Source organism: Schistocerca nitens, chromosome 8, assembly GCF_023898315.1.
Source record: "Schistocerca nitens isolate TAMUIC-IGC-003100 chromosome 8, iqSchNite1.1, whole genome shotgun sequence".
NCBI lineage: Eukaryota > Metazoa > Arthropoda > Insecta > Orthoptera > Acrididae > Schistocerca > Schistocerca nitens.
Genome location: NC_064621.1, coordinates 82,817,297 through 82,961,475, shown reverse-complemented (window position 1 = coordinate 82,961,475; position 144,179 = coordinate 82,817,297).

The following is a 144,179-nucleotide window of genomic DNA, read 5'->3' as shown; positions in this document are numbered from 1 at the left end:
TTTTTGCTGCTGCGCATTGCGGATTTCTTGTAACTTCTAAGTCGCGCTGTAAGTTGCGGTAACAGATCAGTGTTATGCTGTTACCGTTACAAAGTCTCGGACTTCAGATCCAAGGTGGTTCGGGGTTTTCCCGCTCGCAACTGGGTGGGTGTTTTGTCCTCATCATCATCGACGCGCAAGCCGCCGAATTGGGGTCAAATAAAAAGACATCCATCAAATTCTCGAACATTCCGACTGGGGTCTTCCAGCCAATAAAACAATGCGCACACATCATTTCATGTTACTGATAGGTGTGCGCAGCAGCGAGTAAGAGCTAGTTACAGTATAAAGCAACGTAAAGTGTCGGCAAAAGATAATAGTATGCTTCATACCTGATGATGAAGCGAGCACCGTAGTGTGGAGTTACTTCCAATATGACATGGCTAGTCAGCAGCTGTGCAGCTATGAAATATTGATTTTGAAGGTAATGTACTGAAATTGTAACCCAAATGTTTTAAACAAATAATACACTGAAGTTTAAACCCGTATACATGGTATGTTATATGTAGGATATACTATCATTAACTGAAAGTGTAACCTAAATGTTATAGATGTGTTACAATACTAAGAACGTAACACATTGGTTACAAATGTAAAAGAGTTGTAACTGACGTGAAGTACTTCTACAGTAGGCTGAAGCGCCAAAGGAACTGGCATAGGCATGCGTGTTCAAATACAACGATATGTAAACAGGAAAAAAACGGAGCTGCTGTCGGCAACGACTATGTAAGACATCAACTTTCTGGCGTAGTTGTTAGGTCGGTTACTGCTGCTACAACGGCGGGTTATCAAGTTTTGAGTGAGTTTGAAAGTGGTGTTATAGTCGGCGCACGGGCGATGGGACACAGCAACTCCGAGGTAGCGATGAAGTGCATACATTCCCGAACGACCATTTCACGAGTGCACTGTGAATATCACGAATCCTTCAAAACATAAAATTTCCAACATCACTGCGCTCGGAAAAAATTCTGGAAGAACGGAACGAATGACGACTGCAGAGAATCGTTCAACGTGACAGAAGCGCAACCCATCCGCAAATTGCTGCAAATTTCAATGTTGGGCAATCAAAAAGTGTCATCGCGCGCACCATTCAACGAAACATCATCGATATGGGCTTGCGGAGCTGAAGGCCCTCTCGTGTACTCTTGATGACTGCACGACCCGAAAGCTTTACGCCTCATATGGGCCCGTCAACACCGAAATTGGACTGCTGGTGACTGGAAACATGTTTCCTGGTCGGGCGAGTCAGTTTCAAATTGTATCGAGGGGATGGATGTGTACGGGTAGGAGACAACCTCATGAATGCATCGACCCTGCGTGTCAGCAGGGGACTGTTCAAGCTGGTGGAGGCTCTGTCATGGAGTGGGGCGTGTGCAGTTCGAGTGATATGGGATCCCTGTATACGTATAGATACGGCTCTGACAGGTGATATATACATAAGCATCCTGTCTGATCACCTGCATCCATTCATGTCCATTGTGTATTCCGACGGACTTGGGCAATTCCAGTAGGACAACGCGACACCCCACACGTCCATAATTGCTGCAGAGTGGCTCCAGGAACACCCGTCTGAGTTTAAACACTTCCACTGGCCATCAAATTCGCCAGACACGAACATTACTGAGCATATCTGCGATGCCTTGCAACCTGTTGTTCAGAGATCTGCACCCCTTCGCACCATTACGGATTTATCGACAGCCCTGCAGGATTCATGGTGTCAGTTCCCTCCAGCACTACTTCAGACATTAGTCGAGTCCACGCCACGTCGAGTTGCGGTACTTCTGTGTGCTCGCGGGGACCCTACGCGATATTAGGCAGGTGTACCAGTTTCTTTCGATTTTCAGTGTATATTGAGCTACAGGTCTAGGTATTTTCCTGTGGTCTAGCAATGAAGCAAGATGCTCACTATTCTTTATGCCAGTATAGAACTACCTAGATTATATCAAATGACAGCTCACGAAATATCTTACTCATGCGGCATGCATGTCTAAGGACTTCGTTTCATGCAAGCAAGTGAAATGTATGATTGTCCCAATTTGGTATATGGGCAGTTCAATCACATACATAACGCAATTGTCACACATTGTGCACCATACATTCTTGCTTGATGTATTTCCCGACGCAGAAGGCACCTTACAATGGGATGTTGTTGTTGTTGTCGCCTTCAGTCCTGAGACTGGTTTGATGCAGCTCTCCATGCTACTCTATCCTGTGCAAGCTTTTTCATCTCCCAGTACCTACTGCAACCTACATCCTTCTGAATCTGCTTTGTGTATTCATCTCTTGGTCTCCCTCTACGATTTTTACCCTCCACGCTGCCCTCCAATACTAAATTGGTGATCCCTTGATGCCTCAGAACATGTCCTACCAACCGATCCCTTCTTCTAGTCAAGTTGTGCCACAAACTTCTCCCCAATCCTCTTCAACACCTCACTAGTTATGTGATCTACCCATCTAATCTTGAGCATTCTTCTGTAGTACCACATTTCGAAAGCTTCTATTCTCTTCTTGTCTGAATTATTTATCGTCCATGTTTCACTTCCATACATGGCTACACTCCATACAAATACTTTCAGAAACGACTTCCTGACCCTTAAATCTATACTCGATGTTAACAAATTTCTCTTCTTCAGAAACGCTTTCCTTGCCATTGCCAGTCTACATTTTATATCCTCTCTACTTCGATCATGATCAGTTATTTTGCTCCCCAAATAGCAAAACTCCTTTACTACTTTAAGTGTCTCATTTCCTAATCTAATACACTCAGCATCACCCGACTTAATTCGACTACATTCGTTTTGCTTTTGTTGATGTTCATCTTATATCCTCCTTTCAAGACACTATCCATTCCATTAAACTGCTCTTCCAAGTCCTTTGCTGTCTCTGACAGAATTACAATTTCATCGGCGAACCTCAAAGTTTTTATTTCTTCTCCATGGATTTTAATACCTACTCCGAATTCTTCTTTTGTTTCCTTCACTGCTTGCTCTATATACAGATTGAATAGCATCGGGGAGAGGCTACAACCCTGTCTCACTCCCTTCCCAACCACTGCTTCCCTTTGATGCCCCTCAACTCTTATAACTGCCATTTGGTTTCTATACAAATTGTAAATAGCATTTCACTCCCTATATTTTACCCCTGCCACCTTCAGAATTTGAAAGACAGTATTCCAGTCAACATTGTCAAAAGCTTTCTCTAAGTCTACAAATGCAAGAAACGTAGGTTTGCCTTTCCTTAATCTAGCTTCTAAGATAATTCGTAGGGTCAGTATTGCCTCACGTGTTCCAATATTTCTGCGGAATCCAAACTGATCTTCCCCTAGATCGGCTTCTACTAGGTTTTCCATTCGTCTGTAAGGAATTCGTGTTAGTATTTTGCAGCTGTGGCTTATTAAACTGATTGTCCGGTAATTTTCACATGTGCCAACACCTGCTTTCTTTGAGATTGGAATTACTATATTCTTCTTGAAGTCTGAGGGTATTTCGCCTGTCTCGTACATGTTGCTCACCTGATGGTAGTGTTTTGTCAGGACTGGCTCTCTCAAGGCCGTCAGTAGTTCTAATGGAATGTTGTCTACTCCCGGGGACTTGTTTCGACTCAGGTCTTTCAGTGCTCTGTCAAACTCTTCACGCAGTATGGTATCACCCGTTTCATCTTCATCTACCTCTTCTTCCATTTCCATAATATTGTCCTCAAGTACATCGCCCTTGTATAGACCCTCTATATACTCCTTCCACCTTTCTGCTTTCCCCTCTTTGCTTAGAACTGGGTTTCCATCTGAGCTCTTGATATACAAGTGGCTCTCTTTTCTGCAAAGGTCTCTTTAATTTTCCTGTAGGCTGTATCTATCTTACCCCTAGTGAGATAAGCCTCTACATCCTTACAGTTATCCTCTAGCCATGCCTGCTTAGCCATTTTGCGCTTCCTGTCGATCTCATTTTTGAGACGTTTGCATTCCTTTTTGCCTGCTTCATTTACCGCATTTTTATATTTTCTCCTTTCATCAATTAAATTCAATATTTCTTGTGTTACCCAAGGATTTCTACTAGCCCTCGTCTTTTTACCTACTTGATCCTCTGCTGCCTTCACTACTTCATCCCTCAATAATTTATGGGAATTGTGTGACCTGTGCACAGACACCCAGAAATCTGCCAGTGGGATGAAGAACCCCTGGCACGCGGAATTACCTTTGTCTGCGTTCTAAATACGCTATTAAGCAGATGGGCAATATTTTGGGCTGTGGGCGGCGATAGTGGCCGAGCGGTTCTAGGCGCTACAGTCTGGAACCGCGAAACCGCTACAGTTGCAGGTTCGAATCCTGCCTCGGGCATGGATGTGTGTGATGTCCTTAGGTTGGTTGCGTTTAAGTAGTTCTAAGTTCTAGGCGACTGATGACCTCAGCAGTCAAGTCCCATAGTGCTCAGACCCGTCTGAACCACTTTTTTGGGCTGTAAGTCTATTTAGTGCTATCACCATTATTTCCTGCATTTTGCATATTTATCGACTGATTTCCTCTGGGCTATAATGTCGCCTCTGAAATGGCTCTGAGCACTATGGGACTACACATCTGAGGTCATCAGTCCCCTAGAACTTACAACTACTTAAACCTAACTAACTTAAGGACGTCACACACATCCATGCCCGTGGTAGGATTCGAACCTGCGACCTTAGCGGTTGAGAGGGCTCCAGACTGAAGCGCCTAGAACCGCTCGGCCACAACGACCGGCTATCGTTTGAAATACACTCCTGGAAATGGAAAAAAGAACACATTGACACCGGTGTGTCAGACCCACCATACTTGCTCCGGACACTGCGAGAGGGCTGTACAAGCAATGATCACACGCACGGCACAGCGGACACACCAGGAACCGCGGTATTGGCCGTCGAATGGCGCTAGCTGCGCAGCATTTGTGCACCGCCGCCGTCAGTGTCAGCCAGTTTGCCGTGGCATACGGAGCTCCATCGCAGTCTTTAACACTGGTAGCATGCCGCGATAGCGTGGACGTGAACCGTATGTGCAGTTGACGGACTTTGAGCGAGAGCGTATAGTGGGCATGCGGGAGGCCGGGTGGACGTACCGCCGAATTGCTCAACACGTGGGGCGTGAGGTCTCCACAGTACATCGATGTTGTCGCCAGTGGTCGGCGGAAGGTGCACGTGCCCGTCGACCTGGGACCGGACCGCAGCGACGCACGGATGCACGCCAAGACCGTAGGATCCTACGCAGTGCCGTAGGGGACTGCACCGCCACTTCCCAGCAAATTAGGGACACTGTTGCTCCTGGGGTATCGGCGAGGACCATTCGCAACCATGAAGCTGGGCTACGGTCCCGCACACCGTTAGGCCGTCTTCCGCTCACGCCCCAACATCGTGCAGCCCGCCTCCAGTGGTGTCGCGACAGGCGTGAATGGAGGGACGAATGGAGACGTGTCGTCTTCAGCGATGAGAGTCGCTTCTGCCTTGGTGCCAATGATGGTCGTATGCGTGTTTGGCGCCGTGCAGGTGAGCGCCACAATCAGGACTGCATACGACCGAGGCACACAGGGCCAACACCCGGCATCATGGTGTGGGGAGCGATCTCCTACACTGGCCGTACACCACTGGTGATCGTCGAGGGGACACTCAATAGTGCACGGTACATCCAAACCGTCATCGAACCCATCGTTCTACCATTCCTAGACCGGCAAGGGAACTTGCTGTTCCAACAGGACAATGCACGTCCGCATGTATCCCGTGCCACCCAACGTGCTCTAGAAGGTGTAAGTCAACTACCCTGGCCAGCAAGATCTCCGGATCTGTCCCCCATTGAGCATGTTTTGGGACTGGATGAAGCGTCGTCTCACGCGGTCTGCACGTCCAGCACGAACGCTGGTCCAACTGACGCGCCAGGTGGAAATGGCATGGCAAACCGTTCCACAGGACTACATCCAGCATCTCTACGATCGTCTCCATGGGAGAATAGCAGCCTGCATTGCTGTACTAGTGCCGACATTGTGCATGCTCTGTTGCCTGTGTCTATGTGCCTGTGGTTCTGTCAGTGTGATCATGTGATGTATCTGACCCCAGGAATGTGTCAATAAAGTTTCCCCTTCCTGGGACAATGAATTCACGGTGTTCTTATTTCAATTTCCAGGAGTGTATTTGTCTGTTTTGGTCGTTTCTGCAATTTCAGTTATTGCAATATTATTAATTTCCTGCAGCAGTCTTGATAAGAAGCAATTCATCCGCTCTTACAGATTTTAAAATAAAATATAGCAAATGTGTTTTCATCTGTGTTGCTTCTGACCTGTAGGAATCATGTCAACTCTGTGGCACAAAGTGCTCAACTACATTTGCAACTGCGGACACAGTTGTCACTTTACAGCACTCTTATGAAGTAATTAATTCCCACGATCTCCATTGTAACTGTAGCTGGGTGCGTTACATGCGCCACAAAGGAATATTACTGTTCATGGCCGGCGGCGTGTGCAGGGTAAACAGACGTCAGTGTCGCCCGCTCTTTATTACCTGTGGTCTGCCGTGTAGAGAGAGCCACTTTGAAGGCTTGTCTGTTATTGTTCTTTTCCCGAGCGTCCGTTGCGTTAATGCCGGTCATACGGCGCGTGCAAAGCAGAGTTGATTATCTCGCTTCACGATTGTCAAATAATAGCCTGGAAATTGGAAGCACGGTGTACTGTCACCCAGATATCTGAGAACTGTAAACTGCAAAACGCTAAATCCAACTGACTGATACTGATACACAGTACAGTTGCATAATTGTTGAACACGGATACCCAGGGGAACTGTTACATGCAAAATCCACCTTTTGCGGCGAAAAGAGGAATGGTGCTATGGTCTAACCATTCCACAGTCCATGGTGCCTAGTGCAATATCCATACAGGACAAAGTAACACATTCATTCCTTAATTATTTAAAAAAAAATATTCTTGCCTTTTTTCATATCTGTATGAACCTGTTTATTCCATATTTAAATAAAATTAAAATTTGACACTCTTTGTTTAAAAGATTAAAAAATTGTACATTAATTTGGACATTTTGTCTGGAAGGTAGTCGCGGATGCGAAGTACGAAGTCAACAGTTAAACATTTTACAGCGTTATTTATTGTGGAAAAGCTATCCCTAAGTGAAATTTTCGCAAAATGCAAAAATCAATACATAATATTAGTAATTTCAACGCCTGATTTATCATAAACAGTAAGTTGAGTGTGTACAGAAAAGAAAGTTTTTTTTTATATTCGTTCTGTATGAAAAGCCACAAAGCAATTTGTGGTGTCACCGCCAGACACCACACTTGCTAGGTGGTAGCCTTTAAAAGTGATTGCAGACCAAGCGCCACCACACGGCAAGTCTAGTCTAGAGAGACTCCCTAGCAGTCGCCCCAGTTTTACAGCCAACTTTGCTGGCGATGGTTCACTGTCTACATACGTTCTCATTTGCAGAGTCGTCAGTTTAGCATAGCCTTCAGCTACGACATTTGCTACGACCTAGCAAGGCGCCATATTCAGTTACTATAATTACTATCTTCAAGAATGTATTCTGAACAGATAATATTGTGAATCATGTACCGTCAAGAGCGACGTTCATCATTAATGGATTAAAGTTAAGTATAAAACTAATTACGTCCGCTTTCTGAATTCTCATTCCTTGTCATGTTCCAGACCTCACGTCAGTATAGTTCTTTCCTCCTCACGCCAGCCTGCGTGAGCTAAAACGCGTGCATTTCGCCCTCCACTCGTAACACGGTGTTGGCTCTTCTGCTAACACAAAACAATTTGCATCGTTTTTATGCAAAGGTGAACGTCACATTTTTAACATGTTATTTTGATTTTCCATGACAGGGAATGTTTTTACATTTACCTCCATCTTTGCACTGATCTACCACTGGGAGATGGTTTGTACCATCATAAATTATATCTGATGGAAGTTGCTCTGTTCAACGATTTTTTCAGCTTATTCACTGCTAAGCCTACTTCAGTTTCTCTTTATACTGGTGCCTGTTCTCACAAGACTTTCAGCTGCACTCATTAGAAAACGCAGTACGTCGAGTACTTTGTTGACTTTAATTTTTTATATTAGACAGTATTCTCGATATTGCAACCAGCTGCTAACTAAAGAAAAATCAATAGCAGGCGGCAGTATTCTTAGTCAATTTTCTGTATCTAACAGAGATTCTATATATATAAAATTAATTGTTGGTAAGGCGGGTACCAGGTTGAGATTCATTGGGAGAGTGCTTAGAAAATGTAGTCCAGCAACAAAGGAGGTGGCTTACAAAACACTCGTTCGACCTATACTTGAGTATTGCTCATCAGTGTGGGATCCGTACCAGATCGGGTTGACGGAGGAGATAGAGAAGATCCAAAGAAGAGCGGCGCGTTTCGTCACAGGGTTATTTGGTAACCGTGATAGCGTTACGGAGATGTTTAATAAACTCAAGTGGCAGACTCTGCAAGAGAGGCGCTCTGCATCGCGGTGTAGCTTGCTCGCCAGGTTTCGAGAGGGTGCGTTTCTGGATGAGGTATCGAGTATATTGCTTCCCCCTACTTATACCTCCCGAGGAGATCACGAATGTAAAATTAGAGAGATTAGAGCGCGCACGGAGGCTTTCAGACAGTCGTTCTTCCCGCGAACCATACGCGACTGGAACAGGAAAGGGAGGTAATGTCAGTGGCACGTAAAGTGCCCTCCGCCACACACCGTTGGGTGGCTTGCGGAGTATGAATGTAGATGTAGATGTAGATGTAGATAGCCCAATAAGCTCATCAAACAAATTTACTCGACCCACTGCTGGGTTGTACAGCTTAACGACTACTGGGCGCCTGATTGTTACGGTGATTTATCCCATCGCTGAACAGTGTCCTTTCCACCTGACCAAACAAGATTTGAGCCCAATGCCACAGTTATCAAGCTACATTGTGAGCACTAAATTACTATCTCTACAGACAACCTGATCATAAAATCGTCTATCCTTCTTTCTGATATCAGTGTCATTTATAAAAATATCAGAAAAAAACCTGTTGACACGAACTGTGCCAGCAACAAAAATTTTTCTGTGTTTTAGTACTTGAAGAAGATGGTAAGAGGAGGAATAGCTGTCACAGTATAGCTTGTGTCCTTCACTTTTTATTCTGTCACACAAATGGAGTACAACAGGAGCACCTGAATCAAATAATCCCTTGTTCTGTTCAATAGGCTCTGTGGTACTACCATTGTAAATCAGGAAATCATAAGCAGTACCGCTTCTACCAGCCAGGACAAATACTTTTATTCCCCAAGGACAAGGCTTGTCTTTCACATACTTGTTGATTGAAAACTGAACTTTGAATGGAATCACATGTTTGTCAGTATGTAGTGATTCTTCTTCTGATGGGATTGCACACTGGATGAACTTTATATAATTTGTCACTTGAGCCTGCTGGGCGTTTTAAATTGTTGACTATAGACAGAGTATTGTGCAGCTGGGGAAACCTGTCTCATTGTATATGAGAACAAACTCATTCCAAAGTAGTTGTCCCAGTACATTCTAACTCGAGGAAATTTTAAGGTGCCTATCGCTATATGCAGACCAGAGAGTGTTTCTATTTCATCTCTATTGTTGTTTTGAAATTCGCATTACCTGACTGCAATGCATATGTGTTTGTGTATCTCGGAAACAGTCCCATTCTTGTTCAGTTATGTACTACATAAAGTAACTGATAGGGTCGTCTAGAAGTCCATGACGATCACAGCTCTGTTTCTCGAAATGAATAGGAGGAAGAGACCAAAGGTGACCTTTAATCTTTATTTCTTCTTTCCTACTGAGATAGTCATATTGCGGTTCATTATTGTCTACAGTCCCTGTAGGTATGGGTAGCTCATTTGACTTTTCCTCATCTTCAAGATCAGCACCATGAAATAAATCTTCCTCCACTGCAGTTCCTGTGAATACCTTCTGTGCCACCAGCACATGCCCTTTCGCTGTTATTTTTTCACTTCCTATCTTTGTACCTTGGCAAACAACAGCTGGAATGTATTCGATATTGTCTTCATCATCTAACATATCAGTGTCAGAAATATCTCGTTCTATCAAGTCCAGGATCTCCTTGACGTGTTCTGGATTTGTTGCGTCGTACAGCTTTCTGTGATCTGTAAATAAAACTTTATTTTAGAAAACTTGTACATGTGTCACTGACGAAAACGTAAAATACAACACAAATTACAGGACACTGTATCTAGAATAATTTATAAACTCATACTGTATATTACATTGCAAAATAGAATTGAGACATTTCTTGAATTAATGTAATAAGAGAGTTATACGAGGTGTGGCTAGAAAAAAACCGGACTAGTACTGGTGAAACAATAAAACGAATGCAATAAGGCTGAAAGTCGCGTGGCCTGTCACGTGACTCTCGCTTCGCCTACTGCTCGAGTTTCATCTGCCTCCTGCACTCAGTCTGCCAGTGGCGTCTGTTTTAAGTAGTTGACGTTTTGTCTGTGCGTCGGAAAATGTTGAGTGTACAGAAAGAACAGCGTGTTAACATCAAATTTTGTTTCAAACTAGGAAAATCTGCAAGTGAAACGTTTGTAATGTTACAACAAGTGTACGGCGATGATTGTTTATCGCGAACACAAGTGTTTGAGTGGTTTAAACGATTTAAAGATGGCCGCGAAGACACCAGTGATGACACTCGCACTGGCAGACCACTGTCAGCAAAAACTGATGCAAACATTGAAAAAATCGCTAAACTTGTTCGACAAGATCGCTGTTTAACAATCAGAGCAGTGTCCGAGTTAACAGGAGTTGACAAGGAAAGTGTTAGGCAGATTCTTCATGAAAGTTTCAACATGAACAAAGTGTGTTCAAAAATGGTTCCAAAGTGTCTCACAATTGAACAGAAGGAACGCCGAAGAATGATTTGTTCTGACATCCTGGAAAACATTGAAAGTGATCCCACCTTCTTACAAAATGTTATTACTTGCGATGAATCGTTGTTTTTTACTTACGATCCCGAAACCAAACGCCAATCGATGCATTGGAAAACTCCTGGTTCTCCACGGCAAAAAATGCACGAATGTCAAAATCGAAATTCAAGGCAGTGATGATTGTTTTTTTTTTTTTTTTTGACATCAAAGGGATTGTGCACATTGATTGGGTACCAGAGGGACAAACAGTGAATCAGCATTACTACATTAGCGTCCTGGCTACCCTACGTGAGCGAGTACGGAGAAAACGGAACGATTTGTGGAGAAAAAAGTCATGGATCCTTCACCAAGACAATGCCCCAGCTCACAGTGCGTTGTCAGTGAAGACGTTTTTGGCAAAACACAACATTCCCATCTTAGATCATCCACCCTACTCACCTGATTTGGCCCCCTGTGACTTTTTTCTTTTCCCTAAAGTCAAGTCAGCTTTGAAAGGAACTAGATTTGAGACTGTTGAAGCAGTAAAAGAAAAAGCGACGGAAGTAATGTATGGACTTACCGAAAATGATCTGCAGCATTGCTATGAACAGTGGAAAATTCGTATGGAGCGGTGTAGAGACCGAGGAGGAGAGTACATTGAAGGAGATAACATGAAATTGTAAATAATTGTAAATAAATGTTTTTTTCCAGCATCAGTCCGGTTTTTTTCTAGCCGCACCTCGTAAGTTGGAAACACTCTTATCTCATAGCCTTTACTATGTGTGTTCCATCTTATATCATTACTCAGGTGTGTGAGAGCTGTTCCAGATAGGACTAACATGAGATATCGAACATGTACCTACAAGGATAGCACAAGTGGTTACAGTTTTGTTTGTGTCGCGAAACGGCACACAGAAGCGCGAAATATCTGACCTGGCAGACTCTCGATGATAGACGCCAACTGCCCCAAGAAAGCCTACTTACAAAGTAGGAGTGGGAGAAACTGACCGGCTAAAACTGACGCAGTTCAGGCGAACGGTCTACCCGACAGGAGGCCCTAGCCACACGGCATTTTAATTATGAATAACCGGTATTTTTCGGCTTTTGTTTGGTCTTGGTTTTAACAAGAGTTTTTTTAATTATTTTTACAAATAACCGAGTTCAGAAACCGCAATATCAATTTACCATATCAGCAATAATTGTATTCGTAAAATTTGCATTAGTTTGAAATATTGCGTTATTATAGAAAATGGGAAAAGAGATCAGTGCTGTTTTAATAACAATGCTAACAGAAACAAGCAACAAACACTTGAGATAAGAATTGTTACGGCATTGCTGAGACAATAAATTCCAATGGTACCAACTCTAGTCTGGAAATATTTTTACGACGTGAAGCAGCCATGAAGTACAATTCCTTATATGCTTTAGAAGACTAAAGATTTATCTTCCATTTCTGTGAAATAATAAATGAGGTAGGAAATTAAGGTAACAGTAATAAATTAAAAACTTAATAAAATTTCATTAATAGTATACTCGAGCAATAAAAATCAAAAGTAGCTGTTCTGCTGCCCATGCTTCCACAATATGGCTTTATCTGCTCGTAGTACTTAAAAACGGGTAAACTGAAAAGAAAAACCGAGTTCTCCAACCACAGATTCTACCGGTTAGCACCAATTATTCGTAATGCCCAAATAGTTGTATGATCCCCTGATTATAATACAATTCTTCAGTAGAGATTCAAAAGATTAAAATCACTAGGGGAATAGTGATGGTTTTTTGTAGTATTGCGCTTATCAATTTTCGAGAAAAGCAGCGAACGGTGGACGGACTAAGTTTTCTTTTATTTGCCTATTTAATATAATATTACGTTCTATTTATCTTAAAAAGGAATGAGTCGAAATTTTTAGATCGTTGTTCAATTTCCGCTTTTATTACAGGAAATAGTTGGAGTGAAACACCGGAATTCGGTTAGTTCAGAAACGAGTTACACTACTGGCCATTAAAATTGCTACACCAAGAACAAATGCAGGTGATAAACGGGTATTCATTGGACAAATATATTATACTAGAACTGACATGTGATTACATTTTCATGCAATCTGTGTGCATAGATCGTGAGAAATCAGTACCCAGAACAACCACCTCTGGCCGTAATAACGGCCTTCATACGCCTGGGCATTGGGTCAGAGTTTGGATGGCGTGTACAGGTACAGCTGCCCATGCGGCTTCAACACCATACCACAGTTCATCAAGAGTAGTGACTGGCGTATTATGACGAGCCAGTTGCTCGGCCACCATTGACCAGACGTTTTCAATTGGTAAGAGATCTGGAGCATGTGCTGGCCAGGGCAGCAGTCGAACATTTTCTGCATCCAGAAAGGCTTCTACAGGACCTGCAACATGCGGTCGTGCATTATCCCACTGAAATGTACGCTTTCGTAGGATCGAATGAAGGATAGAGCCACGGGTCATAACACATCTGAAATGTAATGAACCCACCGATTCCATATTTTGCTAACAGTCATTGGATCTCTACCAACGCGAACAGCAATGTCGCGATACGATAAACCGCAATTGCGATAGGCTGCAATCCGACCTTTATCAAAGTCGGAAACGTGATGGTACGCATTTCCCCTCCTTACAAGGGCATCACAACAACGTTTCACCAGGCAACGCCGGTCAACTGCTGTTTGTGTATGAGAAATCGGTTGGAAACATCCTTCATGTCAGCACGTTGTAGGTGTCGCCACCGGCGCCAACCTTGTGTGAATGCTCTGAAAAGCTAATCATTTGCATATCACAGCATCTTCTTCGTGTCGGTTAAATTTCGCGTCCTTAGCAATTCATCTTCGTGGTGTAGCACTTTTAATGGCCAGAAGTGTATTTTGAGTGGTTTTTAAAAATCATATTAAACTAGTGTGAAAAAAAGCCGATATAGCCGAAAACCGACTATTTCAGCGATAACCGCCATTCCTATTATAAATTTTCGAGAACCAGTATAACGGAAGAAGTTAGTGATATTCTTCTGTCCTTTAAGTATCACTCCCATAGGGATCACGAACACAAGGTTACATCCTAACATGTGGTACAGTGCTAACCAGCCTCTCCCACGTAACTGATAGTAATTCACATGATATGTAATCAAAAGTATCTGAACTCCTATTAATGGACGTTATTATGGATTGTCTCTATCCTTTATGGCAGCTTGCTCTCTGCTGGGGCCACCTTCATGGAGGTGTCTGTGTCGGAATGGTAACCCATTCTTGCCTAAGAGCCGAAGGTTGGTCACGTTGGGCGATGGGCTCTGGAGAAGTCTCTCGACAGGCCAGTCCATTTCAGGACAGTTATTGACCTCAAACCGTGGCGTCACGGACTGTGCTCTATGACAATGGTTGACAACTATCGTCTCCAAAGTCTTCCTTTACTGCAGGCAGTATGCAACCAGTAAATCTTTTAATACTTCCGCATTTAGCATTTCCTTAAGTGCAACAATAGAACCACCCTGCTTCCACGAAAAACACTCACATGTGTAACACCGCCTCCTCCACAGTTGCTTGTTGGCACTATCCACGATGGCAGGTGACATTCTCTAGGCGAACTCAGACCTCTCCATCTGATTGCTACAGGGTACAGCGCCATTCACCACACGATATCACTCGTTCCCAGTCACCCACTGTCCAGTGACGTCACTTAGGACTGAGCACAGAAGCGCGTGGCTTATGAAGAGCTGTTCGACCGTTGTACCCCCTCCTTATGAAGTCCCTATGCTCTGTTACTGTGCTGTCTGGAACTCAGGAGAGATTCTTTCCACTAATTTCATGCAATTTCTTACAACCACTTTCTGTAATGCTGGACGGTCCCTCAGTACATGAAGTCTACCTTGCTTCGATTTAGCCGTTTCCATGGAATCACCAACAGTCAACTTGAGCAGCTTTAGAGAAAGCTGATGGATCTGTTACTCACGTTACATACAATGACTATGCCACGTTTGAAGTCACTGAGATATTCTGAGCGACACATTCATCAGTTCACGCCTGTCTACTGACAAGACAACGCTCCTCGACTCCTTTTGCACTGGGTGGTCTGCCTCTCGTAATATCTGTTGGTGACTTCCACATAATACAGCGGTCTCTGGTCTCATTTGATCAGTTAGTGTGCGTAAATATGTAGGTGTAGATCTTATGCGTTAGTCGTCTTTTGTTTGTAGTTGGTAAACTAATTGTGTTCTTCAGTCCACAGACTGGTTTGATACAGCTCTCCATGTTACTGTATCCTGTGCAAGCCTCTTCATCTCCGAATAACTACTGCAACCAACATCCTTCTGAATCTGCTTAGTGTATTCATCTCTTGGTCTCCCTCTACGATTTTTACCCTCCACGCTTCCCTCCAGTAATAAATTGGTGATCCCTTGATGCCTCAGAACCCAGTAACCGATCCCTCCTAGTCATCTTGTGCCTCAAATTCCTCTTCTACCCAGTTCTGCTGAGTACCTCCTCATTAGTTACGTGGCCTACCATCTAGTCTTCAGCATTCTTCTGTAGCATCACATTTCGAAAGCTCCTATTCTCTTCTTGTCTAAACTGCTTATCGTCCATGTTTCACTTCCATACATGGTTACAATCCATATAAATACTCTCAGAAAGGACTTCCTGGTACTTAAATCTACACTTGAAGTTAACAAATTTCTCTTCTTCAAAAACACTTTCGTTGCCATAGCCAGTCTACATTTTATAACCTCTCTATTTCGACCATCATCAGTTATTTTGCTCCCCAAATAGTAAAACTCATCTACCACTTTAAGTGTCTCGCTTTCTAATGTAATTCCCCCAGCATCACCTGATTTAATTCGACTGCATTACACTATCCTCTTTTTTCTCTTGTTGGTGTTCATCTTATATCCTCCTTTCAAGACACTGTCCATTCCGTTCAACTGCTGTTCCAAGTCCTTTGCTGTCTCTGATAGAATTGCAATGCATCGGCAGACCTCAAAGTTTACATTCCTTCTCCATGGATTTTAAATCCTACTACAAATTTTTCTTTGTTTCTATACTGCTTGCTCAATATGCAGATTGAATAACATCGGGAATAGGCTACAACACTGTCTCACCCCCTTGTCAACCACTGCTTCCCTTTCATGCCCCTTGACTCTTATAACTGCAATCTGCTTTGTGTACACATTGTAAATAGTTTTTCGCTCACTGTATTTTACCCCTGCCACCTTCAGAAATTGAAAGAGGGTATTCCAGTCAACATTGTCAAAAGCTTTCTCTAAGTCTACAAATGCTAGAAACGTAGGTTCGTCTTTCCTCAATCTGGCTTCTAAGATAAGTCGTAGGGTCAGTATTGCATCATGTGTTTCAACCACTCTACGGAATCCAAACTGATCTTCCCCGAGATCGGCTTCAACCAATTTTTCCATTCGTGTGTAAAGAATTCGTGTTAGTCTTTTGCAGCCGTGACTTATTAAACTGATAGTTCGATATACCTGCCAACACTAGATTTGTTTGTATTGCCGGATAATAAAAAGTGTAGAAGAGCACAAATATAAATAGCGAAATGTTTCATGTTTCGTGCAGAATGCACCAGTTCATTCGGATTGTCCTGGGAGGCGAGTAAATTACACGGATAGCTGCGGATAGAGAGTACCCCGGCTATCCACCAGCGCTGTAACGAAGTTTCATCCGAATTCAGTTAGCGACTTTCCCCCGGCGCCGCTACGCGTCTTCAGACTTGTTCGCGCAATCTTCTCAGTTCCGTTTTAAGTCACAATACAACTTTCAAATGACGCGCCGCCGCTCCGGGCTATACAGGAAATTTCACGAACGAGATTTGTGGAAGAAAAGATATTGAGTTGGCTCGCGTTGAAGTTGGCGCCCCCTTCGGATCGCAATTTCCTTATAACTGTCGGGGGGCGGGGCGATTTGCATAATTGTCAATGTAACCAGTGGCGCAAGAAATATCAGGCTGCTCTACGGGGCGTGCCAGGGAATGCATTAAGATTCGCCTTGGTGTCAAACGAATGCCTCTGTTCCACTGGGAAATTAAGTGAAATAAGGAATACTAATTTCGTCAGTTGCGGTACGATAACTCTGATACGTTCTTAAATAGTGTGAGGTACGACACTGGTAGGACGGAGGCTGTGACATCTCGTGGGGCACTAGTGATCAACATCTCTACGTTCGAAGCAGTTGTTACGTCGCAATAATTCTGCAGAAATGGCGAGGGAAGCAGAAAATATCGTTCTCTATTTCAAGCAATGTTTCTGTTCCCCATCGAATACGTCAGTAGTGACGTAGCAGTCCTGACATTAACCAGGACGCCATGACAATGTAGCTTGTTTGTTGTCAAATCGAGGACAAAACTGAAATAGCTTCGTTTTGGTTGTAGTAAGATAAAGATAAGAGTTTTACGTTTCACTGACAGACGGCACACTAATTAACTTGGAAAGGTTTGGTTCAAGGGCTGTTTAAGTGATAAAAACTATGAAAAACTAAATACTGATGATCGGGTGCCGGCCGGGGTAGCCGTGAGGTTCTAGGCGCTACAGTCTGGAACTGCGAGACCGCTACGGTCCCAGGTTCGAATCCACCTCGGACATGGATGTGTGTGATGTCATTAGGTTAGTTAGGTTTAAGTGGTTCTAAGTTCTAGGGGACTGATGACCTTAGAAGTTAACTCCCATAGTGCTCAGAGCCATTTGAACCTTTTTTAATTTTTTATTTTTTTGTTGATTATCGGGTGAGTATTTGAACTTTGGTCCTACCGAATCAGACCAGAAAGTCCAGTGCATAATCCAATGCCTATTTTTATTTATAACAAAGACAACTCTATGCCTTTTTAGAAGCAGATTTCGACCCACATTCAATTTTAAAACCATCGAAGGAAGTACGTTAACATACAACATTAAAATTTTAATTTTTAAGTGGCTCCAGTCAAATGCTAGAACACCATCACTATAATAACGAACCTTTGGATATCTATTAGCAATGTCATAATGGCGCAAATCGCGACTGTTTAGTTAAGTCATGAAACAGTTGGACAACTCAACTAGCTATGGGGTAATACTGGTTCAAATGGTTCAAATGGCTCTGAGCACTATGGGACTTAACTTCTAAGGTCATCAGTCCCCTAGAACTTAGAAATACTTAAACCTAACTAACCTAAGGACATCACACACATCCATGCAAGAGGCAGGATTCGAACCTGCGACCGTAGCGGTCACGCGGTTCCAAAGGTAACACTGCAATGTTGAGTAATCAGAATATCTTTATTACCCGGTTTCATTAATCCTGATAAAATACGAGTACTAAAAGGGAATAAACGTAAAATTTTCTAACAAATTTTCTGTTTTCATTTCTTCACTTACCTTTATTGCTCAGTTGGTGAGGCAAGGAACCACCATAAATTCCTGGTGTTGCTCACAATTTTAATCGGTCAGGTAGGTTCTTCTGCATTATACTTGCATAAAAGCATACCCGTATATCGAATGAAACTACAAGTTAATTGTTTTCATCCGTTACGGCGCAAGAATAGTGTGTAGTGATGTATATATCTTCTACTCTCGTTAATTTAGGATGCAGTTGCATTCTCTATTGTGTGTGCTGTGCTCTTGTAGGAAAATTGGTGTTGGAATCTAGTCAAACGAATTCTCAAATCAGTTGAGGAGTGGACAGCGCTATGAAACAGTACAACAGCTATACACGAAGAATGCCCCCAGACGACTTTGTTAAGTTCCTGATGAAAGATTTGAGGCCCTTGATACAGGGGAAAAATTCATACACTGAATAGCTCAATAGAAAGTTTCAGTGAGGATATTTTGACCAGTTTGACAATTAGAGTAATGAGTTTAACACATGATATTGAAAAATCATTATCCATGTCAGCTATAACAGAATGCTAACAATTTTACAAGATTGCAAGAAATGAACGTATTCTGAGGGAACGAAACCTACGGCGACTTTCAGATGATGTATTTTAACTTAAAACATAAACGGCAGAAGAAACTTTTCCCCTCAACATATCCGTAGATACGTGTGTGTATATGTATGTTCCTTCTGCGCAAGTGTCCGATATGTTTGACACGCCATAGTTGTTTCAATACCTGTAATTTTTCATTTAAAGTGATCGTCCTTTCATTACCATTATATCTTTGTCAGTACCGTTGCTTACATACGACTAGCATTTCGAAAATGAAAAGGTGACAATTCATTTGGAATTTTGCATTTGTGGCCATTTCTTCGAACGAGTGTGTATCCTCTCGAAATTTGCAACTGATATACAATAACGATTTAAAACATTATAGTTGTTGCTCCTTAATTAATGTAACAGGAGTTGAAAAGCACCGAAAGATTCCCTATTTTAGTTAATAGCATTAATCCAACGGATTCTCTGAAGCTGTTGTCGATAAGGAAAGCCCAAAATAAGTGGCTGCTTGAGGACCATCTTCGCTGAATGCTAGGCAACAATTTTTTCGACTAGAAAGTGGCCGTGTGGAACAGAAGCCAACAGTTGTTATTCAGCTGACGCTGTCCGCTACCGACCTGCGACAGTGCATGGAAATGGAACGGAGATAGATTTTGATGTATTTCTAATATTAAAATTTGAACAATGATAACAATAGGTGGCCGTTGCGAGGTTAAGTTGTTATCGCTCATCACGGGGAAAAAATTCAGATATTTCAGATAATACTTCTTTCAAAATCGAGTGAGAAACCTTAAGGTGCTAAAATTCACGCAAAGTCAAATGTAGAAGCTTTCTTTTTCTCATATCAAATGTAAAACGTTTTTTAATAATCACCCTCACCGGATTTGGTATGCGTTTATTTACATAAAAATATTTCTACTGCAACGAAAATGGAAAAACCGATTTCTAGCTGCTGGATGGAGCTCTTAGCTGGAACTTGTGATTAGTCAACAGTCGATACAGCACTGTGCGGTTCACCGTACAGCGAAACTCGTAGTGTGTAGAACAGCCCTATCGAGGGAGGGGGAGCAGTGGTTATAGTACAACTGGTGTAGCGTTTGGAGAATGGCGTTTCATATTCACGTCCGACCACCCTGATTTAAATCTCCCTCGAGTTCCATAAATCACTCCAGGCAGTTGCCAGGATAGTTCCTTTGAAAGGGCACTGCCCATTTCCTTCCCCATCCTTGATAAATCCCGACGTTTTACTCCTTCTCTAATCACCTCGATGTCGTCCGGACGTTAATCCCTAATCTTCCTTCTTACATCTTCGGAACGTCCCTGCACATTCTCAATGCGAGACCAGTAGATGGAGTGAGTGAATGTCACACATTGTTAAATGATTGTAACAACAATACAGGTTAACAGAAATCATTGCGATAGAGTTATGCTGCCACTGCATGAAAATTTCAGAGTGAATAATACCCTTCTCCTCACAACTGTTTTATGTCAATCAGTGTATGTCGTGGTGAATCCTGAACAACAGAAGTTAATTAACTGCTATAGCATCAGTACAGTGGAAATACGTTCAAACTGTACTACACAACGCCACGCACATCTCTAACAAGGGAACCTCCCCATCGCAACCCCCTCAGATTTAGTTATAAGTTGGCACAGTGAATAGGCCTTGAAAAACTGAACACAGATCAATCGAGAAAACGGGAAGAAGTTGTGTGGAACTATGAAAAAAATAAGCAAAATATATAAACTGTGTAGTCCATGAACAAAGTAGGCAACATCAGGGATAATTAGAGTGTAGGAGCGCCGTGGATATTGCGAGGTCAGGAGCGCCGTGGTCCTGTGGTTAGCGTGAGCAGCTACGGAGCGAGAGGTCCTTGGTCCAAGTCTTCCCTCAAGTGAAAAGTTTAATTTTTCATTTTCGAAAAATTATCAAATTTCAGGCACTCATACATAATCAACTTCGCTCTCTAAAATTCCAGGACATGTTGAGATTTGCTTGCACATATGCAGGATTTGACGGTCTACACAAGGAAAAATTTGAAAACGTTAAAAACATATGTTTTCACAGAGCACAGGGAAAACTGTGCGACTGTGAAACTGTTGCATTCATTTGTTGCAGTTTATGTGACATACACTTACGTTTTCATCACTTTTTTGGGAGTGATTATCATATTCCCAAAAAAACCTAAATCGGGCAAGGTAGAAGAATCCTTTTACCCATTCGCCAGTGTACAAGTTAGGTGGGTCGACAACCTATTCCTGTCATGTGACGCACATGCCGTCACCAGTGTCGTATAGAATATATCAGACGTGTTTTCCTGTGGAGGAATCGGTTGACCTAGCGATCAAATGTTTTCGGTTCCCATTGGAGAGGCACGTCCTTTCGTCTACTAATCGCACGGTTTTGCGGTGCGGTCGCAAAACACAGACACTAAACTTATTACAATGAACGAACGGACAGATCATAACGAAAATAAAGAAAGTAAACTTTTCACCCGAAGGAAGACTTGAAACAAAGACTTCTCGTTCCGCAGCTGCTCACGCTAACCACGGGACCACGGCGGTCCTTAGCTTATGCTGTCCTTGATGTGGCCTATGTTGCACATGCGCTACTCAGTTTGTATATTTTGCTAATTTTTTTCATAGTTTCATACAACTTCTTCCTGTTTTCTCGATTGATCTGTGTTCAGTTTTCCAAGGCCTATCCACTGTGCCAACTTATAACTAAATCTGAGGGGGGTGCGATGGGGAGGTTCCCTTATAAGTAGAATATTTTTTCAGCTAATTGTACCTGACGTAATAATTTATTGCTTATTCCACCGCCAAGATTATAAAGGACACCCAGTGTCAGATAGCAATACCATTCAAAGCAGAATTTCATACTCATCGTGTGTTAAGGTGTTATAAAGATGAACATCAGTTCCGTAAAATACTCCTTATGAAGGGGCTGAAACCGCAACTGTGCCGTGATTATCAAGACGTAAGAAAGACACTAAAAACTGGGTGGACTGACACGATGAGATAAGAGGTTCTCTGCAGAGTCGTCCACAGCTCGTGGTCTAGTGGCTAGCGTTGGTGCCTCTGGATCACGGGTTCGATTCCCGGCCGGTTTGGAAATTTTCTCTGCCCGCGGAATGGGTGTTTGTGTTGTCATCATTTCATCATCATCATCATTCGTGACGGTGGCTAAATTGGACAGAGTGAAGAAATTGGACTGTGTGAAAAATTGGGACTTTGTATAAGCACTGAAGACCGCGCAGTTGAGCGCCCAAGAAAACCAAACATCATCATCATCATCTGCAGAATCGACGAGGAAAGGAACATTTAAGAAGCTTCGACAAGAAGAAGCGACAGGGAGATGGGACCTGTTTTTATCCACGAAGAAATAACTTCCACGGTGTTTGAGGGAGGTGTTGAAGGTAGAACTGTGTGGGAAGGCAGAGACTGGACTACATCCAACCAATAACAGACGATGAAAGGTGCAAGTACTGTTCTGAGAAGAAAAGGTTGGTACAGTAGAGGAATTGGGGCCCAGCCACACTAAACCAGACAGAAGGCTAGTGACTCAACAGAAGAATGGTTCAAATAGCTCTGAGCACTATAGGACGTAACATCTGATGTCATCAGTACTCTAGAACTACTTAAACCTAACTAACCTAAGGACATCACACACATCCATACCCGAGGCAGGATTCGAACCTGCCACCGTAGCGGTCGTGCGGTGCCAGACTGAAGCACCTAGAATCGCTCGGCCACTCTGGCCGGCCAACAAAAGACGGCAGCACTTTTTCATATGAGATTCCAGCAAATCTTTGGAGGGTAGCTGTACGAATTTCTTTCGACTTTTCCGTCTTTATGTAGTTCTTCATGCCGATATAAAAGTCTAAAAGTGTTCCAATAATAATAGGGGTAGTAACTGTAAATTACACGTGGAATTATCCATTCTTTAGTTGCAGATGACAAGGAAAAAATTGTCGGTGGAAGAGATTTTTAGGATACATTACTGTCAAGATGAAAGTGAAGCTGAACAGGGGGACGAATATGGAAATAAACGAAGATAGATGTGATGTAATTATAATGTTGGAGGGGATGTAATAGTTGACACTGAAGTCATATTTTGGGAAATTGACATGAAGGTACACCTCTAAAAACCATCTCAAAAGAGAGTACTACTAGATTGAGACGCTGTTGTTTTTATTGTAGATAGAACAATACAAAGACAATGGTTAAGAGTAAAAAAAATGTAACAGATTTGTGAGCTACGCTTGCCTCCTTGTATGTAACTTATTCTGTGAAGATAGGTTTTACTATTCAATGGATCGGTAATAATAATCTCATAGCGATCAAACATGAATTTCAGTCATTGTAAAAGTGATTTTAATTATTTTTATGGTTGGGGCACACAGTTCCACCCCAGTGTAGTACTCGCAGGTAATGTGCATAGCTATACACTGAAGAGCCAACGAAACGAAACCCTGGGAGCACGCAGAAGTGCCACAGCGCGACGTGGTATGGACTCGACTAATATCTGAATTAGTGCTGGAGGGAACAGGGCTGTCCTAAATCTATAAGAGTACGAGGGGTTGCAGAGCTCTTCTCAACAGCACGTTGCAAGGCACCTCAGATATGCCCAATAATGTTCTTGTCTGGTGAGTTTAGTGGCCAGCGGATGTGTTTAAACTCAGATGAGTGTTCCTGGAGCCATTCTGTAGCAATTCTGGATGTGTGGTGTTTCGCATTATCCTGCTGAAACTGCCCAAGTCCATGGAATGCACAATGCACATGAAAGGATGCAGGTGATGAGACAGGATGCTCACGTATGTGTCACTTGTCACAGTTGTATCTAGACATATCAAGGATACCATATCCAACTGCACACGCCGCACACCATTACAGAGGCTCCACTAGCTTGAATAGTCCCCTGCTGACATGCAGGGTCCATGGAGTCATGAGGTTGTCTCCATACCACTACACGACCATCCGCTCGATACAATTTGAAGCGAGACTCGTCCGACCAGGCAACATGTTTCCAATCATCAACAATCCAATGTCGGTGTTGACGAAACCAGGCGAGGCGTAAAGCTCTGTCCCGTGCAATCATCAAGGGTATACGAGTGGGCCTACGGCTCCGAAAGCCCATATCGATGACGTTTCGTTGTATGGTTCGTACGCTCACACTTCTTGGTTGGCCAGCACTGAAATCTGCAACAATTTACATAAGGGCTGCATTCCTATCACGTTGAAAGATTCTCTTCAGCCGTCGTTGTTCCGTTCTTACAGGATCTTTCTACGGCCACAGCGTTGTCCAAGATTTGATGTTTTTCCAGATTCCTGATATTCACGCTACACTCGAGAAATTGTCGTACGGAAAAATCCCCACTTCATCGCTTCCTCGGAGATGTTGTGTCCCATCGCTCGTGCGCCGACTATAACACCATGTTGAAACTGACTTAAATCTTGATAAGCTGCCATTGTAGCAGCAGTAGCCGATCTAACAACTGCGCCAAACACTTGTTGTCTTATATAGGAGTTGCCGACAGCAGTGCCGTATTCCTCCTGTTTGCATACCTCTGTATTTGAATACGCATGTCTATACCAGTTTCTTTGGCTCTTCAGTGTAGTATTGCATGGTCAGTGGCTATACATTTCCTTCCTCCAACCTCTGAGTTGACTTAGTCAGTTACAATCTGAGGTGCACTTCTAACCACCTTATGCGGTTTTAAACTGTTCTGTTTACGATGCTTTCATATTGGTTATTAAGCTGAAAGAAATAATTGGTTACAAATCAAAATTATGGAGTAGGAAATAGACACACGAGTTTATAACTAACAAACAATGCGTTGCATTTCAAGTATATTTATGTACTATTGTGCGTATGACAGGGCCAGGGACTGTGAAAGGAAGAGTAGACGGTAAGTACACAGGTTTACAGTTGTGTTTGGTGTTGTATATACATCATTTTTATGTACTGAACCGAATATAAAAAGGGGGTGGGGAACCAAGAGGGATAAAGTGCGTTCCTAGTAGGGATGGTGTGCGTTAAGAACACGTGTCTACAACTGGTCGAAGTGTTTCTTGTAGAGGATGTGATCAGCTGTAACTGCAAGGAAAGGGATCAGGTGGAAGGGGCGGAGAGATGTTGAAGTTGGCGCTAAGTACATGAGTTTACAATTGATCAGTGTGTCTTAAGTAAAAAACATTTACTTAGGTACAACACAAAGGAGACGTGTCAGCTGGTAAGAAATGTATGGTAGCTACATGAGTTTGCGATTAGTTAATATGTTGCGTGTAAAGAATATTTATTTTATAAGCTGTGTACGAAAGCAAAATAAGCCGTGTGCGGCTCGCGGTCGTGCCGTTTATTGCTCGTCATCTTGCATTGTGGTTCTGTGGCCTCGTTTTTTCTTTTAATTCGCTGGTTTGCTTGCCCGTGAGTGGCAGCAGCAGCGCTTATCGATAAGTGCACTGTTGTACCATCTCTGGAGCGACCGATACTATTTCCGGATTATCGTCTGTCGGGGACGGAGCGCCAGTAAGGTGCGGACAGCCTGTGCTCGGCGACCGCTGGCGACACACATGAACTGTCCGACGGAAGGAGACTGGAGCAGGACGACCGCTGGTTGGTCGTTTGGTTGGTCGTCTCATCGGGCGACGTGTATTGGGTCTTTTGACCGTTTCTGGGCCTCGTCAGTTGGTCATCTTGCCGGACGTGGGTCGGTTACTTCCTTGTGCAGAGGTGTCGTGGCCAGTGGGCAAGAGTTACCTCTGCATGGTTGGGTCCGAGCCAGTGTGCTCGGGTCGCCGTGTCCGAATTCCGAACGGACATCGAGTTGATCCGGGTTGGAACTGCAGTCAGCTTCAGACAGCCAAGACTCGCCCAACCGTTGCCGACACGCGCAACTTCAGTGGAAACGACCTGGGTTGGTCTTTCGGTCGGTCGTCTCATCGGACGACATGTACTTGGTCGCCGACCGCTTGTGGAAACTCTCTGTGTGTCGAATTGATTCGTCCTTGTTGTTCCACAGTGATTGCTTTTACGATTGTTCGAGTTCTTGTGCAAGTGTGTTTACGTGGAAACTTGTGTAGCTTCTGTGATTTTCCCCTGAGCAGATGAATGCTGTCTGCGTACTGGAATAGTCTGTTGGTTGAAATAGAGCAGCGAGTGTGTCGGGTGGAAGGGAATTGATTAGGCTGTTGGTTGCTTCTTCAACCGTCCCTATGTCGCGATGCTACCCGATTGTTTAGTTTTACGCTTGGCTGCCTGTCTCACCTAAGCTGTTGTTAGAGTTTCATCCCCAGGCCGAACCTTGGAACACTTCTAAACACTACTGCTTGTTGTTTGTGATTGTAATTTGATTTGGTCTCAGGTACTGTGGCAGGTCTTCAGCCAAATGGTTCAAATGGATCTGAGTGCTATGGGACTTAACATCTGAGGTCATCAGTCCCATAGAACTTAGAACTACTTAAACCTAACCTAAGGACGTCACACACAGCCATGCCCGAGGCAGGATTCGAACCTGCGACCGTAGCGGTCGCGCGGTTCCAGACTGAAGCGCCTAGAACAGATCGGCCACCACGGCCGGATTGGCCTTCAGCCGTGTATTAATACTGTCTGTTTTATATTTAGTATATGGCCTTCAGCGAACTTCATAACAACTTTAAGATTAGGCCTTCAGACGTGTTTCGTTGGAAATTCTTGTTGCTTTTTATTTAGGCATTCTGCCTCGTTTGTTTGAGAATTTATGGCTTTAATATGTAACTTCTTGTCTGTAAGGTTTCTCTTTAATTACCTTGAATTCTTGAAACGGCCTTCATCCGTGGTCTGTAAATGTTTATCTCAAGGTTATGTTTAATTATTCTGGAGTAATTGTTCGTGCCTTCAGCCGACAAGATACTTCATATTTTCTTAAGATGTTTTTCTGTTGTACTGTGTGAAACCTGTAACACGACCTTTTATTTATCCGCTCGTTCGGGATCAAAATAGCAGCCCAAATGTAGATAATTGATTAATGTGACCGTGTACGTAATGGACTGGCAATCGGATTGGACTGCTCAGGGGATGTTACATTCCGTATTGTCCTTCACAAATACTGTAATACGTACTGTTTGGTGGTAAGAAGGACACAACACAGTTTCACAAACAAGATCTATATTCTTAGCAAAAGCACAAAATAAGGAGACAGCCACTGCCTTCGTCAATACACTGTAAATGACGGCTAATCTCAGCACAGGTTTCTTTAATTATTCTTAATCGTCACACGCAACATCCAATCACTGTAATCCAAGTAATGCCGGCGCGGTAGACGCGGAAGTTCAATATCGGCACTTAATATCACTGAAATCACTTTGTAATTAAACTTTCTCACTTTCCCGTATAATACTAACACAAAGGGGTTAAACCGCGGCGATGGCCACTCCCTTTGTCGATAATTTGCATTAATTCAACTGCTGGCTTCTGCACAGCTCTGCCCGCCTCGCGGGAACCTACCACACCCTGACTTCAGCACATCTCAACACTCAACACTCTTACTAACTGCTCTCCGCCCAGTTCTTCCCGCCTCGCGGGAATCTACCCAAGCAGCACTCAGCACTCCGGTGAATCCCCTCTAGCTCTCGCGCCCTGCACACACTACTCGATAGTTGCCCTGTCGACCTGTGTGAGCGCAAACTTAGCAGTAAGGGCCTGCGGACCCCTTACAAACCTTATCTTTAAAGCAGTTCTTATTTGTTAAAAAAAAGGGGGGGGGGGGGCGGGGCTTTCAGCCGAAGAATTAATTTGAATTTTCCTTAATATAGCCTTTAGCCGAAATTCCTTAGCTGATCTGAAAATATTATTTCGGCCAGTCGAGAAGATATTGTAATTTTACTTACTGAAGTAAGGCCTTCAGCCGTTACTCTAAATCCTGGTGTTTTGAAAGCAATCATTTAAACTTATTCTGGAGAAATTACTTGGACCTTCAACCGTGAATTGATCTTTGTTGTTTTAAAGAGAAAACTGTGCATTGGTTCGAGGAATAAAGTTGTGTGTTTTTGTATAACTAACAGTGTTTGACATTGGCCCCTTTCCACAACCTGATCCGCTCTGTCCTGCGAAACTAGGTTTCACAAAAGAATCGAGAAATTGTAACGGCGACATCACACAAACTGATCAAGGTATGGGATCGACTAGCACGCGGACCTGATTTGTGTCAAATGATGGAAAATGGTGATCATAGCGAACTCTGATAGGACAGACCGCATCACTCACTTTTCCATTTCATGTAGGAGTTATCTGTGTGCCTCGAAGTTAATAATTATAACATTGGTTTGAAGGTCAAACCATTCTAGAGCACCTAAGGCAAAGTTAAGAATAACTGTAAGGTTAGATGTCTACGGGTTACAGCTGAAAATGGAGGACGGATTAGAGTTTAACATCTCGTGGACTAAGAGAATATCTGGGCACTACCATCTTGGTCTCACCGAGTGAGCTACTTAGTCAATCACTTTAGAGAAACGTAGGAAAATCGAGAACGAAATTTACTTCCCTTTTCTCCAGAACGATATATCAGTATCATAGTTACTGTACCTTCGTTCTCAGTACCAGTGTACAGCTGTTACGTCCTTGCACAACTGTTAAGGCGGAGCGATTTAGATGTCGAAGGAATGCAATGGAATTCCACTACTAACAGAATTATAGTCAGTACTCAGATGCTGAAATCTGCCCTGACACTGATGATGTTCTGCTTATTTTAAACGGAACTTTTGTTTGTTTGATAGCCTCTCGTTGGGACCCGTATTTGCAGCCGGTCAGTGGTTCTTTAACATTGCAATTGTCACAAGACGGCTTAGTATTTCGTTGCACTGCTGTATCGTTATTTTTTTATACATGTGGACAACGTTGGTGGTGCGAGATGGCCTCGTGTTCTGCAGTAATCTGGGCAGCTGCAGATAGCCGGTCCGCTCCTGCAAATATACAGAGAACAAATATGAAATTTTATATCGAACATTGTTCAGTCGCCTGTGGTCGCGAGATAATATTGGAATGCTCCAAGCAAACAACGGACGGGCGCAGGCTATATGAATCTACGCGAATAAATATGAAATATTTCTTTCACATGCAACTAATTTTTGGATTCCCTTTTATATGACTCGGGAAGACGGGATATTACTTGAATGAATAAAACTACAGTACAATGTAACCTTACGAACATATACGAGTATTGTATTTTCTCGTTGTTACTACGTCAATCTAGCCCACTTTACTGGCATTCATGCGTTTCATGAAATGAAGTATTTAAATGGGATCGCCAATTGATAACATTTTTGTGATATTAAACGCTGCAATATGGAGAGGCAGTCCTTGCTATAGTGCCATTGGCGCAAGTCCAGATTACAGGGTACATGTGTTATAAATCTTTCTAGTGTACCGCATTATTGACTGGTGACGCTGAAAACACTCATGATATGTCAATGGATTTTAAATGTCTATTACCGACAGCTGCGAAATTAAGCTTAGAAAGTAACTACACAGGTAAAGGATTTCACCAATTATCATGAAGTGTGCGACAACATACCAGTTCTTTTATCTGGCTTTGTTAGCGTCGTCAGTCTCACGTTTTTTTTATTATTAGTAGTAAATTGATCACGTCCACATTTGCATATACAAGGTGAATACCTAAAACTAGAAAAACAGATATTGCGGAAATGGAAAGTTCTATTGATGTACGGTTTTCAGAGAATGGATTTTGGTCAGTGGCTCGTATTGTTAGCCAGTGAACAGACTGTAATACTTAGAAAATGTGTTTCTGTGCAAACATGCACTTTTAATAACAGAACAATGTCTAAAGACATTAACAAATTAAAAGTAGGGTCAACTAGAATGTCAGTGGTGTCTGTTCGAGGACTCCAGTGCGAGTCGCTCACGACATTTTGTATTTTCAAAAGTTTCCACACCGACACTGCTTTGCGGCATTCAACTTGCGTTGTTGCTAGGTACGATGATGTTATGTTTGCTTACAGTGTTCTTATGTGTTCCTTAAATGCATTGTGACTTGCTAGTCAGTTAGTGTGTGACAGTCCAAGCAGTGGGTCGTGAGTGGACGAAAGGATTTACCAGTGCAGAAAAAGCCGACTTGCTCATGGTGTATGGAGAGTGTAGGAAGAATGCAATTCATTCTTATACAGTGTATGCGGTGAGATATCCAAATAGAGGTCACTTCGGCAATTATTTATCACCAATTCAATCAGTTTTGTGAAGAGGCTAGTCCAACACTAGAGACACTTGTTTCCTTGGAAGTATTGTGGGTGATCAAACACTTCCCAATGAAAACGCTGCACAAACAACTTCATTGCCCCTGCAGAGTGCGTCCAGGACTTGTCAGGAAGAAGTAAACGCATGACAGTTATGTGTGTTGCATGACATCAGGCGAAATTTGCTAGGCGATCGACGGGCATACTAGAGACACTCCCCAACAAGTCCGTGCAATTTTCATCGGATTTTCACCGTAGTTTCCTTTTCGCGACCTGTTGGTCCTTACTTTCCAAACAGCCATCGTAATTTAGTGCGCTAATACGAAGGAGTCCACAACTACCAGTATTAGACCCATTACTCTTCTCATTATGTGTTAATCATTCGTCAACTATTCTCTCTCACTGCAGATATCACCTATACGCTCACAACATTTAGTCATACATAAGAGCAAGAACAACAAACCTGTGTATAGCCATCCAACATGTAAATGACGATTTATCTCCCCTGTCAGTGTAAGTAGTTTCAAACTTAACTCATCTAAACCGCAAGCAACCTTACTCGCTCGCAAAAGACTTGTTACACTTCATTTCAGAGAATCAGTTCTACAGTATATCCTAAACTACACAGAAATAACTTTTTCTACTTCTACAAAGAACTTTGGAAAATTCTGGGCCATCATTTAGGCTGCAGTGTACACACCACTGCAGACTGTAAGAAAGTGACAGCATCGCCTCATTCACTACAGAAATATAAGAAAGTACTCCCTTTAGAGTTTAAAAAGGAGCTCATAGAGACATTAATTCTCCCCATGCTTGACTATGGTGATATCGTTCTCGAAGGAATCTTTCGAACGAACTGGGACTGGCGATGAATGCTTGTGTATGATTTGTTCGCATCGTAAGCTTTTCCTACCATATCAAACCAGCCTATGAACAATTACAAGGGCTATTCGAATAGTAAGGGAGATTGGTCGTGAAATGGAAACCACAGTAAATGTCCGATGAATCTTTGTACATATGTGTTGGCAGTGTCTCTAGCATGCCATAGATAACGTCACGTCGCTCTTGTCAGTTCTGAGCGCATAACGAGCGCGTAAAGATGCCCAGAAAATAGTGTCTCCGCCCAAGTATGGATACCTGCCATGGTATTTTGCCTGATTTCATGCAACCCCACATAACGTATCTGTCATGAATTTCCTTCAACGTAGCAGTTCCCTCTGATTTACATCTCAGCTCAGACTGACCGCCCGCTATGAAGACAGCATTCTGGCACAGACAAAGAGCTGCAGCCGAGAGTAGAAAATTGTGGGAAAGTACTGAAGGCTTCCTTCTATGACGAACGTGTTGTAAACTTGGTACAAAGCTACAGCAGCGGCGACTATGTGGAGAAGTTGCGGAAAGGTGTAGCTAAGTGTTGCAAGTAAACAGTTTTCTTTCTCACTGTGGTCTCCATTTCGCAACCAATCGTTCCTTGCTTTCCAAATAGCCGTCGTATCATGGCTACGCGTCGAGAAGCGTAGAGACTTACTCTATAGTTGTATTTGCTCTATCCTCTTCTCAATCAATGCACTCCCTCTTATTTATCTTCAACTATTACTCTACTATCTGAACAGCACATCAGAAATACTCGTTCTCAACAAGGTAAAATTTTCTCTGTACCATTATTTATCACTTTCATGTTTTCTAAGTCTTTTCTGTATCAGGAACCCAACTTTGGAGCAAACTTCCTCAAAATACCAGATAAATTAAATACTTTCCGAACTTCGAAAGACAGCTAATAAGCCACCTTCTATCACAATAACCATATCTCTGATGCTCTGTGCAGCTGATTCTCGTTAGTTCTCCTCCTACAGAACTCTCCCCTTTCCCTTGTCGGCAGAGTTCCCTATTTATTTCTTTACTAACAATCACTGTCTCTGTCATTTCAATCTTTTCCTCTTCCTTTCTCAGTTCCATTTCTCATAATAAAAAATGTGATCAGACGAAACTATTTTCGTTTGGCCATAAATATGTGTTTTTTGATTGCTCACTGAACCGTGGTACTACTCACTTCTTTAGAAAATCAAAAATTACAGTCTCACCTCTGTTATTTCAAGGAAATAGGAAGCCCGGGATCACTAGTCATGGAGATGCTTGTGATTGTTTTACAATTCTGATTTGACTCAAAACAGACTTTATTATAAACTTCAATTCGGACATTTGCTCTCTTACTGATGCAATATACAAATCTTCACTTTAATTGAATTACATAAACACGAATAACAACCATATTTTGCGTCCGCATCCAAAATCATAGATAGTACGCACGGTGAAATAATCAATCATAAACAATTGCTCTTGTTTAACCGTATCTCAAAAGACTAGTAAGACTATACACTTCAAACCAAAAGTTACACAGCCACATAATACCACAACTTTTTAAAAAAAACAACGATCTTAATGCTTAATATAACTCAGCTGCCCACGTAAAGGTTCACAGTGAAACATGCTTATACTAAAAATGCAAAGTGGGCCAACCAAGGTCGCAAAACTGGCACACAGGAAAAATGACAATTTGCACATTCATTAAAGATACAGAAATGATTAACGTAAGTGTTAAATAAGAATGGCTAGAAATAAGCAGTAAAATAACTTACAGAAGCACTAATGCTAACCAAGTGATCTGACTTAACTAACGGACATAATGACTCAGAATGATTCCCAAATTGCACTTAACTTTAGAGAAAAGCGTTAAGGCCCACAGCAGTATTTGGAAGCAATAACGCTACGGCCGCCAGGCAATACGAGCGTTCGCTCCCCACGGCTTGTGCACAGGCGCAAAAGCAGGCGGTATATATTTATATACAGGGTGAGTCACCTAACGTTACCGCTGGATGTACACTCCTGGAAATTGAAATAAGAACACCGTGAATTCATTGTCCCAGGAAGGGGAAACTTTATTGACACATTCCTGGGGACAGATACATCACATGATCACACTGACAGAACCACAGGCACATAGACACAGGCAACAGAGCACGCACAATGTCGGCACTAGTACAGTGTATATCCACCTTTCGCAGCAATGCAGGCTGCTATTCTCCCATGGAGACGATCGTAGAGATGCTGGATGTAGTCCTGTGGAACGGCTTGCCATGCCATTTCCACCTGGCGCCTCAGTTGGACCAGCGTTCGTGCCGGACGTGCAGACCGCGTGAGACGACGCTTCATCCAGTCCCAAACATGCTCAATGGGGGACAGATCCGGAGATCTTGCTGGCCAGGGTAGTTGACTTACACCTTCTAGAGCACGTTGGGTGGCACGGGATACATGCGGACGTGCATTGTCCTGTTGGAACAGCAAGTTCCCTTGCCGCTCTGGGAATGGTAGAACGATGGGTTCGATGACGGTTTGGATGTACCGTGCACTATTCAGTGTCCCCTCGACGATCACCAATGGTGTACGGCCAGTGTAGGAGATCGCTCCCCACACCATGATGCCGGGTGTTGGCCCTGTGTGCCTCGGTCGTATGCAGTCCTGATTGTGGCGCTCACCTGCACGGCGCCAAACACGCATACGACCATCATTGGCACCAAGGCAGAAGCGACTCTCATCGCTGAAGACGACACGTCTCCATTCGTCCCTCCATTCACGCCTGTCGCGACACCACTGGAGGCGGGCTGCACGATGTTGGGGCGTGAGCGGAAGACGGCCTAACGGTGTGCGGGACCGTAGCCCAGCTTCATGGAGACGGTTGCGAATCGTCCTCGCCGATACCCCAGGAGCAACAGTGTCCCTAATTTGCTGGGACGTGGCGGTGCGGTCCCCTACGGCACTGCGTAGGTTCCTACGGTCTTGGCGTGCATCCGTGCGTCGCTGCGGTCCGGTCCCAGGTCGACGGGCACGTGCACCTTCCGCCGACCACTGGCGACAACATCGATGTACTGTGGAGACCTCATGCCCCACGTGTAGAGCAATTCGGCGGTATGTCCACCCGGCCTCCCGCATGCCCACTATATGCCCTCGCTCAAAGTCCGTCAACTGCACATACGGTTCACGTCCACGCTGTCGCGGCATGCTACCAGTGTTAAAGACTGCGATGGAGCTCCGTATGCCACGGCAAACTGGCTGACACTGACGGCGGCGGTGCACAAATGCTGCGCAGCTAGCGCCATTCGACGGCCAACACCGCGGTTCCTGGTGTGTCCGCTGTGCCGTGCGTGTGATCATTGCTTGTACAGCCCTCTCGCAGTGTCCGGAGCAAGTATGGTGGGTCTGACACACCGGTGTTGAGAGGTGGCATGAGCCCCCTCTCATATTTCTATCTTACGATTCTCCTCTCTAGTTGCATGCGGTGGAGGGTTGCTTTTCCTTAACACGCGTACTTCCCACGCAGCGTCTCTCGTCACCCGGGTGGGCCGGTGACAGGCGGGCTCTGTGGAACGGGAGAGAGTTAAGCCGACGTGTGTGAGGCAGTCGAGTGAATGCTTTTCAGACGCCGACATTGTCAAGAGACACGCCCGCTGGGGTGTGAAGTAGCGGCTGGGCTAGAGGTTCCGTTACTTCAGAGAAACTTTGCGAAAACACTTTCTGGCGGGCTACCAGCGAGGCGTGGGAATGACTTGTGTACCCACGCAGTTGTGGCGGGAAAATTCCCGCACTTTCTGCAAAATCAGCACAGAAATTGGCGCCAAGAATCTCCATTGGTGGAATGGTAGTGCTCCGGCAATGGAGTGGAATTTCCGCCGGTTTTCGAGTTGCTGATTGGAACGTAACCACGGCCACTGTCGTGGGGGCGGGAATGTTCGGTGTTCGGCCTGTACGGGTGCTCTAGGGAGTCGGCAGTCGCCTTTCGGTCGAGGACGTGGGAGCAACCAGCCCTCGCCTGCGGTACGCCAGATCGTGTTCTGGGAGATAAGAAGACTGTTGGTAATGTACGTCCGCAGCACCGGCAGATAGGGATTTTCCTAGGTGATAATCAGAGCTCAGCAGAGCGCGCCTGTTCATCCTTTTCTAACTTTGTTCAGTTTCGAGTAGCAGCAATTACTATTGGGTTAGCTGTGTGTCTCTCTTGAGATTTGAGTGGAAAGGAATTGGCTCCACATACCACTTCGTCTTAAACCTCACGATCTAAGTTAGGGACAACTTCACCTTTACTGTGTTTGTATGAATCTCCAATTTTAGCCAATTTGATGTTTTACATTTCCTGTGTCTCTTTTACTATTCTGCGTTTAATCTTAATAAATCATATTGTTATTTTGGACAGAACTTTCTTTCTGTTAATCAATAGAGCAACCCTATCATTCCTCACTATGCTAATGAAACCTTTGTTTATTTAACTTATTTATCAAATTAAATTATTGCAGGTGCCAAACTCTCTTCTACTCCACTAGCAGGGTTGATTAGAGTCAGTTCGCGTATTTGTTTTATCCTTGTGCAACAGCAAAAGTCGGAGTTAGAATAGGGGGGGGCTTAGAGCATGATTTACACATGTGGATTCTAGTAGAATTTAGTGATAAATACACTACTAGCCCCGGCACCTCGCATAATATGGCGACCCTTGGCCTCGGATCTTTCCTGTGAATCTCTGATAAACAAACAGGATTCTTAGTAGGAACATTCAATTTTTTTTCTCTCTATTTTTTTTAATGATTAATACCCAAGTTTTTTTTGGTAGTTCCGCGTTTAGTTTTAAGTAGCGGCGCATGACTACAGTTTTTGTTTTCAGTGTATATATTTTTTTTTGTTCATTGTTTTTTTTGTGTTTCGCTGATGTGGTGTCTGTACCGCATCGCACTTTGTCGGATTTGTGTGCGGTTTCTGTACCACATCAAATTGTGTTTGTGATTACAGCGTTGGAACAGCGTTGTTGAAATTTTATGTTTATGTGTAAAAAATATATGGAGTAGATTAATTTTATTGTGCATTTTAGATGAATTTGTTTTTATGAATGATAACGAGAAGTAAGGCACGACTATTATCGGGCGAAGCTAAAACAAAAGAGGATAGCATAATGGATAAGGGGCAGTTTACTGACGGGAATAGGTTCGGAGATGAGATGGGCACATTTTTAGCAGGACAGGACGCCAGGGGCATTGATGAGGAAGGTGATTTGGACGCGATCTCAGAGCAGCGTTGCGGCCGTGATTATGATAGTGAAGTAGAGGATGAAACAGAGACAGGCACACAGGTCGAGACGGTAGCAGAAGTTTATAGTCAAACGAACGAGTGCAGACAGAGGCCAGCTCGGTCACGTCAGAGCTCTAGCGCCCAGGTGTCCAGAGTTACATCGCCCATGTTTGAAGAGGATCAAGAAGATGACGTAAACCCAATACTGAGCTTCCTACGATCAATGAAAGAAGAAGCTGACGAACAGCGTAAGAGGGAGAAGGAAGAAGAGGAGAAACAACGTAAGAAGGAGAAGGAAGAAGCTGACGAACAGCGTAAGAAGGAGAAGGAAGAAGAGGAGAAACAACGTAAGAGGGAGAAGGAAGAAGAGGAGAAACAACGTAAGAAGGAGAAGGAAGAAGCTGACGAACAGCGTAAGAGGGACACTGAGGCAATAATCTCGCATATAGGGGCAATTCGTGGGGAATTATTAACAATAAAGAAAGAATGTGGAGAAGCAAAACAAATGTCAATGGTAGCACAAAAAGTAGCAGGCCTAGCCAAAACTGCAGCAACAGGGGCAATGAAAATCGCAAGAGTAACTTCTAAACTCGCAGGGCGCTTGCGACGTGCGACACAAGTCCACTCGAAATCCCTAGCGGCCTTAAAGACTCAAGGTAATATTGCGGTTACGAACATCACGAAACGAATGAAAGAAGTAGAGAGTCGGATAGCAAAACTAGAGCGAAATGGGCACACGAGCACTGCGCGTTCGGATACCAATGATGGAGCACACAGGATTGTGTCTCCGAGGAAAAGCCCGCCGTGCTCTAGCCCAGTGACAGCGTGCGGAACAAACAATGCACACGCAGAAACAGCGAGTAATAGCTCCAATAATTGCAGCCCACTTAGAAGAGTGAATGCTGAATGCCACTTCCACTGTGATACAGACGTAGCACATCACAGTTATCAGCAAGATAGATCAGGACACTCCGCAGACGTGCAAGTATCGGAAACGTCTGACAACACCAGTGCGAGGATCGGACAGAATTTTGATCACAATCACTTCCTGTCGATACTCAAATTCCAGAAGTTCAAAGATAATGGAGGGTCGATGCATCCGAAGAGCTGGGTGATGCAATTCACTAATTCATTACCGTCGTCATGGCCAACCCAGGCCAAATTAGAATTCATGTGTGGACACATCGAAGGCCAAGCCGCGGAAAAGATGCGGGGCGTGGCAGCGACGTGTCGGACTTATCAGGAATTTGTTGGTGCATTCCTGCGGACCTACTGGTCAAAGGAAACGCAAGACAGGATTAAAGAGGAAATAATATTTTGTCCTGAACTGGAAGTGTCCGGGCATAAGAGCGCAACCAAATTTTTTGATGACTTACTCAAGAAGAATCAGTTTTTAGATAGTCCATACAGCAACGGAGAAATTATTAAATTTTGCTTTTCGAAATTGCCAGTTAGGTATCAACAGACACTTGTCGGGAAGTGTGGGTCTGACATAGATGCATTCAAGAGTCTACTGCGCGAACTCGAAGTAGTCTTCGATAAACAAGACGCAAAGGACAGGAAGAAGGCGCAAAATAACAAATACCACGGGCCAGCAAGGGAAGACGACAACAGATCGCATAGTCGCACTGGTCAGTTAGGAAACCAGGGTTACCGAGATCAAGGTTACGCTATTCAAGGTTATGGAAACCAGAGACACGGAAACCAGAACGTCAGGGAACAGGGTCAATCCAGACAAGCAATCTGGGACAGGAGGAATGACGAACGGCAAAGCGACCGTAATTGGAGGGAGCGAAATCAAGGACAACAGGAGAACCAGGAGATTGAAATTAGACCTCCAAATCCTAATGCACGTCAGAGGAGGGGGAGTCTAAGAAGGGATTGACGCTAGTCCATAGGACTCCACCACTTCTCTCACATAAAGGAGTTCGTAGAATAGTAGTAGTGTAAGAAATGTACATAGTAGAATAGGCAAAGATATGAACCTTTTTTTCGGGGAACAATAATCGTTACATTAATAGATTAAGATTGCTAAAGTATTAACACGCTGCATTGTCTTGCATAAGAATTTACTGCTGCTATCCTCTTTTTGTTTATGTTTGCGATCTCCAATGTCGATGGAGTAGGAGACACTACCTTTTCATGAGCAATGTTTTTGTCCTTTCCTATCTGGTGTCCATGTTAAGGGATAAGGATGAGTGACGAGACGTCGCACAAACGGGCGCATACAAGAACGTGCTCTTAGAAGCGTTCTGAGAGGTCGTGATACGCTCCATAGCGGCCACAACCAGTTCGTGAGACGTTCATACCAATGCTTGCAGGCACGCGTCAGTGCACTGCACGATTGTGGTATATTGCGCGATTTCGAGGGTGAATATGGGCAGTATAGTTTTTGCAGAGCTGCGCCGGTATCGTTGTCTTGCAAGTCGGGGTGAACCTGTGAGCATTTGACTCTAATGGTGCCCTAGACGAGAGAAATGAGGGCATAAAAGCCTACCATGCTAATGTGCTGGTTGGGGATTTAGCGTGCTGCTCGTTTTTGTCACAGATGAATCACCAAGGAATTGTACTTGGATATTCGTGACATACTGTGTAGCTGGCGTGTGTTGGGTGTCTGAATCCTCAACAGGAACCAGTCCTGGCTTGGTCATATTACATTGCTTCTGGAAAGGTGTACTTCGATCGCGAAAACCGCTTCACATAGAGAAGGAAGTTGCAACTATAAATTTATTGTCGTGTATAGCCATGGCTAACCCAGTCTCTGGAGTTTCAGTGAGGCGTAATGAAAACTCGGAGGTCATGTCGTACGGCGCGCACATCACTGTCGTCAATAGCGGCGAGCAGCAAGACATCTCAGCGTAACAGGAACTATGTAAGGGTATTGTATAAGGTAAATAAAATAAATAAATAAATAAATAAATAAATAAATAAATAAAATAAAATAAATAAATAAATAAATAAAAGGGAAAGTACGATACTAGGATAAGTTAAACTGTAGGATTTAACAATAACTAGATTAATATTGTGGGGGTTTTCTACCACAAGTGTGGCGCGCGCCTGTTGAGTTGCTATTTTTCAGGTCACCAAACCACAGACCCGAGATGGAGGGACGACGGGCGAGCGAAAGTAGCGTAGTTGCATGTTCTTTATAGCACAGTAAAACTTAGACCTGCATAACAACATAATTTAATTAAAAGACGTAGAATGTAGATCGTTGGGATATGGTAGTTAATTCTTGAAGCATGTCTACTATCGATCTATATAATTAATAGTAATATTAGTGCGGGCCCGCACATTTAGTTGTTCATCCATTACAAAGCATCAGTTATCACACACCATGTACTTACTGAGATCGGTCTCTACACGTATATCAAAATAAATTATTTCCATGTCTAGATTAGATGTTATAATGATTGCCATAGATTAATAACTATAAAAGTAAAATAAGAGTGTCTGAAATGACAGACCATCAATGTTTCATTAGGTAAATTTATTATAACATAGAAGGTCATGGGAAAAAGTTAGGCATAAGACTTTTGTAAGAATTGTACAGATGACGAGGAACGTGGCAATGCAGAGGCCAGCCAGCGCAAAAACAAGAGGTCTTCGGCTACCTGCTAGAGGGCGAGCGTCCCGTCCTACACGCTGACAGTCACCCGGCTGCCTACCTGAGGGATTACACGGGACCCTTGCCCCGCCACAAGCGAAAGTGGGGCTGGCCGTTGACCCTGACACGCGACAGCCTGCTAGCTCTCCGGACGCGGCAGCCGCTTGGAGGGATTCCCTGCGGCAGACCACGTTGTCGTGAGTACACGAAGAAGATCACATATCGTGTCAGAACCTGCGCCTCATGTGCCTCAGGACAGAAAGGGACGCTCTATACTCACCTGTTTGGGTTTTTACAACTCACTAGCATTGGCCGATCTGCATACACAAAGCAGTATCGTGCCACACTAACAAATGTATGGTCTCATGTCTTACTTCTCCTCTCTATTAGAGAGCAGTTTTTAACAATAGTCGCTCCTAGTTCGATCCTGTATGGATGACCTCACACACTTGTGGAGTCACTCCACGTGCCATCATCCCTCGTCGAACTGCAATATTGGGAAACATAAAGTTCTGTCCAGCGAGAGAAGAGACCTAGACTAGTGATGTATCCCAACGAGTAGACCTCAGAGACAATTAATCGACGTGAGGAGAGCCTATCACTGTGTCTTCCTACCATACGGCCGTGATCATATGCGTGGGTCTGACTACAATCTCAACAGCGTACTGCAGACACTCCAGAACTCCCTATTGCTGTTGCCACAACGTAGCAACTACAACCGACGTTTAGCCTTATGTGATGTCAGTACAGTGGAATCAGTGAAGTGCCACGGATATTTCTAACAATGTGATTTAGTGCCTCATTCTCAGCACAGTCGTGAACTTTGTGCAATGTGCACGCACAATTTGATGCCCCATGAACCTTGTTTTTTTTGTTTTTCTTAAATTTCTTTCTCTTATGTTGTTTCTGTAATGTATGTTATACCTTGTATGCGTTTGTGTTTTACACTGTAATTCTTATTACAGATTACTGTATTGTTCTCCACATCATGTTTTTTTTGTATTTTGTGTTTATTGTTGTGTGTATGCTAACAGTGTGCCTGAAGTCCCCATAAACTGAAGCAGATACCACCACTGTCATTGTGAATGGACCATCAGTTCAGGGAACATTTTGTAAAGGTTATTCTTGCTGCAGGGAGACAGAATGAATCGGAGGTTGTAACTAGATTCTGAAAACTCACAAAGAGATTGTTAACTTAAATATTATCATGTGTGAGTGAGGTCAGGTTAGTTTAATGATTAAAATTGTTGTAACATCTTGGGCATTTAATTGCGGAGCACTCCAACTCTGATTGTAAAGAATAAACTGCTCCATATTTGGCTCAGATGCCCGGGCCATGTTTAGAGCGTGAATGTCTGCGTGAATCGGTGTTTGGAAGGGGCTCCCTGGGTATGGATGTGTGATGTGAGTGTTAGTGTTCCATATTAAGAAGGTGAAGTTGGCTACATCATAAATAATCCTCCCTCTATGAGTTGCATTTTTCAGTTGCAATGATCTTTTTTATAGAGTGCGGTATGTGGAGTCACTTTGTAAGATTGTTCTTGGGCGATTGACTCACTACCTTGCTCCTAAGTGAGCCAACCGCTCACCAATTACAATCTAAAATGGCGTAGGGGCAATGAGAGGTGGCATGAGCCCCCTCTCATATTTCTATCTTACGATTCTCCTCTCTAGTTGCATGCGGTGGAGGGTTGCTTTTCCTTAACACGCGTACTTCCCACGCAGCGTCTCTCGTCACCCGGGTGGGCCGGTGACAGGCGGGCTCTGTGGAACGGGAGAGAGTTAAGCCGACGTGTGTGAGGCAGTCGAGTGAATGCTTTTCAGACGCCGACATTGTCAAGAGACACGCCCGCTGGGGTGTGAAGTAGCGGCTGGGCTAGAGGTTCCGTTACTTCAGAGAAACTTTGCGAAAACACTTTCTGGCGGGCTACCAGCGAGGCGTGGGAATGACTTGTGTACCCATGCAGTTGTGGCGGGAAAATTCCCGCACTTTCTGCAAAATCAGCACAGAAATTGGCGCCAAGAATCTCCATTGGTGGAATGGTAGTGCTCCGGCAATGGAGTGGAATTTCCGCCGGTTTTCGAGTTGCTGATTGGAACGTAACCACGGCCACTGTCGTGGGGGCGGGAATGTTCGGTGTTCGGCCTGTACGGGTGCTCTAGGGAGTCGGCAGTCGCCTTTCGGTCGAGGACGTGGGAGCAACCAGCCCTCGCCTGCGGTACGCCAGATCGTGTTCTGGGAGATAAGAAGACTGTTGGTAATGTACGTCCGCAGCACCGGCAGATAGGGATTTTCCTAGGTGATAATCAGAGCTCAGCAGAGCGCGCCTGTTCATCCTTTTCTAACTTTGTTCAGTTTCGAGTAGCAGCAATTACTATTGGGTTAGCTGTGTGTCTCTCTTGAGATTTGAGTGGAAAGGAATTGGCTCCACATACCACTTCGTCTTAAACCTCACGATCTAAGTTAGGGACAACTTCACCTTTACTGTGTTTGTATGAATCTCCAATTTTAGCCAATTTGATGTTTTACATTTCCTGTGTCTCTTTTACTATTCTGCGTTTAATCTTAATAAATCATATTGTTATTTTGGACAGAACTTTCTTTCTGTTAATCAATAGAGCAACCCTATCATTCCTCACTATGCTAATGAAACCTTTGTTTATTTAACTTATTTATCAAATTAAATTATTGCAGGTGCCAAACTCTCTTCTACTCCACTAGCAGGGTTGATTAGAGTCAGTTCGCGTATTTGTTTTATCCTTGTGCAACAGCAAAAGTCGGAGTTAGAATAGGGGGGGGCTTAGAGCATGATTTACACATGTGGATTCTAGTAGAATTTAGTGATAAATACACTACTATCCCCGGCACCTCGCAGTGTCAATGTGTTCTTTTTTCCATTTCCAGGAGTGTAATTATACATAGTCCGACTGGCCTCAGAATGAGCGGTCCTGACAAGAATCCATAAGCGCACCGACGTGAGGAGACGAGCAGACTTAACAAATGGCCTGCAGCACAATTAGATTGCAGTAAAAACAAGGTCAAATCACAGCCACACTGGAATATATAATAAGCATGCCCCCAAATTCTTATGGAGCAATGTTCTAGCTTTACACGTCTTCCAGCAAATTAGCAGGAAACTTAGAGATGACTTCCAGTTGCCTTAAGGCACTTTCAACATTAAATAAACATACCAAATCCTGCCGTGACAAATGATTAAACCATTAACTCTACGGCTGTCGTGCGCGTACACAACCGTAACCAGTCCCAAAGGGTCAATATGTCCAAAAACAAGTTAAAATTTGCATGAAAACTACTTAAAACACACTCTTCACAGATGATGAGAAACTAAATGAGGAACATCAGCCTCCTTAAAATAGCCTCTGCGTAACCAATTCAGAACCATCTCTGGCAGCTACCCATGCCACAATAATTTTCAACAATCTTTTTAGTTAAACACAGAATAAGAGTCATACGTAACTGAGAGATTTGCAAATTACGAGCTGGGAAGCTGTTCAGCGTGAGACGATGAACCCACCACAATTTTGCACGTCAAGGCGCCCAATGATCGGCACCGTACATCCGGCGCGACAAAAGACAAGGGCGGCGAGCACGGCGAGGCCCATGCACCACGCTAAGTGACGCGGGCTTGTTTTCAACACAAGCTGGCTCGTTGAACGCCGACCAGAGACTCCCCAGTCACACGTTCACCCGGAAAACCCGTCGGGGGGAGCAGTCAAAGGTAGCAGGACAGGCGAATATCGTTATCCGCGATGCAAGTAGAACACCCCATCGACAGTCGCCACGGCTTACTCACTTTATTACATAAATGAAGTGCAATTGGGCAATCGTTATGAGTCATTATGTCCGTTAGTTAAGTGAGGTCACTTTGACAGCATTAGCGTTTCTGTAAGTCATTTTACCGGTTATTACTAGCCATTCTTATTTAACACTTACGTTGAACATTTCTGTACCTTTAATGAATATGCAACTTGTCATTTTTCCTGTGTGCCAGTTTTGCGACCTTTGTTGGCCCACTTAGCATTTTTAGTATAAGCATCTTTCACTGTGGACCTTTATGTGGGCAGCTGAGTTATATTAAGCTTTAAGATCGTTGTTTTTTAATGAAGTTGTGGTATTATGTGGCTGGATTCGAACCTCCGACCGTAGTGGTCGCGCGGTTCCAGACCGTAGCGCCTAGAACCGCTCGGCCACTCCGGCCGATGGTAAAGATGCCTACATAAATAAAGTCTCCCGCTAATTATGAGGGCCTGCTAGCAGATTTTGAATGATCTCATGCAGCACACATAACGTAACATGATTCTACATCCCTCCATTCTGACCTTTTTGTTTCCGTCATTACACGTTACTGGCGAGACATAAGGCATGAGTGTGAGTCAATGCCGACAGCGTCGAAAGTTTTGCCGAAATTCAGAAAGGCACAAAACAGTAGGCTGTCGTTTATGCATAGCTCATTTCACTTCGTGAGTCACTTTTATAAGAGCAGTCACCGTGCTTCTATTTTGCCGGAAACTGACCTCGGAAATATTTCATGCACCGAGCGCTGTTGGCAATTGCAGTGTACTCAGCCCTTCTGAGACAAAGTGAGGAACTACTTGATTGAGAAGCGGCAGCTCCAGTCTCGTAAACTGACAAACGAGCCGGGAGAGTGGGGTGCTGACCACATGCCCCTCTATGAGCATCCAGTGACGCCTGTGGGCTGAGGCTTACACGGCGGCCGATCGGTACCATTGAGTCTTCATGGCCTGTTAGGTCAAAGTTTAGTTTTATGCAACCAAGTTTACAATATCCACACCCCAGTGGCAAATGATGTAAGTTGGGTTGCCTATATTAAGATGCACAAAATGTTTTCCGGGTCAGTTCTATTACACCTCTCTGTACATCTCAGAACAGCTGATCTGGGCCGATACCGTTACTTTCTGTGGAAGTTTGGTGTGACTTTTCCTGTGAGTACGTTATTAGAAACTTATCAGTGACAAACTGCACACCATTAGACATACATGATATTTCCACAATACGGTGTCCTGTAAATTCCCATATGAAATTTTTCTTAAGATGTGTATGATGCATAACTCACAAGTGTTGTTGAGTCTGGAAAACATTTAATTACCTTCACTATCATCCTGCTTGTAACACTATGAAATGGGTGCACGGTTATCCATGACTACCATTTGGGATTTGGAAGACAAGTGCGCAAAACCACAGGATTTAGAGAGAACTGACTCATATCAGCGGATATAGCAGCTGTCCACGTTTCGATTGATATTACGCCACTCGGCGTAGTTACAGAGGACAAGACATGTAGATAAATCATCCATTTCGTATTAGCACACCAAATTACGAGGTCCGTTCGGAAAGTAAGGACCGACCGGTCGCAAAAAGAAAACCACGGTGAAAATCTAATGAAACTTTGCATGGATATGCTGGGCTGTGTCTCTAGTATGCCCGTCGATCGCATTATGTCGCTCTTTTCAGTCCTGGGCGCACAGTGAATGTCTGAGGACCTGGTAGCAAACTTCGCCTGATGTTATGCAACACACATAACGTAACTGTCATGCATTTACTTCTTCATGACAAGTCCCGGCTGCACTCTGCAGGTGCAATGAAGATGTTTGTGCAGCGTTTTCATTGGGAAGTGTCTGATTACCCACAGAATACAGCCAGCAGTCGCCTCCCCCTGAATATCATCTCTGCTCACATGAACCGCTCGGTATGAAGACAACATTTTGGCACAGACAATGAGGTGTAGACCAGCGTAGAGAATTGGAATAAAGTACAGACGGCTGTCTTCTGTGACAACGGTATGTAAAAGCTGGTACAACACTAGGACAACTATCCAAGTCAGAGAGGTGACTATGCAGAGAAGTAGCTGGAAGGTGTAGGTGACTCTTGCAAATAAAATATTATCGACATTCACAGTGGTTTCCCTTTCGTGACCAGTGGGACCTTACTTTCGCCCTCATATTTCGTTGCCGCAGGTAGGCAAACCAATGATCAGGTTTCCAAACATGTCTTCCGGGCAGTGACTTTAGAGAAATGCCCACTCGTATTGACATCTGCAGTATCAGAAATTGAAGCCATATGAGCATCTATGATGTGAGTTAGAAATTGGAGAGATGGTCCGTACACTGAAACTTATCAATTTTTTCTATGTCTTGTAGTTTTCGTGCAGTCACCTTCTGAAACCCTGGATGTACTTACAAGTAACCCAGTATGTCTCCAGCAAAGTGAGTGCGTACAGGACTTATAGAGGGGACCTGACGGTACTAACTAGTTTCTGCATTTGCTGGGAATTTCTCCCACGCCACCTGTACCGTGCCCCACAGTGAGCTCGGTACACAGCCGGCTATGAAAAGACTGGGCGGTCGCTCGAGGAACAGACCGCAGACGTTGTGCATCCATCCACCCACATGCGACTGAGGGAAGAACTGACCCGTGGCCATATAGCCATTTTTATAAAACAAAATATATTCGTGTCGGTTGCATGCGAGCCGCGGCAATGATTTATTCATAAGGTGGCGCTCTGCGGCATGGCACGGCACGTGAGGCTGGTATTTCCATTTGCAGCAGTAGCCGAGCATCCCACTGCGGCGGAGCCAGTCAGGCCTGGCCTGGGAAGGGAAAAGAGCGGGCTAGGGGGTGAAGGGGCGGGGGTGGGGTGTGGGGGGAGGGACGCGTTGGCACCTTGGGCGCCGCGCCAGGCCAACTGAACCGTTCCAGTCCCCCCGTCCTCTCCTCAGGCAGGGCTGCGGATTTACATTGCGCAGACAGCTGCGGCGGAACGCTCGTGACAAAGAGGTCAAAGCGTCTCCCTGGAAACGTAAAGGCGGATTACTCTTGGCAGCTACTGAAGAAATAGAGATGAAAACTACTTTTTAATGACACGCCTGCGGCCATCCCATTATAGACAGGGCACCAAATGAAGGGTGGAAGAACGAGCAGTCTTGAAGTGTTTGCTGGATCACCACTGTCACCGACTCCTCCACATTCCATGGTAGACACTGTGAGGTACCCTACGTTCACAAATCATCATTGGTATTTCACTACCAACTATTGTGCAGTTATGAATAATTTATGTGGGTAGTTAGTAGCTCCTCCAGGTCCTCTGCCTTCACGTACTACCTCGTATGTAGTATCTGCTCAAGAAGTAGATATGAAAACTGCTTTTCAATGATTCATTGATGAACGTTCTGTTGCAGACATGTCACTAACTGAACCGTAGAAGAATGAAAGAGCACAGGCACGTTTAAGCACCAACCCTGAAGTTCTTCTGCAATGATATGGCTGATTTAGTCTTACCCACCCCTCCAGATCTCATGGAAGCCACTGTGAAGCACAGTATGTTCAGCAGTCACGATCAAGGTTTCAGTGCCTACTGATGCGCGCTTATGAAGACTTTACGAGAGTTCTTTGTTGTGGGTTCCCTGACGCTCACCAAGAAGCGTTAGTATTTAATCCAGGTGCTTTTTTCCCATGATTTTGTTCGTGTTTCATTCGTAAATATCGTGTAGATCCGCCAGTTTGTTTCTTCCACTTAACGCAAAACAGTGAGCCTTAAGCAGTTTTCTGAAACAGAAACATGTTAACTCTCGGTAAAATCTAAATAGTCGCCACCAGACTCGGTCTGTACATAAAATGATCTGGCGATTTTCTTTTTGGTAGCCATATAGCAACATTATGCGTGATTTTGTTGACTAAGATTAGAGTATAGGAAATACCAAATTCAGACGTGCACAAACACTAGAAACGAGTGCTTAAGTGCTAGTTTTCTACTAGTCATGTGGTATGCGAGTACTATTCTTTTTTTGTGGTAGCAGATTGGCTGGTCTTTCTGTTCCGTCAGATTACTGAAATTTGTGTTACCCGGTAGTTTTTATTTTCCTTCGTGGCATTCTCTGTTTCAATTGCGAATGTAGGTTGATGAACCGTTGATAGAATAATCACCTGTTCGTTGAACTGAAACGAAGGAGTCAGCATAATGGCCATGGGTTGTCATTACATTATTAAAACATTTTTGATTAGTTCATGATGATTCTGTCAAATGATGTTTGTTGTACTTTTATTTGATTCTTATGAAGAAATTCGTTGGTCCATTACAGCAGTGTACAGTGGTGTTTCACTTTCTCCGTTTTTGTTTCTGAGTTTTAATTTCTTTACGAGCATATTTGTGCTGGATTTTATTTTCTTCGGTGAAAAATAAGGTTAACGTTATGCCTGGGTAAGCTAAGCTCAAAAGTTTTCTCCATCTAGTTTTACAGATATTAGTTCGGTCACACCTTGGGTAGTTCGGAGTAAGGAGTGCAAACCTTACGCTGCCAAGGCCCCTTTCTCAAGACTAGAGGGAGGCGCCGGCTGCTGCACCCACGGACTCAACTCCTTTGTTTGCCTATGTGACTAGACGATGGAATCTTAAACTTTCTTATTACAGATAGGTCGTGACAAACTGGAGGTATGAAGGCTATCAAACATCTCTCCCTCTCTCTTTTCTGTCATGGGAACTTTGAACGGGACATTTTCAAAAATTTCTTAGGAGGCGGTTTCCAAGAGCCAGTCTCCTCTCGTCTCATTTGCTGATCAGTAGTTACGCATTTTGACAGGCTGAGGACGTTCAGGTCGTACTTTTGTTGCTGAAAGCGCAGGGGAGGAGTGAATTCAAAGTTGTTCGAATTCTGCATTCAGATTTCGACTGGGACAGACGCCACCTTCAGACTCCGATGCTGGCTTTTGGGTTGGCCAGATTCTCGTAGGCATTCCTACTCCTGAAAAAATTTTATACAGAAACATTATTTATTCAGTTCCTTGGCAGTAATTCCATAAGCTCCTTCCCCGACTTGCTAGTTGACGTCACCTTAGTGAACCGTGTTCACAATGTTCCACAAGATTGCTCATGCACTGCCAAGTGCGCCCCGTTGATTTTTTGCATGTCTAATTGACACGGCATTTATGTAATATCCTCAGAGACGATAACTTTCATTCCTTCATTTTTGTCGTATCACTTCCCTGACGCTCACCAACAAGCGTTAGTATGTAACCCATGTGCTTTTTTCCCATGATTTTGTTCCTGTTTCATTCGTAAATATCGTGTAGATTCCTTTCCTCATTTGTGTGGTCATGAGAGATATTAAACTGGGCGAATTTGAACTTACTAAATCTAATCTATAGCTAGATGCTTTCTGACGCTTTCTGTGGTGGTGACCTCCAACGATGGCACATAACACAAGAGCCAACAGGCAACAGAGGTTACGTTCTCCCTCTACCGCAATAACCTATTAAAATGAAGTTCCTTCTCCTTCTTCCTTAAGTAACCAATGAAACTAATTACCTTTTTAAAATTGTGACGTAATGGCATGCACAGTGAACAGTAACAACAAAATATAAAGGACACTGCATAGCTAGAAGGCACCATTAGACCCAGAAGAAGGCCGCTGCAACCGTGGGCGAAACGTTGGTTTTTCTCCAGCAGCAGTAATTTTATACATTATGACACGGTACCATAGCCAGAAAACTTTTATGTCGAATCACCATGGACTTAATAACCACCCACATAACGAAGGGGTAAGGATGGGAGTCAAAAAGCAGTGTAACCCACGACGCGACGATACGCATACTTTAGTCATCCAGTATTTGAGAATTATAGCACTTAGAGACTTGCAATAAACTCTACGCGTAAATTTAAACCTTTAGGAAACTTTTTATCGCTGACGACCCGCACTTACTGATGAAAGGAAAATAAAGTTTTTGCAGTTCGTGCAGTAAAAGCGCCATAAGGCGCATGACGAATTAGTTTATTACTTCCTTACTACTGACTGTATGCGTGACACACTTTGCAGGCAGAATTCACACATGCCTCTGAGTGTACCAAAAAAAAATAGCATCACTGTAGGACACTTACTTCAGGAGATACGACGTCATAAATACGGAATGAGTGAAAAACTACAAAGTCATACAATAAATTTAAATTTATTACTTGGTTGCTACCAATTCTGGTTGCAACACTTTTTTCAGATGGTATCCTCATTTGCCACAGAATATACCTAAAAAAAAGCATCATACCGCACATAGTTCAGGGAATATGGAGTCATGTATTGAGATACGAGAAATAAATTGCCGCATCATGCATGACATTTTAATTAATTACTTCTTTCCCACTAACCCTATTCACAATACATCTTGCAGACAGTGTTCACGTATGCTGCTGTACTGCTGAATGTACCTACAAAAGTATAACATTGTACGACAAATAGTACACGAGATTTGACATCAAATACTGATATGCATGAAAAACGTCAGCATAATGTATGCCATTTTAGTCTATTGCATGCCATTTTAGTCTATTGGTTCTTTACCAACAACAAGTAAGTCTACTCACGACGAATTTCGCAGACAATAGCCATACATACCACTGGATGTACCTGCAAAATTATGGCGTTCTCGCTACAGCACATAGTTCAGGAGATTTGACGTCACAAGCACTGAGGTGCGACAAAATGAAACAGCAGGACGGAATTCGCCAGGGATACAGGTAATATATGTGCACAAATACGTGAATGATATGTTAAATATATGTGAAATGTATTTGGCATGTGCGAAGTCACGTGTAAAATGCTCAACCTAAGCTCCTGGACCAGTTTCAACCAAATTTGATATAAGCATTAGTTACATCTGGAAAAAAATCCGAGGGGGGGCGGGGGGGGGGGGGTTAGAACCATCAGTCTCTTACAGCAATGAGCGTGATAAAGTGAGGAGAGAGTGGGGAACGAGAAGATGGACACATATAGTGGGAAATAGGAGGTGGATACATTGATGGGGAGGGGGAATGGACAGAGAATGGGGAGAAGGGAAGTTGGGGAGAGAAATGAAAGTGTAGGAGATGTAGAGAGAGAGATGTAGGAAGAGATAGTCATAGACAGGGGGGAGGAGAACATGGAGAGGGAAGGAGTAAATGGACACATAAGGGGAATAGGGGGAGATGGGCAGAGAGAGAGGCGAGGAGGATATGGATAGAGAAGTGAAAGAGGAGAAGATAGACAGGGAGAGTGGGGAGGGAGAGACAGATAGAGAGAGGGAGTGTCACAGATGGACAGAGTGGAAAAAGAGACAGGGGGCAGAGGGGATGGATTTAGAGGGGCAAGAAAGAGATGGACAGAAGGAAAGAGCGGATGAATGAAATGGGAAGAGCAAATGGATAGAGACAGTGTGAGAAGCTGATGGACAGAAGGAAGCTGTGGAGATGGACAGAGCGGGTTGAAGGAGGAGATGGAAAGAGAGAAGGAGAATGAGAAGATGGACTAATAGAAGACTGGAATGGGTACAAACCTGGACAATACCAGCTACTCGGCTAGTTAGGAAATAGAGAATGACCCAAGAAAGTAAAGGTTTTTGATTCCACTCTCGCCACGATACTGGAGGACCCATCCCACGGCTTTCTGCATATGAAACTCTGCAGCCAGAATCGGCTAGCCAGTAGCACAGCAAAGGCACGGTCGATTGTCTTCTGCCATTCTTTTCCAACTGAGCTAGCGCTCCATTTATTGGGTCACTCATGCTTCCAAGATTAACTTCCCTTCTTCCTATATCTACATGAAATAGGGTACGATTTCCCTTACAATCTAAAAGCATGACACTTTCAAACGGTAAGCTACACTTTAAGTAATGTCACTGGATTGCTCACAGCTGTTAAAAAGATCTGTACTGAACTAAACTACAGAATCGTAGACTACACGCTATGCATAGGTAAGATATACGATGTTCACAGTGTCTGCCATAACGAATGGAAAATTATCAACTGATTTGAAAGAGTAAGAAGTTAATTATGTAACACTCTCCTGCTGTTGACGACACTCCATTCTCTGCCATAGAAGCTAATTATTGTGTATGGTGTTGTATTGTACATAGCTACTACGATAGAAAACACAGCTATCAATGACACAAAACCCAACTCTGTAGCCGAGGATACATCCATCCAGTTCTAGACCATGTTGTGTAATATACTTTTACCACCTGTGTAGGAATGGCAAGGATAACTGGCTGCACTTTCATAAATGAATTCCCCTTAAGAATTGTGATACATTTTCTTACGTTCGATCGTTTGGGCGGGGGCGTTCGTAATCGTCCAGTGAGATTTTGGACGCAGTGTGTAACGTTGACAAGTTTCACGCACCAGACCTCCCTTGATGACATTATGCAGCTTTACCATCTTTCTGGTAAGAAAATTCCAGTAAAATGGATGTGAGCCACTTGAGCTATTTAAAGTAATAATAATGTACATGAGCCTTTCTTTCTACATAACATTCCAAGATGGCATGTATAAGACCCTGGCACTATTAGTGCTGTATAAATATTTTTCCCCTACAGAAGTACTTCAGATATTTTACCTCATTTCATTTATATTAATGATACATTTAGACTCGCACCTCCCATGTGGTGACATTATTACATTATGAAAATTATTGCTATGTAGATTAATATCGTTTTCAAAATTATAACAAGACAGTTACATAGAACATGGGAACGAAGAAGCATACTACATTTTGATGCCTGGGTTGCTCGCAACACTAAGAGAGGAAAAGAGATGGTGCTCTTGTGAAGGATCGTGTTACCAACACTAAATAGGAGACAGCTTTAAGTAGTAAACAGCCTAAGTTTAGAAAGTTGTTAATTTAGTATATACGAGGGTTGGAACTTTAATAGTGGCAACTATTTATTTACAGCTCGTACAAAATAGATGCGTGTTTCAAAGTTTTACTGACCTTCAAAGTAGTCACCAGCATTGTGTATAGCCCGTTGCCAGCGATGTGGAAGTCGTAGGATAATCCTAGCAGCGCCAGTTGTGTTGACAGTTCGAGAGGCGCGGTCTATTGTCCGACCCATTTATAGCAGTTATGAAGCGAATGCCGTGAAGTGTTTCCTTCAGTTTAGAAATCGAGTTGAACTAATGAGGGCTTAAGTCAGGGGAGTGCAGTAGGTGGTATAGCACTTAGCAGCCCCATCAGTCGAACAAATCTGTAACAGCTTGCACTCTACATGCTTGAGCATTGTTCTGCAAAATGATGGTCAGGTCCTGCAGGAAGTGTCATCACTTCTGTCTCTATGCTGTTCATTTTTGGAACACAACCTACGACCAGCTTAATGTCATGGATGATGCGGCAGTTTATCATGCATCTCACTACTTCACATTATATCTCCAGAACTGTGTAGTGTCCTTGAAATGTGTTCCGAACAGACAAAGTAACAAAGAAGTAATAAATTTAAAAGTGTCGTATGATGCAGAAGTTTATCATGCTGTCAGTGTTTATGGTGTCATATCTCCTGAACTAAGTGTCATACAACCATACCGTCTGAAAAACGTTTCACAAATATAGTTAGCAGTAACAAAGTAATAAATTAAAACGTCATGCTTCAAATGACAGTTCTACTGCATGAATAGCAAAAAAATAACAAAACATAACGTTTTTTCCTTTCAAACAGTGGAAAATCCAAGATGGAATGTATCAATATTTTGAAAACGAAAGTTGCCACTCACCATATGCCGGAGATACTGAGTTGCAGATAGGCGCAACAAAAAAGACTGTCACAAATAAGCTTTCAGCCAGCAAGACCTTGGTCAAAAATAGACGGTAGATGCACACAAGCTAACGCAACTCTCACACACACATGGCTCCAGTCTCTGGCAACTGAAGCCATACTGTGAGCAGCAGAACCAGTGCATGATGGGAGTGGCAGCTTGGTGCGGGTAAGGAGGAGGCTGGGGCAGGGAGGGTGAGGGGTACTAGGGTACGGGTGGGGGACAGTGAAGTGCTGCTGGGGAGCATGCAGCGATGGGTGGAGGATAGGGTAGCTGTGTGCAGTCAGGAGGTTAGGTGGAGGGCAGGGCAGAGGTGGGCTTGTGGGTAGTGGAAAAGGAGAGAAGTAAAAAGACTAGGTGCGATGGTGGAATGAGGGCTGTGTAGTGCTGGAATGGGAACAGGGGACAGGCTGGATGGGTGAGGACAATGATTAACGAAGGGTGAGCCCAGGAGGGTTACGGGAATGGAAAGTTTTCACCTACACGAGTGATGCGTTCTTTAATTAAGTTGTACTCATCTCTAGCTAGTCCGCACCTCATGGTCTAGTGGCTAGCGTTGCTGCCTCTGGATCACTGGGCCCTGAGTTCGATTGCCAGCTGCGTTGGGGATTATCTCTGCCCGGGGCTGGGTTGTTGTGTTGTCCTCATCATTTCATCATCATCATCATTCATGATAGTGTCAATATTGGACTGAGTAAAGATTGGGAATTCGTACAGGCGCTGATAACCGCGCAATTGGGCGCCCAACAAACCAAACATCATCATCATTATCGCTAGCTGCACCATCTACCCATCTAATCCTCATCACGCTTCTGTAGCATCACATTTGGCAAGCTTCTATTTTCTTCTTGTCTGAACTGCGAATCGTCCACAGTACACTTTTACGCAAGGTTACATTCCATAAAAATACGTCCAGAAGAGACTTACAAACATTCAAATTTATATCCGTTTTTAACAAATTTCTATTTTACAGAAATGCTTTCCTTGCTATATCTATCTGTGTTTTATGCCCCCCCCCCCCTCTAATTCAGCAATCATCAATTATTCTTCTGTCGAAATAACAAAACCCCTTCCATAATTTTAGTGTTTTGTATCCTGATATACACTACTGGCCATTAAAATTGCTACACCACGAAGATGACGTGCTACGGACGCGGAATTTAACTGACAGGAAGAAAATGCTGTGATATGCAAAAGGTTAGCTTTTCAGAGCATTCACACAAGCTTGGCGCCGGTGGCGACTCCTACAACGTGCTGACATGAGGGAAGTTTCCAACCGATTTCTCATACACAAACAGCAGTTGACCGGCGTTGCCTGGTGAAACGTTGTTGTGATGCCTCGCACAAGGAGGAGAAATGTGTACCATCACGTTTCCGACTTTGATAAATGTCAGATTGTAGCCTATCGCGATTGCGGTTTATCGTATCGCGACATTGCTGCTCGCGTTGGTCGAGATCCAATGACTGTTAGCAGAATATGCAATCGGTGGGTTCAGGAGGGTAATACGGAACGCCGTGCTGGATCCCAACGGCCTCGTATCACTAGCAGTCGAGATGACAGGCATCTTATCAGCATGGATGTAACGGATCGTGCAGCCACGTCTCGATCCCTGAGTCACAGATGGGGACGTTTGCAAGACAACAATCATCTGCACGAACAGTTCGACGACGTTTGCAACAGCATGGACTATCACCTCGGAGACCATGGCTGCGGTTACCCTTGACGCCGAATCACAGACAGGAGCACCTGCGATGTTGAACTCAACGACGAACCTGGGTGCACGAATGGCAAAACGTCATTTTTTCGAATGAATGCAGATTCTGTTTACAGCATCATGATGGTCGCATCCGTGTTTGGCGACATTGCGGTGAACGCACATTGGAAGCGTGTGTTCGTCATCGCCATACTGGCTTATCACCCGGCGTGATGGTATAGGGTGCCATTGGTTACACGTCTCGGTCACCTCTTGTTCGCATTGACGGCAATTTGAACAGTGGATGTTACATTTCAGATGTGTTACGACCCCTGGCTCTACGCTTCATTCATCCCTGCGAAACCCTACATTTCAGCAGGATAATGCACGACCGGATTTTGCAGGTCCTGTACGGGCCTTTCTAGGTACAGAAAATGTTCGACTGCTGCCCTGGCCAGCACATTCACCAGATCTCTCACCAATTGAAAACGTCTGGTGAATGGTGGCCGAGTAACTGGCTGGTCTCAATACGCCAGTCACTACTCTGTGGTATCTTGTTGAAGCTGCATGGACAGCTGTACCTGTACACGCCATCCAAGCTGTGTTTGACTCAATGCCCAGATGTATCAAGACCGTTATTACGTCCAAAGGTGGTTGTTCTGGGCAGTGATTTCTCAGGATCTCGGCACCCAAATTGCGTGAAAATGTAATCACATGTCAGTTCTAGTATAATATATTTGGCCAATGAATACCCGTTTATCACCTGCACTTCTTCTTGGTGTAGCAATTTTAATGGCCAGTAGTGTAATTCACTAAGCTTCGCCAGATTAAACTTGTTTAATTTTCTTGATGTTTAACTTATAACCCCTTTTCAAGCATCTTACATTACATTCAACTGGTCACCCAAGTCCTTTGATACCTCTGATAGATTTACGGTGTCGTTAGCTAACTGGACAATTTTCATTTCTTCTCAGTGAACTTTCATTTCCTTCGCTAATTTCTCTTTTTTTTTTCATTTAATGCTTGTTCAGTGGACTGACTGAATAACACCAGGTAAGGACTATAGCTGGGTAGCACTCACTTATCAACTATGAACTACTTTTCAAATTCTTCAACTGTTATATATGCAGTCTTGTTTCTGTTCGAGTTGTAAATGACCTTACATTCCCTGTATTTTATCCCATTCAACCTCAAAAGTTGACACAGTGTAGTTCAATTATAGGTCAAAAGCTTTTTCTAATTCTATAAAATTATAAATGTAGTTCTTCGGTCTATATTCTAAGAAAAGTCGTAGGGTCAATATAGCCTCACACGCTCTTTAGTCTATATTCTAAGAAAAGTCGTAGGGTCAGTATAGCCTCGCACTTTCCTATATTTCTGCCAAACCCTAATTGACACACAATGATGTTGGCTTCTACTATGTTTTCCATTATTCTTTCAATAATTTTTGGCAGTATTTGGATTATTGAAGTTAACGGTTCGGTAGTATTCAAGTCATTTCTCTTGCAGTTAGAGGATATCTCTCTTATCTAATACATCTTGCAAACTGGGAAGATTAGTTTTGTCAAGGCTGCCTCTCCGAAAGCTCTCAATGTTTCTGAGGGAATGTAATTCAACCTAGAAGCCTTGTTTGAACTTTGTTTCTTCAGGATCATTCAGGATCATGTTTCAAATCTTATGTATATCTACTTCCTGTACACTTTCTGTGTGTTGTCTTCATTTCCTTTTTAAAGCCTCTCTACATAGCCCTCCCAGCTTTCGCCTTTACCTTTTCTGCTTAGTTTTGGCTTGCCATTTGATGTCTTGATGTCTTTTCTTGTCTGCACAGACATTTTAACCTGTCTGTAAGCCATATCTATCTTTCCCCTCGTTATTCATCTTCTATAGCAAGGCATCTGTCGTCTTGCGATGTTTAATAGGCATGCTGCACTTTCTTAGAAATTCAGTTTTAGACGTCTGCATTCCCTTTCTCCTACTTCATTTTCTGCAGTTCTGTATATTCTCCATTCGTCAGTGCCCTTGGCTATCCACGGATTCCTACTAGGCCTTTTGTTTTTACATATTTGATCTTACGCTGTGGTGGTGATTATTTCATTGTTTGAAGTTACCCAATCGTTTTCTACTGCATTTTCTTCCTGCTCTCAGTAATCTGGTTGCTTCAGCTTACCTACGTACCATATCCTTAGTTTCCTACCTTTCTGTAACTTCGTAAGTTTTAATCCACAGTTCGTAACCAATATATTATGGTCAGAATCCAGATCTGTACCTGGATTTTTTTGCAGTATAAGATTTTGTTTCTAAGTCCCTGTCATACCATTATGTAATCTGTCTGAAATCTTCCAGTGTTAAATATCTTTCCATGCATGCAGCTTTCTGTTACGGGTTTTAAAGCAAGTTCTAGCCATGGTTAAATTATGCTCTGCGTAAAATTTTACTGGGCGCCTTCCTCTTTCATTCCTTTCCTCCATTCCATGTTGTCCTGCAGTTTTTTCTTCTCATCCTTTTCCTAAGTCCGAATTCCATCTCCCCGCCACTACAATTTTTGTAACTCCTAACTGCCTGAATAATTAAATTCATCTCCTCACGTTCCGTACTCACCTTCGTATTAGTCCTGCAGTTCATCCCACCACATTTCACAGACCCCCACTATATTTTAATTCAACCCATCTTCATAAAATTCTCTGACACGCCTATCTGATTAATGGATTTAAGATTCAGTTCACCAACCAAAGAATGACAGTTTTGTTGCTCCTGATGAAGCTATTCTCCTGAGTAGCCCCCGCCTGACGATACAAGTGGACAACAATTTTTCATACGGATTATTTCCCTAAGGGAATGCCACCATCATATGACGACGCGGAGAGGCTGAAAGCCCACGGGAAAAACAACGGCTCTGGCCCTGTGGTTCGTTGGAGCGGAGATAGGTTTGAAGGTTAAGGATCTCTGTGTCTTACCACAAAATATTCCATCATCATCAGCATCAGAATCATCATCGTCATCATTATCATCATCATCATCTTCTTCTTCGTCGTCAAAACCCTCACCACCACTGCTGCACCTTTATCGATACCAATCTATTGAGCATTTTCCGATTTGCTTGATAGATTCCATTACATCGTTTTAATAAAGTACTTGGTTAAGTAAGTTAAACATGCTAAGTTACTGTGCTGCATGTCAATTGTTTAAATTAAGGATCAAGTGATATTCAGCAAGTTATAGTAAAGGCATGCTTGCTAATAATAGAGTTGTAAGTAGGCTGTTTAGGTTTTCTTATTGGTAACGCCACGTAGCGCTCTGATGAAAATCACTGGCTGTGCTGTGTGCAGTCTGTGGCTAGTTTGCATTGTTGTCTGCCATTGTAGTGTTGGGCAGCTGTATGTGAACAGCACGTAGCGTTGCGCAGTTGGAGGTGAGCCGCCAGCAGTGGTGGATGTGGGGAGAGAGATGGCGGAGTTTTGAAATTTGTAATACTGGATGTCATAAACTGCTATGTATATTGTGAGTTTTCAACACTATTAGGGTAAATACATTGTTTGTTCTCTATTAAAATCTTTCATTTGCTAACTATACCTATCAGTAGTTAGTGCCTTCCGTAGTTTGAATCTTTTATTTAGCTGGCAGTAGTGGCGCTCGCTGTATTGCAGTAGTTCGAGTAACCAAGATTTTTGTGAGGTAAGCGATTTGTGAAACGCATAGGTTAATGTTAGTCAGGGCCATTTTTTGTAGGGATTTTTGAAAGTCAGATTGCGTTGCGCTAAAAATATTGTGTGTCAGTTTAAGCGCAATCACGTGTATAATTGTTCAAAAGGGGACGTTTCATATGTCGACCCTTAGCCGAGAATACCTCACTGGAATCTTCTGATTTTTTCTTGTAGTTTCTGTAATTAGTGTAGCTTTTGTTTATTGCTAGCGCGTAATTATAGAGAGAATTTCCTTTGTAGTTGCAGTCTTTCACTGTTGTACAGTAAAACAGGTGTGGCACGCATGTAAATTTGCACCAAGTATTTCGCAGCTGCGCTTGCTGTTAACTAGATATTATTTTCAGTGCTATGTTAATGTGTTCTCTTATTTTTGCTCTTCAAATTGTGTTTTTCTGTGTTGTCCTGTGAAATATTGTGACAATAATGGCGTGTGAAAAACGTAATACTAGGCACCATAGTAAATTGAGAAATGACATTGAAGACGAAAGCAGTGTGTTAGCGCCATCGTGCAATGAATTAACTAATGTTCAATGTAGTAATCTGGTAATTGTGCATAGGGAAATGGAGCGGACGGCAAACAATGGCGTAGGCAGTGAAACAATTAGTGAACAGGGAAGCATTATTGATCGATCGGTCGGCAATAGCTCGCCTCAGGAATCCGAAATGACAGGACACAATTTTGCAAATACTGTAGATTCAGGTTTTGCGTCCTCACCCTTTTCTCAAATAAGTCAAGACACATTTTCTGCTTGTCAAAATGTGAATGTTGCCGGTGCAAATGCACTGCCGAAAAGCGTAGAGGAACAGATTCCAGACATAAATGCATTGTTATTACAGCTAATGCAACAAATGGAACAAAATCAGAGACAAACACAGCAAAAGCTTCAAAAGTTAGACACAATGGAACAACACCAGAGACAAACACAGCAAAAGCTTCAAAAGTTAGACATAATGGAACTAAATCTTCAAAAGTTAGACACAATGGAACAACACCAGAGACAAACACAGCAACAGTTAGACGCAATGGAACAAAATCTTCACACCACGCTTGAACAAACACGTGAAGATTTAACTATTGAGTTACATAAAATAGAATCGAAATGTCAAAAAGTCTGTAATGACGTAAAAACACAAATTTGTGAGCATTTTCAACCTATTTTTTCGCGGCATGAAAATGCATTACAGAATCACGAAGCAGCCATAAAAGAACTGCAAATTATTGTTCATGAAAATCATGAGACCTTGCAAACTAAAATTGACTCAGTTGCATCTACTGATTCGGTTACGCAACTTGCAAAAGCTCAGGAAAACGTAAAGGACACAGTAGAAAGACACATGGAGGAAATTAGTTCATTATCACAGAAAGTAGTTAAACTTTCGGATCAGCTAAATAATTTATCTACGAAGGTAGATGATAATCTGAATGACACAAAACCGGTAGTCTTTAATGACACAGAAGAGTGCGAACAAATTAGGAAATTCAAACAAAATCAGAATCAAATTAATACGCAACACCAAAGAGAAATCCGGGAAGTAAAAGATCAGCTGACACAGGTAATACAATAATTACGTATTTCAGAGGCCGCTCGCGCTCCAATACGGGAAGAGGGACATAGAAATACGGAACAACCACAAAATAATAACACAGGACACTTCGGAAAGTATGAAAGAAATTGGCAAAGCACACCGAATTTTGAGATGGAACCGCCGAAACGACGTAACAATGACCGACATGTGACTCGCCGACATGATGATTTTGACTATAAGCTGTTCATTACTACACGTAAATTCAAAACATTTAAGAATTCTAGCAACGACATTCATCCACAAGCATGGCTCCATCAATTCTCTCATTGTTTTCCTCCCAACTGGTCATTAGAGCACAGATTTGAATTTATGTGTGGCTACTTAGAGAATGAACCAGCTGTAAGAATGCGATCAGTCATTCACGATTGTCACAGTGAAGGAGAATTTTACCATGCCTTCCTCTCAGCATATTGGTCTCAAGCTACACAAGACCGAGTAAAACATAGCATCATAATGATGAAACATTTCGAACAATCTGAATTTTCCAGTCTTGTGAAATATTTTGAAGACATATTGCACAAGAATCAGTACCTGTCAAACCCATACAGCCCCTCAGAACTCATCCGCATTTGCTTAATCAAATTACCTGAACATTTACGACATATTATTTTGGCAGGACGTTGCAAAGACGACATTGAAGCTTTTCAGGGACTCTTACAAGAATTAGAAATTGACACTGATAATCGCGGAACGCGAAAACAGGAACACAACAATTACAGGTCACATCCGTCGCAATTCCGCGATGAAAGAAATAATAACTGGACACGACAAGGCTATTCTCACAACACAAATCGTGACCAAAACAGACACCACCCGTATGACAACCGTTGGCAGAGTAGTAGTAACTACAGGGAAAGATCACCTCTCCGTGGTAATGACTATCACAGAGACAATCAGAGAAACAGACAATATGGGAACCAAAATAAATATTATCAAGGGAGACAGAATAACTTTAGACGCAACGTACCAGCGTGCAGTGATAATTCAGGGAGAAATTCTCCACCACTTAACCGACAAGAAAGAAATTACAGGAACTACCGACATGAGGACAGACGATATAATCGTAGCGACAGACTTGAATTTCATCAGAACTGGCGAGATTCAAACAGAGCAGGGCACTCTCGACAAGGTGAATTTGTAGAAGTTAGGTCTTCTAATCCCAGTAACGACGCGCGCCAACAAAGAAACGGACAATGACTCGCACCGCAGGCAGCCACGTGCGCCCGCTGGCTCAGGGAAAAATTACATAGACGCTAACCTTGAGAAAAATTTTAGCATTCTTTACCGATGTACCATATACCACATGATAATTCCACTGAAGCTGAAACTCTGCGTACTAGGAAGAGTAAAGGTTTACACCACATTTCACATGTAAAACCGTTTATTGAAAAATAATCTGCTTTTTAACTTTGTCTTTGCCATAAAACTTTTGACTTCACATTTATAGTATGCATTGTCACACTTAGAATCTCTTAACTTGCAACAATGTTTGAAGTTAAATATCCAGTCAAGAACCAAGAGAACTTATTGAAACAGAAATTACGAATGCTTTGTTATAGTGAACAGACGACACAGTGTTGTATTTGTACATTCTTGCTTGTTAGTTGCACGATTACGTAACGACTATCAGGCTTACATACTTAGGACACATACTGGTACTGCTAATGAGATTTTAATGCAACATTTTGGTTTACTTGAAAATACATTCTGGATTTAAAGTACTTTCAGTGAGATACCAGATGACATAGTGGTTAGTTTATGTGACAGCCGCACGATTTTATCACGACGCTACTGATGAGTGACAATTTACAATGTTGCTTTTGCAGTGTTTCTGTTTTATATCTGCACAGTTTTCTGTTTTATTCTGGAAAGTAAAACATGTTTTAGTAGTAACTTTTGTGGTATAGCTACAATGAGACAGCCTTTTCCGTAGCACAACAATATGTTACAGTACAGTACTTTCTTCATCACAACAATAAGCGTAATAACTACGATATCTATACACAAAGCATTTCACATTTGTTTATCATGAGGTAAGTACATTGACTTCTGCAGAACTTAGCTTTCGGAGGACAATAACTACGAGACTTCCACAGAGATTATCTTACAACATGACACACAGTTTAGCGCTACAGTACACGTATCTGAGTTATTAATTTCGCACTTGAAACATTTATTTTTTTAAGATATTTGAAGTACAATGATACAAGGGTTTTCTGTGATACATTTCATTCCATTGCTGTAATCTGTAACACCTGAGGGTATAATTACATTAATCCTCAGGGGGGTACATGTTTACTTTGTGTACCATGTGTTTGGCAAGCACAAGGAGCCCTAGCTAATATGGTTTTTGCTTATACAACTTTACACCTCGGTACCATATTTCTCTAACACACAAATTACACAGCTATCTGATCATTTAACTGAGAGACAAACATTTTTTTTGCTACATCAGTGACACATGTTTATGCAATTACACAGTTGGATAACTTCACACTTATGAAACTGTATTTAGTCTGTACTTTGTGAACTGTTCATATTTTTTCAGAACCATTGTGATACTATGAGAGCTTTGAATGATGTATTTGGTATGGGATCATGATTTTTAAGGTACGTTTGAGGTAGATGACACTATTGAAATGAACAGAGAATTTTTTAAGTTTTGACATTATTGCAGAAAGCTACAACGTTTTTGAGATTTTACTGAGGTATTATGATGTTATTTTACGACGACAATGTGTATTATGCTGTTGAGGTATGTTTATGATCAATAATCTGATGCTATATGAGGAATTTAATTATGCTATGTATTTATTATGATGAAATATTGAAGTGTCGTCGCAAGATTGATGTGTCGACGAATATGTATACGTGTAATAAGATAAGGAGTAATGAATAGTGGTTAGGGACTCTGACTTGTGATAAAGGATGTTGGAAACCAAGAATCGTACTTCAAGAGTTATGAAATGTGTGTAAATGCGTGAATGTGCCACAATGCTGACGAAAATTTTTTGGACACTGTTATATCAATAGGATTTTGTTTCTACAGATTTGTAACGCAAATTCTTGACCTGTGAACTATTTTTATATGAGACTGTCACTGTAGCGGAAACTGCTGTCGTAAATATTTCGGTAAGAAAGCTAAGTGACCACCTTCACGTAATGCGTCGTGGGCACACAGCTGCGCGACTGACGCCTGGAAAAAAGCGATTAGTGTGTGCCTTTCAGAGTCACAGGTGGAGAAGAAAAAAAAAAAAGAGGACATTATCCTCGCTGTTGACATTCCTTTGTAGAAAGCATCGTAAATACGACACCCTCAAACTTGAAAACATGATTACACTGTAGAGTTCTTAATTTATGATATTTACTGAAATGAAATGATGAGAAACATTTCATGTCTATTGTCTTGCTAGTTGAAAGATTGTTTACTGCTAGTGAATGACGTTTCACGCCTTGCTTTGCCTATTTTGTTTAATATCTAGTTCCTAGCTCTACTGCAGCATTGGTTAAAATAAAATTTTATAGATGTACTAATATAAATATTTTATGCCTACAGATCCAGTAAAAAATAACTTTATGATAGATGTACTCCAAAAAAATGAGGGAGCACAAAAAGACATTTCCACTTCACAGGAATTGCATACATAATTTTTGTCAGTGACTTGGTAACTTGTCTGCTAGAGCGAGTTACAGTGATGCATCACTCTAGTGTTAAGATGTGACATAGGTATTAAAAATGGCCATTTTTACTGTAGACTTTTTTCTGCTTGAGCTTTGTCATGTTTAGATATAAGTTATTGCATTTGCTGCTGCTGTTTGCCAGGCATAATGTTACTGAATTTGACTTTGTATTACGCTGTTAAACCAGTTTTACTACGGATTTATTTTTCTTGTTTGCTGCACAGTGCCTTATATTAGTTGAAATATTGCAATTGCTTTGCCAATTTCCATTTATTTGTCATTGCTGTTTGTGTTAATTGTTTTGCGCTGCTGCATTGCCTCGTCCCTTAGTTTATGCATCTGAGCTCAGTAGATTTAAGTTAGCTTAAGAGGGGGTAGCCTATAAGAGAATGAGTTGCGATGAATGAAGAAATGCACTGAGAGGTTATACGAGAAAAGTACAGAAAGCAGGTATAGATATGACTTTTTGGAAATAATGAAGAACGAATACTGCAGTAAAACAAACCCTGTCCTTTCCTTGTGTTATCCCACTATGTGTTTGTGTACCCTTGTATATTTATGTTCTTCCTGTCTTTATATGTTTATCTGATAAGACTTATGTTGTAGAATTTTTCTAATACTCAGCTACATGACTATGATGAGGAATACTGTTATCCCCAAATATAATTTGCATTAATAATATGTTATTTACTTTGTAAAGATGTTAGACATTATTAATTCTGTTCTGTTTTAATGCTCATGTGTGAAGTTAATGTTTCAATAATTATTCTGATCTTTTATGTATTTACTTATGTCATAATTCCTGTAACACTGGTGTATATGTTAATTTCTATTGTTTTGTAAAGCCTGTATTACGACAAATGTTATCTGTATTATTATGTTTTAATGATGTATTTTGTACCTTTGTTATTGTATTCGTATGTTACAAAATTGTAATTGACAGCAGTTCATCAAATTAAGTAACTTGTAAGTTCCATTTCACTGCACATATTTCTGTTGGTCATAGTATATGGACAATATGTGAGAAGTAGGGACTGTTAGTGTTTGCATGTGTGTTAATAATTCAGCAAGGGACTGGATAACAGCATTGCTGGTTCTAAGGACAATTCCAAAAACTTTGTGAGTGCACAAGTGGTGGTTATGGACTTGCTATATTATCCGCAAGACTCTTCAATGGTGATTGTGCACCTGCACAGTCACAACAGATGGCTGCTGGCCATCTCTACAAGGACTACAGTGGGTCTGCATCTTTGATGACCCAACAATACCATTATTTCTACAAGGACTACAGTGGGTCTACACCTTTGCTGACTCGCCAGTACCATTATTTCTACAGGAACTGCAGTGGGTCTGCACCTCTGGTGGCCCACCAATACCACAATCTCTACCAGGACTACAGTGGGTCTGCACCTCTGGTGGCCCACCAATACCGTAATCTCTACCAGGACTACAGTGGGTCTACTCTGTGATGACCTACCAACCAATATTCTTCAAAACTTTGAATGACTCTGCTGTGGGTTTGCTCTGTTGTGGCCCATTACCTGTCTGCCTGTCAAGTGTCAGCACTGCATGGAAATCTACTACTTCCGTGTGCATTTTCTTTACTGCTCAGACTTTGAAAAAAAAAAAAAAACACTGCTATTTTACTGTGATGAACAATCTGGACTGTCTTTATGGACTGTGAGAAAATTTTAGCTTTTGACCAACATTGTATCAATAAGTGTGTGCATTTGATATCTTTGTTATTGTAATTATGAAAAATTTTATCAAATCATTATTGGCCACTGCCCAAAACCATTTGTAAAATTTTTTGTCGGGAGCATGGGGGATATGAAAGTAGGCTGTTTAGGTTTTCTTATTGGTAACGCCACGTAGCGCTCTGATGAAAATCACTGGCTGTGCTGTGTGCAGTCTGTTTCTAGTTTGCGTTGTTGTCTGCCATTGTAGTGTTGCGCAGGTGGATGTGAACAGCACGTAGCGTTGCGCAGTTGGAGGTGAGCCGCCAGCAGTGGTGGATGTGGGGAGAGAGATGGCGGAGTTTTGAAATTTGTAAGACTGGATGTCATGAACTGCTATGTATATTGTGAGTTTTCAATACTATTAAGGTAAATACATTGTTTGTTCTCTATTAAAATCTTTCATTTGCTAACTATGCCTATCAGTAGTTAGTGCCTTCCGAAGTTTGAATCTTTTATTTAGCTGGCAGTAGTTGCGCTTGCTGTATTGCAGTAGTTCGAGTAACCAAGATTTATGTGAGGTAAGCGATTTGTGAAACGCATAGGTTAATGTTAGTCAGGGCCATTTTTTTGTAGGGATTTTTGAAAGTCAGATTGCGTTGCGCTAAAAATATTGTGCGTCAGTTTAAGCCCAGTCATGTGTATAATTTTTCAAAAGGAGACGTTTCAGAGTGTTCACATTATCAGATTAGATTAGATTAGATTGTTCCATAAATCATGAATATGACACTTCGTATTGATGTGGAACGTGTCAGGTTAATAAAAGGTGTCTATACAAGATATTACATTAGACAAAAAATTACGTGACACTCAATAATTCTTTTTTTTTGTGGAGGTTGGGAAATTACCCTCTTACTATATCCAAAAATTCATCTAATGAGTAGGAGTTGCCATTAAGAAATTCTTTCAATTTCCTTTTAAATGCTATATGGCTATCTGTCAGACTTTTGAAGGTATTAGGTAAGTGATCAAAGACTTTTGTGGCAGCATAATTTACCCCCGTCTCAGCCAAAGTTCGAATTAACCTTGAGTAGTGAAGATCAACCTTTCTCCTAGTGTTGTAGCCGTGTACACTGCTATTACTTTTGAATTCGTTCGGATTGTTAATAGCAAATTTCATAATTGAATATATATATTGTGAAGCTAGAGTGAAGATTTCTAGCTCTTTAAATAAGTGTCTGCAGGATGATCTTGGATGAGCTCCAACAATTATTCTGATTACACGTTTTTGTGCAAGGAACACTATTTTACTCAATGATGAGTTACCCCAGAATATGATGCCATACGAAAGCAGAGAATGAAAATAGGCGTGGTAAGCTAATTTACTCACATGTATACCGCCAAAATTTGCAATGACCCTAATAGCATAAGTAGCTGAACTCAAACGTTTCAGCAGATCCTCAGTGTGTTTTTTCCAGTTCAATCCCTCATCAATGCATACACCTAGAAATTTTGAATATTATACCTTAGCTACCAATTTCTGATCCAAATTTATATTCATTAATGGGGTCATTCCATTTACTGTGTGGAACTGCGTATACCGTTTCCAGAATGAGATTTTCACTCTGCAGCGGAGTGTGTGCTGATATGAAACTTCCTGGCAGATTAAAACTGTGTGCCCGACCGAGACTCGAACTCGGGACCTTTGCCTTTCGCACGCAAGTGCTCTACCAACTGAGCTACCGAAGCACGACGAACGCACGGTCCTCACAGCTTTACTTCTGCCGGTATCTCGTCTCCTAACTTCCAAACTTTACAGAAGCTCTCCTGCCAAACTTGCAGAACTAGCACTCCTGAAAGAAAGGATACTGCGGAGACATGGCTTAGCCACTTGCCCGCGAAAGACAAAGGTCCCGAGTTCGAGTCTCGGTCGGGCACACAGTTTTAATTTGTATATACCGTGTTTGCAGAGAACCACTTAATGATTTTCTGAAAAGCATCGTTTACAATTTCACCAGTTAATTCTTGTCTGTCGGTGTGATAGCTATACTTGTATCATCGTCAATAACAACCAGCTTTGCATCTTCGTGAATATAGTATGGCAAATCATTAATATATATTAAGAACAGCAGAGGACCCAAGACCGAACCTTGCGGCATCCCATTCTTGATTGTTCCCCAGGCTGAGAAATCACCAGCTTTTTGCATATTATGTGAAGTTTATTTCATCTTTCTGCGCTCTTCCAGTTAGGTATGATTTAAACCATTTGAGCACTGTCCCATTCATACTACATTACTTGAGCTTATCTAGAAGTATTCCATGATTTACACCATCAAAAGCATTTGATAGATCACAAAAAATCCCAACGGGTGACTTCCAGTTACTCAGAGCATTTAATACTTCATTAGTGAAAGCATATATAGCATTTTTCGTTGAAAAACACTTCTGGAAACCAAACTGACATTTTGTTAAAACTTTATTTTTACAAAGGTGTGAAGCTACGCTACAATACATAACTTTTTCAAGAATTTTGGATAAGGCAGTCAGAAGAGAGACTGGGCGGTAGTTGTTGACATCAGACGTATCCCCTTTTTTATGAAGTGCTATAACAATGGCATACTTCAGTCTATCTGGGAAAATACCCTGCTTCAGAGAGCTATTACATATGTGGCTACGAATCGCACTTATTTCTTGGGAACAAGCTTTTATTATCCTGCTAGAAATGCCATTAATCCCATGTGAGCTTTTATTCTTGAGAGAGTTTATTATCTTCCTAATTTCAAATGGAGAGGTGGGTGGCATTTCAATTGTATCAAATGGTGTGGGTAAGACCTCTTCCATTAACTGCCTTGCTTCTTCTGATGAAAATTTAGATCCTATTTTCTCTACAACATTTAAAATATGATTATTCAAAATGTTTTCGACTTCCAGCTTGTTGTTTATCAAGTTTCCATTCACTTTGATGGTGATGCCGTCATCCTGTACTCTTTTTGTCCTGTCTCCCTTGTAATAATATTCCAAATTGTTTTGATTTTGTTATCAGAGGTATTAATCTCAGACCTGATGCACATGCTTCTGGACTTATTAATAACCTTTGTTAATGTAGCACAGTAGTTTTTATAATATTTGGCTGTTTCTGGGTCATTACTCTTTGTTGTTGTTAGATACAGTTCCCTTTTGTGGTTACAAGATATTTTTATTCCTTTAGCAAGCCAAGGTTTTTTGGATAGTTTCTTATAATTAGATTTAACTACTTTCTTGGGGAAACAGTTTTCAAATTCTCTTACAAGTGTATCATGAAATAAGTTATATTTTAAATTAGCATCGGGTTCCTTGTACACCTCATCCCAGTCTAACTGCTGAAGATTTTCTCTGAAATTTCTAATTGTTGAGTCATTAACTGAACGCACAACTTTGGAGGGTAGTTATGAATTTCTGAATGGAGCTATGTCAGTGATTGTAAGGTTAGTCCGAGGTATTTATTTGTGTTAATTTGTACTGTGGCTCGGACACAGGGTTGTAAATGGCACTTTGAGTGTGCTACAATTACTGAGGTAGGTTTGAAACCTATTTTCTGCAGGGTTAGAAAGGGTACTGTAATACGCCGTATTTCTATTTGCATGAAGTATCAGATATCGATGGCAAAAGATCGCTAAATAACAGTACTGCAGAATCAGTGAATAATCATAGTAAGGTGAAAAGCGGTTTAAAGGAACTAGTACGTGAATATGTGTCAAAAAATTGATTTTTTAAAATTTTGTGTTAAAATATTGTCTGTAATTTTCTGAGTGAGAAAAAGTTATTTCGAAGAAATTGTCCCAAAGAAAGGGCCAAATTTAAAGGAACTGAAAAATATCTGCACACATACAACGATCCAACGTCACGCAGACAGCTCTGTTAAAAACAAAATTTTACTGTCCCTTTTTGGTTTCTTATGACTTTTTAGTCTATAATGTATTATTGACTCGAGATTACTTGAAAATTAATTTAATTTTTTAGAATTTACTTGAAAGATAAATGCAAAGAACTTTCAGAAACAGATTTATGCTTCTACTTTGTTTTTATTTCGAGATACGTGCACGTATGCTGTACATAAATAATTAACATGCTTTATTTCACTTGTAATACAAAAGTACATTCAGAAAAATGTGTAAGACAAAAACCTACGGTTCGGACATAAAAATGTTCCTAAAAGTCGCCGGCCGGAGTGGCCGTGCAGTTCTAGGCGCTACAGTCTGGAGCCGAGTGACCGCTACGGTCGCAGGTTCGAATCCTGCCTTGGGCATGGATGTGTGTGATGTCCTTAGGTTAGTTAGGTTTAATTAGTTTTAAGTTCTAGGCGACTGATGACCTCAGAAGTTAAGTCGCATTGTGTTCAGAGCCATTTGTTTCCTAAAAGTTTTGTTAAAAGATGATAACTGTAACGTATGCTTACAACTGTTGCAGTTCGAGCTACACTATTTAGAAAACTGACAAATTTTTCTAGGGTTTCCCTGGTCATCTAATAATGAGAATACAGTAACGCTTTAAGAGGTCTCACGCCGTTGTCGGAGGCCGTTAATGCCGCACCGCCCTAGTTGGCCACAAAAGTTGCGCTGGTTGCCTACGAGGGGCTGTCCAAGCAGCCGGCAATAGGTCTCCTAGGTTTTGCAGGCGGGCTTAAAGCAGTTGCGAGCTGTTGCCGGAGTTTAAAATGGGAGACTTGTGTCCGCGCGGTAACCTACCCCTCCTCCACCCCCTCCTCTTCCCATCTGACCTCCCCCCCCTCTCCCCCTCCTTCCGCGCACTCCACGGAGTCGACTTGCGGGCTGTGCCTTCCGCATGCACACAGCGGGGCACAGCAGTTCTCGCGCCACGGCCGTTACCAACTTTAAACAAATATGCTAATGGCGAGGCGCCGTCTGCTCGCAGTGCTGCCAACACAACAGCCAGTCGTCTGGCACTCGGTCGATGCAGTAGACGCCGGCCAGCTTCCCATACCGCTTCTGCTCTCCCGTTCGACGCAAACTCCGCTTACCTCGATTACTGTACTTGCACTGTACTACAGTCTGTTGTACCCACTACACGGTCGGTAGTCAGGAACACAGTGCCTGAAACTATTAAGAACAAGTTCTGCAGGAAATGGCGAGGTAGAGATGCAGACAAGCCGTTCTATTCGCGTTCCGTGCCAGTGCTGGCAACACAATGTAACGATAGGTATACGGAAGTAAGCTTTGTTGTAACAAGAGCTCATGGTGTTCATTGTGGGCTGAAGTACGAGGTCCTACCCACAATTCCCGGAATGCGAATATTGCACCCAAACCGTCCACAGTATAACCTTCCGCCGCTATCTGCATCTTTTCGTGTCTTTTAACTGCCAGATTATCGCGCGGCGTCATTTTGGGATCATCAGTGCGTAGGCGGCTGCTGATATCCTTACACCGCGTCTGCGACTTTCGAAATTATGGAACAAAGGATCTGCGTTAACTCAAAACTAGCACCGTGAAGCTTTCATCGCATTACTGGTATAGTGGGGTCATCAAAACAACAGACGTTTCTTTAAAATTTAGTGGAATGAAAACAAAACAAATTCTTATATTCAATTTATTCTTTGACTTTGAGCACTATATGACTTAACTACTGTGGTCATCAGTCCCCTAGAACTTAGAACTACTTAAACCTAATTAACCTAGGGGCATCACACACATCCGTGCCCGAGGCAGGATTCGAACCTGCGTCCGTAGCGGTAGCGCGGTTCCGGACTGTAGCTCGTAGAACGGCTCGGCCACTCCGGCCGGGAATTTATTCTTTGAATTAGGTCTACACCTTCCGCTGTTTTCCAATCGGTGGCAATAGTGCCAAGTGGTGGTTCTCGAATGAATACGTCAGCTTATGAGACCAATTCTCGACATTTGCGAGAAGTTTTGATTTAACACGAAAAACTCTGCGACTGAAGCTCATTAAAGGCGGTGTAAAATCTACGGTGAGGCACCTATTAGTGGAGGATCGTGTAGAGAATGGTTCCAACGCTTCAAGTATGGTGTTTCTGACGTAGATGATCGGCATGGCGATGGGAGAGAGAAGGGTTTTTGAAGGTACTGAAATCGACGGAAATAGTCGCAGGAGATCGTTATCGAAAACAGCTGATGCGTTTCAGCCGAGCACTGAAAGACAAACGGCCGCAATACGGCGCCAGACATGAAAAAGTGACCTCGCTGGATGACAATGTTCGACCCCCTGTCGGAAAAACGATGAGAACATACTTGGAAACGTTGACATTAGAAGCGCTATCTCACCCTCTATATTCTCCAGACATTAATCCCTTTGTCTACCACTTTTTTCGATCAACGGCACACGGCCTAGCTGACAAGCACTTCCGATCTAATATTGCAGTGTTGGATTGATTCATGGATCCCCTCAAAAGTCAGGATTCGTATGCTGCCCAAAAGATGGGAGAATGTAGTGGCCAGAGATGTAAACTTTCCACATTAAAGCTTCGAATTTCGAGCAAGAAACGGTGGAAGGAAAGTTGTAGACCTTACGTGATCCTTGTGTATGTGTTCGTGCGAGTGTGTGTGTGTGTGTGTGTGTGTGTGTGTGTGTGTGTGTGTGTGTGTATGAAAGACAGAGAGAGAGAGAGACAGAGAGAGAGAGACACCTGTTATTTTTTTTATAGAGGTATCACAGGTCCCATGTCAGGCTATGACGCGTTTCTCAGCCGTGAGCTCCAAAGGATGGACTCGAATTATGTATGATCGAATACGTCAGTAGTACACCTAGTCGTCTGATCTAGCTTTTTCAGACTCCTGCCTCCTCCTGAAAATGAAACTGAAATTGAGGAAATCTGATTTTTTTTTGTTTTAAATTTTGTCAGGCTCAGTTGCATGAATACAAATTTCTACTGCAATGGTTTCAGATTTCTGACTGACACTCCAAACCACACACTAACTGTAACCATTGAGGTGTAACATTAGGCACATAGGCTAACTTATCAATGAGAGTACTAGTTGCCCAGAGCTCGCCTTTCTGTGCAGATGTTACTCGTTCCTTTTGGTGTCATATTGTATGATTAGAACAAAAATGTGTGAGGTTTGACAATGGGCTAGTTAGCCCGAAATCGGTAACCACTGCAGCAAAAGTTGTATAGTCATGCAACTGAGACGGACAAAATAATATATATACGGCACTGCGTTCGACAACGCCTATGTAAGACAACAAGTGTCTGGCGCAGTTGTTAGGTCTGTTAATGCTGCCACAATGGCACGTTGTCAAGATTTAAGTGAGTTTGAACGTGGTGTTGTAGTCGCCCACGAGCGATGGGACACAGCATCTCTGACGTAGGGATGAAATGGGGATTTTCCCGTACGACCATTTCACGAGTGCACCGTCAATATCAGGAATGCGGTAAAACATCAGATCACCGACATCGCTGGGCCGGAAAACGATCCTGCAAGAACGGGACCAACGACGACCGAACAGAATAGTTCAGCGTGACCGAAGTACAACCCTTCCACAAATTGCTGCAGATTTCAATGCTGGGCCATTAACACGTGTCAGCGTGCGAACTGTTGAACGAAACATCATCAATACGGGCTTTCGGAGCCGAAGTCCCACTCGTGTGCTCTTGATTACTGAACCCCAGAAAGCTTTACACCTCGTCTGGGCCCGTCAGCATCGACACTGGACTGTTGATGACTGGAAACATGTTGCCTGGGTGGACGAGTCTCGTTTCAAATTGTATCGAGTGGATGGACGTGTACGGGTATGGAAATAATCTCATGAATCCATGGACCCTACGCCAGCAGGGGACTGTTCGTGCCGGTGGAGGCTCTGTAATGCTGTGGGGCGTGTACAGGTGGAGTGATATGGGACCCCTGCTATGTCTGTGACAGGTGATACGTACGTAAGCATTCTGTCTGATCACCTGCCTCCACTCATGTCCATTGCGTATTGCGAATGACGTGGGCAATTCCAACAGGACAATGCGACACCCCACACGTCCAGAATTACTACAGAGTGGCTCCAGCGCTATTTCAGACAATAGTCGAGTTCAGCCACCTCGTGTTGAGCCACTTCTGACTTCTGGGTGCTCTTGGGGCCCTACGCGATATTAGACAGGTGTACCAGTTCCTTTGGCTCTTCAGTGTATGTAATCGTATATATTAAGAAATTTATTTGTTACTGAACGATTTCGGATCCACCGTTCCGAGGAAGCATGCCTGGAATCAGAAAATGAAGTGGAAAGTTCGGCATTTTGACTCTACAGAAGAAATTAAAGAGGGATCGCAATTAATTTTGAACACTATTCAACCAGCAGTGTTGGCAGCACTTATTACATCAACGGAAAAATCGTTGGAAATTTGCACCCAAATGTAAACGCCTACTTTGAGGGTGACGGTGGAAATTGAAATGTAAGTTAATTTTGCTAATTATTATAGGGATATTCTCAGAAATTATGGGTAGGGCCTGGTAGTTTAACTTGCCAGAGATCAGACTTCGTCGGCCATGTCTTACACATAGGGATTAAGCTTACGCCTCTTCCCTCTTCACAAAGGTAAGTCAGCGCAGACGGTGACAAAATTGCGGCGTTCTGCTTGTGTGTATTGGTTACAACCGACCGGTGTTCAGTCGTAATCCCAGCGTTAGCAGAACAGTTTAGGGAAACAGTGCTCGCTAAGGAACGCACATGATACACACGGACTGCTTACGGTAAGAAGACATGTTGCAAATCGTGTCTCTCTGCCAAAATGTCGCATGGTAAAGCTGACAAATTGAGGCCTCGGTTAATGGATGACAGACCTGGACGAAAATATGCAAAGATATTTATTCCTGGAAACATTATAAACATCCACCACGGCTTCTAGCATGAGTCAGTGTAGTTTTTCACAAAATGAAGGTGAAACGTTTCTTTGTCGTTCAAGTCATGATGAATATAAATACACTCCTGGAAATGGAAAAAAGAACACATTGACACCGGTGTGTCAGACCCACCATACTTGCTCCGGACACTGCGAGAGGGCTGTACAAGCAATGATCACACGCACGGCACAGCGGACACACCAGGAACCGCGGTGTTGGCTGTCGAATGGCGCTAGCTGCGCAGCATTTGTGCACCGCCGCCGTCAGTGTCAGCCAGTTTGCCATGGCATACGGAGCTCCATCGCAGTCTTTAACACTGGTAGCATGCCGCGACAGCGTGGACGTGAACCGTATGTGCAGTTGACGGACTTTGAGCGAGGGCGTATAGTGGGCATGCGGGAGGCCGGGTGGACGTACCGCCGAATTGCTCAACACGTGGGGCGTGAGGTCTACACAGTACATCGATGTTGTCGCCAGTGGTCGGCGGAAGGTGCACGTGCCCATCGACCTGGGACCGGACCGCAGCGACGCACGGATGCACGCCAAGACCGTAGGATCCTACACAGTGCCGTAGGGGACCGCACCGCCACTTCCCAGCAAATTAGGGACACTGTTGCTCCTGGGGTATCGGCAAGGACCATTCGCAACCGTCTCCATGAAGCTGGGCTATGGTCCCGCACACCGTTAGGCCGTCTTCCGCTCACGCCCCAACATCGTGCAGCCCGCCTCCAGTGGTGTCGCGACAGGCGTGAATGGAGGGACGAATGGAGACGTGTCGTCTTCAGCGATGAGAGTCGCTTCTGCCTTGGTGCCAATGATGGTCGTATGCGTGTTTGGCGCCGTGCAGGTGAGCGCCACAATCAGGACTGCATACGACCGAGGCACACAGGGCCAACACCCGGCATCATGGTGTGGGGAGCGATCTCCTACACTGGCCGTACACCACTGGTGATCGTCGAGGGGACACTCAATAGTGCACGGTACATCCAAACCGTCATCGAACCCATCGTTCTACCATTCCTAGACCGGCAAGGGAACTTGCTGTTCCAACAGGACAATGCACGTCCGCATGTATCCCGTGCCACCCAACGTGCTCTAGAAGGTGTAAGTCAACTACCCTGGCCAGCAAGATCTCCGGATCTGTCCCCCATTGAGCATGTTTGGCACTGGATGAAGCGTCGTCTCACGCGGTCTGCACGTCCAGCACGAACGCTGGTCCAACTGAGGCGCCAGGTGGAAATGGCATGGCAAGCCGTTCCACAGGACTACATCCAGCATCTCTACGATCGTCTCCATGGGAGAATAGCAGCCTGCATTGCTGCGAAAGGTTGATATACACTGTACTAGTGCCGACATTGTGCATGATCTGTTGCCTGTGTCTATGTGCCTGTGGTTCTGTCAGTGTGATCATGTGATGTATCTGAGCCCAGGAATGTGTCAATAAAGTTTCCCCTTCCTGGGACAATGAATTCACGGTGTTCTTACTTCAGTTTCCAGGAGTGTAGTTGAAGAGCCGTTCAGGAGGTAGTGGTGAAGGCGCCATATTAAATTCTCCACAATACGCTTTATTCCAAATATTATAGGCCAGGACTCTGTGGACGGGTAATTTTCCGACGTTTTTTGAACGTTTAGGAGCAGTAATGGGAGATTTGAAGCTGTGAGGGTAGACCGAGAGATAAGACTAGATTGCTCGGCGCCCCAATGCCAATAAGACCAGATAGTAATTAGGAATCCCAAAACAAGAAAAACAGATAAGCTTAAAAAACCAAGACAATGAATACAACTCTCGGAGTAATGCAGACGAGTACAATGGAAGCGTCGCACGTGTGACGAATACATTTTCTTTATTCAGAGCTTCTTTTCATAAATCTGTTATTTAGAAACTGATGAACACAGTAACTTTTTACTGAGTGTAATCTTTTGAGTCCCGATAACATGAAAATAGCATAACTTTAAAAATTTCCGCAAAATTAACCTTCATTCTCATCGTATGCAGTCCGAAAACAAAGGAAGTAGGTTACGGTACACTTGTTCGCCCACTGCTTGAATACTGCTCACCGGTGTGGAATCCGTACCAGGTAGGGTTGATAGAAGAGATAGAGAAGATCCAACGGAGAGCAGCGCGCTTCGTTACAGGATCATTTAGTAATCGCGAAAGCGTTACGGAGATGATACACTCCTGGAAATGGAAAAAAAGAACACATTGACACCGGTGTGTCAGACCCACCATACTTGCTCCGGACACTGCGAGAGGGCTGTACAAGCAATGATCACACGCACGGCACAGCGGACACACCAGGAACCGCGGTGTTGGCCGTCGAATGGCGCTAGCTGCGCAGCATTTGTGCACCGCCGCCGTCAGTGTCAGCCAGTTTGCCGTGGCATACGGAGCTCCATCGCAGTCTTTAACACTGGTAGCATGCCGCGACAGCGTGGACGTGAACCGTATGTGCAGTTGACGGACTTTGAGCGAGGGCGTATAGTGGGCATGCGGGAGGCCGGGTGGACGTACCGCCGAATTGCTCAACACGTGGGGCGTGAGGTCTCCACAGTACATCGATGTTGTCGCCAGTGGTCGGCGGAAGGTGCACGTGCCCGTCGACCTGGGACCGGACGGCAGCGACGCACGGATGCACGCCAAGACCGTAGGATCCTACGCAGTGCCGTAGGGGACCGCACCGCCACTTCCCAGCAAATTAGGGACACTGTTGCTCCTGGGGTATCGGCAAGGACCATTCGCAACCGTCTCCATGAAGCTGGGCTACGGTCCCGCACACCGTTAGGCCGTCTTCCGCTCACGCCCCAACATCGTGCAGCCCGCCTCCAGTGGTGTCGCGACAGGCGTGAATGGAGGGACGAATGGAGACGTGTCGTCTTCAGCGATGAGAGTCGCTTCTGCCTTGGTGCCAATGATGGTCGTATGCGTGTTTGGCGCCGTGCAGGTGAGCGCCACAATCAGGACTGCATACGACCGAGGCACACAGGGCCAACACCCGGCATCATGGTGTGGGGAGCGATCTCCTACACTGGCCGTACACCACTGGTGATCGTCGAAGGGACACTGAATAGTGCACGGTACATCCAAACCGTCATCGAACCCATCGTTCTACCATTCCTAGACCGGCAAGGGAACTTGCTGTTCCAACAGGACAATGCACGTCCGCATGTATCCCGTGCCACCCAACGTGCTCTAGAAGGTGTAAGTCAACTACCCTGGCCAGCAAGATCTCCGGATCTGTCCCCCATTGAGCATGTTTGGCACTGGATGAAGCGTCGTCTCACGCGGTCTGCACGTCCAGCACGAACGCTGGTCCAACTGAGGCGCCAGGTGGAAATGGCATGGCAAGCCGTTCCACAGGACTACATCCAGCATCCCTACGATCGTCTCCATGGGAGAATAGCAGCCTGCATTGCTGCGAAAGGTGGATATACACTGTACTAGTGCCGACATTGTGCATGCTCCGTTGCCTGTGTCTATGTGCCTGTGGTTCTGTCAGTGTGATCATGTGATGTATCTGAGCCCAGGAATGTGTCAATAAAGTTTCCCCTTCCTGGGACAATGAATTCACGGTGTTCTTATTTCAATTTCCAGGAGTGTAGATAAACTCCAGTGGAAGACTCTGCAAGAGAGACGCTCAGTAGCTCGGTACGGGCTTTTGTTGAAGTTTCGAGATCATACCTTCACCGAGGAGTCAAGCAGTGTATTGCTCCCTCCTACGTATATCTCGCGAAGAGACCATGAGGATAAAATCAGAGAGATAGAGCCCACACAGAGGCATACCGACAATCTTTCTTTCCATGAACAATACCAGACTGGAATAGAAGGGAGAACCGATAGAGGTAATCAAAGTACCCTCCGCCACAGACCGTCAGTTGGCTTGCGGAGTGTGGATGTAGATGTATATGTGGAATACAAAAATCAAGGCTCAAAAAGTAAACATCCGAGAGTTTCATGACGGTGATTCACTTTGGAACTACTTGCACATAGATTTAGCAACCTTCCATGATTTCCTGTGGAAAGAAGCTCAGAAACACTTCAATAGCAGATTCACTGCTTACATCAACATCTGGTCCGACCTCTTGAGACAAGTCATGCACGGTTGCTGCTACGCTGTACGATGTGAAAATCCTTATCTATGAGTTTATCATGGCGGGCTCATCTTCACTATCGTCATCAATATCGCCATGAACTGCGTTTTCCATAAATAGTTCCGGATGTGGCAAAGGAAATGAAGTTCTAGGTGCACTTGCCTGATGGAGAACATTCACAGAAGTACCCGCAGGGTCCCTTTCAGCCACTCGGAATTTCTTCTTCTAAAAGAAGGACTTTTAGATTATGGGTGACGTTCCGCAACTTCCATGAACACATAATGCCTGAAAAAAATTCGTAAATAACAAGCAAAAAAGGGCCTAAAATTTAATAAATTTAGATCCAATTACAAAATTAATTATGTAACATTCAACCCCAGTAGTTTCTTGTAACCGATCGCAGAAGCCGTAGCACAAACTCAGATTTACGTTGCAATAACTTAAGATTCTTTCAGCTTCTCAACCACGTCAAGAAAATTATGTAACAAATGTTTGCAGACACAAATCTCCTAAATCATGTAGCAAACGCTCCACCCCTGCTATTGTTTTGAACGCTGTATGCGACGACTGCATTGCACTAAAATGATAGAAGAAACAAACACTTCCTTTATACCACTTACTCCAAAAGTAGATATGTGTTCTATGGCTCTGCAGTTGCTTCAGTGCCCCTAGTAAGCACATGCGCTGCAAACAACGGCGATTTTCCAGCCTTGTGGTTTCGTTGGTTCTTGTACTGCAACACGTCGTAGACGGCTGCCCCGTGGCCCATAGGAGTTCCTCCTGACACTCCTCAACGCCTATCACCCCCGCCACATGTAGTTCAACTAACGCATTTATCCCGATCCCCAACTTACATTTATTTCCTTAAGACGAATCAGTTTCATTCTTCTTGTCTTTACGTAAAATCAGCTGTCTCACGAATCGGTAGTACCTTGGCTATTTTGTTTAGTTATTGCCGTTTTGATTCGTCCTGTATGATGTATACTGTTTCATCCCCTATATTGTTCTTTCGTACTTGGTGATAACTCTCAAATATGTTTGATAAATACAACGGGACAGGGTAGTATTGAAAACCCATTTCTGAAAAGAAACAACTCTGCTGACGAACTAGAAAATATAAATATGCACACTGATAGCGAGCAGGAGAGCTAGTACCAGGAATAGCAAATATCGTGCCAGGAAAAAGAACGAAATTTTGGTTTTCCCTGTTTTGATTACTTAATAAACCATATATGTTGATAATTCTCTTACCAGATGAAAAATGGAGAAGGGATTAATCGATTCGCACAATTTTCCTGGGTGCCTGCTCAGGTTCGTCGTTCAAAGCTTGCTTAATGTGCTGGAAAATAGGTACACTAAGACAGATGTTCGTATGGCTATACAAATGGCTGCTGGTCCCTGCTAAACCAGAATCTCTTTGCCTCATGTTCCTAGCTCAAATACACATATTTGTTAGAGGGCCTGCCGGCCGGAGTGGGCGGGCGGTTCTACGCGCTACAGTCTGGAATCGCGCGACCGCCACGGTCGCAGGTTCGAATCCTGCCTCGGGCATGGATGTGTGTGATGTCCTTAGGTTAGTTAGGTTTAATTAGTTCTAAGTTCTAGGCGACTGATGACCTCAGAAGTTAAGTCCCATAGTGCTCAGAGCCATTTGAACCATTTGTTAGAGCGCATCCTCGCTGTAATAGTTCAGACCTATTTGTTATAGCGCTTCCCCGCCCCCTATCCCTTCTTCTAGATAGGTGCAGGGGTGCTTGAGTTACCTTCTTTCGCTCCTCCCCCACCCCTACAGGCAATCCTCACCGTGTAATTCCCATAAGAAAGCTACTCTATATCCGACGCCTGGACCCGGTTTTAATTCCTTCTTTTCATCATTATACTCTATGACAGCTGTAAGCTCTGAATGTTTTACGATTTTCCACCTCGGCACGGCAGCTGATAGCGTTCCGTCGGGGGATTAGCCACATTCTGTGATAACAAAAAACTGAGTGATTTTCTCGACTATGGCGTTACGCAGAAGTCTCGCGTCATCTGTACAGACCTGATGAAGACAAAAAGATGAAGACAGAGTACGAAATGAAAAGATACCTGAGTGTTTAGCGAGTCTAATTGCCATGTGGCGGAGCCGCGTTCGATTCTGGTTGCTAGCAGTGATTTTTCCTTGCTGGAACGGAGTGCACTCAGCTGCGATCTGCCAGAAAGTGGAGCTTAGCTTTCCTGCGTTGCTGAGTTTCTATTGATTCAGTAGTTCCATTCCGAGCGGAATATTGTATGTTGAGAAATAGTGTCACATATGCGTATCACTTTGAAGTGTAGTGTAGCATTCAATAAACGGTACTTGGCCTTCCGTAATAATGCCTAAATTTCTTTTTGAAGTTCCCTCGTAAATTTGGTTTCAGTAAATTGTACTAAGTACCTGCAGGCATCAAATGTGTGAAGTTTTATTATTCATTTTTTTTGTACAAGGGCCTCATTTTTCGCCTGTCGCCTTTCTGCTGATGTCGGAACAACCAACCATTTCACGCCACAATATGCCAAATCGCTATCAGGAAAAACACGCTGACATCGAAATTACCCTGCAGAGTCACTTGGTTTATGAGGCGGAGACCTCTCATATTTGAGGCCAAAAAAGTCTCTATCTTCCGTTTTGACGAGATGCAAAGCAGATTCTAAATGGCCTTGTATCCCCCTCTTCCCCCTCCTTCTAGATAGGTCTGGAGTTACCTACTGTCGCTCCCTCCCCCACGCCTACAGGCTATCCTGTGTAATTCCCAAAAGAAAATAATAAATCATTGTGGTGCCTTCCCTTCTAAAAAAAGAAAGATTGTGCAATACCAGTTGCCAGTCACAACGTGGACCCAAACAAATGAATAATTTTTATGGTCTACCTGGGTAACATTTTACATGTAATACCCAGTCGTTGCAGCCAGCTATATACGTGCTAAATCGACAGATCGAAGTCCAAGGGCAGTGTAGAACGACGCAGCATAGCTCAGCATTATTACAACAACAATGAGGAGAACTGGAAGCGAGACCACGTGACTGCCTCCACGTATTTATGCAGAGAGACACATTACGTCCTCCGGTGTCTTAACGCTGCTCCAAGACAGACGGCCTCATGTCGTCTCTCCCTTCCTCTCTCGTATTTTTCATCTGCCTTTGTCTGTTTAGAAACATGCGACTGCACATCTTTCTACTATTCAGCACCAGCTGAGAACCCAGCGTTGCCCAGCTATGCATTTATTCCAATCCTCTTTTAACCCGGCTCCTCCTGCTCTTCTCTGCCCACCTCCACCGACCGCTCTCTCTGTCGATACACTCGTAGCCCAATCTCTCTGTCCATCTCCTCCTCTTCCCTTTCTCTGCCCTATCCCCGGTCCGTCTCCCGAATACAGTTAGTAATAAGGAAGTAATAAATTAAAACGTTATACTTCATGCGGTAGTTTTACTCATGAACAGCGAGAATGTACTAGTTGATACACTTTTTGCGGGGGTTGTGAGCGAGAAAAAGTTTTATAAGGGTTTGAAATAATGCGTAAAGTTTGTTGGAAGTCACTAAAGTGCTGTCATTCTGCAATGCTGGAGGTAAAATATGGACTCTCGCATTATGTGGGAAAAAAAGTCTTTTCACCCCCATCTCTTTGACAGATAGATGGTTCTTACCTTCACAGCGATTCTTTCCAGACGATAAGTGATGTCTGTACCAACTTTGGTTGACAATTGTCCAGAGGTTTAGGAGATGTGAAACAACATATGCACAAATACACCGGTGTACATGCAAATATAGATACATTTTTCTAATATATATGGATTCATCACTGCAGTATTACCATTTTTCCCATATTTTTCAACTGTTGGCCACCCGCCCCTACAGTCTGCGCGACTGGAATGTGACTAACCTGCACCCATCCAGAAGGACTCAAATGTCTACGCTATACTGTGGTAAACGTAGACATTTTCTTTCCATGTACGATACTCATTCGCCCCTTACAAACACATCTCGTCGACCGCCGTCAGATACCACTTGCGCCAGCCTGTACAAGGTGTTTGCTCCAGTACAAATAGTATCGTCTTTGAATCTACATCTACGTGGATATTCTGAAAATCACATTAAAGTGCCTGGCAGAGGGTTCATCGAACCACCTTCACAATTCTCTATTCTTCCAATCATGTATAGCGCGCGGTAAGAACGGACACCCCTATCTTTCCGTACGAGCTCTGATTTCCCTATTTTAGCGTGGTGATCGTTTCTCTCTATGTAGATCGGTGTCAACAAAATATTTTCGCATTCGGAGGAGAAAGTTGGTGATTGAAATTTCGTGAGAAGACTGATGTCCTGCCCAAATCCTGTATCACTTCAGTGACACTCTCTCCCATATTTCGTGATAGTAAAAAACGTGCTGCCCTTCTTTGAACTTTTTCGACGTACTCCGTCCGTCCTAACTGGTAAGGATCTCACTCCGCGCAGCAGTATTCTAAAAGAGGACGGACAAGTGTAGTGCAGGCATTCTTCTTAGTAGATCTGTTACATTTTCTAAGTATCCTGCCAATAAAACGTAGTCTTTGGCTAGCATTCCCCACAACAGTTTCTATGTGTTCCTTCAAAATGTTCGAATGCATGTGAATTATTATGGGACTTAACTGCTAAGGTCATCAGTCCCTAAGCTTACACTCTACTTAACCTAAATTATCCCAAGGACAAACACACACACACCCATGCCCGAGGCAGGACTCGAACCTCCGCCGGGACCAGTGTGTTCCTTCCAATTTAAGTTGTTGGTAATTGTAATTCCTAGGTATTTCGTTGAATTTGCGGCTTTTAAATCTGACTGATTTGTAGTGTAACCGAATTCCTTTTAGCGCGCGTGTGGATGACCTCACACTTTTCGTTATTTAGGGTCAACTGCCAATTTTCGCATCATTCAGACATCTTTTTTACATCGTTTTGCAATTTGTTTTGATCTTCTGGTGACTTTATTAGACGATAAACGACAGCGTCATCTGCAAACAACCTAAGACGGCTGCTCAGATTGTCTCCCAAATCGTTTATATTGATAAAGATCAGCCAAGGGCCTATAACACTACCTCGGAGAACGCCAGACATCACTTCTGTTTTACTCGATGACTTTCCATCAATTACTACTAACTGTCACCTCTCTGACAGGAAATCACAAATCAAGTCACATAACAGACGATATTCCGAAAGCACGCAATTTCACTACAAGCCGCTTGTGTGGTACAGTTTCAAAAGTCTTCCGGAAATACAAAAATGCGGAATCAATCTGAAACCCCTTCTCAGTAGCACTGAACACTTCATGCGAGTAAAGAGCTAGTTGTGTTTCACAAGAGTGATGTTTTATAAATCCATGCTGACTGTGTGCAAATGGTTCAAATGGCTCTGAGCACTATGGGACTCAACTGCTGAGGTCATTAGTCCCCTAGAACTTAGAACTAGTTAAAGCTAACTAACCTAAGGACATCACAAACATCCATGCCCGAGGCAGGATTCGAACCGGCGACCGTAGCGGTCTTGCGGTGCCAGACTGCAGCGTCTTTAACCGCACGGCCACTTCGGCCGGCGCTGACTGTGTGTCAATAGCCAGTTTTCTTCGAGGTAATTCATGATGTTCGAACACAATATATGGTCCAGAATTCTGCTTCATACCGACGTTAATGATATGGGCCTCTAATTTAGTGCATTAATCCTACTACCTTTCTTGAGTATTGGTGTGACCTGTGCAACTTTCCAGTCTTTGCGTACGGATTTTTCGTCGAACGAACAGTTGTATATGATTGTTAAGTATGGAGCTAATGCATAAACATACTCTGAAAGGAACCTAATTGGTATACAGTCTAGACCGGAAGACATGCTTTTATTGATTTAAATTGCTTCACTACTCCGAGGATACTTACTTCTACCTTACTCATGTTGGCAGCTGTTCTTGATTCGAATTCTTAAATATTTACTTCGTCTTCTTATGTGGAGGTATTTCGGAAGGCTGTGTTCAATAACTCTGCTTTGGCAGCACTGTCTTCCATAGTATCTCCATTGCTATCGCGCAGAGAAGGCATTGATTGTTTCTTGCCGCTAACATACTTCACATACAACCAGAATCTCTTTGGATTTTCCGCCAGGTTTCGAGACAAAGTTTCGTTGTGGAAACTGTTATAAGCATCTCTCATTGAAGTCCGCGCTAAATTTCTAACTTCTGTAAAATATCGCCAGTCTCGGGGATTTTGCGTGTGTTTAAAATTAGGATGTTGGTTTCGTTGTTTCTGCAACAGTGTTCTGACCCGTTTTGTGTACCAAGGAGGATCAGCTCCGTTGTTTGTCAATTTATTTGGCATAATTCTTTCAATTGCTGTAGATACTATTTCTTTGAATTCAAGCCACATATGTTATACACTTATACTATTAATTTGGAAGGAGTGGAGATTGTCTCACATGAAGCCGTCAAGTGAATTTTTATCTGCTTTTTTAAATAGGTATATTTTTCGTTAATGTTTGGGGGATTTGGGGGTTACAATATTCAATCTCGCTACGACAACCCTGTGTTCACTAATCCCTGTATCAGTTTTGATGGTCGTTATTAATTAAGGATCATTTGTTGCTAAGATATCCGGCCGGTGTGGCCGTGCGGTTCTAGGCGCTTCAGTCTGGAACCGCCTGACCGCTGCGGTCGCAGGTTCGAATCCTGCCTCCGGCATAGATGTGTGTGATGTCCTTAGGTTAGTTAGGTTTAGGTAGTTCTAAGTTCTAGGGGACTGATGACCACAGATGTTAAGTCCCATAGTGCTCAGAGCCATTTGAACCATTTTTTGTTGCTAAGAGTTCACGTGTGTTTTCACAACCGTTTACTATTCGCGTGGGCCCATGTACTAACTGCTCGGAACAATGTTCAGAGAATGCGTTTAGCTCAATTTCGGATGATGTTTTATGCGTACCTCAGGAATTAAACAAGTATTGTCGCCAACATACCGAGGGTAAATTAAAGTCACCACCAACTATAATCGTATGACGCGGGTTCGTGTTTGAGATCAAACTCGAGTTTTCTTTGAATCTTTCAGCAACTGTATTATCTGAATTGGGAGCTCGGTAAAAGGATCCAATTATTTTTTTATTCCGGTTGCCAACAATGACCTCAGCCCATTCTAACTCATAGGAACTATTTACTTTTAGACAAACAAGCAAAAACAGTAGTTCTCTTTCAGTTACATGCAAGGAATCAGATGTATCTGTGGTCGAACTTCTAAATTCGAGACTAGCTTTCCGAGTGACCGAAGGAATGAATTCCCTCGTGATAGGTGCTTTTTATTTTACGCTTTAGTTAATACTCTGAAGAAACACAATAGCGATTACATGAATTATCACGTATTGCCATCACAGCACTGAAGTACAGCCAGATGCGATCGCCGCTCTACAAACTTTTTGTCTACGTCACGCTCTCAACAATGGAATCTCGCTCTACGTCAGCGTGCCGTTTCCCAGCAACACTGCGATACTGCTTCATAACGAGCCATCTCGTGCTGAAGCGTCTCCATGTTATTTCGCTGGTGCTTCGTACTATTAAGAAAGTTGCAACACAGATACCAACTTTTTGAGTTTAATAGATCTTTTGAAGTTTCTAATACAGACACAGGAAGTCAGTGTCACGACAGGTGCAGCTGAGAAACAGAGTAAGTGAACAGTCGCCATCTTTTCTCAGTCATAGCATGCTTACACTAAAGTCTCCTGCTGTCGTAATTCAGTATTAAGTACTACTGATTGACGCTGTTACCTAAGTTAAGCAATATATGAAGGAAGTGTATCGCTATATTTACCCGTTTAATCGTACCAGATACATTTTGTTGTAGTCTCTAGTTACTTCCAGTTATAAGAGTTAATGTACGCACAGGTTGCGGCATACATACTATGTGGTAATGATATGTGATATTTGTGAAGAGATTTGACGTTTTGATATAGCAAGCTGTGTACACGTACTCGTCTTCTGTACAGTCAGACATGTTCTAGTTTTCGTAAACAAGAAGCATTAATGTACTATGACAGGTATCGTTCTACTTACTAGGTAGATAGTTAAACATTTTCACGAAAGGCAAATAGCTTATTTCGTGCTACGTAATTCGCCACCTGCAGAGAAAAATGAGTAAAAGGGGGCCTTAAGTGCAAGCGGATGTTTTCCGTTTCGTCCTGTCATTGTAATCGGTTCGCGAGAATTATAAACGAGAATCGTGAGACAAATGTAGATAGCCAATAAGATTTTCATTTGTAATTTCCCTTAATTCGTAAATGAAATTAGAGGATACACAACTGGACATTAAAATTGCTACACCAAGAAGAAATGCAGATGATGAACGGGTATTCATTGGACAGATATATTATTTTAGAACTGACATGTGATTACATTTTAACGAAATTTGGGTGCGTAGATCCTGAGAAATCAGTACCCAAAAGAACCACCTCTGGCCGTAATAACGGTGTTGATACTCATGGGCATTGAGTCAAACAGAGCTTGGATGGCGTGTACAGGTACAGCTGTCCATGCAGCTTCAACATGATACCACGGTTCATCATGAGTAGTGACTGGCGTATTGTGACGAGCCAGTTGATCGGCCACCATTGACCAGACGTTTTCGTCAATGCGAACAAGAGGTGACCGAGACGTTTAACCAATGGCACCCCATACTATCACGCCGGGTGATACGCCAGTATGCCGATAACGAATACACGCTTCCAATGCGCGTTCACTGCGATATCGCCAAACACGGATGCAACCATCATGATGCTGTAAGCAGAACCTGGAGTCATCCGAAAACATGACGTTTTGCCATTCGTGCACCCAGGTTCGTCGTTGAGTACACCATCGCAGGCGCTCCTGTCTGTGATGCAGCGTCAAGGGTAACCGCAGCTATGGTCTCCGAGCTGATAGTCCATGCTGCAGCAAACGTCGTCGAACTGTTCGTGCAGGTGGTTGTCGTCTTGCAAACGTCCCGATTTGTTGACTCAGGGATCGAGACGTGGCTGCAGGATCCGTTACAGCCATGAGGATAAGATGCCTGTCATCTCGACTGCTAGTGATACGAGGCCGTTGGGATCCAGTGCGGCGTTCCGTTTTATCCTCCTGATCCCATCGATTCGATATTCTGCTAATAGTCGTTGGATCTCTACCGACGCGAGCAGCAATGTCGCGAAATGATAAACCGCAATCGCGATAGGCTACAATCCGGCCATTATCAAAATCGGAAACGTGATGGTACGCTTTTCTCCTCCTTACACGAGGAATCACAACAACGTTTCACCAGGCAACGCCGGTCAACTGCTGTTTGTGTATGAGAAATCGGTTGGAAACTTTCCTCATGTCAGCACGTTGTAGGCGTCGCCACCGACGCGAACCTTGTGTGAATGCTCTGAAAAGCTAATTATTTGCATATCATAGCATCTTCTTACCGTCTGTTAAATTCAGCGTTTGTAGCACGTCATCTTCGTGGTGTAGCAATTTTAATGGCCAGTAGTGTACTTTCTTTCGCTCCGAGCACTCTTAGGTTACTGTCTAACGACATCCTCGAAAATCGCGACACATTCCGAAACAACAGTCAAATATTCATGACAACCAATACTATAATTTTTATTTAGGCTCTGCTTTTAGTTCCCAACGTCTCTTAGGTCCCAACCTAACCACAACCTCGGAAGTCTTGACGCATTCTCAGGGAAATCGTCAAATATTTGTGATAACAACACTGAGCGAGTCTCATTAGCTATCGTAGACTAACATCTGATTGGCTCTGACCACCGAAAACGATCTCTGAACAGCAATACACAACGAAAATCTGTCGAAAACGTAAGCGTACATTAGCCGAGAAGCGTGTAATAAATTTTATTTGCCTCTGAAACGGTTTGTGCTACGTGACTGTGTGAAGAAGACATTTTATTACTTTTTTAATATTGAAGGTAGAATCCTGGAGTCAGCACGCTGTGTTGGCAACCAAACTTTCTCTGGGGGCTGTTGAAACATCAAAGTAACCTCGCAGCTAACAGGAGCGTTGTCAGAAAAAGGCATACCCTCGATTAGGTTATCTCGCCAAAGCACATTTTTGATATTTCTCGCAGTTTAAGAATTTGTTGCTTGGTTCTTATAAGTGCATCAGCTTCCTGCACGCGCTAGTATTTTGTTGCTTCATGTTCGTGTGCTGATATCTCACTGACGGTGAGCTGCCGGCCGCTGTGGCCTTGCGGTTCCAGGCGCTTCAGTCTGGAACCGCGTGATCGCTACGGTCGCAGGTTCGAATCCCGCCTCGGGCATGGGTGTGTGTGATGTCCTTAGGTTGGTTAGGTTTAAGTAGTTCTAAGTTCTAGGGGACTGATGACCTCAGCAGTTGAGTCCCATAGTGCTCAGAGCCATTTGAACTATTTACTTCAATTTCGCGGCAAGATCAACTATTTCTAACAGCAACAAACAAACTACCGCCAACCGTGTTTAGCCTATCCTTTCGGAACACCGTTTGGTTCATCGCAAAAATTTCGTCGGATCTTATCTCCGGCTTTGGCATCTTTCAGTGTCTGTAACGATTTGAGCATCAGTGCTTTCTATTAGAGCTTGGAGCTCTGGTACTTTCCCAACACAGCTACGACAATTTACAACTGTTATACCGATGGTTCTTGTATCTACGTTCTTCCTGTGTTAGGCCTGCACCCTTTGTGTCTGAAGCCCTTCTTGTGTTTTCCCGAGACCCTCTAACCTAAAAAACCGCCCAGTCCACGCCACACAGCCCTTGCTACCCGTGTAGCCGCCTCCTGCGTATGGTGGACATCTAAAAGACGTGATGAGGTATGAAACCATACAGAACTTTGAATCAATTCAGAAGTAAGCACACGATTTGGCATTAGGACATCCGCAACTGAGAGGCACGATAATTAATTAAGAGAGATCTGCTTCAGTTCAGCTGAAGCGGATCTCTCTAAATTAATTATCAAATGCACACATTTCAAAACGTTCAAATGTGTGCGAATTCCTAAGGGACCAAACTGCTAAGTTCATCGGTCCCTAGACTTATAGCCTGATTAAACTAACTTAAACTAACTTGTGCTAACAACAACACACACAACCATGCCCGAGGGACGACGACTCGAACATCCGACGGATGGGTACACATTTCGATTGAGGAGTCGGATGTAAAATAGGAGATACGTGAATGACCAATATACCTGCTCCATCACGTAATCAAAACACGTTCATGATATGAAAGGTCCCCATTTTTGGCAGTTAACCCTGGCAAGTGACTCTAATTAAGTCATTTCACCGACAGACCAAATACCTAACTTGACTATTGCGAGGAACATGGATATCTGTTCAAGAATTTAGGGCCAGACGAACCTGGAAACTGGTGAAATATAGCAGTCCAGGATTCAGCTTTGTAACAGGAAAATCAGGTAGTTAACTAGACCGTATATACATATCAAGCTCCATGACGTGTCGGCACGTCGTAATAGAGGCTCGGCCTGTGGTTTCTTCAGACCAAGGTGAATACCAATGAGAAATGAACTTATGAGATTCCTCAGCTTGCACACACACTTGAAAATTTAACGCATCAGATGTACAAACCACAGGAGCTACAGATGAAGTAAAAGGCGCGTAGGAACGTTCCAAAACAACAATAGCATAAGTATGCCACGTCTATGAATGGTGGCTAGGATATGCTAAACAAAATCTGTTCACAGAGATGCTGAATTACTCTAAACTGGGCTAACAAAACTAAAGACACCTTATTTTAGTAAGTGAAAGAGTTACAAAAGAAAAAGTGAAATATAGAAATACTTTCCAGTCATCCACCAGATGAACCCGAAATAAAAAATACTAGGCGAGTCGAAGCCTTTGCGATATCAAATAAAAGCTGAAACGAACACTCCAGTACAGGAGGAACAGACATTAAGGTATGGCTTAATGAAAGAAGTGCATAACTCAAAAGTTAATATCGTAACAGTAACTTCAAAAAGCGGCGGAATTCTTGCGAGAAATGAAACTGAAATAACTGAAATAGTGCAGAACCGTTAATCGATGATGTATGCAGAAGAAAACACAAATGAGAAATCAGATATATAATAATGTACATAGGCACCAACATAAATAAAACCGAAAACGAATCAGAGATGCAGGTGATAAATCAAGAACATATAGCTGACTCTACAGAAAATGGCCCACATAGGAAACCACTGAGCCTGGACAAACTAGTTTTTGAATTTTCTGAAGCATGTGCATATGTAGCATATGCCCCACATCACAGCGTGTAATGAAATGGACACCTCGTACATTGTTTCCAACGAAATGAAAGATGGGTTAATAATAATGATATCAGAGCACCAACGAACAGAAGCTTCGAGGAATATAGGCCTCCAATGTTGCCTAATTAAGTTTCTAAATTATACAGCAAAATAGTGTGCACATCCAAGAGAATCATAATAATGTGCGAACATAGCTTTTGCATTGATTGGCTTTAATGTATGCAGTTTTCTATTGGCCGTTGTTGGTTTTCGTTCTGTGATATGGGATGCAGCAATCATTATAACGACAGAAAGTCTGTCGAGACTGCTGTCCAGTCTGATGACAACACAAGTTCTCGAATCCCACCTGACAATTTGGATAGCCTGCCAGCATGCATGGACATAGATGAAATTACAATGAAATGAACACCCTTAGCTGCTTACAGGCGTTGACATACGTCAACGGGGACAGATGAAAATGTGTGCCCCGACCGGGACTCGACCCCGGGATCTCCTGCTTACATGGCAGACGCTCTATCCATCTGAGCCACCGAGGACACAGAGGATAGCGCGACTACAGGGATTTACCTCTGGCACGCCTCCCGCGAAACCAACATTCTCAACGCATTGTCCCGCACTACGTTCGTAGTGCCCTCGCCCATTATACTCATTACTCGCGGCGCGTTGCCGATTCCCGTAAGAGTTCGGGCACTGTTTGTGCATTCGCACAGAAGGAGAAGATGGTCAAGTGGCCGGTGAGCCTTAACTGTATATTTACTAAGATGGTATCTGTTCTTTCGGACATGTCTGAAAGAACAGATACTATCTTAGTAAATGGACATAGATGACAGCCGTTAGGCGGCGCCCTGTAACTTGCGAGCGCAGCAATCGTCGCCACAGCGCCAGCCTATTGGCACTCATGGGGACACTATGTAGTGGTAGCACAGGGGCTTAGACGTTCGAAATGGCTGAAGAGCGGTGGACTGTTCCGCTGCCAACCCGTTGGATCTGTATATTGCTGTGTCCATTCATGGCTTTTGTTGTTGTCCTAGTCGTTCACAGCTGTCTTTCTGTGGACTTTGACAACTAATCATCAACGCCCTTGGCTGGTCGGCCTGAAACTCCAGAGCGTGTCAGACTCCATTCACTATAATTGGCGATGAGGTAAAAGGATAACAATGCACAGCTTGTGGAACAGTAACAGCTGCTCCTGAGACAGCAATTGCAACAGCAGTTCCATCAGCAGTTGCAGAAGAAAACGGACTTTTTGCGTCAGGAGATTCAGCTGCTGTCAGATCAATTACAGGTACTTGGTACCAATCCCAATACTGGTCACCTCACAAACAGTTCGGCCCACCCGCATTTCCGCCTTTTAACGATATCAAGGAGGATTAGAACATGTATTTGCAGCGTCTGAAACAGCACTTCGCCGCTTTTCGGGTTTCTGATGACGCTCTCCAATGGTCGCTCTTCTTTTATTGGGCTTCTCCAGATACATTTTTCTTACTTAAGAAGTTGGCTCCCCTCTCAAATCCAGTTTCAGTCACTTTCGAGGCAATATGTTCGTTGCTGTTGACCTGTTACTCACAACGGTTCCACGTGCTCGCATCGCGCCTTCAGTTCCCTCGGTACCACAAGCAAGTGAGTCAGTGTTATCCATCGTGGGTGATGGACTTTGAAGACCTAAACCGTCGTTGCGATTTTACCTGTGAGTATCCGTCTTGTAAAACCTCACATGCCGATCCCCTGATCTGTGACACAGTGGTCCAATTGGTTCCCAATCCAGATGTTCGCACTACAACCCTCAAGCTCGACAACCCTTGCTTGGATGACAAACTGAAAATCGCGCACTCTTTCGAGATCGCGAAGGCAGCAAATGAATCTCTCATGGCCCTCCCCCAAATCGCTGCGGTTCTACCACCACCGTGTATAGAATTCTCGCCAGCCTTCTTCCTGATAGTGGCGTCGTGATTCGTCACTTTCGGATGTGGAAGTGACCTTTGAGCAGCCAGTCCAGTCGCGTCGTCGCAACCAACAGAGACATCAATGGGCAGACTGCCCTGATCGTTGGGCGCACTGCACTTGATGAGGGAAGGATGGACGTCTCTGAATTGTCTGCTATCGGCCATCAGGTTAGTCTAACCTTACTCCTAACTTGAATCATGGGGTGGTGCATGATCTTCAAGTAATCGTTCCCCAGGGCCATTCTTGCACTCCCACCTTGTTTATTGATGTTACGATTGCTCACCAGAACGTTCGTTTCCAAGTCGACATGGGAACGACGGTTTCTCTGGTCAGTCTCCTGAAATACGCTCATCTGGGCTATCCAGCATTGGCCCCATCCTCTCGCAAGTTGTCTCCACAGGTAACAGCTCTATTCCCCTCAGAGATCAGTTCACCTGTATGCTCATCTACAAGATGGTTACACGGCCACTAACACCGTATGAGGTCAACAGTCATTCCCCAGTCAACATTTTCGGCCTGAATGCTTTCTCACTGTCTGGGTGGTGATCTAGATCACGGATGAAGTTCAGGTCATCTCAGAAACCGTCCCCTTCCAGGAACGTGGTGACCATTGTGCCTCTTATATGTCTCTGTTGCCTGATTGGGGTGCGACACTGATTTTGAGGCACGTATTTCCTTACATCTTGGTGCTGTGCCCCAGTTCTGTCGTGCATGCACGTCCTGTTCCAGTCTGTTTACGGACGGCCATTAAGCTCGAACTCGATCACCTTCACGACTCTGGGGTCAGAGAACGAGTCAGACCAGTGCTTGGGCGACACTGCTGGTTGTAGTCCAGAAGCCAAATGATTCACTCCGGCTTTGTGAAGATTTTAAGTCGACGATCAATGCCCAAGCTCTGGTGAAAACCTTCCCCTATAACACATCAAGACGTCCTCATCTCAAATCTTGTTGGAGGTGAATGTTTTTCTAAAATAGACATTACGGAGGCTTACTGACAGATTCCACTAGATAAGAAGTCACAACGCATTGTTGTCTTCAGTACGCCCTTTGGCGTATTGGCTTTTTGGGATCTCTTCTGCTCCAGCGATCTTCCAGAGATACCTGGAACTGTCAACCATGTCTATCCCACCTTGTACCAATTACCTGGATGACTTAATTATACGGGTACTACAATGCAAGTCCACCTGTGTAACTTGTGTACCATCTTCACTATGTTGTGTGATGCAGTGTTCAAATACGATCTGTCACCAAAGACAGGATTCAGCCCACTGACCATGACTCTCTCTCGTGTCACCAAAGCCTCGACGAGTTGCAGGCTTTCCTGGGGAAAGAAATATTATAAGTTCCTTCAGGAGGCAGCACACATAATTCATGCCCTCAGCCAGCTGCGGAAGAAAGGCGTTCCGTTTCAGTGGTCGACGGCCTGTGAGAAGGCCTTCACACAGCTAAAATGCACGTTACTCATATGTCCTGCACTCTTCTCTACCCCCTTCTCCCCACCAGAGACCTTGGGGGACCTTGTTTTGGCTGCGGACACTTCTCCCTATGCCATTGCTGCAGTGCTAGCACACAATAGCCGGTCAGAGTGGCCGAGCCGTTCTAGGCGCTACAATCTGGAACCGCACGATTGCTACGGTCACAGGTTCGAATCCTGCCTCGGGCATGGATGTGTGTGATGTCATTAGGTTAGTTAGGTTTAAGTAATTCCAGGTTCTAGGGGACTGATGACCTCAGAAGTTAAGTGTCATAGTGCTCAGAGCCATTTTGGCACACAATAATGATGATGATATGGAAAACCCAACGTCTATGTATCCCAAACACTAACGCCGGCCCAACGCAACTACTCCCAGATCGAGAAAGAGGCGTTAGTGATCATCTTTGTCATGAAGAAGTTCCATGTTTATCTATTTGGATCCTGGTTTACGCTCGTTATTGACCATAAATTGCTCGTAGCACTTCTTGGGCCACACTCTAGGCTTCCAGAGAGCATGGCTCAGAGGCTCCAGCGTTGGGCTTTTTCCCTTAGTTCCTACAATTACATCATCAAGTTCAAGCCTACTGCACAACATACAAATGCAGATGCCCCTTCACGTTTACTCTCAGGACCAGACCCAGAATGTGACCACCTGGAGCTCCCCTCTCTCCGCATCAGTGTAGAACAACAACACACATCGGATGGTTTGGTGTTCTGCCCTCTTTATCTCTTACAGGATGCCTACGCGACGCTACTTTCTTGGATAGCTATACAACAATTAAGCATATCACATTAATTGTTTTTATTACAATAAAGTATATTGACAATAAGTAACTTTGGGTCGCAAGCAAATGGCGACATGCATATGTTCAATGTCCTTCGCTATAGACAATGCCCATGCAAGTAATTCACACAGGTTCATGTGGATCACAAGTAATGGCTCTTCTAGTGCCTCTCTTCTACTGCAGGGTTTCTAGTTTGGGTCTGCTAGTGCCCTCTGCTAGTGTGCGTCTTCTACTGTCCGGCTGGGGCTGGGAGGAGTGGCGCTTACGTCCTCTTCGGACAGAGGCCGCTCCTGTCGTGGTGCGGTCCTAGTCAGCGTACTATTGGCTGACGTCATCTCACAGCCTTCTCTGCTCTTGCGTTCTTCATCTTCGTGCCGGCGCTTATCGTTACGACGGAACAGATGGATTTTCGATTATCGCTATTCACGCGGCGGCCGACAAGCTCCGCGACTCTGTCTTGCGGTGTGTCGCACACTATGTCCTCCATGGGTGGCCCACGTATTTTACCAAGCCATTTGCTCCCGAGCTCGGGGTCTGAGATCGCCTCCAATGTGCTTCTGCTGGATGCAGAATCGGGTACTCGCTGTGTTGTCATCCCGACTACCTTACGCACTTACATCTTGGAACTCCATGGCGGGCACTGTGGTCTGTCTCGGACGGAAGTCCTTGCCAGGCGACATGCCTACTGGACAGGACTGAACAAGGACGTGGAGTCTATGGTGCGCCACTGTTCTGCCTGTGCTCAACATCAGGCTGTTCCAACCCAATCCTTCGCCCTCTGCCGGCCGCGGTGGTCTAGCGGTTCTAGGCGCTCAGTCCGGAACCGCGCGACTGCTACGGTCGCAGGTTCGAATCCCACCTTGGGCATGGATGTGTGTGATGTCCTTAGGTTAGTTTGGTTTAAGTAGTTCTAAGTTCTAGGGGACTGATGACCACAGATGTTAAGTCCCATAGTGCTCAGAGCCATTTGAACCTTTTTTTTTTTCGCCCTCTGGCACACTCCCTGCCACCCTTGGGATCGCATTCATCTAGATTTTTCCGGCTCCTTCCTCAGCTTGATGTGGCTTATTGTTGTGAACGCTTATTACACACGACGTCCATCAACACAGCGGCCACACTCAATACCCTTCCGCAGATTCTCGCCATTGAAGGACTTCCCCACACTATCACTGACAGAGGACCCCATTTCACTTCTACAACCTCCGAGCAGTTCTGTACCGCTAATTGCATCAAACATTTGTGTAGCCCTGTGTTCCACCCCTGCTCCATTGGCGATGAGGGTGTATTTATCATGACTCGGCACTCATGCTGTTCCTGAGCTTCTACATATCCACTCCTGTCCATGACTACAGCCCAGCAGAGCTCATTCATGGTTGACAGTACTGTACCCTCCTCCATCTTCTGGCACCCAAACCCATGGAATCCATACCGACACACTGGACGATACCCTCCTGGTTCACCTGATTGGGCACGTTCCTATAGGGGAAAATATTCATGGGTGCTAGCTACCGTGATGACCTCTCAGGGACAGTGCCTTACAACAGTTGATACCCTGAGAGGTGTGGAGCATCGACAAACGAACCAACTCCATCCCCACTTCCATCTTATCCCTCCAGTAGTGTGGATCCCTGTGTGTTGGAGTCCCTACATGTCCACGGCACCATCGGCAGGTCCTGTAGGCACGGGTACGGAGGTAGGGACATCACCACCGCCACTGTTTGCTCCATAGTCATGCCGCACACTGCAGTTCCGAGTGCAGTGCTCGACGTCCCGTGCTCCTTCTCCCAGATGGCGACCTCCACGGACGGGACACCAGCTATTCACCTCCCAAACCATTGGCCAGGGCGCTTCAGGCACTATGCACCCATTTCAGGGGGGAGGGATCTGGCAACCTGGTCTGGTGATTTGGACAGCGCGCCAGAAGCCATGGACGCAGATGACAGCCGGTGGGCGGCGCTCCTATAACCGATGAGAGGTGCTGTTGCCGCCATAGCCCTGTGAGCGGGCCCCGCCGGAGCAGCAGCCTACTGGCGGCACTCACGGGACCCCATAATGCAGGCAACACAGGGGCTCAGAAGTCAGTCGTGTTCCGACTGCGCTCTTGTGCTGTTCATCGTAAGCATCGTTGTCGGTTAATGATGTCGCTACGTCTAGGTTCTCGATCTGGTTTACTCGTCTGACTTGTATACGGCCGTATCCGTTCGTGGCTGTTGCTGTTGTTTTCGTTGTTGTCCATAGCTGTCTTTCTGTGGGTTTTGGCCACTCAACGTCTACTCCGTCTGCCGGTCGGCCTGCGTCTCCAGACCGTGTCGGATCCCGGTTACTGGACAAGTAATCACAACAGTGCATTGTGAAATAAACTAATAGTTTCCTGCAGGAAGCGCTACATATGTACTGATTACTGACGAATCCTACTTCTGCAACAGTTATCAAAATTTCATTTTTTGACCATGATTTACTTCATTCTTCGAAAACCTGTGACCCTAATGGTACCCTCAATATAAGTTTATCACTATGTACTATGCAAAATCTGTACTAACACTTGATTGAGAAACAAGGTACTGATTCAAACTGTGTTAGTATACTGAAGAATTAATACAGTGCTATAGGCTTCGTTAGACGTCACTAGATACTGAGAGAATCAAGGTTCAAAAGAGGTGTCAGCAAGGACAGTATACATTTCTCAGCAATCCCTGAAGTAGTCTGTAGTAACTGAGAAGCGAAAAAGATATCCGAGTTAATGGAATGTATCCGCACCGTCTTTGTTTCACTGAATTTATTGTTGGTGCGGGAAGACCGTCTAAGCGATAACCACAATATTATTACAGCTGTGTGTGAGGACACTTTGGTCGGCGTATCGTAAGTTTTTATCGTATTATTTCACAGGGATACGCCGAACCACTTGACAGTATAGGGTGAGGCAAATGAAAGCGACCCTCAGAACAGAGTTCTAGTGTACAAGGAAGCACAGCAGAGGAAAGGAAGTACAGCACTAACCTGACTATACCACCTGTTGAAAGTGTCCACCATTCATCTCTTGGCACTAATGGGCCTGTTGTGTACATAGTTCCGCGTAGTCAGCGCGTACACATCTTTCCCACTAGAGCGCGCCCCGCTAAGCACAACAGCACAGGCACAGCACTCGTCCATCTCCGCACTACGAGATGGCGCTGCCTTAGAGACGGACCAAATTCTGCTTCCGCCGATCCGCATATTAATATGTAACGCAGCCAATGAGATTGCTGCTAACGTAGAACCTTTTCTCCTCGCGGATCACACTCGCGCAGTGATACATGAACGCGTGAGGTATTATAACGAGTGTACAGACCTCTGATTAGTCAGTCTGCATATGTCTGCATTAGTCTGTACCAGTCTGCATTTGTCTGTACTAGTCTATAGTCAAGTTTCAGTCTGCGCCTAATAAGATTATCATATTCCTGTACATAGCCATGAAGATAAATGTATAGATACTTTATCAAATGTGAGAATAAGATTAACGTACCAAGACCAAAGGAACTTCAGATTGTCAATTGTAAACAGCATCCAGAATCAAGTTATGTAATGTCTATGCTTTTTATTATTTTAATCAATGTGTGTGAAAATTAATCAAGTTCTGTTTAAAGTTGGTCACCGTCAATCTGCTACTCTAAGCGTGCAAGTGGCATTTCTATCGTCTGACCTAATGGCAGAAGATAAACACGCCACGATAAGACCACGAGACATATTGCTGACACTCGCCTACTTCGTTAGAGCGACAAGTCAAATAATCTGATGGTGTGTGTACCGAAGGTCTTACAGTACGCACACCACAGGGCCCTGGTCAGAAAGTTGCCGAAGGTGGATGGAAGTTGGACTGATGGAATTGCTGCAGTCTCACTAGAAATGTTCTGCTGCAGTTCTTCAAGATTATGACAGTTGTAGTGATACAACTTAGACCTGAGCCCTCCCCACACAAAGTAACCGCACACTGACAGATCAGGTGACCTGAGTGGCCAGCTAGGGAGCGACCAGGTTGACCTGTGCTAACAACTCCATCAGCCATGAAGACTGTAAATGTGTTCCAAGGTTTTTCCTGCTGTATTGGCAGTTGCTCCATTCTATTAGCTGTAACTGTAGATATTTTCGCCTTCCGTTAATGCTGCCACAAGTGATTTCAAAATGTTGGCAACATAACGCGCCGAAAGAAGCGTCTGATGAAAGAGGATGAGAGCAATGATGCAGCGTGCAGACACTGCACACCAAACCTCGACCTTCTGATCGTACAGTGGTGTTTCGTGGAAGTTATGCGGATTATCCTCTGCCCTGAACCTGTGAGTCACTGATTTGACATAACCACTCAGGTGAAACCAGGTTACATCAGACATAAAAGAAAAGGTGCATGTCCAAGTCATTCATTGTTATCTCAGTGAACAACCACTCAGAAAACTGTAAGCGCTGAGGAACATCTGCTGGTTTTAATGCATGAAAAACAAACACTCGGTACGGATGCATATATAGGTCCAGGTGGAGTATTCTTCCGCATGATTGACGTGATATGCCTGTCTCTTGGGCCAGGCGTTGGCTTGTTTTGTTAGGGTTCTGAAGCATTTTCTGGTGAACTGTAGCCACATTTTCTGGTGTTTGGGTACTTTTCGGAATGTTGTTTGACTTTTTAAAATCAGAACCTGTCTAACGCCATTTTCGGACCCCTTTTCTGGTACCTTGATACGATTAAACTTCTCATGAAAGGGACTTTGACGATCTGACGAGTCAGTTTGGCAGAATTTGACACGATATTCCTCAGGAGGACATCCAGCAACTCTGTCAATAAATGCCAATCCGAATACCTGCTTGGATAAGGGCCAGATGTGGACCAACGCGTTATTGACTTTCTCAATTTGTGAAGATCTGTCCTAGAATAAATCATCCAATTTATTTCTGAAGGGTTATTAATTTGTTTCTCTGTACATGCACATCACATATACCGATTTAAATCCCGTTTGGAAAATTTCTTGTGTGTGTGAATAATAGAAACATTAATTTGTTGCCACTTAAGTTTCCACAAAAGAACAGCCGTTACTCCACTGCGAGTACCATCGTCCCCTTTTCACGTCTCCATTCACACTGACATAGCTCGCCCTACACTCTGGACTGGTGTGGATCACGTGGTGAGCACGTGACCGGATGTGGTTATATGCATACATTCACCTCGAATCGTATCCACTCATCTGGGCCACTTTTATTTGCCCTACCCTGTTTGTACAGAACTGTCCCAAAGGCAACCACGACGTAATACGTTTTCCTTAGTCAACACTGTAATTGTTTATGGTAACGTCATCGCATGTTTCCAAAGACAGCCACGAGAGTACAAGAGCACTAATATCGTGATCAGGTAATATATTATGAAGGGTATCATTTCAGATCGTATTAAGTGCAGAACTCATAATCTTACAGGAAGCGAAAAAGACGTAAATGCCAGAGTCTCTTTGCTCTCGTGCAAAATGCTTTTAAGTTCTTCTTGGTTTTGGAGATATAAATCTCTTTATATAACCGTACCTGCGATATTGTTCCCCGGCACGCTCTAGACATAAATTTTTGCTTTCATCAGGTAGAAACTGGGTTGCATCTACACTTCAATCTTCTTTCTTTATGATTACAAGGTGGCTCAAAATTACTTAATTGTAGATCTCGGTTGAAGTCCCTAAAAGGAAAGGTGTCTCCTCACGTCATAACTGCAATTGTAGAGCTCAATCATAAAAAAACATGCGTTTATGCAATCTCTTCCACACGAAAAATACGCCAATGCACCAATTTCACTGAAAATGATCATTCGTTAAATAGGTCAAGTGTTATTACTTACTGAGCGCCTTTTCACTGTGTCTTTTAATTTTCCCAGCTCTAATTCTGAGTCTACTTCCTTTAGACCGCTCTCCCACGAACAAATGGTCCCCAATGGTGGTCGCAAGTGCACCTTGATTCGATCAACACCACACTGTGAGCTCGATGATGAAAATAGTGGGAGCAGCCAACAAAATAGCGGGCTAATAACGAAGACTGGGAATCAAGTCCTGAACATAATACGTTTTGACTCCTCGGCTATGGTCTTTTTTTTTTTCCATTAGTCTACTGACTGGTTTGATGCGGCCCGCCACGATTTCGTTTCCTGTGCTAACCTCTCCATCTCAGAGTAGCACTTGCAACCTACGTCCTCAATTATTTGCTTGACGTATTCCAATCTCTGTCTTCCTCTACAGTTTTTGCCCTCTACAGCTCCCGCTAGTACCATGGAAGTCATTCCCTCATGTCTTAGCAGATGTCCTATCATCCTGTCCCTTCTCCTAATCAGTGTTTCCACATATTCCTTTCCTCTCCGATTCTGCGTAGAACCTCCTAATTCCTTCCCTTATCAGTCCGCCTAATTTTCAACATTCGTCTATAGCACCACATCTCAAATGCTTCGATTCTCTTCTGTTCCGGTTTCCCCACAGTCCATGTTTCACTATCATACAATGCTGTACTCCAGACGTACATCCTCAGAAATTTCTTCCTCAAATTGAGGCCGGTATTTGATATTAGTAGACTTCTTTTGGCCAGAAATGCCTTTTTTGCCATAGCGAGTCTGCTTTTGATGTCCTCCTTGCTCCGTCCGTCATTGGTTATTTTACTGCCTAGGTAGCAGAATTCCTTAACTTCATTGACTTCGTGACCATCAATCCTGATGTTAAGTTTCTCGCTGTTCTCATTTGTACTACTTCTCATTACCTTCGTCTTTCTCCGATATACTCTCAAACCACACTGTGTACTCATTAGACTGTTCATTCCGTTCAGCAGATCATTTAATTCTTCTTCACTTTCACTCAGGATAGCAATGTCATCAGCGAATCGTATCATTGATATCCTTCCACCTTGTATTTTAATTCCACTCCTGAACCTTTCTTTTATTTCCATCATTGCTTCCTCGATGTACAGATTGAAGAGTAGGGGTGAAAGGCTACAGCCTTGTCTTACACCCTTCTTAATACGAGCACTTCGTTCTTGATCGTCCACTCTTATTATTCCCTCTTGGTTGTTGTACATATTGTATATTACCCGTCTCTCCCTATAGCTTACCCCTACTTTTTTCAGAATCTCGAACAGCTTGCACCATTTTATATTGTCGAACGCTTTTTCCAGGTCGCCAAATCCTATGAAAGTGTCTTGATTTTTCTTTAGCCTTGCTTCCATTATTAGCCGTAACGTCAGAATTGCCTCTCTCGCCCCTTTACTTTTCCTAAAGCCAAACTGATCGTCACCTAGCGCATTCTCAATTTTCTTTTCCATTCTTCTGTATATTATTCTTGTAAGCAGCTTCGATGCATGAGCTGTTAAGCTGATTGTGTGATAATTCTCGCACTTGTCAGCTCTTGCCGTCTTCGGAATTGTGTGGATGATGCTTTTCTGAAAGTCAGATGGTATGTCGCCAGACTTATATATTCTACACACCAACGTGAATAGTCGAGTTGTTGCCATTTCCCCCAATGATTTTAGAAATTCTAATGGAATGTTATCTATCCCATCTGCCTTATTTGACCGTAAGTCCTCCAAAGTTCTTTTAAATTCCGATTCTAATACTGGATCCCCTATCTCTTCTAAATCGACTCCTGTTTCTTCTTCTATCACATCAGACAAGTCTTCACCCTCATAGAGGCTTTCAATGTATTCTTTCCACCTATCTGCTCTCTCCTCTGTATTTAACAGTGGAATTCCCGTTGCACTCTTAATGTTATCACCGTTGCTTTTAATGTCACCAAAGGTTGTTTTGACTTTCCTGTATGCTGAGTCTGTCCTTCCGACAATCATATCTTTTTCGATGTCTTCACATTTTTCCTGCAGCCATTTCGTCTTAGCTTCCCTGCACTTTCTATTTATTTCATTCCTCAGCGACTTGTATTTCTGTATTCCTGATTTTCCCGGAACATGTTTGTACTTCCTCCTTTCATCAATCAACTGACGTATTTCTTCTGTTACCCAAGGTTTCTTCGCAGATACCTTCTTTGTACCTATGTTTTCCTTCCCAACTTCTGTGATGGCACTTTTTAGAGACGTCCATTCCTCTTCAACTGTACTGCCTACTGCGCTCATCCTTATTGCTGTATCTATAGCGTTAGAGAACTTCAAACGTATCTCGTCATTCCTTAGTACTTCCGTATCCCACTTCTTTGCGTATTGATTCTTCCTGACTAATGTCTTGAACTTCAGCCTACTCTTCATCACTACTATATTGTGATCTGAGTCTATATCTGCTCCTGGGTACGCCTTACAATCCAGTATCTGATTTCGGAATCTCTGTCTGACCATGATGTAATCTAACTGAAATCTTCCCGTATCTCCTGGCCTTTTCCAAGTATACCTCCTCCTCTTGTGATTCTTGAATACGGTATTCGCTATTACTAGCTGAAACTTGTTACAGAACTCAATTAGTCTTTCTCCTCTTTCATTCCTTGTCCCAAGCCCATATTCTCCTGTAACCTTTTCTTCCACTCCTTCCCCTACAACTGCGTTCCAGTCGCCCATGACCATTAGATTTTAGTCTCCCTTTAGATACTGCATTACCCTTTCAATATCCTCATACACTTTTTCTATCTGTTCATCTTCAGCTTGCGACGTCGGCATGTATACCTGAACTATCGTTGTCGGAGTTGGTCTGCTGTCGATTCTGATTAGAACAACCCGATCACTGAACTGTTCACAGTAACACACCCTCTGCCCTACCTTCCTATTCATAACGAATCCTACACCTGCTATACCATTTTCTGCTGCTGTTGATATTACCCGATACTCATCTGACCAGAAATCCTTGTCTTCCTTCCACTTCACTTCACTGACCCCTACTATATCTAGATTGAGCCTTTGCATTTCCCTTTTCAGATTTTCTAGTTTCCCTACCACATTCAAGCTTCTGACATTCCACGCCCCGACTCGTAGAACGTTATCCTTTCGTTGATTATTCAATCTTTTTCTCGTGGTAACCTCCCCCTTGGCAGTCCCCTGCCGGAGATCCGAATGGGGGACTATTCCGGAATCTTTTGCCAATGGAGAGATCATCATGATACTTCTTCAATTACAGGCCACATGTCCTGTGGATACACGTTACGTGTCTTTAACGCAGTGGTTTCCATTGCCTTCTGCATCCTCATGTCGTTGATCATTGCTGATTCTTCCGCCTTTAGGGGCAATTTCCCACCCCTAGGACAAGAGAGTACCCTGAACCTCTATCCGCTCCTCCGCCCTCTTTGACAAGGCCGTTGGCAGAATGACGCTGACTTCTTATGCCGGAAGTCTTCGGCCGCCAATGCTACGGTATACATAATACTATTTGATACGAGTCATGTTTTTCAGCACTAAATTGCTATGGGAAAGAATACGAAATGGCTCGATATGACTCAACAGCGTTAAATAGCATAGTATAATTGGGACGAAAATGCATCAAACTGTATTTTGACTCGGCTGCATATGATATGTTTTGAAACGATGCTCCTTATTTGCAGTGATCATGGGAAGTTATGATGGTGGAATAGCTAATTTGTGTAACCAATGGCGAAATGTTATGTTTTCGTTTTGATCGCGGGAGAAATTTTAAGTATTTTGATACATGTTAAAGTGCTATCAAACTGAATTTTCTAAGAAAAATATTTCGTTTCAAAAGGCAAACAGACAGAAACAGGTAATAAGTAATATAACACTGAATTTTCATTTTGTGTTTTTTCCCACGTATTGGCATGTCTGTTGTTGACCTACACCTATACTCTGCAAAACACCGTGAAGCGCACGGCAGAAGGTACGTCCCACTGTACCAAATGGCTCTGAGCACTATGGGACTTAACATCTGAGGTCATCAGTCCCCTATACTTAGGACTACTTAAACCTAACTAACCTAAGGACATAACACACATCCATGCCCGAGGCAGGATTGGAAACTGCGACCGTAGCAGCAGCGCGGTTCCGGACTGAAGCGACTAGAACCACTCGGCAACAGAGACCGGCCCACTGTACCAGTTATTAGCTTTTTTCCTGTCACATATATATATGGAGCGCGGGAAGGATGATTGTTTAAACGTCCCTGTGCCTATTATAAATCATCTAATCGTGTCCCCATGGCGTGCAACAATCGGGTTGGTACCGCACCGCTGTCCGGTACGTCTTCAGACACGACGCCGCTGTCATCCAGCTCAGTTCTAAGCAGGACTCGTCACTGAAGACAATTATACGCCAGTCAATGAGATTCCAACCCGAAGATTTGTCTGGAGATGTCCCAGACAGTGTGGGATACCAACCCGTCAGTCACACGCCATATTGGCTAAGAACCAGGAATGATGGTCTGGGGCGTAATTTGATTTCACAGCAGGAATGTCATTCGCGGCACTCTTACAGCACACACTGTTTTCTACCACCAACATTGTCCTTCACAGCAAGCCATCCTGGGCTTACATTTCAGCAGGATAATACTCGCCCGCACACGGCTGTAGTTTTTACCGCATGTGTTCGTGCTTGCCAAGGCCTTGCCATATGTGTGTCCAATTGAGAAAGTTTGGACCATTATGGGCAGTGTCGTCCAAGTAGCTCGGGACTTTGACGATCTGATGACTCAGTTTGACATAATTTGACACGATATCTCTCAGGAGGACATCCAACAACTCTATCAATCAATACCTAGCCGAATACCTGTTTGGATAAGGGCCGGATGTGGGCCAAAGCGTTATTGACTTTCTCAGTTTGTGAAGATCTGTCTTAGAATAAATCATCCAATTTATTTCTGAAAGGTTATTCATTTGTTTCTGTGTACATCCACATCACATCTACCGATTTCAATCCCGTTTGGAAAAGTTCTTGAGTGTGTGAATAATAGAAACGTTAATATGATGCAAAAACAGACTGTGAAGGAAAGTTCATCCACTAAATGAAGCTAAGTCATATGTCAGTGGCGTACAGACGAATCAAGTTAACAGCTGTTCACTGACTGCCACACACTGTCCTCGCATTAACTGCCTCCTGCTTGGCACGTAAACGCGTTGCCAACATCTCCATATCGCGAAGTTCAGCACGATGGTCGCCCTCTGTAGAGCCAGCGTATACTGTTTACTTCGACTGCACTTAAACGTCAATGTAACTTTTATGCTTTAGCAATGGAGACACACAAGCACTTGATGGGCTTTTGATGTTAGGGCAACTGAAGATATCGACAAGGAGGAAAAAGAAAACAGTAAAAACGTATAGAAGAAATTCCGATTAACCGAACGGAGTTTTCGAACGAATCTTTCCGAAAAGGGCTGTTTTCAGAGTATGTGTTTTTCCAATATTAAACTATAGCAATGAAACGTGGACTTTTGGAAACCCTCGAGACCTGAGGAATTTTCAGCGATCAACTGAGAGACGTCTGTTAAGAATTACTTACTATAAGAGTAAAAGCATAGATGGGTAAACGGTTGGGAGTAGAAGACTTAATTCCAATCTTTTCGAAACGAAGTAGTTGCGGGCAGAAGATACTAATGTGGCAATGGACAGTAAATGGGGTTGTGAAACTTTTTGTTTTCAAGAAATAAGGAAACTCCTGAAATGTTGGAAGATGACAAAAAAAGAAAACAAAGCTGCAACGTTTTTTGCCAATTCTTTGTTGTGTCAGCGTCAGCGACAGTATTCAGTAATGGTAAAACCACACCGGTTCCAGTGATAATGCTCGTATCATCAAGCAAAACTGAAACAATGATCTTAGCAAGTTACACAAGATGAATAAAAATTAAGACACCAAGTATTGTCCCATCGTAAATCATCAGACTAATTTTCTTCGTCTTGTTGGTATAAACAGACAAATTGTATGCTACCTTCAGGTCTAACACCATCGTAACAGTTTCGTCTCTGCAGCGCAGCGTCATTCACCGGTGTTGCGGCGTGCTGTGTACGGGAAGTTATGGTTCAAATGGCTGTGAGCACTATGGGACTTAACATCTAAGGTCATCAGTCCCCTAGGACTTAGAACTAATTAAACCAAAATAACCTAAGGACATCACACACATCAATGCCCGAGGCAGGATTCGAACCTGCGCCGTAGCAGTCCCGCGGATCCCGACTGAAGCGCCTAGAGCCGCTTGGCCACATCGGAAAGTTATGTAGCCAAGAGTCAACCGGGCCCGTCAAGTATCCGACCCGTTCTTCACTCTATTAAGACTGATTACCGGTTTCGACTTCGCAGCCTTCAACACATACAGTGATTACAGAACGACACGTAAGCACCTAGTGGACACATTACAGTACAATAGTTCTCAGTTATTCACTCACTAGATCGCAACTCAGCCGTACATACAGTTTTTTCACTGTGAAACGATAGAACTAGAAAGAAGATCACCAAGATAAGCTAACGAGTGTTGTCAAGTGACGTTCGATATCAATACCTAAATGGGATGGTCATGGAAGTTTTAACACCTACATAAAATAAACTGATGTGACTTTTTTCTTGTCTACAGGTACACGACTGCAGTCAGGAAATGCGTTAAAATCCACCAAGCGTAGTACCACAGCACATCCGAACGCATCAGATCAGTAAGGTTTTACAGAAACATGACATCAGACCGCGCTTTAAGCCAAAAAAGAAGATAAGTGAAGTACTGCGATTTGTGAAGGATAAACGCCCTCCTCTGTCGACATGTGGTGTATACATAATTGGTGTACATTTGTTAAAGTTTTCATGGGAACTACCAAGAGGAGCGTAAATATACTGCTAAAAGAGCACAAAAGTCTTTGTCGACTATAAAAAATAGGGAAATCTGTTGTAGCAGAGCATGCTCTTCAGTCACGAAACCACGAAGTGAAGTTTTCTGAAACAGAAATTTCATCTACAACGTCAAATTATTGTCCACGACTATGTAGAGAGGCCATTGAAATGTATAAGCTCCAGGATAATTTTAACAGGAAAGAGCAGGCAATGAAACTTAGCGACATCTGGACAGTAGCTCTGCAGAATCGCTAGACGGTTTTATCTCTGACAAGACGACAATCGATAGTTAAGTTTTAGAGCTGACAAGGATTATCTGCACATCACAAGATACTTTGAACACGCCCGCTTTCCTACAGTAATTATGTCGCTCTCGGACGTCTGACAAGTCAGTCGGCAAGACTCAGCGGAGGAGCGCCTCTGAGGATGTCCAGCGCAGTCCTGGACGAAACGTCAAGAACAGAAGAGTTTCTTGGACCACGACCTCACATCCTGAAAGATTTACCAGCAGCTATATAACTGTTTATTACGCACTGTAAGTGACAGAATGCAGATTCTAACGAAGAGCTTGTAATTTTATTTCCGAGTTAACACGAACACATCACGAAAGTTACAAAATCAGAATGACAAAACGAGCTTGGCAGTTGTTGCTCCGTTCCAATGGATCCTCTGTAGGCAGGTGTGCTACATGTAACACCACAAGGAACACATTTATCTAATAACATGCATACATTTGATGAACAAGACTATGATACAATCCCCACTGACGCAATATATTGTTGACGTAAGCTTGAAATTATTTTACGTTCATGAAAAGCAGTGTCTGTCGACTGCGTCAGTTAACCTATTTCATTTGTTCGTTACGTCAAAGCAGATATTACAGTGAAAGGAGATGACAACTTCAAAAGACAGACGGCGTTATTATACAGTTGGTCTGAGCACCTGTAATAAATGTAGCAACAAAAGAAAACGTGGATCAGTTCTTTTCTGAAACGAAAATGACAAATTGGCATGAGCAAGACTCCACATACGACGAGACGAACACGTGCTCCTAGCTAGTTTAATAATTGTTCTCTCGGTAAATATAAACTGGAATGATACTGTATTCAAAGATATACAAGAGACGTCTGCAAGTTCATAATAAATGTTACTGAAAGTGCAAATAAAGTCCTTCTTGCAGTACATTATAAAATAGAAACGTATGTGACTGTGGAACTTCGTGCAGAATTGTGCAGTAATGAAAACGGGACTTCTCTGTAAATCATTACCGATAATTCTCACATCCTAGATTCGTGTTTTAGTTATTAACCGCTGCAACTGTTACAAAGCTTTCTGTGTGAGGAATGAACAAGGCGGAGGATAAAACTGTCTGATTAAGGCAGATATATGTCCACAACTGCATGAATTGATCTAGGCATAAAGCGCAGCTAAAGCTAAGCAGTCACGGGGACCACAGATTTTCACCCGACTTGAAATTTCAGCAGTGCACTACAGCCTTATAAAAGCCTCAAATACCCAGCTTCCATTTCCAACACAGTATACACAATTTCCTGCCCTGACACAAGTTATCGACAATGAACAGAAACAAGATCATTTTTTTTTTCAAAAAACTTTCTCCTTGTGTAGCGTGTCCTTAAGATATTATATTCAACTGCTGAGCAATATTGGCTGTTGGTTGTCCCTGTATTACGCTTGTGAAAAGTGTCGTGAAACAAAACTCTAAAATAAGTGAAAATAATAAATCCAATTAAATTTCAACAGAAACTAATTGTGTACGCAGTAAAAACTACGATAACGGGAAAGGAATCGCAGCACCAAAAGATAATTAATGAAGAGTAATGAAATCTCGGGGATATATTTGTCTAGGTAATTTATTTATTTAAGTGATTAACACTGCAAGAGCGCAGGTTAATGAGAACATGAAATAAGCCATTGTAAATGTGAACTGTTGGTACACTAAGAGCCGGTGTAACCGCCAGAATGTTGAACACAAGCATGCAAACGTGCACGCACTATGTTGCACAGGTGCCACGTGTCAGTATGTGGGATGGAGTTACATACCTGTTGCACTTCATCAGTTAGCACGGGAATTGTTAATACTCCTTGAGGGTGACGCTGCAGTCATCCTCCAATAATGTCCCATATGTGCTCGGTTGGAGACAGATCTGGTGATCAAGCAGACCAGGGCAAAATGTTGACACACTGTAGTGCATACTGGGTTACAACAGAGGTGTGTGGACGAGCATTATCCGGTTGGAAAACATCTCTTAGAATGCTGTTCCTAAATGACAGTACAATAGGTCTAATCACCAAACTGACGAAAAAATTTGCAGCCAGTGTGTATTGAATGACCATGGTAGCGCTCCTGCTGTCATGCAAAATCGTCCCCAAGACCGTAGCTCCGGGTGTACCTCAAGTGCGTCTAGTACGCAGACGGGATGACTACAGACCTTCAACTGGCTTCCTTGTCACCAACACGCGGCCATCACTGACACAGAGGCAGCACCAGCTTTCATCAAAAAACATCAGCCCTGCAATGAGCTCTCGGTTAACAGAACAGACGTCGCAAATGGCGGTGGTTTGGGGTCAGTGGAATGCACGTCACAGAGGTGTGGCTTGGAGCTGTCCTTGAAGTAACGGATTCTCAACAGTCTGATGTGTCAGTAGTGCCAACTGCTGATCTAATTTCTGCTGCAGATGCACTTCGATGCTCCAGGGCCATGTGCCGAACACGATGCGCTTCCCTCTCGGTCGGCCGCGGTGGCCGCGCGGTTCTAGGCACTTCAGTCCGGAACCGCGTGACTGCTACGGTCGCAGGTTCGAATCCTACCTCGGGCATGGATGTGTGTGATGTCCTTAGGTTAGTTAGGTTTAAGTAGTTCTAAGTTCTAGGGGACTGATGACCTCAGATGTTGAGTCCCATAGTGCTCAGAGCCATTTGCGCCATTTTCTTCCCTCTCGGTAATGCCAAATGGCAGTCCGGAGCCCGGTCTTCTTGGGACCGTATATTCCCGTGACCACCGCTGCCAGCAATGGCGTACAGTGGCTACATTCCTGCCAAGTTATTCTGCAGCATCGCAAAGGAATATCCAGTGTCTCGTTGCCCTATGACGTCGTGAGGAGCTGACAATAGCGTCTTTGTTACCTTTAAGGCATTCACACTAACGTCAGTTGACCACGTCCAACCTCAAAGGTAACTAACGTACAAGACCGTTACAGCGTGTAATTAATGCAAACATGATTTGCAAAAGTTTAATAGACATCCATCTTTCTGACGTAGAAACACTCCTATTAATTTTATTTATATTTCATAGCTCCTTGTTCGTACTGTGATTTTTTTTCCTTCAGTATATGTAACTGAAACTCAGTACTAAAATACGTTATGAAAGTTACGTACCTGAAGTGCAATGTCTGACTTGAAATAACCACAAAATAAAATACTAGTGAACTCGGAAGAAAGTAACGGTTTAAGATTACCAACACTGTTCACTGTAAACTAATCTGCTTACTTAGCACAACATCTGAAAATTCTAAGTACTGTTTGCTCACAAAAATACAAAGTGAGATCTGCCATGAAAGAAAAGTAAATTATCTCTTGCTCAGCATGATGTTTTGTGTCTGATGTGCTGTCGTTTTCGAAATGAAATCGAAATCAGCAAATGCAGTAGCTAAAGGAAAATAATCTGCTCACTACTAATTATTTCTTTGCTTTGTCGGAAACAATCTGTAGCTGCGTGTGGCGTAACGTGCAATGCACACTCGATAAAATATTTAATACTTTACTAAGAATAATAGAGGAATGTTTTACTTTAACGAAAAGCATTCTGCCGGCCGGAGTGGCCGAGCGGTTCTAGGCGCTTCAGTCTGGAAGAGCGCGATCACTACGGTCGCAGGTTCGAATCCTGCCTCGGACATGGATGTGTGTGATGTCCTTAGGTTAGTTAGGTTTAAGTAGTTGTACGTTCTAGGGGACTGCTGACCTTAGAAGTTAAGTCCCATAGTGCTCAGAGCCATTTGAACCATTTTGAAAAGCATACTTGAAGAATTAAACTTTGATTATTGTCAGAAAAGATTGTACAACATAATATGACTCTAACAGTTACGAAATTCACTTACTACAAAAATTACACCCATTTACACCAGTTAAAAACAAAACCAACGATATGAAATTATAACACTAATCAAGAATATTATTAATTATCTAAGGGTCAAAGATTTCCTTCAGTTAACAGTTCTGACAAATATTTCATTCTTGCTCGTCCGTCGGTTACCTTGAAATATTACTCCAAAAATCTTCTCCGTCCATACATGCAAGAAAACATCTTTACAAAAAAATTTTCAACTTGATAATAAAGTATTCTGGGTAATTTCTCTCAGATCTCCTTCTCTAAAACTCAAGCGCCCGCAACTACGCCTTTATTAGGAATGCAGAGGTGACTGACGACGAAGCGAACCACATATTACATGCAACACAGATACGTGGATCACCTACTGGTACATCGCGCTCATTCATCTTTGTCCTAGTACGGTCATGATGAAATATTTACTGTGGCAGAAAATACATGAAAAACTTACATTATCCCCTGCCGCCTAGAAAAAAAAATTCATTCGGAATGTCTTTAGCTGTGGCATGGCAATGAGAATGAAAGTAAAAGAAAACTACGAACATGTGAGTACATTAAGCTAGAATCATGAATAACAATACAGATGTTAAGATTTTAGGTTACAAAATGTACAGTATAATGCTCTGGTTTGTGTTTTACACAGGAAGACTGTCTTTGCACAGACAGGAGGCACACATACATTTTGTCGAATTCTGTACAATGTAGGTAAATGATATACAGTGTGTATCAAAAAAGAATCATCCGATTTAAAATAATCATAACTATTATATTATTTGAGATATGTGAGTGAATAACGTACTGTCGGAAAGAGCAAGCTCTCGAGTTTTACATTTTTCCCGCCAGGTAGCGGCAGAGTGTGCCCACTTCAGTTCTAGTAAAAATGGTGTCTGAACAACAAAAAGCGTTTTGTGTTCTACGTTTTGCGCAGGTCAGTAATAACTGTTCACTGTTACTTTCGTACTAGGTATGGTAAGGATCCTCGTACAGCACAGAGCATTAGACGATGGCAAGAACAGTTCCGAGAAACAGGTGGTTTGTGTAAAGGCAAATCGCCGGGCCATCTCTGAGTGTCACTGTTCTTTGTTTTAAGTTCCACGATTTCTTTTCGCCATGTTACTCTTTAAGTCTCCGATTTTATCGCCTGTTTTTATTATTTATTCTCTTCATCTTTCTAACAAAGTCTGTAGGCTGAAGAGCGGCATACTAAGCTGCTGAAATTCAATAAAGGAAAAAAAAATCTGAGTATCTGACACAGACATCGAACGCATCCGCCATACTTTCACTAAGAGAACACAGAAATCCGTTCGCCGTGCAGCTCGACACCTCAACGTGCCCCCAATGTCCGTCTGGCGTGTGTTTACACATGAAACCGTACAAAATTCAGCTACTGCAAGCTCTTCGTTAAGGTGACAAACAACAACTTGTGGAGTTTTGTCATTTCATTCTTGGCAACATGGAGGATGACAGTTTTCTTACACGCTTAGTGTTTAGTGACGAGTCAACATTCAATTTAAATTAAAACGTGAACAATCATAATGTGAGAATATGGGGTACGGAACAACCACATGAAGTTGTATAACATGAGAGGGACTCTCCAAAATTTAATGCCTTTTGGGCAGTTTTACGGGTAAAGATGTATGGTCCATTTTTCTTTGCCGAGAACACTGTTACAGGAAGCACATATCTCGATATGCTTGAGGACTTTCTTTTCCGACAGTGGAGACTAATTCTAACGACTTCATTTACCAACAGGATGGGGCACCACCACAGTGGCTTGTGGAAGTGTGGGAATTTTTAAATCAAAGTATTAGTGAACGCTGGATCGGTCGCAGTGGATCAAATGATTCAGCCTTACATTACTGGCCTTGAAGGTCACCGGACCTGATTGTATGCGATTATTCCTTGTGGAAGTTTATAAAAGACTCTGTTTATGTGCCTCTGTTACCAACAACGATGAATGATCTGAGATATCGCTTAACAGCAGCTGTGGAAGTTGTAACTCAAGACTTGCTCGCTTCAGTGTGGCAACAATTTGAATACCGCATGAAGATATGCTGTGCATCTCAAGAGGGGCATACTGAACACCTATGAAAATGTATAAGAAAACAAAGTTCATTGTATTTGTTTAGTAGTTTCAGAAGTATATATATATGGGCCAAATCGGATGATTCTTCTTGTCACACAATATATAATCATCGAAAATTCTCTTTAATGTCTCGTATAATTAATACTGTGGTTAGTATGGGAATATAATGTTTCATCACTTGGCACCAACCAAGATTTTGTTTAATGTCTCTTGTCATTAATCCTGCGGCTTACAAAGTGAATGCACCTAGCAGAATATCGGCACGTCTCTTGAGGCACTGGTGAAGTCATGTCGGAGGTCGACTCAGTAAGGCGATGGACTGTCTGTCACAGACAACACGCTGCAGATTGATAGTGAATACAGAATCAAATATGAGCGGACTCAGGGAAACAGTTTTCCGCTGACAACTCACGTGTCCATAGGAAGTCTCGTAGATACGTTCAGTATGCGATGTGACATTATGACAGATGTTTAACAATCTAATCTGCATGCTCCTCAGTAGAGTTGTAAACTGACGATCGATATTTCCATTAAGTGGGTGCAAGAATTAGTTAAATCCCTGGCAGCTTCATTGAATTTTGGTTGTACAGTGTTTTGAAAGTAAATTATGAAACTAAAGGTATAAAAGTGTGTAACATTAGAGAAATCTGAACTACGCAAGCAGTACTGTCTCTCTAAGAAATGAACTATGAATATGTGTTTGAGATGACCAAAAAATGTGAAACTTTCATATGTTGTAAAAATATCAACTTCTAACCTTAAGAATAAATACGTTATTATGAAAAACTGCAGCATGTTACTTGTTGAATGAACCTGAACCTCGTATTTAAGTACTGTATAAAATGACGTACTGGCCATGCCTCTGCTGACACAAATGCCATAATGCATTTCCCGCGAATCACATGAGAGGGCGTGTCCAGTGACAACCGTCTCCCATTCCTCCTATCCCCATCAAGCACGGTCGCCGGTAGCAGCCAACATCCTTGTCCTATGTCACGTGACCTGGTTATGTGGTGGCAATTGATCTGATTAAGTTGGCTCTAAGCACTATGGGACTTAACATCTGAGGTCATCCGTCCCCTAGAACTCAGAACCGCTTAAACCTAACAAACCTAAGGACATCACACACATCCATGCCCGAGGCAGGATTCGAACCTGCGACAGTAGCAGCAGCGCGGTTCCAGACTGAAGCACCTAGAACCGCTCGGCCACAACGGCCGGTGATCTGATTAAGTAACGACGCGTCAAATGTCTAGTCATCGTCAAACGTCTCCCTGCGAATTCTTCACCAACTAACTACACTCTTTCTAAGGTTCCAGATATATATCGGCAAAAACGAAACCCTTGTAGGATCATCTTGTCCGTCTATCTCTTTGTCTGTCTGCCTTTCTCTCAGGAATGTCTAAACGCATCAAGTTTAAATTTATGCCACGTATCAAGGTCATGGAGATGTAAAAAGGTAAACCTTCTTAGTCAATACAATCAAGAGATACGGCTTGTTTTGATAGTCGCAAACTCACTCATCAGAACATGCAGGTTACTTGCCGTTGACCTACAATCGTGAAATTTTGCAAGAAACGAGATTTCACACGGAAACCAAAGGAAAAAAACGAAAACTGTTAATTTGTAATTATATTACACGAAAAAAATTATCACTTGTTATTAACAGACAGAGCGAGGTGGCACAGTGGTTAGCAGATGGACTCGCATTCGAGAGGAGCACGGTTCAATCCCGCGTCCGGCCATACTGATTTAGGTTTCCTGTGACTTCGCTACATTGCTTAAGGCAAATGCCAGGATGGTTCCTTTGAAAGGGCACCGCCAATTTTCTTCCCCATCCTTCCCTAATCCGATGGTACCGATGACCTCGCTGTCTGCTCCCATCCCCCAAACCAGCTAACGGACCAACGTGTTATTAGACTGTCTGTCTCTCCTCGCGTCTGTAAAGACCCCTCTTTCTCAGGTGTGGGTTGACGTATCAAGTTGATATTTATACCACTTACTAAGGCCTGTGGTACTTTGACGATAAAATAAACGGTGGCTTCTAAGCCAGTGCAATCAAAATATACGATCATGTATGTCATATTCTTCGATACTCCCAAACTCACTCATCAAAACTTCCCGTTGACCTAGAAGCGCGAAATTTGGCAAAGCAATGTTTTTCAGCACAAGTAAAAGAAAGAGTCCGAAAACTATTAGTTTCTAATTGTATCACATGAAACTCCTGTAATTTCCGGGTCAGACATCTTGCCGGTATGTATATCGGTGACAGGCAAAACTCTTCGAGATCCTCGAAAAATGGATGACATGTCTATGTACGGAATTAAGTTTGCACGAAACACTCAGAGTGCGACTCCTACTCGCATTTAGCCAATGTTTTTTTTTGTTTATTTCCCGGCATAGTCACAATTACATTCTTTCTTTACTGCTTTCAGTACAATCAAACAGTGATATTCAGACCTGAGGATCATCACTGTTTGTTATGACTGACGCCGGTGATCAAGGACGTACACTGACGAGCAAAACATTTTGTCCAAAGCCCAACGCGAGCGCCAATGATACCTGGGGACGTGGCTGTCACGTGACACCGTAAGTAAAGTATACTCGTACAAGCGGAGGAGAGACGAATGGGGTATCATTCCAGCGACGGTATAGGCCACAAGTGGGGAAATCCACTGACTGAAGCAACTTTGACAAAGTGCACATTGTTATTTCCCGGCGACGGGAACGAGCAATTAGGAAACTCCGAGGCTCGTTGGCTGTTTGTGAATATCCGTAGCAAGTGGTGGAAGAACTTTGAAACAACGAGTAGGCGACAAAACGTTCGAAATCCACGAGTAACACTACAATACATTCATACTATTTTTCTAATGTTTTTCTTATGCGTTATCTAATTTTGTACAGTCGAAATACTTGTTTTTCTATAACTTGGGAATTTAGACTGTGAGTAGAACAAAACATGGTTTTCGTTTTTGGTATGCAATTTTGTAAAACGATTTTGACAACGGAGTAACATTTTGCTAGAGATATATGTATCTCAACTTCATCCTCGATAACGATAGAAGCTGAAGAAATGAATTTAAATTTGTACCTTAAATGTGTATCTTATCATCGCTTCTGACGTATTTGATTCCTAAAAATGGTTCAAATGGCTCTGAGCACTATGGGACCTAACATCTATGGTCATCAGTCCCCTAGAACTTAGAACTACTTAAACCTAACTAACCTAAGGACAGCACACAACACCCAGTCATCACGAGGCACAGAAAATCCCTGACCCGCCGGGAATCGAACCCGGGAACCCGGGCGTGGGAAGCGAGAACGCTACCGCACGACCACGAGCTGCGGACATTTAATTACTGATAATGCGATGTGTCACTATAATTTAAGTGTATTGAGCATATACACACACTCTGATGATGGTTTATTTGCGAAACTATTGTTTTCTATGCCTGTTACTTATCTGCCGAAAGCTATACGCTATTACCGCAACCAGTCTCCTCTATTTTGTGTTTTCTACTTCATACCTTGATAATTTTGATACTTTATAACCTCTACTGTCTTGCACTACTGTGTTTTATTTTTAGGCATGAGCAAGAGCGAGGAGGCCGCAGCGAGCAGAATCGGTCTCCTTGTGAACCAATCTGTCATGAGAAGGTCTCATGCCTATTCAAGTAACACACTCCACTCTAATGTTAGTTGGAACACAATCATACCAAAGTGTTCACAATTTTGATTATCTGGGGGTAATATTTACAGAGAACGCTCGTGTAAGGTAGAAACCAAATCGAGGATCCAAGCCGCAAACTGATCATACTTCATTATGGGTCAAATTTATAAATCGTACAGTCTGTCAACAAGTTTCAAGTTCCAGGTGTACGAAAACACTGATCCAACCCGTAAGCCTGTATTTTGGCGAGAATCTGGGGTATCCGGAAAAAAGACTTAAACAATCTTCTCGTTTTCGAGTGAAAAGTCTTAAGGAAGATGTACGGTGTAGTATAAGATGAGATCACTGTAGAATGGAGGATCCGACATAACTGTGAGCTCGATGAAATATACAGTAGACGAAACATTGTAGACCTGACGAAAAGAAAACATGGGCAGGACATGTTGCTCAGATGGATAGACACCTACGGCATTCTAAACTCATAGATTTTAGCCTACTCCTGCGGACAAAGACCACTAGGAAGACCAAACGAAAGATGGAGAGGTGGGATCCACGAGGATTTAGTTAGGATCAGCCAAGAAGAAAACTGGCGAGAGAAGGCAAGAGAACAGATTCCGTTGGAAGAGGGGCCGCGTAACTGTGCCTGGTGCTTTCAGCCTGATCGCGGAAAGTAAGGAAGTAAGTAAGTGGGTGTCTACTTGGTTTCCTACACCAAAATTATTCCTTACAGTATATTAGCTAGAAACTTATTGTCTCTTACCAAATGTCCAAAAATATTTCGTTTCTTATTTTGAATAGTTGCTATTAGACATCTTTGATCATTGATCTGTTTCGAACCACCTCCACTGAAGTCTCATTCTGACCAGCGGGTGTCCATAAGCCTTCCGCAAAGCAAAATTTCCACCACTTGTAAGAGTTTTCTATTTGTCTTCAACAATATCTAGGTTTCATAGCCATTATTACCGCGCCCGTCGTTCCCTTGATCCGCGAACCCGATATAAAAGACCTCTAGAAATTAACTTCTACATTTATAACAATTAACTTTTTTTAACCACCTCTGAATTAACTTTTGAAATAACTTTCAGCAGGTGGATCCTAACAGAATTTATATTTAATTAAGATTACTTATTTCAACTTCTGTTCCAAAGTACGAAAACGAGTGGAGAATCCGATTTATAATCTCTATTGACATATAAAATACTTGTCAGTGTCTTATTAATGCCTACCTTTGTATTGTATTGTATTGTATGTTAACCGAAGACCTAGAAACGACAGAGAGGTTCCGACCCCGCCACAGCCGCAGTGGTCCACAACCCCACGACGACTACGGCAGTCCACTCACCTCTCCGCCGCCCCACACCGAACCCAGGGTTACTGTGCGGTTCGGCCCCCGGTGGACCCTCGAGGCAACGTCTCACACCAGACGAGTGTAACCCCTATGTTTTCGTGGTAGAGTATTGGTGATGTACACGTACTTGGAGGACTTGTTTGCGCAGCAATCGCCGACATAGTGTAGTTGAGGCGGAATAAGGGGAACCAGCCCGCATTCGCCGAAGCAGATGGAAATCCGCCTTAAAACCGTCCACAGACTGGCCGGTTCACCGGACCTCGACACAAATCCGCCGGGCGGATTCGTGCCGGGGACCAGGCGCTCCTTCCCGCCCGGAAAGCCGTGCGTTACACCGCACGGCCAACCGGGCGGGCCAATGCCTACCTCACTCATAGTTTTTATAGATGATACCAATTAGCACCGTAGCGGTGTTGTTGGCTCGAAAATAATTGGTTTTAAATTGCCTTATGAGTGTCCGTCTGAAAATGAATTATAAGTTACAAAGATTCACTTGCCAGCACTGAAGGAGCAAATGAATTTAAATGTTTATGAAGGAAATTTGAATTTATTTTGAAGTGAGTAATACTTGTGCTAATTCTGAAGGACTTTCAGCAATAGACAAGATGGGTCACTGCTGCTAAACAGATTACGCACCGCTTTGACTACCATTTTGTAACTGAAGTTGTCAGTAAAATTTTCAGTTATTTCGAAGTTACTCATTCTGCTTTTAAAATTAAATCCTCCATGAAAAAATCAATAAAGTGCAAGGCGACTCTTGTTTGCAACTGAAACAAAGTCAGCCATGAATAAACAAATGTTTTATGATTAAAAACGTATCAATTATCCGTCTGAAAACACTTACATGATAATTTATGTAACATTATGAACAGGAAACGGGATATAAAATGAATCTCGGTAGAACAACATCACAACTAATTTGAATCACCTGCATCTGTTCTGAAAACAATTGCAGAATAATTTGTCTCTGAAATTACTGACTGTAAATCCCAACGATTCTGTCTGGCGTATAATTATATGATAAATGTTGTCGTCTTGTGTGCTGTGAAGTTGTAGTGCTGTATATGTAATTTGGTGGCCGATGGTTGGTTCTTCACGTCTCAGCGTGGATAGAAAAGAATGCAACGACGCCATTACACTTTGTAACTAACCTATTTCTACGGGTTATTACGTTAAGATTAGGGTCGCCGCCGACTCTAACCATACAACTAATCAAAGGTTTGGCCGAGTCGGGAAATAACTTAATTTGATCACAGACCAAAAACTCATAAAAATGCGTACGTTGTGATGTCGTTTATAGTGGATACGATGTAATTGATACTATTGCCCGTGCACTGTTCACGAGAGTCAAACATTTAGAATAAAACAGAAAATGCATGAACACTGTGCATAAGATCAGCTGCCAGGAACGCACCTGAAAATAAGACTTAATCTAAATCATTTGTTCTAAAATGAAAGAGGAAACTAATCACTGGACCTGTGCATAAGGAAATGCGTTGGATATGCAAACGGGGAAAGCTATGAGGTGAGTGGCTTAGGTGCAAAAACGTAACCTCGGAATACAAGAGAAAATTGTGGATAAAATCATTTATTCCTAAGATATGCATGTGAGGCATGTACACAATTCTTGTAACATTAATTCCTAAAACATTAAAGAAAAGCATCGATACATTCACCGTTATAATTTACACCTAAAATCATTGGTGTGAATCATTCATCCAACTGCTGTTGCCTGATAACTGATCGCAATAACTCGTGAAACGGTACAAGTTTCGAAGTACACCCGCGTGCCCACGTGGTTTGTGGAGACGCAATTTCTAGGTATCGTGGCCAAGTTGCAACAATATCACATCACACAATCATGAACAGTTAACATTCTTTAACAGCCATGACTAACTGCCCGATCTCATGTTTGTCTTATAATAATGTCGTGTGACGAGGGCCTCCCGTCGGGTAGACCGTTCGCCTGGTGCAAGTCTTTCCAGTTGATGCCACTGCGGCGACTTGCGCGTCGGTGGGGATGAAATGATGATGATTAGGACAACACAACACCCAGTCTCTGAGCGGAGAAAATCTCCGACCCAGCCGGGAATCGAACCCGGGTCAATCCAAATCACTGGACCTGTGCGTAAGGAAACGCGTTGGTTGTGCTAACGGGAATGCTATGAGGTGAGTGGCTTAGGTGCAAAAACGTAAAACATCATTTTTTGGAAGTAGAAACATGTCTACCGACTTTCGTTTATGTCTCACAACTCCTTCTTAGCCCTGAGATTTCTCTTCCTTTAGTGTATGAAAAGCGTAGTAACATGGTGTCATTATATCTGAGAGTAACTGGAGGGACTATAGGGCAAGTGAAAGATAGAGGGAGAGATACAGAATGTGAGAGATTTATAGGTGTATGGTAAATTCCTTCCCTCGAAAATTTCCTTCGTTCATATTCATCCTCTGTGTTACCACAGATGATGTGTCACTGATCTCATCTGTAATAAGACTGCATCACACGCATTGTGTCTTGTTTGCTCCCATCGCTCTCAGTGGAATGATTAAGTTCTTAATAATGTCCACCTACCGGCCGTCTTGTACAACTGTTTTCCATTGCGCAGGCGAAGAAGTAGTATTGTATAAATAATTAAATTTGGAATTTTTTGTTTAAACGGAATGTCATTCGCTTTTTTACCAGCAGAATTCTCTACGAGCAACGGCACCATTACAGACCACTTTATGAGTTAAAAATAATTTTCGTTCTTCACACTTTCACAGAGAATTAACAAAATAATGAAACACAGGTCCACACAATTACTGTCAAACTAGTTCTGATTTGCATGTCCTAAGAATCAAAGATTGCTGATTAAGTTCTTAACTGATACCGACCGCGGCAGACAAAATGCCTGTCCGCCGATATTGCCGATCCAGTTCTGATCTTACAGCCGAACCAGCTCACGCGTCATCCAACTTAGCCGGCCGCGGTGGTCTAGCGGTTCTGGGCGCTCAGTCCGGAACCGCGCGACTGCTACGGTCGCAGGTTCGAATCCTGCCTCCGGCATGGATGTGTGTGATGTCCTTAGGTTCGTTAGGTTTAAGTAGTTCTAAGTTCTAGGGGACTGATGACCACAGATGTTAAGTCCCATAGTGCTCAGAGCCATTTGAACCATCCAACTTACGCCCGATCCGAAGATCTCTGTCTGCTTTTTCGTTTAGTAACTGTTTGTTATTCTGCTGATAATCAACACTTTTGAAATAATGGAATGATAGTCTGATACTGAGAGATACTTTCAGATGGAATACAAGTAAATTCACTGTTTAGTATTTGTAATTTTAATAACAGAAATTTATAATTTTGGTGCGCTACTTCCGAACACAGCAGCCAATCGCGGAGAAGGACCACAATTTAGGTGGTCTTTCGCACAATACACTTACCGAACAAACCATCTGTACCGGTACCTCACAACACATTACGTTATCTTCCCACTGCTACCTTCTCAACTGCTCTAACAAGAGCTTCTTACAGCCAAATATGAGGGCAGCGCAACCAGAAGTATTACAACTGTATGGCTACGTGTGTATTTGAAATCCGCCTCTCGCGTCGTTAACCTAGCCGGCAGTTGCTCCTCGCCTGTCTCAGCAGTCTGCCAGCCGCCATTCAGAGCAGAGCGACGGCAACGGCGAAAGTTGCGCTCCTCCGCTGTCGCAGCGGCGTCTTCATCAACTGCCATACGTCTTCCGCGGGCGGCATGCGAACGACAACGCGTGCGGAAGAACTTTGTCCTAACTGCGGCCGTTAAAAACTTGTCATTGTTGGCGTCGCGGCCACAGTGTCGGCTCACGGAGGAGTTTTTCTTCCGGCACGGCGAGCTGGAGGCTGAAATATGGCGGAGGTGTGGCGGCTGCCGGCGCTCATTTCCTGCACCTAACGACGCGACGCTGCAGCGCCGAGATCGAGCCATCACTTATTTCGGCGGCCACCGATTTCCTTTGTCTCGCAGTACGTCCGGTCATGTCGCGCAGTTTGTTATTGTTCCACTACCGAAGTCTGACTAAATAAGGTGAAGTGAATTCACTTCGGTGCACGGAACTAGAATACACGGTAGGGATCACGAGGCGCATGCGCAGTAGCAAGACGCGCCGCTTACGTCAGAGCGCACACAACCAGTGTTCAGTATCTCTCAGCTGTGATGACGTATTGCGCTACGGTCGCAGGTTAGAATGCTGCCTCGGGCTTGGATGTATGTGATGTCCTTAGGTTTAAGTATTCTAAGTTCTAGGGGACTAATGACCTCAGATGTTAAGTCCCATAGTTCTCAGAGCCGTTTGAACCATTTGACGTACTGTGTTGTAACTGCGCTCACAGACTGGTGACTGAATTCTGAGATAAGTCTTAGTTATCAGTGTACTGAGGGATTCTTAGAGTAAATTTTTAAACGAAAACTGAATTGCACTAACTACAGAAGATACAGCAGACAACTGAATGAATTAAGTTGCATGTATTTCCTACAAACAATGACACGAAACGAAAATGGATAAGAACTTGGAAACGCGCAGGTTCATTTTCAGTTGATAATGCTCGTGTGTCCTCAGCACATATTACTGATTATGAAAGGAATTTGGAAAGTGAGCTGTTGGGAGTTCCTTCGAAACGTAAGATGAAAACTAATGCCATTCCAATTTTAAATCTAGCATTCTCTGGTGCTGATTTATGGCTTAATAATGAGCCTGACAATGAGAGAAATATACGTGTACAGAAACGAAGCTACCGTAAAGAAATAGAAGTTATTTTGCAGGTAAATATATTACCAACTAACGCAGAAATTACTAGAAATGGTTCAAATGGCTCTGAGCACTATGGGACTTAACTTCCGAGGTCATCAGTACCCTAGAACGTAGAACTAATTGAACCTAACCAACCTAAGGACATCACACAGATCCATGCCCGAGACAGGATTCGAACCTGCGACCGTAGCGGTCGCGCGGTTACAGAATGTAGCGCCTAGAACCGCTCGGCCACTCCGGCCGGCAATTACTAGAAGACAGAACATTAACCGTGAAAACAAACACAACTGTAAATACTGCACACCGTGGTTAAGCTAACAACTGGAAATTAGGGAAACAGAAATGAAAGCCCTTAGACAAAAGAATGCATATTTACAGGATCGTCTCTCTCTAGAAGCAGCGCTGAATTACATGAAATCAAAACATGTTCAAACAGTGATTTACGGATATTTTTCTGATTTTCAACAACAAGTGGTTCTGGGAGGACGGTGTACAAAGTGGTCATCTGAAGATACTGCGAAAACTGCAACTTCATATTGCCTGTGCTGTAAAGCGTTGTCTTTTTCCAGAGACGTATCAAAAAAAGAACTCAGGAAATTTAGCGTTCCACCAACTTTCATAGCCTTAGTGTTTTGAAAACTCAAAGTTGTTAGCAAAATTTGAAAAATGCGTAGTTCGGAGGCTTTACGATAGCACGTTACCCACCATAGAATAAAATAGCATAAGTAATATAAAGCTTAACAATAACAGTAATACACTAAACCTTGCAAAATCTCGATTATATTCGTACCTGTAAATGAGTTATATATGTGTGCCTCGCGTGCCCATAAGCTTCAGTGCAGTCCGGTGTGGCAGAAGGGTTCACGTTGAGCTTACAGCTCACAGCCCGCGTGCGCATGACCTCTACCATGTATTCTAATACACTACTGGACATTACAATTGCAACAACAAGAAGAAATACAGATGATAAACGGGTATTCATTGGACAAATATATTCTGCTAGAACTGACATGTGACTACATGTTGACGCAATTTGGGTGCACAGATCCTGAGAGATCAATACCCAGAACAATCACCTCTGGCCATAATAACGGCCTTGATACGCCTGGGCATTGAGTCAAACAGAGCTTGGATGGCGTGTACAGGTACAGCTGCCCATGCAGCTTCAACACGATACCACAGTTCATCAAGAGTAGTGACTGGCGTATTGTGACGAGCCAGTTGCTCGACCACCATTGACCAGACGTTTTCAATTGGTGAGAGATCTGCAGAATGTGCTGTCCAGGGCAGCAGTCGAACATTTTTCTGTATCCAGAAGGGCCCGTACAGGACCTGCAACATGCAGTCGTGCATCATCGTGCTGAGATGTAGGGTTTCGCAGGGATCGAATGAAGGGTAGAGCGAGAGGTCGTAACACATCTGAAATGTAACGTCCACTGTTCAAAGTGCCGTCAATGCGGACAAGAGGTGACCGTGACGTGTAACCAATGGCACCCCATACCATCACGCCGGGTTATACGCCAGTATGGCGATGACGAATACACGCTTCCAATGTGCGTTCACCGCGATGTCGCCAAACACGGATGAGACCATCATGACGCTGTAAACAGAACCTGGATTCATGCGAAAAAATGACGTTTTGCCATTCTTGCACCCAGGTTCGTCGTTGAGTACACCATCGCAGGCGCTCCTGTCTGTGATGCAGCGTCAACGGTAACCGCAGTCATGGTCTCCGAGCTGATAGTCCGTGCTGCTGAAAACGTCGTCTAACTGTTCGTGCAGATGGTTGTTGTCCTGCAAACGTCCCCATCTGTTGACTCAGGGATAGAGACGTGGCTGTACTTCCGTTACATCCATGCGGATAAGATGCCTGTCATCACGACTGCTAGTGATACGAAGCCGTTGGGATCCAGAACGGCGTTCGGTGTTACCCTCCTCAACCCACCGATTCCGTATTGCGCTAACAGTCATGGATCTCGACCAACACGAGTAACAATGTCTCGATACGATAAACCGCAATGGCGATAGCTTGCAATCCGACCTTTATCAAAGTCGGAAACGTGACGGTACTCATTTCTCCTCCTTACACGAGGCATCACAACAACGTTTCACCAGGCAACGTCGGTCCACTGCTGTTTGTGTATGAGAAATCGGTTGGAAACATTCCTCATATCAGTACGTTGTAGGTGTCGCCACCGGCGCCAACCTTGTCTGAACGCTCTGAAAAGCTAATCATTTGCATATCACAGAATCTTCTTCCTGTCGGTTAAATTTCGCGTCTGTAGCACGTCATCTTCGTGGTGTAGCAATTTTAATGGCCAGTAATGTATATGTGCATTGGTGTGCAGTTCCTAAGATTAAGAACGAAAACCTGAAAATTAAAAATAATACACTGAAGCAAAAATATTACAGAAACAGAAGACATCGGAGAAGGAATACCCCTATCCTTCACAGCTCTCTATAGTACCTTCGAAATTAACCATTGACGTCTTCACACAAGCCCATCATCAATCGCTGCTGGTGCTAACGTGCTACGGTACACTGCAAATGTCACACCAAATGCATGCTACTTCTTTTCGAATGTGAGCTGGAAATCGCACAAAAATTACGCTGTGTCTCTTTGAATGCCTGCTGGTTTGCAAATTAAACAGTGGATAACATCTATAGTAGTAGCGATAACTAGCAACCAGTGTCGAGCGCTCAAACGATGGTCACTCGCGCTGCGATCAACTCAGTGGAGGCACGCTGCAACGTACGAGGTTATAATGATCGTAAGACATTCTTACCTATTTAGTGATATCCGAATTTGACTCTGTGTAACTGCGCGTATAATACCCCCAATACCGTTTGCATCAGTTTTGAACAATAATTTCTGTTAATGAAAACTCTTATTCTCAATAAGTGGTTTACTACCTACGAAAATGATAATAAATTGAATTGTGATATGTAATCAAATCACAATTCTACTAATTAAAACCGGATGAGCAATGTTACTAACTTAAGACATTACAACACCAATCCAATTAGCTTCTGAAACTAACTACCCTACCATTGGCACAACGGAAACTCTATTCCTTACCGCGCCCCTTTCCCTAACTTATGTTGGTTGATACTGGTCACGTGGGTCGTTGTTCTGCTGAAGCTCCACCTAGTATCAGAGAGCTAAAGCCAAGAGCTAGTGGAACACGTACTCATTTACAATTACAGTGCCCTACTTGGCCAGGTGTTTGCGCTAATATCACCGTAATCCAGTGTGAAGATCACGGCGGTCGTCCCAGGCACCTGCGTGATGTCGTCTTTCCCCTCTGAAATCTCGACTTCATCTAAAAACGTGACCGTCATTTCCGTAAGTTGGTCAATTGCGGAGTCCGTCACGAGTCGACACACAATTTACTTGCACAAATGCCAGGAGTAGTTGGTAGACTCAAGTGCCCGGCAGCAAAGAAATACTTAATGTTGCATTCGAACGCCACAAGTGAGCACAAATCTGTTTTCTCTTCTCAGGCCAACAGATGATTCTGCTTTTGTGGAGATGTATGCACTGACTGAACAATTCTAGAGGGATCACTGGCCGCAATGCCAGTAATATCTCCAAACCTAACGGTGTCTTGGCCTCCACTCGCAGACGAGACATTCCGTATCTGCCCAGCACGACACCAGAAAACCTCTTGTTGCCGCCAAAATTTCCAGTTCCTCTCACTTTTATCCCTTCGCGTTTTCGGCCAATCAGGACTCTGAAATTTTCTACCACCTTTCACGGGCGCACCGTATATGTGTCCCGTTGCAACCGTTGTATCGCCGCAGCGGCGAGAAGCAGTCTCTCTCTGTCTCGTATGTACTCTCTCTCTCTCTCCTTCTCTTGCGTGGTCTCAGGGTCGCCCGGTGCCCCCAGCGGCCACTGGTGACACTCTGCCAACAAAGAAGCCGCCGTGTGATGAGCCCCGACCAGCTGCCGGCCACCTCGCTTGTTCTACAGCCCAAAACGACTCTTTCCTGTTTCTGTCCAAACCACCTTCGCAATGAGAACATGCGAAGTTCTCAAAATCTTACGTACCAATATGAACCTTGGTTTCGCTGTTAGTATTATTCTGCCTAACGGCTACACCTGTCCACGTGGAATTTGTCATGTACTTTCTGAATCAATCTCATGTAAGGTGCTAAGATCTGCCACCTTACAACGCAGCTGTCTCTTTTTGTCTGCGTATGCACTGATGTCGCGTCATCCCTGACAGCACTGAGGGTGCTACGTTGCTCACAGCACCATTTCCATATTTTTCTTCGGAAGTGCGTGTAAAATCTTAAACAAGCTGCATGACAGCATCTGTATATGAAATGTTTTCCTCACCCACTTATAAGAAAACCGCGTTATTTCAACGCTTGGTGTCGCGGTTCTGTTCTCCATCGTAGAAGCCTCGTAAGAAGGGGTGAAATGCGTGTAAGAGGGGTTGTGACGACCTCCTCATCGGGTGACACGTCGACGGCGGCGTTAGGCAGAATTGTGGCGAAATTCGGTGCCAATATGACGTCATTAACCCACTGTACATGTCACACTAACTTATGTGCTCTGGCCTTTTTACCACACGTGTCGACATGTCGCTGTTTGAAGCGTCTCCGAGGCCGAAGATGGCGTCGCAGTTGATTCTAGTATATAAGGGAGAAAGAATGGACCTGCAAAAGCACAGACCAATATCCCTAACGTCAGTTTGCTGCAGAATCATTGAATATATTCTCTGCTCGAATATAGCAAATATTTTTGAGACCGAGAAGCTAATGTCCACGGATCAGCACGGTTTTAGAAAACGTCCCTTGTGCGAAACTCACCTTGCCCTTTTCGGACAGGATATACTGCGAGCCATGGATGAAAAGCAACAGGCAGATTCCATACTTCCAGATTTCCGAAAAGCATTTGACAAGGTGTCCGAGAGCAGATAGTTATCGAAGGTACTAACGTGTGGAATAGGTTCCCCGACATCGAAGACTTCTTAAGTAATAGAGCCCAATATGTGGACGTCGACGAAAAGTGTTCATCAGAGAGAAGGGTATCTTCAGGAGTGACATAGGGAAGTGATAGGACCGCTGTTATTTTCTATGTACGTAAATGATCTTCGGACAGGGTGGACAGAAATTTGCCGTTATATGCTGATGATGCTGTGGTATACGGAAACATGCCGAAGTCGAGTGACTGTAAGAGGATACAAGATGGCTTAGACAAAATTTCCAGTTTGTGTAATGAACGGTAGACAGAAGTAAAAAATGGTTCAAATGGCTCTGAGCACTATGCGACTTAACTTCTGAGGTCATCAGTCCCCTAGAACTTAGAACTACTTAAACCTAACTAACCTAAGGACGTCACACACACCCATGCCCGAGGCAGGATTCGAACCTACGACCGTAGCGGTCGTGCGGTCCCCGACTGTAGCGCCTAGAACCGCTCGGCCACCCGGGCCGGCGACAGAAGTAAATGCAGAAAAATGGAAGTTATTGTGGATTAATAGGTTAAACAAACCTATAGTGTTCGGATACAGCATTAGTGATCTGCTGAACAGTCACGTCGTTTAAATATCTGAGCGTAAAGTCGAAAAGCGATATGAAATGGAACGATCATGTGAGTATTGCTGTAGGAATAAAGAATGACCGACTTCGGTTTATTGGGAGAATTTTGGGAAAATATGCTTCGGCTGTAAAGGAGACTGCATAATAGGACACTAGTGCGATTTATTCTTGGGTACTGCTCGAGTGTTTGGGATCCGTCACAGATCGGGTTGAAGACACCGAAGCAGTTCAAATGTGGGATCCTCAATTTGTTTCCGTTACGTTCGAACTACACATAAGTGTTACGGAGATGCTTCGGAAACTCAAGTGGGAAGCCCTGGAGGAAAGGCGACGTCCTTTTCGAGGAACACTGTTGAGAAAATTTACAGAATCAGTACTTGAAGCTGACTGCAGCACGCTTCTACTGCCGTCAATATACATTACTGGCCATTAAAATTGCTACACCACGAAGATGACATGCTACAGACGCGAAATTTAACCGACAGGAATAAGATGCTATGATATGCAAATGATTAGCTTTTCAGAGAATTCACACAAGGTTGGCGCCGATGGCGACACCTACAACGTGGTGACATGAGGAAAGTTTCCAACCGATTTCTCATGCACACACAGCATTTGACTGGCGTTGCCTGGTGAAACGTTGTTGTGATGCCTCGTGTAAGGAGGAGAAATGCGCACCATCGCGCTTTACTGTATGATTAAATGACCAGATGGCAGTTATAAGAGTCGACGGGCATGAAAGGGAAGCAGTGGTTGGGAAAGGAGTGAGACAGGGTTGTAGCCTCTCCCCAATGTTATTCAATTTGTATATTGAGCAAGCAGTAAAGGAAACAAAAGAAAAATTCGGAGTAGGTATTAAAATTCATGGAGAAGAAGTAAAAACTTTGAGGTTCGCCGATGACATTGTAATTCTGTCAGAGACAGCAAAGGACTTGGAAGAGCAGTTGAACGGAATGGACAGTGTCTTGAAAGGAGGATATAAGATGAACATCAACAAAAGCAAAAAGAGAATAATGGAATGCAGTCAAATTAAATCGGGTGATGCTGAGGGGATTAGATTTGGAAATGAGACACTTAAAGTAGTAAAGGAGTTTTGCTATTTGGGGAGCAAAATAACTGATGATGTTCGAAGTAGAGAGGATATAAAATGTAGACTGGCAATGGCAAGGAAATCGTTTCTGAAGAAGAGAAATTTGTTAACATCGAGTATAGATTGAAGTGTCAGGAAGTCGTTTCTGAAAGTATTTGTATGGAGTGTAGCCATGTATGGAAGTGAAACATGGATGATAACCAGTTTGGACAAGAAGAGAATAGAAGCTTTCGAAATGTGGTGCTACAAAAGAATGCTGAAGATAAGGTGGGTAGATCACGTAACTAATGAGGAGGTATTGAATAGGATTGGGGAGAAGAGAAGTTTCTGGCACAACTTGACTAGAAGAAGGGATCAGTTGGTAGGGCATGTTTTAAGGCATCAAGGGATCACAAATTTAGTATTGGAGGGCAGCGTGGAGGGTAAAAGTCGTAGAGGGAGACCAAGAGATCAATACACTAAGCAAATTCAGAAGGATGTAGGTTGCAGTAGGTACTGGGAGATGAAGAAGCTTGCACAGGATAGAGTAGCATGGAGAGCTGCATCAAACCAGTCTCAGAACTGAAGACCACAACAACAACAACAACAACACGTTTTCGACTTTGATAATGGTCGGATTGTAACTATCGCGACTGCTATTTATCCTATCGCGACATTGCTGCTCTCCTTGGTCGAGATCCAATGACTGTTAGCAGAATATGGAATAGGTGGGTTCAGGGGGGTAATGCGGAACGCCGTGCTGGATCCAAAACGGCCTCGTATCACTAGCAGTCGAGATGACAGGCATCTTATCCGTATGGCTGTAATGGATCGTGCAGCCACGTCTCGATCCCCGAGTCAACACATGGGAACGTTTGCAAGGCAATAACCAACTGCACGAACAGTTCGACGACGTTTGAGGCAGCATGGACTATCAGCTCGGAGACCATGGCTGCGGTTACCGTTGACGCTGCATCGCAGACAGGAGCGCCTGCGTGGTGTACTCAACTACGAACCTGGGTGCACGAATGGCAAAACGTCATTTTTTGGGATGAATCCTGGTTCTGTTTACAGCATCATGATGGTCGCATCCGTGTTTGGCGACATCGCGGTGAACGCGCATTGGAAGCATGTATTCGTCATCGCCCTACTGGCGTATCACCCGGCGTAATGGTATGGGGTGCCATTGGTTACACGTCCTGCTCACCTTTTGTTGGCATTGACGGCACTTTGAACAGTGGACGTTACATTTCAGATGTGTTACGACCCCTCGCTCTACCCTTCATTCGATCCCTGCGAAACGCTACATTTACGGAGGATAATGCACGACCACATGTTGCAGGTCCTGTACGGGCCTTTCAGGATACAGAAAATATTCGACTGCTGCCCTGGCCAGCACATTCTGCAGATCTCTCACCAATTGAACACGTCTGGTCAATGGTGGTCGAGCAACTGGCTCGTCACAATACGCCAGTCACTACTCTTGATGAACTGTGTTATCATGTTGAAGCTACATGGGCAGCTGTACCTGTACACGCTATCCAAGCCCTGTTTGACTCAATGCCCAGGCGTACCATGGCCGTTATTACGGCCAGAGGTGGTTGTTCTGGGTACTCATTTCTCAGGATCTATGCACCCAGATTGCGTGTAAATGTAATACATGTCAGTTCTAGTATAATATATTTGTCCAATGAATACCCGATTATCAACTGCATTTCTTGTTGGTGTAGCAATTTTAATGGCCAGTAGTGTACATTTCAAGTAGGGACCACTAAGTGCGAGAAATTAGGCTCGATGTGGAGGTATAGAGACAATCGTTTTTCCCTCCCTCCTTTTGCGAGTAGAGCGGAAAAGGAAATGACTAGTAGTGCTACAAGATACCCTCAGCCACGCACCCTACGCTGTCTTTAAGACTGTCTGTGTAGCTGTAGACGTAGTTTTGACCTTTTTTTTTTGTATCCCGAATCAGTCATTGGAACGAATATTTCGGCCCAATTTTTTTCTCAACGTTTTAATAAATTAGATACAGATGACATTTGTAAGCTATGTTCCTTTCCTCTGTAAATGATACAGGCCTTTCCCGACGAAAAACTTGTGTGATGAAAGAGTAGCTTTCTCTTTGACAGAGACGCAGAAAAACAAGAGCCCAGTTTGTGTCGCTTGCATTAGCGGCTGACGCTAAATTAATTTTGATAATTGTGTGTTCGTTTAATTTCACCACCATAGTGCAGAACAGATGTACGTTTGACATTATATTCCGCGCAGGTAAACCAATGCCTCCATCACAATGATTTTGTGGTGCGAAAAATGCAAAGCTCTGCCATTGTCAGCTTGCTATGGAGACTAAATTTACAATTTATTCTCCGATTCAGATGACCAATATCACATTAGAGTCCTTTTCAGATTTCATCACGTGGGAGGTGTGAATGGATCTAAAATGATAATAGTCGCTATATCAATCGTATGTGGTGAGTATCGGGGGAGACATCTGTCATTCGGCGAGTTTAGGTTATTGGCGCTGAGATATGGGACTAGTGTACAGAACCATAGAAGTCTCATATGTGTGCGGAAAATATTCTAGCTAAACTATATACGAAGTTCTCTACACACAAAGCTGTAGTCCTCCCTACTTCCCAGAAGATCCGGAACCTTCATGCCCGTGCTGACGGCACGTCACGAAACGGAATTGTTTCTACCTGCAGTGCCTCAGAGCCGTTTCACATAAAGCTGAGTAGGCATGAGAGATGTTCCGAAGTGTCAAAAGGATCGAACAACCCAGCTATTGAGACATTTCTGCTCAAAAATCATCTCAGACTACAACGACCGTTCATATCTCTACTCTCTTCACAACTACAGTGTACTTCTACCGTCTTTTACAATTGCTAATAACGCCTACTAAACTGCGTAATATTGCTACAACCTTGGATGTCTTTCGTAGTGCCTACCTGAGGAACTGCAAATAAAAACGAAAAAATTTACACTTTGAGCACCTTTCCGAATTAAAATGAATTCTCTTAGATGTTTAACTTCTATTGCACCTTGTTGAATAGTAATTAATCTATCGTACTTCTTCCCAAGCTTTGTACGAGGAAACAAAGTATACTCTTCTCTTCATATCTTACCTTCAACTAGCGTTTGATAGTTGTTTCCTACTAAAGCACAGCGGCAGTATTTACCACTCATCCATGGACTAATAGTACATCACCTCGAGGAATTTCCTCCTAAAAATCAACATTTCCGTTCGCCACTTCTGAAGGGACGAATTTTGAAAGTATTTCTGTTCATCAGATTTTGAATAGTCAGTGCATTAATTATCAAACAAATTTAATTTCTGATTTTAGTACCAGATTGAAAGCAACAAAGTCTTTAACGTTACCCCTGTCAACCAGTACTTTAAGAAACTTTGTCAAGTAAAACAAAGTTACTGTTTAACAAGACTGAATTTATTTTTGGCTTGGGTAACTAAGTAACTCCGTCTGGGGTCAGTTGCCTTGCAACAGCCACTGCCGGTCCCAAGCCCGGATAAAGGAGGAGGGTTGGGCATTGGGCTAACAACCCAATCCTGTAAAAAACTCTTTGTTACATAAAACAAACTTGCCACGGACGTGGATGGATACAATGGAATACGAAAACTGCAAAGGAGAAACGGCACACGATTTAGAAATTTTAATTTTGGATCTTGGAATGTTCAGAGCCTTTATAGACCAGGAACCATCCAGACTATGGTCTCAGAAATTAACCGATATAAACTGGACCAGGTGGCGGTACAAGAGACAAGATGGCTAGGAGAAGGAACTCACAAAGAGGATGGATACACACTATTCAACGGCGGATGTGTAGATAAACACGAATTCGGCACTGGTTTTGTAATACACAACAAAGCAGCAAATTAGGTGAAGGAATTAAAAGCTGTTAACAAGAGAATATCCTACATAGTACTTGGAAACCAAGTGTCAGACATAACATTCATCAATGTTCATGCCCCAACTGAGGATAAAACAGATGAGGAAAAGGAAGAGTTCTATGACCAACTAGAACAAATAATTGAGAGCACACCAACGAGCAATATTAGGATAGTGCTGGGAGATTTTAATGGAAAAGCAGGAAAAGAATAATTCTACATACCAACTATAGGAAGGGACAGTTTGCATGATGAGACCAATGAGAATGGTCAGAGGATGATCAACTTAGCTATCTCAAAGAACCTTAGAGGTTGCTGTCCATCATTATCCTCAGAAAATTGCAACCATTCATAGAGAACAACGTACAGGAGTACCAAGCTGGCTTTCGACCAAACCGATCGACAATAGATCACATTTTCACACTAAGACAATTGTTTGAAAAACATTGGGAATATGATAAAGATATCTACAGCCTGTTCGTCGATTTTCAACGTGCGTATGACAGCATCCACAGGAACAGCCTATACAATGCAATGCGGGACTTCAGAATCACTGAGAAGCTGGTGAGAATGGTGCAAGCTTGTATGGAAGGCTCAAAGGCAGCAATACGTTTCCGAGGAGCCACATCAGAAACATTCGAGATTGAGACAGGCCTCAGACAAGTGGATGCTCTCATGTGTTCTGTTCAATGCCCTCTTAGAGAAAGTAATAAAAGAGTGTAGGCAACAGGAGTGGGCTGGAATACAGATGGACGGTAACTTCAATTGTCTCGCATATGCAGATGACATAGTACTATTAACTGAATCAAAGCACGAGTTGAAAGAAATGTACCAGAAAATGGACAATTATGCACTGAAGGTAGGGCTCAAAGTGAATCGAGACAAAACAGAGTTCATACATTTAGGAAGAAGACAAGAGCAGATAGAATTACTTGAGATAGATGGCAATAGGTTAAAGAGAGCAGACCAGTTCAAATACTTGGGATTGTGGTTTACCACGGACAACAACATAAAAATGGACATCAAGGAAAAAATAGCAGTGGGAATGAAATGCATGCATTCCCTCAGAGAGATGCTCGGCTCTAAATCGATCTCAGAGAACACTGAGATGAAAATCTACAACACAGTGATATGACCAGCAGTGATGTACGGTTCAGAAACATGGAGCATGACTAAGCGAGAAAAGGAAAAACTATTAATATTTGAAAGAAGAGTAATGAGGAAGATATGGGGACCAGTATTAGATAGTGGAGAATGGAGGAGGAGGAAAAACGAAGAAATCTGCATTCTTATGCGACAACCAAGTATCCTACAGAATATAAAGAGCAAAAGAATACAATGACTGCGCCATGTAGCCCGTATACCAGATGGGAGACAGGCGAAGGTGGCAGTAGCGGGAAACCAAAAACCAAACGCCCCATTGGACGACCAAGGCAGCGCTGGATGGACGACCTGGCGAAGGACCTAGCAGCCCTGAGAACTGTTGACACCTGGAGGAACCGGGCAAAAAACAGGAAGGAATGGAGGCAGTTTGTGGAAGCAGCGCGTGGTCTGCAGGGCCTGTGATCGCTGGATATCTATCTCGGGTAACTAAGTAAATGAATTTTAGAACCTACTGTTACAAAGGTACGTACCTCCACATTCTTACTTATGTTAGCCACAAAAGATTATATTAAATGCAATTACTTCTCCTTTTAACAAAAAGTAATTTTATGATAGAATTTTAGTAGCGCAAACAGAATGTATTTGAAATAAGAAGGTAACACGTTCGAGATTTAACTGTTATTGTGTTAATCCAAAATCACTCTCACCACAGTTAATGTTAACAGAAGTATGGCTTTCCTTTGCATGTTTAATTACGAAATAGTGAGGAGCTTCCCTTCTAAGAGGCAGTACAGTTAAGAATACGGCGCAGAATTGCTTCTGCAGCACCTTCATGTCTCATATTACTCAGATAGACCTAACATTGTATCCTGTCTTCCTTTTTATTCATTCTTGAAATAAGTTGGTGAAATCTTGGAACACCATAAATTTACCTGGAAATGTCATGCATCGATGGCTACAATTTACATGATATGTCTTATTACTGTGAAGGACTAATTACCACCCTCTTCCATAAACTGCACCGACGACAGCACAAAACGTCAAAATACTGAACAGCGCACGATAACGTGACTTCACTTAACCGGTGGCAGCTGGCCACTAATTGACCAGCAGACCCAGAAGAATGCCACTGTAACGGTGGTCGAAACGTTAATTTCTCCAGCAGAACAGCCGGCCGGAGTGGCCGAGCGGTTAAAGGCGCTACAGTCTGGAACAGCACGATTGCTACGGTCGCAGGTTCGAATCCTGCCTCGGGCATGGATGTGTGTGCTGTCCTTAGGTTAGTTAGGTTTAAGTAGTTCTAAGTTCTAGGGGACTTATGACCACAGCAGTTGAGTCCCATAGTGCTCAGAGCCATTTGAACCATTTTTCCAGCAGAACTTTTTGCCTTAGGACTAGGTTCCATTCACAGAAAACTCTTACGTCTACCTAACCTCACTTAACCACTGCTAGCTGACTGCTGCCCTTCACCTCAGTCTCACTCCCGCACTCTTCGCTCCAAAGAAAAGGCGTTCCAGAAATGGAGACAAGACCCACCTGACAATCCTGCACCACCACTGTCGCGTTTTCTCTCGTAGGAAACGGGTTCCACCAACCGAACGACAAGGGTTCGTACTTGGTAGTTCTCAGACCTAATGGTTTCCCATATTTGGCCAGCCGGGGTGGCCGAGCGGTTCTAGGTGCTGCGGCCGCTACGGTCGCAGCTTCGAATCCTGCCTCGGGCACGGATGTGTGTGATGTCCTTAGGTTAGTTAGCTCAGAGCCATTTGAACCATTTTTTAACGGTGCTATCACACTTCCTTGGAGTACACCAGAAGTCCTGTCTGTAATGAAGTCTTGGATCGAGTCGCAAATATGGTCCGATACTCAATACGCTCGTATTTTTCTCACTAAACGGCAGTCCGGGGCGGTGTCAAAGCCTTCCTGAAGTCAAGGATTCAAGGAACACGGCATCAACCTGAACGCCATTGTCTACGGCACTGTGGATGTCATGGAGGAACAGAGCGAGCTGAGTTTGCGAAATCCATGTTGATTTTTATAGAAGAAAATTTTCCTTCTCCAAGGACGCCATTATTCTTGACCATAAAACATGTTCCATAATACTACAACAGATTGACATCAACGACACACGTCAATAATTGTGTGAATCTGTCCTATGGTCCTTCTTAAAAACGGGGATGACCTGCGGTTTCTTCCAGTCACTAGGTACATTCCACCATTGCTAACCATGAACTGGGAACGGGACAAAAAAGAATGTTTGAAAACACGAGAGTCTTGGCTCATGCGTTAACATAGTAGGATTCCATTGTAAATCAGGCGATTGAGATTAGAATGAACAGCAAAAATTTTAACAGATATCAGGGGTATACGCTCACTAGGGTCTGGGGGTGGGCTTTGGATGTCGAAAGGAAGCAACGGCGAATGCGTGACGCTTGTAGGGAGGCGGGAGCGGCAGTCTGAAACGTGTTGCCGGCCCCCCACACCACTGACGTCACTCGGTCCCGAGCCGGATCGGAGCTGCTGTCAGCTGCCCAGTCACCCTCTGCGCACGCATTACTGCCCAGTCATCTTCCGCGTACGTGTCGTCACTATTTCCGGTTGGTGTCCGGCGAGCCGGCCGCGGTGGTCTAGCGGTTCTGGCGCTGCAGTCCGGAACCGCGGGACTGCTACGGTCGCAGGTTCGAATCCTGCCTCGGGCATGGGTGTGTGTGATGTCCTTAGGTTAGTTAGGTTTAAGTAGTTCTAAGTTCTAGGGGACTTATGACCTAAGATGTTGAGTCCCATAGTGCTCAGAGCCATTTGAACCATTTTTTGTCCGGCGAGGTACGAGGTAGTCGAGCGAACGTGTTTACGTTGAAGTTGCCCTCCGCTACGAGCTTATTTCCTTATCACGCCTTTCCGTCTGCCGGGCAGCGGGCTTGTGTCCTCAGTTTGTCTATCATTTACCTGCTTGTTTCCGACAGGCTAGATAGTCTGGGCCAGCCAGACTGTTAGGGGAACCCGAGGGTGGTCAGACCACGTTTCCCAAGGCAGGCCAAGACTATTAGGGCACAGCCAGGCAGTGCGTCCGGAAAGAGAGCTGTTAAACCGCATAGAAGGTTGCACGCTACTACCGTTCAAGAAGAGAGAGTCTGTGGTCCCAAGACGGAAACAGTAATTAAGATTCACCGCTTCGCAATCTGCTGCACAGGACAGCCAACAAGGAAGTGATCGTGACGCTACTGAAAGCCAATCGGCTATCTACTTTCGATGTGGCAGTTCACCGAAATCTTGTCCAGCAACTACCAACGAGTGAATATACGGCGCTACGTGAAACGTAGCACCACGAAGAGGAACGCCCCTTCGACATCTATCCCATATCATTGACGATGACAGTAAACGTGGGCTGATTGAAAATGTGGGCCATGAAGACGATGATTTCAAGGATGACGCTCCAGCGCAGGAAACCGCCGACGACAAATGTTTGGTCACGGCGCAATATAAACGCCAACATAAATCTGGTTTAGTGCCACAGGATTCAAACCCTCGTAAATGGCGAGTGGAGACACTAGAAACATCCAGTCGCTTCCAGCCACTCACGCACCGAGGGCCCAAGCTGACGACACACAGAAAGACCAACAGGACAGCCGACCCTCGCAAAGGAACCCGCGGCGGCCGATGCCCAGAACCGTTGAAGAAAGTACCACCTGCTACAATTCATTACACAGAAAAATACTTCGAACTAAGCGCGGCACCAAAAACACAAATAAAGGGTACACTGGAGGCTGTATATCAAGGAAAGAGGGTGAAGTACCTCTTTGAAACTTACTCTGACCAACACAAAGCCACCGCTTTCTTCCAACAACATCAACTGACTTTTTCAGAAATCGACCCCCTGAAGTCAAGCGGTTGAACGTTGTTTTGAGGGGGTTTCCCGATGGGCGAATTCACGAAGGAAGTAGGTGAGGAAGGTTTTCCTGGAGCCAATGTTTATCAATATGAAAAACAAGTGGACACGACCAATGATCTGCGACCTCTTCCTACTTACGTCATCGTTCTGTTAAAATACAAGGACAATGACCATATCTACAATTTTCAGTACGTCTTTCACACCAGGCCGTGGATCGGAGATTACGAACCGAAGGAGGGTCACCCCAGTGTAAGTGGTGCCCGTTCTTTGAGCACGCAGAAAATTACTCCCAACTCCCACCGAGGCGCGTGAGATGTGCAGACCACCATCACTCTCAGGAAGGCACGCTGCCAAGAATGGAAAAAAGCAAAGTGCCGTAATTGTAAACAAGAGAACAATAGCCTCATATAGACCCGCTAGAAGTACTAAGAATAGTTCCAAGCTTACCAACGACGAGCTGCTGCCCGACCACAATCATTGGGACGACCTCTCAGGACATTTGCCATTACCTGCTGACTGCTCAGAGTCACTTCAGTCACAGCAGTGTCCACAGCAGCAACAACGACAACAACCTCAGCAACAACGACAACTGCCATGAATTACCTCTCCAACTCGAAGATAGAGTTACGCACAAGCTGCCAGCCCTGAACGACACCAGCAACAACAGGACGACGAGTTTACCTCCTTCTGAGAACTATCATGCGAGCCCTGACAGATATTAGGAAGCTATTGATCATGCTGCAACAAAAACTCACAAGTATATGGGCCCTAGAGGAGAATTTTTATTAAAGCGTTCGTCTCGCCTTAAAATGGCCCAAAGGCAATATACTCCTCACCTCCGTTTTAGCATATGGAACGCTAATAGCTTGCAGACTCCTAAGGTGGAACTCACAGAGTTCATCATCACTCATCGACTAGACGATGACCTTATCTCAGAGACGCATTTAACGGCAACGACGCAGTTCGAACTTTGTAACAGGCTATCGGATGGATAGAGTAGGCCGCAGAGTAGGGAGCACTGAAGTCTTAATCAAGAACATATTTACTCACTCTGTGGAAGTCTTGTAGTTGTTGTTGTGGTCTTCAGTCCAGAGACTGGTTTGATGCAGCTATCCATGCTACTCTATCCTGTGCAAGCTTCTTCATCTCCCAGTACCTACTGCAACCTACATCCTTCTGAATCTGCCTAGTGTATTGATGTCTTGGTCTCCCTCTTCGATTTTTACCCTCAACGATGCCCTCCAATACTAAATTGGTGATCCCTTGATGCCTCAGAACATGTCCTACCAACCGATCCCTCCTTCTGGTCAAGCTGTACCACAAACTCCTCTTCTCCCCAATCCTATTCAATACTTCCTCATTAGTTATGTGATCTACCCATCTAATCTTCAGCATTCTTTGTAGCAACACATTTCGAAAGCTTCTATTCTCTTCTTGTCCAAACTATTTATCGTCCATGTTTCACTTCCATACATGGCTACACTCCATACAAATACTTTCAGAAATGACTTTCTGACACTTAAATCTATACTCGATGTTAACAAATTTCTCTTCTTCAGAAACGATTTGCTTGCCATTGCCAGTCTACATTTCATATCCTCTCTACTTCGACCAACATAATTTATTTTGCTCCCCAAATAGCAAAACTCCCTTACTACTTTAAGTATCTCATTTCCTAATATAATTCCCTCAGCATCACCCGACTTAATTCGACTACATTCAATTATCCTCGTTTTGCTTTTGTTGATGTTCATCTTGTATCCTCCTTTCAAGACGCTATCCATTCCATTCAACTGCTCTGCCAAGTCCTTTGCTGTCTCTGACAGAATTACAATGTCATCGGCGAACCTCAAAGCTTTTATTTCTTCTCCATGGATTTTAATACCTACTCCGAATTTTTCTTTTGTTTCCTTTACTGCTTGTTCAATATACAGATTGAATAACATCGGGGAGAGACTACAACCCTGTCTTACTCCATTCCCAACCACTGCTTATCTTTCATGTCCCTCGGCTCTTATAACTGCCATCTGGTTTCTGTACAAATGGTAAATAGCCTTTCGCTCCCTGTATTTTACACCTGCCACGTTTAGAATTTGAAAGAGAGTATTCCAATCAAAATTGTCAAAAGCTTTCTCTAAGTCTACAAATGCTAGAAACGTAGGTTTGCCTTTTCTTAATCTTTCTTCTAAGATAAGTCGTGAGGTCAGTATTGCCTCACGTGTTCCAGTATTTCTAAGGAATCCAAACTGATCTTCCCCGAGGTCGGCTTCTACTAGTTTTTCCATTCGTCTGTAAAGAATTCGTGTTAGTATTTTGCAGCTGTGGCTTATTAAACTGATTGTTCGGTAATTTTCACATGTCAACACCTGCTTTCTTTGGGACTGGAATTATTATATTCTTCTTGAAGTCTGAGGGTATTTCTCCTGTTTCATACATCTTGCTTACCAGATGGTAGAGTTTTGTCAGGACTGGCTCTCCCAAGGCCGTCAGTAGTTCCAATGGAATGTTGTCTACTCCCGGGGCCTTGTTTCGACTCAGGTCTTTCAGTGCTCCGTCAAAGTCTTCACGCAGTGTTGTATCTCCCATTTCATCTTCATCTACATCCTCTTCCATTTCCATAATATTGTCCTCAAGTACATCGCCCTTGTATAGACCCTCTATATACTCCTTCCACCTTTCTGCTTTCCCTTCTTTGCTTAGAACTGGGTTTCCATCTGAGCTCTTTATGTTCATACAAGTGGTTCTCTTGTCTCCAAAGGTCTCTTTATTTTTCCTGTAGGCAATATCTGTCTTACCCCTAGTAATATGTGCCTCTACATCCTTATATTTGTCCTCTAGCCATCCCTGCTTAGCCATTTTGCACTTCCTGTCGATCTCACTTTTGAGACGTTTGTATTCCTTTTTGCCTGCTTCATTTACTGCATTTTTATATTTTCTCCTTTGATCAATTAAGTTCAATATTTCTACTGTTACCCAAGGAGTTCTACTAGCCCTCGTCTTTTTACCTACTTGATCCTCTGCTGCCTTCACTACTGCATCCCTCAGAGCTACCCATTCTTCTTCTACTGTATTTCTTTCCCCCATTCCCGTCAATTGTTCCCTTATGCTCTCCCTGAAACTCTATACAACCTCTGGTTCTTTCAGTTTATCCAGGTCCCATCTCCTTAAATTCCCACCTTTTTGCAGTTTCTTCTGTTTTAATCTACAGTTCATAACCAATAGATTGTGGTCAGAGTCGACATCTTCTCCTGGAAATGTCTTACAGTTTAAAACCTGTTTCCTAAATCTCTGTCTTACCATTATATAATCTATCTGATACCTTTTAGTATCTCCAGGGCCATGTATACAACCTTCTTTCGTGATTGTTAAACCAAGTGTTAGTTATGATTAAGTTATGCTCTGTGCAAAATTCTATCAGACGGCTTCCTCTTTCAGTCTTACCGCCTATAATATCTTTGGGAGCCACGTCTGTCATAGTCAACACGGCAGTTCGGAAAGTGACTCTTGTCGTGGTGTATCTCCCCCTAAACAAGGATCTTACCCTGGATGACCTCCGCCACATATTCAATAGTTACGACAAGGTACTTGAGTCGTGTCACGGCTCAGCATTTTGATTTACCCGCGACATTATTTCACTTGTTTTCGTCGCAGCGATAGGGGGCGTGATCGCTGAGCACTGTTGGCGCTGGTGCGCGAACCAAGAGTTTTCCAACTGGTGCCTGCCTATTAAGGACTGCGACGAGTGTGGCTGTTTGCGAGCATGTGGGGAGGACGGAATGCTCGCTTGCTTAGCGTGGTGCTCCATGACCGGCTGTTGTTTGATGGGCCTAGCACTCGAGTGTAACAGGAAACTGCATTTGTGTGGTTCTTGTCACCTGGCTAAGGCCGAAATTTTCATATACTTTTATTATATTTCATGATCATTATTTACTATGGGGTTGGTACTTGTTACCGACATTTTGTGGTATGGAATAAGTCAGAGAATATCATCACGTGCCAGGTGTCTACTGTGAATAATTGACCTCAGAAGTTAAGTCCCATAGTGCTCCGAGCCATTATCTACTGTGAATAATTCTTATTTTGTTTCCTATTAACTTGGATGTATAACCAATTATTGTAAAATAAGGCTTTGGCCAAATAAATGTGCCTACACCTTCCCCATCCTGGCTCTGCTACCGTCTGTACATTAAAGTACTACTTAGCGGCTATCTGAATGCTAAGAATAAGTCCTGGCATTCGCTTACCACCAATCCCAAGGGCCGCATCCTGTACGACCTGTAACTAGTGGTGGATGCAGCTGTCTATGATCCACTGCAGCCGGCCAGGATAGCCTATGTTCAGCATCAAACGGCCGATGTACTGGATATCACTGTAGCCAAGAACATTCATCCTAACCTACAGCTTCAGACTATAAACGACTTTTCCTCAGACCATCTGTCGGTTGTAGCCGTCACTGAACGAGGACGACTTCCTTCCATATCTCGCATATCTCCATATCTCAACTGAGACCAGTTCAGTTCTTACCTTAATAATAACGTCCGTCCGACCATGATTCTGGACACCAAGGAACTCACTGACGGTGCCATTCAAATATTACCCAATAAAATTCGGACGACTGTTAAACCAGCGTCCGGAGTGGTAGCCCTGCCGGAACCGAACATCGAACCGTTTTCACTGTTGTCTCAAGAACTAAAGATGCGCAAGAACAGGAGCAGAAGGCGCTGGAAGCGATATCGAAACCCAGACGACAGGCACAATATGAACTGTCTTTCACGGGAACTCCGCCGACAAGCCGTAGAATGCAGAAAGGGCTGTTGGGAGGACA